This window comes from Triturus cristatus, chromosome 4_1 (genome assembly GCF_964204655.1).
Source record: "Triturus cristatus chromosome 4_1, aTriCri1.1, whole genome shotgun sequence".
Lineage (NCBI taxonomy): Eukaryota > Metazoa > Chordata > Amphibia > Caudata > Salamandridae > Triturus > Triturus cristatus.
The window spans coordinates 130,665,151-130,809,329 of record NC_140585.1 but is presented as its reverse complement, the minus strand read 5'-3'; the positions used below and the strand labels follow the sequence as shown (position 1 = coordinate 130,809,329).

Sequence of the window (144,179 nt, the reverse complement as noted above, 5' to 3'; positions counted from 1 at the left end):
AAGCTATCCTGGCTGATGACGGCTGATAGCCAGAAACCGGTCCTAGGATGCTTGATTCCGGTCCAGGGAAGACATGGCTTGGCAGTTCGGGCTGGACTGTTCCCATGAGGCACAGGGTCAAGACTGATTTGCATATGGCCATGTCTAAACTGGGGTGGTGTAGTGGGCAAAAGAACGATGGATTTAACCCAGATCTCTTGACTGGGGGAGAATGTCTGCATTGTCAGCATTCCGTCCATCATTTGTTTGTTGTAACGCTTTTCGCCCTAAGTGGAATGGGTATTCCCAGACGTGGGACCCGTGCTCACTACGCCACTGGAGTCAAGCTATCCTGGCTGATGACGGCTGATAGCCAGAAACCGGTCCTAGGATGCTTGATTCCGGCCCAGGGAAGACATGGCTTGGCAGTTCGGGCTGGACTGTTCCCATGAGGCACAGGGTCAAGACTGATGTGCATATGGCCATGTCTAAACTGGGGTGGTGTAGTGGGCAAAAGAACGATGGATTTAACCCAGATCTCTTGACTGGGGGAGAATGTCTGCATTGTCAGCATTCCGTCCATCATTTGTTTGTTGTAACGCTTTTCACCCTAAGTGGGATGGGTATTCCCAGACGTGGGACCCGTGCTCACTACGCCACTGGAGTCAAGCTATCCTGGCTGATGACGGCTGATAGCCAGAAACCGGTCCTAGGATGCTTGATTCCGGTCCAGGGAAGACATGGCTTGGCAGTTCAGGCTGGACTGTTCCCAGAAGGCACAGGGTCAAGACTGATTTGCATATGGCCATGTCTAAACTGGGGTGGTGTAGTGGGCAAAAGAACGATGGATTTAACCCAGATCTCTTGACTGGGGGAGAATGTCTGCATTGTCAGCATTCTGTCCATCATTTGTTTGTTGTAACGCTTTTCGCCCTAAGTGGGATGGGTATTCCCAGACGTGGGACCCGTGCTCACTACGCCACTGGAGTCAAGCTATCCTGGCTGATGACGGCTGATAGCCAGAAACCGGTCCTAGGATGCTTGATTCCGGTCCAGGGAAGACATGGCTTGGCAGTTCGGGCTGGACTGTTCCCATGAGGCACAGGGTCAAGACTGATTTGCATATGGCCATGTCTAAACTGGGGTGGTGTAGTGGGCAAAAGAACGATGGATTTAACCCAGATCTCTTGACTGGGGGAGAATGTCTGCATTGTCAGCATTCCATCCATCATTTGTTTGTTGTAACGCTTTTCGCCCTAAGTGGGATGGGTATTCCCAGACCAGGGACCCGTGCTCACTACGCCACTGGAGTCAAGCTATCCTGGCTGATGACGGCTGATAGCCAGAAACCGGTCCTAGGATGCTTGATTCCGGTCCAGGGAAGACATGGCTTGGCAGTTCGGGCTGGACTTTTCCCATGAGGCACAGGGTCAAGACTGATTTGCATATGGCCATGTCTAAACTGGGGTGGTGTAGTGGGCAAAAGAACGATGGATTTAACCCAGATCTCTTGACTGGGGGAGAATGTCTGCATTGTCAGCATTCCGTCCATCATTTGTTTGTTGTAACGCTTTTCGCCCTAAGTGGGATGGGTATTCCCAGACGTGGGACCCGTGCTCACTACGCCACTGGAGTCAAGCTATCTTGGCTGATGACAGCTGATAGCCAGAAACCGGTCCTAGGATGCTTGATTCCGGTCCAGGGAAGACATGGCTTGGCAGTTCGGGCTGGACTGTTCCCATGAGGCACAGGGTCAAGACTGATTTGCATATGGCCATGTCTAAACTGGGGTGGTGTAGTGGGCAAAAGAACGATGGATTTAACCCAGATCTCTTGACTGGGGGAGAATGTCTGCATTGTCAGCATTCCGTCCATCATTTGTTTGTTGTAACGCTTTTCGCCCTAAGTGGGATGGGTATTCCCAGACGTGGGACCCGTGCTCACTACACCACTGGAGTCAAGCTATCCTGGCTGATGACGGCTGGTAGCCAGAAACCGGTCCTAGGATGCTTGATTCCGGTCCAGGGAAGACATGGCTTGGCAGTTCGGGCTGGACTGTTCCCATGAGGCACAGGGTCAAGACTGATTTGCATATGGCCATGTCTAAACTGGGGTGGTGTAGTGGGCAAAAGAACGATGGATTTAACCCAGATCTCTTGACTGGGGGAGAATGTCTGCATTGTCAGCATTCCGTCCATCATTTGTTTGTTGTAACGCTTTTCGCCCTAGGCGGGATGGGTATTCCCAGACGTGGGACCCGTGCTCACTACGCCACTGGAGTCAAGCTATCCTGGCTGATGACGGCTGATAGCCAGAAACCGGTCCTAGGATGCTTGATTCCGGTCCAGGGAAGACATGGCTTGGCAGTTCGGGCTGGACTGTTCCCATGAGGCACAGGGTCAAGACTGATTTGCATATGGCCATGTCTAAACTGGGGTGGTGTAGTGGGCAAAAGAACGATGGATTTAACCCAGATCTCTTGACTGGGGGAGAATGTCTGCATTGTCAGCATTCCGTCCATCATTTGTTTGTTGTAACGCTTTTCGCCCTAAGTGGGATGGGTATTCCCAGACGTGGGACCCGTGCTCACTACGCCACTAGAGTCAAGCTATCCTGGCTGATGACGGCTGATAGCCAGAAACCGGTCCTAGGATGCTTGATTCCGGTCCAGGGAAGACATGGCTTGGCAGTTCGGGCTGGACTGTTCCCATGAGGCACAGGGTCAAGACTGATTTGCATATGGCCATGTCTAAACTGGGGTGGTGTAGTGGGCAAAAGAACGATGGATTTAACCCAGACCTCTTGACTGGGGGAGAATGTCTGCATTGTCAGCATTCCGTCCATCATTTGTTTGTTGTAACGCTTTTCGCCCTAAGTGGGATGGGTATTCCCAGACGTGGGACCCGTGCTCACTACGCCACTGGAGTCCAGCTATCCTGGCTGATGACGGCTGATAGCCAGAAACCGGTCCTAGGATGCTTGATTCCGGCCCAGGGAAGACATGGCTTGGCAGTTCGGGCTGGACTGTTCCCATGAGGCACAGGGTCAAGACTGATTTGCATATGGCCATGTCTAAACTGGGGTGGTGTAGTGGGCAAAAGAACGATGGATTTAACCCAGATCTCTTGACTGGGGGAGAATGTCTGCATTGTCAGCATTCCGTCCATCATTTGTTTGTTGTAACGCGTTTCACCCTAAGTGGGATGGGTATTCCCAGACGTGGGACCCGTGCTCACTACGCCACTGGAGTCAAGCTATCCTGGCTGATGACGGCTGATAGCCAGAAACCGGTCCTAGGATGCTTGATTCCGGTCCAGGGAAGACATGGCTTGGCAGTTCGGGCTGGACTGTTCCCATGAGGCACAGGGTCAAGACTGATTTGCATATGGCCATGTCTAAACTGGGGTGGTGTAGTGGGCAAAAGAACGATGGATTTAACCCAGATCTCTTGACTGGGGGAGAATGTCTGCATTGTCAGCATTCCGTCCATCATTTGTTTGTTGTAACGGCATGGAAACCATGTCGGAAACCATGCATCGTAATCTCAAGGGCGGAAAGGCCCGCCCTTGAGATTACTAGCCAGCTTCCAACTGGCGGACGGGCTCTCCGAGCCTGTCGGAAGACAGCCAGAAAGACTGGCCTGTTTCCTTTCTGGCCGCCTCCACCATAATGAGGCAGTCGGAAAGGAAAACAATGCAGTCCTGCGGTCTGAGCCTTTACGGGTCATATCGTAATCGCCCCATAGTGTCCCATAGTGTCACTTTGGACAGCAATAAATGAATTGCCCAAATCAGATTATTTAAAATACTATATAGGCCTTCAAATATGTGTTTCTCACGAGAATTAAAATCCATGACATCTGCTATGAGAACCCCATAAAAGCGAATGGCCTAAGACTAATAAGATCAATAAATGAGCAATTAAAACAGCCTTCAGAGTTAAGCAGCACAAGCATGATGGTGGCAGCACACCGTGTAGTGATCTGTAGCAGTGAAATGGTCGTTTGTACCCTGTGTCACAGGAGTGAGGCCTTCAGGCTCACTAGCCATTTTTAAAGGTTCTGCTGCTGTGTGCTCAACTCACCCTTGACCTACATCAGGTAGATGTGGAGTGCTACGTTCCTCAGGAGTACCAATACTGCGCCAGAATTAAGTCAAGTTGGCGAGCGTGTGTGATAAAAATCAACCTCCCAACAAGATGTGTCAATGCGGGAAGGCGGATTTCTCAATGTGGGTGGTCTCCACTGCTTGCATTGAGAAACCTTCCGTTCGCATTGAGAAAGTTGCAGCTCAAGTATAAAAACTGCTCGAGCGGCAAAAAAGAAGAAGCGTCCTCTTGCGCTGCGCATGGTGCTGTACGCGCTGATTTTCCAGTGCTGGACAAAGATCCGGCACTGAAAATCAACGCATACAAGCATGACCAAGCGCACTCCACCATTTGCGGAAAGTTGCGTAGCATGGTGCCGTTTTTTGGTCATTTTGCGGAGTTCTGCGTCACAGAACTCCACCCAGACTTAGTCAGAAGGGGCTGCTGTTACCAACATTACCAGAAGTTAGGGTCGTTACCCGGACATAAGATTGCAGCTGTGACTGCCGGCAGGTCAAGCCCGCACACCCAGACCCGCACCTTACTGATTCTCCCGAGGACCGTGAAGGACGTCGCTGGAGATGTCACACCTTCAGTTGTCTCTAGTCAGTCAGGTTTTAATCCCCCCACCCATGAGGGAAAGAGTGACTTGCTTTGTCTTCATTGAGAGAGGGAGCAGCTTTGAATGCTTTGACAAGACAGCAAATCTGCTTGAGGGAGAGAGCCTGCTCTACCCAGGTGCTGCTTCATGTACTGCAGGCAGCCAAACTTCACTGAACAGGCTCAGGACTTGACTAATTCTGAAAGAGTCAAAGAGGAACTCTTGAGTGTGGTCTTTTATTGATCATTCCCTGGATGCAGACACCAGTGAATGGAGAATAACCCCAACCATGTAATAAGGAAGAGGTTGGTACAGGGATTTGCCTGAAAACTACTACAGCCCGACCTCAAGGCTTTGTGTTGTTGCTCATGAAAGTCGATAATCCTTTGAATGTGCAGAGTTAGAACTAAAATTCTTATTTTTCTTGTAAAAGTAAGTATTTTACCGGACATTGATTTATTGTTTTTACTGTGTACACTTTGAGTTATGAGTTGTGATTACCCCCCTGAGGAAGCCTTTCACTGCTCGTCCACAGCTACCACTGAGAGTCAAGTGCACAAGAGGTACTTGGTCCAGTTGCTCACGATCCATAGTAGGGCGGGTCCATGACATTAGGAGTAAAAGGCCTCAACCACCACAGTTGGGCCCAGCTGGCCCTGTGGCTCTCTGAAAGGGGTTCTGACAGCCTCACTGTTCTAAGTGAGTGCTTTACCGTCTACATCGCAGGTAGGTTACCCAGCAGTGGCCAGCACAGTTCTCCATCTGTCCAGTTCTGGTCCAAGTGCACTGGCCGGCAGTGAAGGAGAGAATTATGTTTATGTTTAAATTACTCTGCCTGGTCCACAAAGTGATCTGTTAACTCACTAGTTCTCCTACTTCTTGTTGTCACTAGTTGACACAGAATGTGGCTTGTTTAGTCAGAAACGAATATTAAAGACAAGAGCTGTCTGAAACCAGTCCTAGAGCAGGGTCTGAGGACTCCAAATTCTGTGTGCAAACTGAGCATTAGTAAGGGATAGAAAACTCCAGTTGATGTGCTAGAATTTCTCTTTAACCAGTGCCAGGGTTCCCACACCAGTTCAGAATGAGACAGACTTTGTAGCTCCAAGTTCAGGGCTTTTCATTACTAACTCCCTGTGCAAGGTTCTGTAACCAGAACCTGCACATTTTGCAACCTGTTGGCAGGAGCTGCCTAAACCACCTTGTAGTAGACCACTTATTGCTGAGGAAATGCCTGAAACACCTTGTTATAGATTACTGACTGCTAAGGAGCTGTCAGAACCACCTTATTTGTAGTAGACAGCTGACTGCTGAGGAGGGGCCTTGTGGTTGGTATGTGATTTCCAGGAGAGAAGGCACATCGAGCAGGAAAAAGGAGAAAGGCAATCCTGGGTTTTACAAGTATTTAAGTATTTATTTTTAAGTATAAATATAAGGAGCCCACAGCAGCAGGTCTGGCAGCAAGAGGATCCACAGTCAACTGACTCAACTGTGAGTCTGAACAGTATCAATAAAGCTCAGTGAGATTTGAAAGACAACATGCATCCGCACGCAGAACAAAGCTGTCTGCATGCTGATGCCAGAATGAAGATAAACAGAATGTCAAAGTCATGGACATTCTGGCAAGAGCGGAATGCTCTGCGCATGAGTGACTCAGGGAAAGAAACACGCGCGTGCACAAGCTGCCTGCGAGAATGCTTACAATGCCTCAATAATGATTAAGAATCACAGTACAACAAATGACTCAATAATGATTAAGAATCGCAGTACAACAGGCCTGAACCACCTTGCGGTAGCTCACTGACTGCTGAGGAGCTGCCCAAACCAACTTGTAGTAAACCACTGACAGCTGTGGAGCAGCCTGAACCACCTTGTAGTAAAACAGAGATTGCTGAGGAGCAGCCTGAACCATGTTATAGTAGATAACTGACTGCTGAGGAGATGCCTAAACCACCTTGTAGTAGACCACTGATTGCTGAGGAGATGTCTGAACCAGCCTGTATTTGACCACTGACTGCTGAGGAGATTCCTGACCTTCCTTGTAATAGAGCACTGACTGCTGAGGATATGCCTGAACCACTTTGTCGTAGATGACTGACTGCAGTGGAGATGCCTGAACTACCTTGTAGTAGATGACTGACTGCTGAGGAAATGCCTGAGCCACCTTGTAGTAGACCACTGACTGCTGAGGAGATACCTGAACCAGCTTGTAGTAGACCACTGACTGCTGAGGAGATGCCTGAACCACCTTGTAGTAGATCACTGACTGATGAGGAGATGCCTGAACCAGCTTGTATTTGACCACTGACAGCTGAGGAGATTCCTGAACTTCATTGTAGTAGAGCACTGACTGCTGAGGATATGCCTGAACCACCTTGTAGTAGATCACTGACTGCTGAGGAGATGCCTGAACCACTTTGTCGTAGATGACTGACTGCCGTGGAGATGCCTGAGCTACCTTGTAGTAGATGACTGACTGCTGAGGAGATGCTTGAGCCACCTTGTAGTAGACCACTGACTGCTGAGGCGATGCCTGAACCACTTTGTCGTAGATGAATGACTGCAGTGGAGATGCCTGAGCTACCTTGTAGTAGATGACTGACTGCTGAGGAGATGCTTGAGCCACCTTGTAGTAGACCACTGACTGATGAGGAGATGCCTGAACCAGCTTGTATTTGACCACTGACTGCTGAGGAGATTCCTGACCTTCCTTGTAATAGAGCACTGTCTGCTGAGGATATGCCTGAACCACTTTGTCGTAGATGACTGACTGCAGTGGAGATGCCTGAACTACATTGTAGTAGATGACTGACTGCTGAGGAAATGCCTGAGCCACCTTGTAGTAGACTACTGACTGCTGAGGAGATACCTGAACCAGCTTGTAGTAGACCACTGACTGCTGAGGAGATGCCTGAACCACCTTGTAGTAGATCACTGACTGATGAGGAGATGCCTGAACCAGCTTGTATTTGACCACTGACTGCTGAGGAGATTCCTGAACTTCATTGTAGTAGAGCACTGACTGCTGAGGATATACCTGAACCACCTTGTAGTAGATCACTGACTGCTGAGGAGATGCCTGAACCACTTTGTCGTAGATGACTGACTGCAGTGGAGATGCCTGAGCTACCTTGTAGTAGATGACTGACTGCTGAGGAGATGCTTGAGCCACCTTGTAGTAGACCACTGACTGCTGAGGAGATGCCTGAACCACTTTGTCGTAGATGACTGACTGCAGTGGAGATGCCTGAGCTACCTTGTAGTAGATGACTGACTGCTGAGGAGATGCTTGAGCCACCTTGTAGTAGACCACTGACTGCTGAGGAGATGCCTGAACCAGCTTGTAGTAGACCACTGACTGCTGAGGAGATACCTAAACCACCTTGTAGTAGATCACTGACTGATGAGGAGATTCAATCAGAACATCATTCAGAACATTTGGAGATGCCTGAACCACCTTGTAGTAGATCACTGATTGCTGAGGAGATGCCTGAACTACCATGTAGTCGATGACTGACTGCTAAGGAGATGCCTGAACTACCTTGTAGTAGACAGCTGACTGCTGAGGACAGGTACTGGAGGAACCCATGCACAATGTAAAATCTGCCTAAAAGAGGACAGCTGTGAAAATCTGTGCAAGAGGAACTGAAGTTGGCTCGTTGTAGCTCAGGAAAGTACCTACCGTGGCAGGTCACGTGATGAAGTAACACACAAAGAATGACTCCCTTTGCATCCAGGGGATATCATAGCCTACGTAATGTACTAGGTTTTCCAGCATGATTATATATATTGATGTATTTGAGTCAACTTCAGGTACTGTATTCAATCTTATCCAATCATGCAACATTGCAATATTTATAAATCAACTCATCATAATTTCAATTTCAAGGAGATGAAGGAACCTCAGAGTGTCCTCAGACACTGTTGTTTTAATACATTTATATTAATACTGATATTTGCAGCAAATGTTCATGTTACAACAAAAAGAAAAACAAACACAAGTCCGGTAATTTCTCATTGATGTGGGAGCGGTTGTTAGATTGCCCGTGAAAATCCAGTTTCACTGGATGTCAGACTTGGTCGAAGAAAGTGTCATGGCTGAAGGGACCTAAATACTGCATCTGGGAGTCAATGACCAATCCTGTGTTGCTTGCACTTGAGCCATGATAAACAGACCTGTGCTGTTGTGTGGACTATCTGCCGGTCAGTACTCTCACAAAGGCAGGTGCCCATCCTTTCCCTCGTACTAATCAGCGGCTACCGGCAGATTACCCTGGTTCCTAATGCCAAGCAGAAGACCGCATTCACCACCCATGTCAGGTTATGCCTTTCAGGCTAAAAATGCTCCCACCATTTTCCAGCAGCTGGTTAGTTGTGCTGTCCAGCCTGGAGGTGTTCTGCGTGGCCTATCTTGATGACATTGCTGTCTTCATTAGTTTATGGAATGACCATCCGAAGCACCTGATGCAGGTGCTCCAGAGGATGCAATGGGCTAAACTCACCATCGAGGCTAGAGATTGCTAAGCTGTGATCTGTGTCAGACATCAGGTGAAGGACAGAAAGATTTGCCCCTTTGGAGATAAAATAAAGGCAGTAATGGGGTGAGATAGCCTTCACTCAGACCCAGATTTTCTTGCAGAAGCTTTGTGGGCACCCATGGGCCTACTGTTGCCGCTCTAACAGCCCAGACCTCCAGGAAGCAGCTCAATTAATTGATCAAGACTGTGGAGTGTAAAAGGTAGTTTGATGACTTAAAGAATTCCCTGTGCAGTGTCTTGACGGTCCCTAGGTACAGTTAACCCCTTGGTTTGGAGAGTAGGTTCCAGCTACATGTCACTCATTGAGAAGGCCATCAACGCCCAACTCTTCGAGTTCATCGAAGCAAACCACATTCTTGACCTTTCCGTACCCGGCTTCCGAAGCAACCAGAGAACCGAGGCTGCCTTCCTCGCTGCTACAGACGACGTCACGCCCTCCTCGACGAATGCAGCTCAGGTAAGTAATTTTCTATATGTATTGTTTATAAGTAATTGTAAAATGAGGGCGGGAGGGAGGCGGGTGGCGCGTAGTGGGGCTACGCGAAGTGTGTGGGTGGGCGTAGATTTGCCCCCACTCCGTAATGCTTCACGTAGCCTCACTACGCCCACTACGCCCAGGGCTGCCCTTCACCTAGGCAATGCACTCTGCGTGTCTTGGTGTGGGTAAATCCGAAGAGTCGACATGCCTCCCATACACTGCTTAAGGTATAGGTAAATCACCCTACTGCAGGTCTTTAGCCCTAAGGCAGGGTGAACTATATCATATGTGTGGGCATATCAGCATGAGCAGATATGCCCCTACAGTGTCCAGTCCATTCTGTGATTTTGTAAGTGAACAGGGAATCCATAGAGAGTACATGGGCTGGATACAAGTCAACATGTGTTTCCTAGCTCGATGATGGCTTCACTGATTTCTAAGATATTTGGCACCAAACATCTTGTCTTAATTACATCTTCACTGATGCCAGTGATGGATTTATTAATAAATTCACACAGGAAACCCTTTTAGAGGGACCCCTGAAACTTAACACAACACTAATGGGGTCTCCAGATGGTTTTCACCAGCCTACCACCACCAGACATGTTTCTGAACTCATGAGGTGAGAGCCAGTGTTCTACGAGGACAGACACAATACCCCCTCTGGGCGGGGGTGTTTCACACCTCCTCTAAGGCAATGCCACCTTTGAAATCCAACAGAGGAACCCACGGATAATGGGGGAGGCCAAGCCCCCTTTCCTGCTCCAGTTTTGGCAGGAGGAAAAGTGGGAAAATTAGCTAGAGAAGGAGGAGGGTCCCAGGACCATCCCTAGGGTGAACCCCTCTCCTGAAATTCCACCATCTTGAGATGGTGAGAAAACCTCCACTCAGGGTTAAGGTAGTGCCTCTTCCCACAGGAACTGTCTGACAATGTAATATGAAAAATAGAGCTATTTCAGCACAACCACAAATAGTACATAGAAGGTCCAACTGAATAACCAATAATAAAAAACCTGCGTTATTCAGAGTGAAACAGACATATATATATATATCCAAAGATCATGTATGATGATCCACAGTTCAGAAAATATGAGATGAAAGGTCCACGTGATTTAGGTGAATAGTGTTCTTTTATGGTGAGCGTTATCAAGCGCGGGAAATTGGAGAACGTCTCCTTTCTAATCTCCATGATGTCACCGCACTATTCGGGCATCATATACTGACCTATTATAATATTGACCAAGTTTCTACACCTATAAACATTTCTCTGACTCTAGCGTCTTACGTGACCTAGACTAACTACTGTAGCCACACTGTTGTGCTACATATCTTTCAATTGGATTTCATCGCCCGCATCTTACATCTATAGCCTTGAGAAAGTCTAAAGTACCAATTAGTACTGACGAAACACGTGTTGGCTGTGTTCGCTTTTGGACTTCGATTCATCTATCAAATCGAATTATCGATTACATTGTCAGATTGTTTTACATATCTGCCTGATAGGCACCCTTGGGTAGTGGGCGCCTGTAGCTAGTCAAGCACCCTAGTCTACTACGATTTCTCATTTTACTGTTTCACGCCATTGACTTCTATTTACTTGTCTATACTTTGATGTGCAGGTCTTTTCCCATTTGGAAACACTACTACCCTTCTCTATTATTTCCCACATGAACTGGTCACAATAAGTTATAGACACCCTAAAAGTAAGTGCCCATTGGCTAGTCCTATATCCGCTTGTAACACCACCAAATTCGGTATTTAGGTGGCTCCCCGAGAACTGAACCTCAGATTCATTGGACCAAAGCAGACCAGGACAAAAGAAGACCTGCTATTCGAGAACAGAAGCTCTGCTGCAGAAAGAAAAAGTGCCAACCCCTGCAAGCTGCTCCAAAGATTCGACAAACGTTGCCTGCTGTGTCGTGCTGAACCTGAAAGGACTCCATGAGTCCCAGAGCACCTCCAGCCTTTGAGAAAATCACCAAGAAGCCCCTTAGGCATGAAGGTATCACTCCCCTGCACACTGCAGGCAGCAATCCAGTGAAGTCTGCTTTGTTGACTTGGTGCTTCCGGCGACCTGGATTCAGCACCAAAGCAAGGAGAGGTACAACAGCTCAGGAGGATCAGATCTGTCTCTGCACCAAGTCTGGAGGCACCAGAACCTATCAGAGTTGCCAGAGTTGCGGCATAACAATAACCAGGGTAGCGGACATTCAACAGTAAAAACCAAGAGGAACCATCAACTCCTCACTCCTAAAGCACCAGAAGCAAGCATCTGTTGAGGGATGTCATGACACCCAAGACTGAGTGGCCCAGCTGTCCCAAGATCACCTCTCCAAGTTGCCTGCTCCTGCCCGCAAGGACCCTAAAGACGCAGAGGCCAAGCTGACATCTTTGCTCTGCACTCATCCCCACCGCCCCCAGCACCTACTAACCAGCTTTGCTCCTGTAGTCCCCAGGCCCTTGCGACCTTCTCCCGTCTAAGGAGACCCACTTTACTTACCTGTAAGTCCACCTGTGCAGTACATTTTCAAGTAGCCCCCCTTCGTCTTTACGCACCAGTTTCCAAGACCCTCAGCACTCTGCTCCCGCCCGATCCGGGATGCACCCGAACTTCTTCTGCGGGAACTTTGGACCTGGTTCGAACATTGACCTGTACAAGAAGGTAAATTTCATGAAAGCATGTCTTGATTTTATATGCATTTCTCCTCTTTTGCCCCCTGGAGTGTTGGTGTGTAATTACGTGCAAAAGTGATATATTTTTCCGAACTTTGAAAAATCATAACTCAGAAAGTACCATAGAACTGTGCTCTTGGTCTTAAAAAATACATAAAAATTTACTTTATTTTTACAAATTGGTCTCGGATTTATTCTTAAGTGTATGTCTCATTTATTTCCTCTGTGAGCACAACAAATGCTTACATCATTTTAGTACACTATACAGAGAGCCAGCTTCCTACACCAGGCCACATCCATGCATAAAGAGATCCAGAGATAGACACTTGTGGTCTACAAGGGAGAATGTGTGCACTCACGGCACCCTGAAAGGTGGTAACAGGGGCACATCCAGACATAAAGAGGTCCAGAGGTAGACTCTTGAGGTCTACAAGGGAGCAAGTGCGCACTCATTGCACCCTGGAAGGTGGTGACAGTGCCACTTCCACACAAAGAGAGATCCAAGGGTAGACTCCTGTGGGTCATAAGGGAGCATGTGTGCACTCTTTGCACCCTGGAAGGTGATGACAGGGCCTTATCCAGACATAAAGAGATCCAGAGGTAGACTCATGTGGGTCATAAGGGAGCATGTGTGCACTCACTGCACCCTGGAAGGTGGTGACCGGACCACATCTAGACATAAAGAGATCCGGAGGTAGACTCTTGTGGGTCATAAAGGAGCATGTGTGCACTCACTGCACCCTGGAAGGTGATGACAGGGCCACATCCATACGTAGAGAGATCCAAGGGTAGGCTCCTGTGGGTCATAAGGGAGCACATGTGCACTCACTGCACCCTGGAAGGTGGTGGCCGGACCACATCCAGACATAAAGAGGTCCAGAGGTAGACTCTTGTGGGTCATAAGGGAGCATGTGTTAGTTTTATTCATGTTTGGGAACTGGGCGGTGCTCAACCAGCCACTGCTGTGCAACTGACTGGGCACGTACCTTACCTGCTCAAAGAACAACAACATACAGTTAGTGGAAAGTTGTGATGTTTATTTCATGATTTACACATAGCCAACACATGTTTTACACCAGGTAGTTTTTGCTCTAGACTTCAAAACATGAACAGAGCACATAATTCAGTTTTCAGGATTCATCGCATCCAACCCATTACTTCTGATCTCCTCCTTCCCGTTGAAACCCCCCCCTTTGAGAGATTTTAATATCAAGTTGCAGAAGACAACTTCAGAGCCTCAGCACAGTTATAAGTTAATTTGTGGTAAATGTTTTATTCCGCAGATAGTCACTTGAAGTTAAGAACTGTAATTATATACTTTCCTTACTATATAGGGGTCGGTGTAGTGGATATAATATTGATATTACCACCCTAGAATGGGGCAGGTGTAGATCTAGGGGGGAGGGTGGGTCTGTGAGGGTCTGAAGATGAAGATAACTGCACAGGCAGGGGGTCCTTCCTTTTGGGATTCAAAGACACAGAGATTTATGTCAAAACAGGTTTATTAAGCAGGCTACAGCCACCCCTGGTCTGTCTGCTTCACAGCAACTGCCTACAAGGTACAGCTTCTCAGAAATCCAAAATCCAGATTCTGGAAGTGAAAGCCACAGTTGCTAAGTGGTGGAATGACAGCACCAGAGCAGAACAGGAATACAACACATCTCCTTTCCTTACAATCTTTTCAATATTTATACTTAAGTTAAAGCAACTACTACACATTTAAGATATATATAATACAGTCTAAAATGCCACAGAACATACATAATCTTTTAAACCATTGGGCCTTCACCCTCCTAGGTGTGCTAGGTTCCCTCATCTGCAAATAGTTGTCCATATGCTTCTTACTCAACCCACCTGAACCTGAAGCACCAGACCCATTAGGCCTTGATTACACTTTTTGTCTCCAGCCTCCAACCATTCAAGCTACTCCACTTCGTTGCAGACAGCAACCTTCCTAACGTTCCACCACTTGCCATCAGACAACCTCAAGGCATTACCTTTTATCTCCACCACTTCTCTCAGCTCAGATAATTTGGAATCACCCTTCTTCACCATCGTTCCTAAGCACATATTTCTCTACCTTCTCATGTAACCGTGCACTATCCACCTTGCGCTGACCAGACCTTGCCATCCATGCAGGCACTGCCTCAGTGCATGGTACCCTTCCGTTCAACAAAGAAAAAGGTGATTCTCCTGTCACTGAGTTCGGAGTGGTCCTGTAGCTCCATAAACTGTCCCTGACTTGGTTCCTCCAACCTGTAACATTTGAAATGGCTAATTGAATGCTTTCTCCCAACACGCGGGTAAAGCGCTCTATCATGCCATTTCCCTTGGGATGATACACAGGTGTTCTACAATGTTTAATTCCCCACTTTCTCAAGTAGTTTCCAATATCTTCAGAAACAAATTAGGGCCCATTGTTACTCACAATTTCCGCAGGACATTCTTCCCTCCGGAAAATGTCCTCAAAGTAAGCAATTATATTGTTTGACTTCACCTCCTTCATAAATGCTATCTCCGGCCACTTTGAATAGTAATCCGTCATGACAATAGCATACCTGTCTCCCATGCCTAAACATTCAAAAGGGCCGCAGATATCAATAGCCACTTTCTCCCATGGACGCTCTGGTAAGACTATGGGGAATATGGGTGATTCCTGCAACCTATTTGATTTGTCACTGCAGGTACAGGGCACATATTCCCTGACAAACCTCTTAATTTGCCTATCCATTCCTGGCCACCAAAAATCCAGACGTGCCTTCCTTTTCAGTGCTGACATTCCTCCATGCCCTTCATCCAATAACCTCATCAACTTGTCCCTTAAACATATTGGTACCACTAGTATTTCTCAAATGTCGGGATTCCCTGTGCAATCGTATCTGAGGATAGGCATGGGGTAAATATAGGGTAGTAAAATACCTCTCACACTCGCCATCTCATTAATTTATGGCAGAGGATGCAGGTCAACCCAAATACAATCATTCAAATCTCTTAAAGCCACACACATGTGGATCTCACCATTTGGTTTCCTTGCAATTAGAATGAGACTTAACCACTCTGAAGCTTCAATAGCTTCAATTACTCCTTCGTTGCATCATTTTAAAAATGTTTCCTTCAGTACTCTGGGCAGAACTCTATCCTTGAGTATAATGCGGTGTTCAAATTTCTTGAGGCACCCTAACTTCTCTTTGAATAGGCCAGGATATCTGGTCGCCCATTCATCCACTTCATGTGACTCCGTTAACAACACCTGTTTGGGATGGATAGGGTTCAGTACAATTCCTAATGCACGTTGTTCTTTCCAGCCCAGCAAACACCTTCCTCTGTAAACCACATACATTTTTCCCTTGGCGCACCTGCCTTGAAATTTTAACTCAGCCATGAAACATCCCACAATAGGTAATTTACTCCCACAATATCCCACTGGTTCTACATCCGTGGGACTTAATTTGCCCATCTTTAGATCTTCCCACATTTGCTTGTCAATCAAAGTAAATGGTGAACATGAATATGCCCACACATTCACATTTTTCCCACTTACTTCAATGGTACACTTAGGTGGACGATACACATTTTCTTTTTCATAAGATTGTGCACACATTATCTTGTTTGACTATGTTCTGACTTCTATATCATCTTCTCCACTTTCACTCAATTCCCTTTCAAAAGAAACATTTCCATGTCTATCAACCAAAATCACCGGTTTCTTAAATCTTTCTACATTGGACATCCTGCAAACTCTTGGAAAATGGCCCAGTTTCTTGCATTTGTAACATCTGCGCTTGGAAGCTGGACAATTACTTGTCTGCAGTATGTCTGGTACTTCCACATGTTAAACACATCTTTTTCTTATCTACTCCTTCAATCCTTCCTGCGTGTCAGCTGGTTCGCCTAAGCTTTGCTAGGTTGCACAGCACAGTGTAGTCACCACGTCTTAACATCACAACAGGATGCACGTTTGATGACACTGAAGCCTTGGATGGATGCACCTCCGTCACAGCAAAGCCTCCACCATATCGTACTTCTTTACTGTCGGCAGTCACACGCGGGTGCGTCTCTTGAAGTTTGAAAGATCACAACACGGGAAGCTCGCTTGAAAACCACAGGCCAGGACCGTTATAATGTCCTGTGGACGCTGTCTACCCAGTATCATTCCGAGGCCCGACACCTTCCCCAGAATGGCTTCCCATCTTAGCTCAGTGGGAAACGCCGTCCGTAGACCTGTACAAGACGGCTCTGAATGACTTGCTTCCTCCAAATGCCATCCGAAAGTTAGTCGGAAAGTCCGAACACTTTACAAACATCGTAACCGGTCATTCGGAAATCTTTCCGAATCGGTCAGAAAGACGGGTTCCGAATCAGATTCGGAAGACCCGTATCCGATTCAGAGCCTTTCCGAACGTCATCGTAATCGAGCCCTTAGTGTTTACCATTAAACAAGTGTTTTTAAAATGTATATTTTTAGTAATACGTAGTCACACTGTAGCCTTTACTATGTTCATTAAAATGCATGGCCGAGAACTGAGCTTGTAACAATTTTAGTTTATCAAAAACAATAAACGCTTTTCACCAAGTAGCTTCATATGACTCCAAAGACAAGCACAGTTTATGTTAATTGTGCGTTGCAGCAAGGAGTGCCGTATTTCTCAAGCAAACATGCCAACCACTTATTCAAGTTTTGATATTCCAGAGGGGATAGTAGGTTAGTGATTTACTATTTTAGGTGTTTTGCAGCAGTTTCAAGCGATCTCTTTAGAACATCTCATTGCTCACAAAGGTTAATTTCTGATATTTACCTCTTTCAATGTACTCCCTTCCTTGTTTTTTTTCTCCAGATAAAGGCACTCATTTGGTCATTGAATGTCACTCATGAGTACACCGAAACCATTGAAATGTCACACATAGGAATTCTGAAACCTTGGCAGATGTGAGGACGTGGGTTGTTTAAATGTCACAGACATTGAGGTGCCGATCACGATCCTGCAAAAACCGGGTACGAACCGTCGGACGGAGTATATTCTCCGTCCGACGCGTACCCGGTCGTCAAAATATACAAACATGGAAATACGATTCGCACGGAAACACCATTTCCATACGAATCGTACAAAACCCCGACCGACGAAAAGAAACATACAAATGTGATCCGGGAAAGCACCGACGTGACGTCGGGACGCACGCAGCCTGCCATTCACGAACCAGGAATCACGATTCGCACCGACGTCATCCCGCACGGTGAATATTTTCCGGCTGCCAAAAACTGCCGGGAAATCAGGACGACGCGAACAAGGAGTACCTGTACGCGACGGACAGACATGGACCCGAACCTAGGTGTCATCCCGGCCCTCATAGCAGTCGACCTCCTCTACAGGTTCGGACGCAGACGCCGCAGAAGGTCAGACCAACAAAGGGAGGGGGGAAAGGGGAGGGGCAGGACCAGGGGCAGGCCACAAAACCCCCACCAAACTCACACAGCACACATGCCCTGGACATACCTGACCCCCAGGCCCTGGTCACTACGAGGGGGTGGGGGCGTGTCCAGCAAAGCCAGCGTCCGCCACAACGGAAGTGCCTGACGACGCAAACCGGCAACACAACAATACAGGTACGTCCCGTACCCACGCCTTAAGAGCGTGGGTACGAGTCGTACCCCGCCCACACCTACGTCATCCCAACAATGGCGGGACGGCTGTACCCACGTGGCAAAGGCCTGGGTACGGCCCGCACAAGCATCACATAGCATGGGGACGCATATGTACGGACCGTACCCCCACCCCCGTATGCATGGAGCGTACCCCCAACTGCAACAGTGTAAGTACGACCCGTACCCTCACCCGCATATGCATGGAGCGTACCCCCCACCCCAACAGTGTAAGTACGACCCGTACCCTCACCCGCGTACGTATGGAGCGTACCCCCACCCCAACAGTGTAAGGACGACCCGTACCCTCACACGCGTACGTATGGAGCGTACCCCCACCCCAACAGTGTAAGTGCGACCCGTACCCTCACCCGTGGACGTATGGAGCGTACCCCCCACCCCAACAGTGTAAGTACGACCCGTACCCTCACCCGCGTACGTATGGAGCATACCCCCATCCCAACAGTGTAAGTACGACCCGTACCCTCACCCGCGTACGTAAACGTCCCACCCCAACACTGTAAGTACGACCCGTACCCTCACCCGCGTATGCATGGAGCGTACCCCCCACCCCAACAGTGTATGTACGACCCGTACCTCACCCTAACAGTGTAAGTACGACCCGTACCCTCACCAGCGTATGCATGGAGCGTACCCCCACCCCACCCGTGTATGTACGGACCGTACCCCCACCCGTCTATGTACACCAGTGTATGTACGACCCGTACCCTCACCCCAACAGTGTATGTACGACCCGTACCCTCACCCACGTACGTATGGAGCGTACCCCCACCCCAACAGTGTAAGTACGACCCGTACCCTCACCCGCATACGTATGGCGCGTACCCCCACCCCAACAGTGTAAGTACGACCCGTACCCTCACCCGCGTACGTATGGAGCGTACCTCCACCCCAACAGTGTAAGGACGACCCGTACCCTCACACGCGTACGTATGGAGCGTACCCCCACCCCAACAGTGTAAGTACGACCCGTACCTTCACCCGCGGACGTATGGAGCGTACCCCCCACCCCAACAGTGTAAGTACGACCCGTACCCTCACCCGCATACGTATGGAGCGTACCCCCCACCCCAACAGTGTAAGTACGACCCGTACCCTCACCCGCGTACATATACGTCCCACCCCAACAGTGTAAGTACGACCCGTACCCTCACCCGCGTATGCATGGAGCGTACCCCCCACCCCAACAGTGTATGTATGACCCGTACCCTCACCCCAACAGTGTAAGTACGACCCGTACCCTCACCCGCGTATGCATGGAGCGTACCCCCACCCCAACCGTGTATGTACGGACCGTACCCCCACCCGTCTATGTACACCAGTGTATGTACGACCCGTACCCTCACCCCAACCGTGTATGTATGACCCGTACCCTCACCCGCATACGTATGGAGCGTACCCCCCATCCCAACAGTGTAAGTACGACCCGTACCCTCACCTGCGTACGTATGGAGTGTACCCCCCACCCCAACAGTGTATGTACGACCCGTACCCTCACCGGCGTACGTATGGAGCGTACCCCCACCCCAACAGTGTATGTACGACCCGTACCCTCACCCGCGTACGTATGGAGCGTACCCCCACCCCAACTGTGTATGTACGACCTGTACCCTCACCCGCGTACGTATGGAGCGTACCTCCCACCCCAACAGTGTGTGTACGACACGTACCCCCACCTCGTATGCATGTAGCTAACCCACACCCGTGTATGTTCTAAGCGTACATATCGTGAAATAGGAGGGGTGGGTGCAGAGTCCTCCCAGCAGTGCCCAGAGACCGGAGGGGTGTGTGCAGAGTCCTCCCAGCAGTGCCCAGAGACAGGAGGGGTGTGTGCAGAGTCCTCCCAGCAGTGCCCAGACACAGGAGGGGTGGGTGCCTATCACTCACAGCAGTGCCCAGAGACAGGAGGGGTGGGTGCAGAGTCCTCCCAGCAGTGCCCAAAGACAGGAGGGGTGGGTGCAGAGTCCTCCCAGCAGTGCCCAGACACAGGAGGGGTGGGTGCCTATCACTCACAGCAGTGCCCAGAGACAGGAGGGGTGTGTGCAGAGTCCTCCCAGCAGTGCCCAGAGACAGGAGGGGTGGGTGCAGAGTCCTCCCAGCAGTGCCCAGACACAGGAGGGGTGGGTGCCTATCACTCCCAGCAGTGCCCAGACATAGGAGGGGTGGGTGCAGAGTCCTCCCAGCAGTGCCCAGACACAGGAGGGGTGGGTGCAGAGTCCTCCCAGCAGTGCCCAGACACAGGAGGGGTGGGTGCCTAACACTCCCAGCAGTGCCCAGACGCAGGAGGGGTGTGTGCAGAGTCCTCCCAGCAGTGCCCAGACACAGGAGGGGTGTGTGCCTATCACTCCCAGCAGTGCCCAGACGCAGGAGGGGTGGGTGCAGAGTCCTCCCAGCAGTGCCCAGACATAGGAGGGGTGGGTGCCTATCACTCCCAGCAGTACCCAGACACAGGAGGGGTGGGTGCAGAGGCCCCCAGCATTGCCCATGGAAAAAATATAAGGGTGGAGTACCCACAGATCAAATTGCCACAATTGTCAGTCAGGTGCACAAAGACCCTGCAGTACATGTACCACATGTGTGCGAGGCAGGGAGTACACACATGCATAGCGCCTAAAAGAGAACATGTCCACATGAAGTCTTGTCAACAGTCTACATACACAAGTACAGTGACCACCAAGGATGCCACGAATGATGCAGGTGGAGACATCGCTCAGCATGCATGTGCAAAGTTGAAGGAGTCCGTCACACCCCCAGCTGATGTAGACACAGCTCAGCACCACATAGTGGAAACACCCTGCAGGGAAGATGTCAGGGTACACAGAGGAAGGAACACACCTTGGGACAATTTCACCATGCAGTAACTGCTTACATGAACAAAGACACTTAGCTAACACCTTGTGATGGCACACAGATACCAGGGTCCCCCCTATGACCAGCACACCACTACATTTCCCACACACCCAATACATGTTCACCACCCAAAATCATGTAGCAGCCCCACCAACAGCAATACCAGAAAAGCAGTAGTGATCTAAGGAAAAAAAAAATGGCTTTATTCAGCATTATCAAAAAATGTTTGTGTGGATAAAGTTCAATATTTACAAAGCCCATAGGGCAGTCCATGAGTCACAGCTGGATGGGGGACACAGTGGGACGCGTGTCCCCTAGCTTGCCTGCACAGTCAGACTCCTTCGTCTTCCACAGCGGGGAGGGCATCATGTGGGGGGGAAGGACCAGGCACCGCAGGGACATGAGGGCGAAGGGTAGGCGTCGTGGGTGCAGGGATGGAGGACTCACCCACAGGGGGTGGGGCAGTGCCCAATGCGGAGGCCAGGATGTCGCTGCACACCTTAGCAAGGTCCTCCAGCGTCTCCCCTGCACCCGAAGGAACCACAGGCCCCAAGGAGGTGGGGGGGCAGAGGGATGGGTCGCAGCGCCACTGGGGGAGGGTGTGGACAGGGGGGGGACTCAACCACCCTGACCGGGGACTCCCTTGACCGCTTGCGGGGTGGTGTCACAGTGGGGCTCAGGGACAGAGCGGCCATGAAGGAGTCCTTGCCGGACATGTGGCCAGGAGAGCTGAGGGGAGGGGATTTGGAGGGAGTGGATTGGGTGGAATGCGGACTCCCACTCTGGCTGCATGACTTACGTTTGCCCCCCGACCCAGTGGGTGTGCCTACTTCACCCTGTGTGGGCGTGCCAGGAGGTGTGCGTATGACCTTCCCTGCTGGTGTGGTGCCTGTGTCTGTTGTGGTTGGTGCATGCTGACGTCTGGGTGTACGCGGGACAGGCATGGGAGTGGGAAGTGTGGATGGGGCAGGGGTAGGGGGTGGGACTTAGCGCTGCAGGAGACCCACTGCTGCAGTCAGTGTTGAGTCTATGGACCTCAGCAACTGGCGTTGGTCAGCCTGCAATGAAAAAATGCCCTCCAAGTATGCCTCCATGTTGTGCAGCACTTGGCTGTGGCCATGGAGGACATTAAGGATCGCAGCCTGACCAACCTGCAACTGCCGCTGGATGTCCACAGACTCAGCATTGGCGGCAGCAGTGGAGACAGGGGCAGGGGGTGCGGTGCCTGGCAGGAAGGAGACATGTGGTGACCGGGCACGCTGGGAAGGGACACGAGCAAGTGGGAGGCGGCTGATGGCAATGGAGGGGGCGGGGTGCGATGTTGTGCCGCTGTCAGCTGCTGGTGCAGCCTCCGCCCACTCGGAGAGATCATCCTCGGACCCGTCAGCTTCATATTCTGTCGTGCCAGTGGACAGGTCCTCGGCCTCACTCTCCTCCGCCTCAGTACCACTCAATGTGCCAGCCACGATGTCAACGCCGGCACTGGTGCTCGGTCCCTCCGCTCCGTCTGTGCTCATGTCTCCCTCCGTGTCCCCCGACGATGCTGTGGGCAAGGTGAAGAGACAGCAATTAATCACACACCTGTATACATATGTCACATGAGTACAATCTACATAGGTTACAGTGCATAGCCTGCAAAGAAAGATCAGTAACACCTACAAAACAAGGTACAGATGTAGGGCATGCAACACACAGTTGGTTGACCCACCATGCCAATGAAAATCCATGGAGAGCATGACACAATAGCAAATGACATGAAATGGAGTTTGACATAGGAGCCAGGCCCTGGGGACAATCCAGCACTGCATCTGCACCACACAGCGTTGCCGAAAATAGGGATGAGCAAGGACCATATCCATGAACTTGAGGCACATGCAGCATAGGTAATACTGAAAACATGCCCACCATGACTGGCTCACTGCACCTTGAGTGTATGTCCAGACAAACAGCACACACTGGCCAGACCTAGCAAGGAGATTTCAGGTTTTGACATGTAGGGTTTGCCCTCACCAACCACCCCCTACATGAGACAATTTGTTGAGACACAGGAAGCACTTACATCTCTTAGTCTGGGTGAAATACACATGGGCTGGAAAAATGCAAGATTTGACACAAAATACCCAAGGTGCGCCTGTCCAAATAATCATGTACAAATGGCCATCATCAGATGATTGTAACAAGACACACAGGCACTGGCCACCGTGAGTATGAACAAGGAAAATCAGGTCAGGCTGTACAGTGGACACTTGTACTACATTTTACGTCAATATACATGGCGCCAGGGGACAATGGCACAGAGCACAACCTATGCTGTAGACACTGAGAGTGTCCATGTTTTGTGATGACACACATGACACCTAGGAAAATATGCCCCAGGGGACAGTAGTGGCCACACAACTCCATGGTCCTGAATGGGAATGACTGCAACACACGCCACCATCCCTGCACCATGCGTATCGCACACTCATGCACATCATGTCACAGGCCACAATATAGGACATGCGCGCTGTAAGGCATGACACTTGAGAGACTAACTCCCATGTCTGGACTCAGCATCAGTGCCAACTGACATGGAACCCACATGTACTGAACTGGACAGGGCACAGGCAAGGTCCCCAAACCTGTTACACACCACCCCCACACATGATGCTACAGGCATAGTTCACGTGGAGAAAGCGCCAGCCTACATTACCTTGTGAAGGAGTGACTACACACAGACCAGGGAACTCATTGCAAGGAGGGGAAGGGAGGCAGGAGAGCACAGCTATACTGTGGGTAACTGGATCTGCACAGCACCTTTAAACCCTGGCAGTGTATCCATGCAACTGTGCACTTACAAATGCTGGTGACACACAACAAACACACATGTACCTACCCCCTTCCTGCTGCTGCTTCTCCTGCCATTGAAAGTACACAGGTTGAATGAGGGCAACCACACAATCAATGATCCAGGCTCACACTGTGCATCACAAGCTACACCAGGATAATGTGCAGCACCTCAAAGCAGTCACATGCCACAGGCCACTGACGCTACCGCAGCAGAGTACACAGACACACACAGGCACAGGACATTCACCTGCCATTGCCAAATGCAGCGACAAACCTCACTCTGCACATGTGCCACTAGACGGGGGGGGCTCACAGGTGTGGGGCTGGCTCTGCACGTCAGACACACAGCACTGCTCCCTGCTCACATCACATGGGCAGGGTATCTCCATCCCTCATGCAGCCCGGGTACTACACTCCACATATGCACCCACCCACATGACAGGGGACTTACACACACACCGATGTCCAGGGTACGAACACATCATGTGGACACTCTCAGCAAAGGTACACAGAACTAACACACATCTGTGGGTACAGTCACCTGTCACACTGGGCTGACCACATAATCACATGAGGACTGTAGAGGCTACATTCCCAGGAGGACAAGACAGGCAGAATGTGGCATGCACCATGCAGTGATTGTCACAGTAAACACAATGCAAGTGAGGACGGCAGACATGCACCACAGCATGCTCTGGCTGGGAGACATCAGGCATTCCCCCCCCTGGGACCCCCCCTACAGTACATAGCATGTGTGTCACACCTGGACACAATGCCAGAAGTCACAGTCACAAAAAAGGGACACAGTCTGTGCTAGTAGACTCTGCACTCACCTGATACCCTGGTCGCCCATACAGCAGGGGGTACTGTGGGAGGATCACATCCAGCAAAGCCAGGTTCTCCTCCAGGGTGAAAGGCTGTGACCTATCCACAGACCTTGACATGGTTCCAGGGAATCAGTAGCAGCAGCTGGGTCGTCGAATACAAAGATGTGCAGGCAAGTGCTCCCTCATGGGACCTGGCTGCCTTATATCTGCCTTGCTGTCCTGTTTCATGCACAGGAGTACAGAGTGATTGGTCACTCACATTTGCATCCTATGTTTCGTCCAATCCCTTCAAACCTAGCACAGTCAGTGGGTTCTTATTGTGTTTTTTTCTTCAGCATGATGTCACCTCCAGAACCACATTGCAACAAAGTAGATTCATTCAAACTGACTACTGCTGTGCACCTGCTTAAAAAAATTCTAACTTTAAACTGGGTCTCCATGACAACCAGCATGCATGTAGGCCTTAATACTTGTCCCTCATGTGTCCCCTATGTAATTTGGAGCTCCACACACAGGTACGGTGCGTCCCGGGGCCCCAGGGCACCCCAAATGCATATCAACGGCCCGTACAGGCGTGTGTACGGTCCGTCTCACTATGGGTGTGCTCGCGTATGCGTACTCATAGTGATAGTGAGCGTACGCACGCGTGTACGGTCCGTACCACTATGGGTACGCATACGCGAGCACACCCATAGTGAGACGGACCGTACACACGCCTGTACGCTCACTATCACTATGGGTGTTCTCGCGTATGCGTACCCATAGTGGTACGGACCGTACACGCGTGCGTACGCTCACTATCACTATGAGTACGCATACGCGAGCACACCCATAGTGAGACGGACCGTACACACGCCTGTACACTCACTATCACTATGGGTGTTCTCGCGTATGCGTACTCATAGTGGTACGGACCGTACACACGCCTGTACGCTCACTATCACTATGAGTACGCATACGCGAGCACACCCATAGTGAGACGGACCGTACACACGCGTGTACGCTCACTATCACTATGGGTACACATACGGCAGCACTCATAGTGATAGGGAACGTACACAGGCCCTCTTAGCGAAAGTACGGTGCCTTTCACACATCACAGTGGTGACAGGCAGCACACAGGAAGGAATAGGGCTGACATACTTGTCCATGGATGGACATCAAGGCATTGTCTGGCCAGTACTACATGTGTGGGGCATAGGTGTGAAAGGCTGTGATGTGGCACATTACTCCTGAGTGGAGAAGGCACCAGATGTATGATGAGATGTGTACAGATGTTATGTGTGACGGTGCAATGTGTGCCAGGCATGCCCTTAACTCCTTTGACATGTGTGCATGTCGTACTGCACACTTGGGATGAGCGTCACTGGCATGGCACGGTCAACAACACACGCAAGTGTCCCCTGATGCCCGGTACAGGGGTTACCACACCAGACATGTCACTACCCACGGTGCATGATTTGTCTATGTCATGTATGTGTGGTGTGTTCCCATTAGGTTGATGTTGGAGCTCCCTCAAAAGCATCAGCTGTTGCAGCAACCAACATGTGTCTGTGTGCAGATGGACATGGCACACAGTTACGCACACCAGGCCACATGTGGTGTCGGATGTGAGGTGCGTATGTATGCATGGGACACGGAGTAGCGTAACAAGGACAGGTCTGCATCCTCTCTATGAATGTGTGGTGAGTCATCACATGTACACCTTCATGGCAAGGTGTGTGGGCTGTCCTAGTGTAATGTCATGTGACCTGTGGCTCTAGTGTTCCGCTACCAGTCTCTGCAATCGACATCCTACTTCTGCTGATGTGTGGATGTATGTCACTCCTGTGTTGCGTCTGGCTGTTCACTTACACTGGGACACAGCTAATCCCATGCCATGGCATGTGGAGGTTCACAATCTCCGTGTGTAGCTGGGTCTTGGTAGGAGTGTCACCTGCCAGCCATACGTGTCCAGGGCATGTGGCACATACCTGACTCCGTATGTCGCATATGTGTATTGACAGATTAACATGTGCGCAGCACCAACAAATTGTTGTTGTAGTACACTCACTCTTCCTTGTCACTTCCAAATTACTGCAGAGCGCCGCCTCTTCCCCGAGCAATTCTGGACTTGGCTGACATGCGGGAGAGTGACTGTATCCGGTGCTACCGCTTCCCCCAACCGTTGATTCTGGAGTTGACGGCGAGGCTGGCACCACACCTGCAACCGCTGCACAGGTATCCTACTGCACTGACACCCAAGCTGAAGGTAATGGCAGCCCTACATTTTCTTGCCACGGGTACCTTTCAAAATACCATAGCTCATGTTGGTGGCATGTCCCAGAGCATGTTCTGCCGTGTGCTGCATGATTTCTTAGAGGCCATGTTGCTTCACCTGGATGAGTTCATCCATTTCCCAACCCCTGAAATGTTGACTGGGGTCAAGCGTGGATTCTATGCCCTGGGAGGGATGCCCCATGTCATTGGGTCCATAGATGGGACACATGTGGCTTTGGTACCACCACAGGCACAAGAGGTAGCGTACAGGAATCGCAAGCACTACCACTCCATCAATGCCCTTGTGGTGTGTCTGTCCAACATGGTGATTTCACATGTCTGTGCTCGTTTTCCAGGATCAGCACACGATGCCTACATCATGAGGCGCAACGAACGAGCATGTGTTGTTGGTGGGTACACTCTGTCTGTCCTGTATTTTGCGTAGACTTCCAGCACGACCGCTTCTCCTGTCCTACTTATGTCCATGTGGTTTCCATGTAGGGGACGCTGGCTATCCCAACATGCCATGGCTGATCACACCTCTCCACAACCCCATCACGCCGGCCCAGCTCCGCTACAACACCGCCCATGGCCGGACAAGGCGAGTGATAGAGAGGACATTTGGCCTCCTGAAGAGCCGATTCCGATGCCTTCACAAGACCGGCGGCGCCCTCCCATATGCCCCGGCGAAGGTCTGCAAAATCTTCATGGTCTGCTGCATGCTGCACAACATGGCAGTTGAGAAAGCTGTGCCACTCATCCTGGATCAAGATGATCAGGACCATCCACCCGTGGAGGACGAAGGTCTTGGCAATGGGGCTAGTGATGTGGAGGATGTGGTTCCGCAAGAGGACATCCGGACTCGGCTCATACGCGACTTCTTTGCTTAGTGGTGAGTACCAGTGTCTGTGTGTGCACGCATTGGTCCCCGTGTGGCATGTGTTGCGATGTGTGTGTCCATCTGCATGTATGCCACGTGAGTCAGAGGTGTGTGTGGATGTGTCACTGGAGTGATGGTGCCAGTGATGGTTGTATTTCCCCAGTCATAATTGTGACCTACCATGTTGTCATCCTTACATGTGTCGAGTACATGCACATGCAAGTGGCTGTGCTTTTTGTGGCTGACTTCTTGTGTGTCTCTCATCCCCAGGTACTTGCGCATGCCGACTGCTGGTTGCATTGTTGTGGCACTGCTATTCCTCATGGACACGCACGGACAAGTTTGGAAGTCTCCTTAGGGTAAGGGATGCATCAGGGGTGTATTGGGTGTGGCAGTTGTTTACGATGTATGCACACTGCCCCTGTCGATGTTTGGTTCCTCTGCAGACATGTCGCATCACCATGGTACACATGACATGCAGCTAGGTACACCTGAATAGATGGTCAGACTTGTTGACAGTCATCAGTGATGGGATTGTGGAATGTGATGATGGCATCAATGTGTGTTACACTGCCCTCGGACACATACGGTTTGCATTGGCTTGACATGGTGTGGGACTTCCACATCAGCGGATCAATGGTGTATGGCAGTCTCTCCGTGAGCAGCAGGGGGTGTTTAGCTGTTAGCCGACACTTGTGTGCCAGTTCCATGGCTATCACGCATTTGTGCTGCAGAAGGGGGGTGCCAGTGTTGGACCCACATGTTACTCCACATGACCCGTTCATGTGTACTCCGAGTTGCCTCTGCAATCCCGAATACATGACTAATAAAGGTGTCCCTATGCCTCCAAGGTGCCTCTTCTCAGTCAATGCTGGTGTGTTGCCACGGTGCATCCGGCATGTCTGGCATGGTTTTCCGTGATAGTGGCTATGTGTCTATGTGTAGAGTAGCAAGATGCAAGCTGTTTGTGTGGGACTAGACTGTGTATTGTGCATGATGTCCATGACTGTGTGGGTATTGTGACATGTGCCATCCCCATGCATCCAACGTTGGCCAGGCCACCATTCTCTGCATCCATCTGACTCAAGCTTGCAGGACATGGTTCTGCCACCTGTCCACACATACCTGGGTGCCCCCCAGGACACTCCACATGATCCCTGACCTCTGCGCATGGCTGTCGCTGTACTCAATATGTCTGTCGGCACGGTTGTGCGGCCACCCCCTCAGCTGGTTGGGCCCATCACGGGTGTGTATGGTGCTCCATGTCTGTCTTGCCTAATACAATGTGACCCATGTGTGTCCGGTGCCAGACTCAGGCCCCAGGGTGTGGATGGTTGAAGTCAAATGAGAACTCAGGCATGGTTAGACTTTACAAGACACATGTAAGGTAATAATGCAATCAGTAGGCATCTTCTCTTTATGGTGTGACTTTTTATTTTGGTTGGGGTAGGGGGGGGGGGTTTGACATGAGGGGCTTTCCGGGTGTGTGGAATCCAAAGTTCACTAGGGGAGTTGGTGTCCTTGCCATTTGAAATCCTCAGAGTCCATGCCACAGTCTTTGTCAACATTGGTCAGACAGTGACCAGCAAGTCCATGTGGCAGAGAATGTCTTTTGCTGCTGTGCTGCTGTTGCTCCAGTGGGCCAGGTGCCAGGCCAGGTGTCCTGGGAGATGGTGCTGTTGCGCCGACCCTCACGGTCTTTTCCGTGGACGACCCGCCCTCCTGCGGGGACCCTCAGAAGCAGGCCGTGACGATGTTTGGGATGCTTCATCGGATGTCTCTTCCTCCTCCTCCTGATCCCTCCCTGTGGGTGGTGATGTTCTACGCCTGATGGCACAGGGAGGGTTGCCCATGTTGTCGGCCATCCGACGGAGTGTACTGTGAATTCCCGTGAACACCGTCACGAGCTCAGCCTGTCTGTCCTCCATCCGCCGTTGGTGTCGCAGTAGACAGGCATGTTGCTTCGCATGTTGCTGGGCCTGCTGGGTCTTGATCTCATCGAGGGTCCCCTTCATATTGTTGAGGGTGGACACAACCTGGGCCATGCCCGTGGTGTCCTGCCGGTATGTGTCCAGGATGTTTCGGACATGGGAATATACCGGTTCCCCAGCCAACCGGTCAGGCTCGCGCCTCCGCCGTCCTCCACTCCCACCACCCCTGCCCACTTGCACCTGGCCTGCCCTTGTGGGCACATCGGGTCTCCGGGACCCCTGAGGGGTGGCATTGGCGTTGTCGCCTGCCTCCTCCTGGGTGCCCGGGACACCGTGTCCCTCCTGGCCAGCCTGGCTGCATTGTGGTGGTGGGCAGGGATCCTGGGTGTCTCCTGGGATGTGGCAGGAGTGGGGGTGGTGGTTGGCCCAGTTGTACCTGACGCAGGTGCTGCAGGTCGTTGGACACCAGAGGGGCCAGGTCGGTCGGGTTCGTCCACAGAGTGGTGAGAGTCGTCGCTGCCGGTGGCTCTGTCATCCCGCCGAGCCGGGTCCTGTGAGTCTTCCCCCCCAGTGTTGGGGGGTGATCCACGACGTTGACCTGTGTGTGAGAGAGACAATGTTAATTTTGTTCCATGCCACATCCATGTTTCATTGGTTTCAAAGTTGGCACATTTCCTCTGGGAATTTGGATATGTCTTGCATTCCACTCACAGTGCACTTGTGCATGGGTATGTCCCTTGGGCACAGCTTTTGCGACTTTACCTATGTGTGGCACAGTCTTACTTGCTGCGTCAATTGTGACTGCAGTCAGCAGTGGAGTGAGCAGGTGTGGCGAGCCATGCATTGGCGCCTTCCGTGTAGCACTGTACGTGGGCACATGGAGTGGTTCCACACACTTAGATAATGCAGGTAGCTGTTGTTGTGCTCGTGCACAGGTTGTGACATGGCCCTGTGTTTTGCCATGGAGAAGAGGGGGGGTTCTGGCACTGGCCACCCTTGTCTACATGCACGCAGTCCACCTGCTGACGAGCAGACATTCCCACACACCACAAGGCTGATTTGCTCTCCCTGTGTGTCCCTTTCTCGCTCCCTCTCTGTCCCCCTCTCCCTCCCTCTGTGTGTCAGCCTCCTCCCTCTGTCCGTCTCCCTGTGTCTCCCTCCCTCTCTGTCCCCCTCTCCCTCCCTCTGTGTGTCACCCTCTGTCACCTCAGCCCAGCTTCCTGGGCACACACTGTTAGCAGATCTTTGAATGGCCCTTGGATTGTTGATGTGAGTTTGTTTCTGATCACCAGGCACCCATTGGGTGTAGTGTCTGTGTCTGCGCTGCTGCTGTGGTGGTGTGTGCTGCCACTCTTTCACAGTGTTGGCTGTTCATTAGCTGCCGTCATGTGCAAGAACGTGCCGTCACCCCCATGTGTTGATGCAAGGCGTCCGCCATTTGCTGGCAAGTCATTCCTGTGTGGGGACACACTGTTTGTCTGGCTGTGACCTAGGCCATATGGGCAGGGGGCATTGTTGTCTGCTTCTGATTTGCACTATGTGATTTTTGTGGCCCACCCTCCCGCCATCCGGCTTACCGTGTCATGTGTTGGTGTTTTCTGTGGCCTGTGACTTGACATTGTCCAGCTGGGTGCATGGGGCATGGTGTCCGCAACAGCATTCACAGCATCGACGATCGTCTGCCACATGGCTGTTTTTTCTGAAATGCTGGTCTGTCTGACCAATGTTCCAAAGAGGTGTGGCTCAACTCTGAGGATTTCATCGACAAGGACCTCCAACTCTCGGCTAGTGAACTTTGGATTCTTGTTAGTGGGCATGGTGAGGGGTGAGGGTGTGGATGGTGGGGGGGGGTGTGTGGATGGTTGTGGGTGTGTGGGAGTGGCTGTGCAGGTATGTGTGTGAATGTGATGAGGGGGTGATTGTGAAGGTGTGTGTGTGAAGGTGTGCAAGTGTAAGGTGTAGTAAAGGTTCAAGTATGGTGCTGTAGTTTGTCTGTGGGGTCTGGCAGCAGTGAGTCTGTTGCAAAGGCTCATGGTTTGTGTGTGTGGGCCCTTTTTATTGGTCCATTGGTGGGTGTGGCTGTGTTTGAACTTTGGGTGGGTGTGTTATAAGGAGTGGTTGTGTTTTGGGCCTCTGTTTTGGATTTTGGCAGTTGCAGGTCAGTGAATGTGTTGTATTTGTGCTTGTTGGACATGTTTTGTGGCTTTGTGCCATTCGAATGGTGTATTCTTGTGTTGTTTTGCTTTGTCCTGGTTGTGTACGTGCGTTTTTAGCGTGTGTACGGTGTGTACATGGGCCATTTTGTTGTACAGTGCTGTCCTTGTGTCTGGCTTGGTACGACTCGTACATGCGCGATGTTGTGTGAAGGTGGTGATGTTGGGGCCTGGGGTGCGCTCCGTACTTACACTGTTGGGGTGGGGGTACGCTCCATGCATACGCGGGTGGGGGTACGCGTCGTACATACACGGTTGGGGTGGGGGTATGGTCCGTACGTACGCGGGTGGGGGTACGGGTCGTACTTACACTGTTGGGGTGGGGGGTACGCTCCATACGTACGCGGGTGAGGGTACGGGTTGTACATACACGGGTGGGGGTACGACTCTAACATACACGGGTGTACATACACGGGTGGGGGTGTACATACACGGGGGGTTCGTCTCTAACGTACACGGGTGTACATACACGGGGGTACGACACGTACACGAGTGTACATACACGGGTGGGGCTGTACATACACGGGGGTACGACACGTACACGGGTGTACATACACGGGTGGGGGTGTACATACACGGGGGTACGACACGTACACGGGTGTACATACACGGGTGGGGGTGTACATACACGGGGGGTACGACTCTAACGTACACTGGTGTACATACACGGGTGGGGGTGTACATACACGGGGGGTTCGACTCGTACGTACACGGGTGTACATACACGGGGGGTACGACACGTACACGTGTGTACATACACGGGTGGGGGTGTACATACACGGGAGGTACGACACGTACACGGGTGTACATACACGGGTGGGGGTACGACTCGTACGTACACGGGTGTACATACACGGGTGGGGGTGTACATACACGGGGGGTTCGACTCGTATGTACACGGGTGTACATACACGGGTGGGGGTGTACATACACGGGGGGGTTCGACTCTAACATACACGGGTGTACATACATGGGTGGGGGTGTACATACACAGGGGGTTCGAATCTAACGTACACGGGTGTACATACACGGGGGGTACGACACGTACACGGGTGTACATACACAGGTGGGGGTGTACATACACGGGGGGTATGACTCGAACGTACGGGGGCTGGGGTCGGCGCGTATGCGGGCACATGTCTCCATGGTTGCTATGGGAGTTCGGTGCGGACGGTGTTTTTGACATACGGTTGTGACATCGGACGCACGGGATGGATCGTGATTCCGCGGTCGGACTTCACTTTTCACATTTGTACGGTAAATCGTCCGGGGACGTGTCGGACACATTTTCCGACCCGAGGACGTGTGGGGAATTATTCCCAATGCGATTCGTATGGTCTTTTTCCCATGCGAATCGTAATTGGCAGTTTGTACGGCACTTGTACGATTCGTACGGTAAAAAGACCGGATACGAGTCGTACGGGGAATTTTTTTACCGGATCGTGATCGGCACCTGAATGTGAATGTTCTTTACTCAGTTTTTGTTTCACACTTGGGCTCAAAAAGAACCATGCGTTTTGCAGACTCCACACAATGTACCCCAAAGTGCGCATTACACAACATTTTGGGGGATCTGCATCCTTCATTGCGGCTGCAGAAAAATAACAGCTTCACTTTTCATGAGGATCTTCCAAACACTGATGCAGAGGACTGAAGTGTATATTGTATTTACAGACAGGTGACAACCATAAGTGCTTGAATTAAACTGAGTAGCTTTTTTCTAATGCTCCTGTTTCTGTAGGATTGTCTTTATATTTAATATGGCTGTGTATCCTCAAACAATACTCCAAGGTATTGGTACAAATTAAGGGGCATTTTATTAAGGACGTCGTTAAAATTATGGCCTCTTTAGCGGCGGGAAACTGCTGCTAAAAGCAGCGATAATGGGCTTGATAATATGCAGCAGAGAATTCCAATAGAAGCCCATGTTCTGGTTTGAACATGGGCTTCTATTGGAATTCTCTGCGGCAATAGTTTTAACGCCGTCCTTGATAATATGCCCCTAAGTTTTGCATTTCTAGTTTAAGAGCATAATTGCCTCTTACGTTTTTGCCCATTGAGTGTTTTTGGGGACCTTGCTTGCTGTACTGTAACACCCTGGTGGGTTCTCGGTCCCAGGGTGCAACTCCTGCCCTAGTCAGTGACAGTGGGGCACGACTGCGATCTCTCCTACCACACTGGTGGGACTCCAAGTCCCAGGGTGCAGCGAGCTTCAAACCTGCTGCTACTGACGAGGGGAGGCGTGTCCAACGCGCTAATAGCACTGCCTCTTTCACCGTGGCGCGGGCCGCCCTCGGGCCAAGGACGGGCTCGTCCTGGCCTGTCATTGACCGGACGAGGCCAGGCTGGGCCCACTTTCTTGGCTCCAATTCAGCCCAAAGGTACTGTCCACTTATTCATCAAACTGAATGCTGGTCAGCTAATGTTCAAGTTGTATCAACGTGAGGGGTTTACTACCTACTCATGTGACCTGGTGGGCAGGTAATATCGTGGCACACGTAGCTAGGTTCCGAGTTAAGTTACTCTATCTATATTGAGCCATCTATTCCGGTTATCGATTTGGGTCCACAGGCAATAGGGAAGCGCAAAGCGTTAGACCAGGCCATGGGAACATCGAATCCCAAAAAGAAATTGGGGGATAACGGGAAGAGCACCTTGGAGGAAATTAACAACCATATAGAGGAAGTAGAATCATTGATACGACTGGAGAAAACACAAACAAAGGTGCCCTTGAAGAACAAGTCCCTAGGCCTAGTACAAATCAGAGGGCAAAGGGTCAAATGCAAAATCATCAGGGGTGGGCCCATCGGGGAGTAAACCATCAGTGAGAAGAGGGACTCTTCCATAAAAAGAGTTTTGTCTACACTCTCCCCGTTAGGGGACAGGTTAAGGAGTGACCCAAGTAATACAAATCATTGCAATCCTATAGCACCTCCTATGCCCCATTGTAGCAGCAGAAATGGCAGACTGCCAGAACCCGCCATGAGCCCAGATTCAAGACGTCAAAGGTCAGAAGTAGCAGAAACGCCAACCCCTATGCCTAATCCATCTATTATCACGACCATGGTCACAAAAGAAGGTTACATTGATGACCTAAAATCACAGATGAGTAATTTGACGGAGGAGGTTATAGCTCTCAAAACAATAGTCGGCACACTGTTGGATTCCCTTAAAATAGTAGCAGTTGACACTTCAAGTATGTAGGACCAATTGCTTAGGCTCCAGAAGATCATGCCAAAAGAACAGTCCATCGGTAGCATGGCTAGTAGGGCCACATACAGTAATTCAGTAGATTCCCAACCATTAAGAGTGGACCGTCTTCCACTTCAGAAGGGCATTGCCTACATTCCAGCACCCTCTAATAGCAATCAAGATAGACCCAGAAGAACAAGGTGCCAGCGCTTAAAATCTGTGGATGACTATCCTTACCACTCTAGAACTACTCATCCGGTGAGGACAATGATACAGGAAGCACACTCCCCCTATGAACAGCCAAAGGGGCCCAACCCCAAACAACATATTTTTTTAACTCATGTCCCAAAACGAACACCTAGCCTAACTAAAGAAAATTAACACTCCCTTATAAACAAATGCGCACAGTGGTTTAGACGTGAGGAAGTGTAGATCACTTATTAGGGAAGACATAATTTCCACTTAAAGATTCTCCGAAACTGACTCCAATTAGGAATATTTCCGCCTAACATTAGTCAGTGCTGAATTGGTGGATAATCTAGTGGCCTTTGACATCTGGACCTCACATATGAATCCCACAAAAATCAGGATGAAGTATAACTCCCCGCATTCATCAAACAATCCTAGAATCCGTAAATCTGTCCCAAACCATATTGAGAGGTCTCCTTTACGTGAGGTAGATTTATGGTTCTGGAGCTCTCTTCTGCAGTCTCAATCAAATCAAGTGTTGGAGTCTGGTGGTGAGGTCCCCTAAAATCCCAGGAGACCCCACTTGCATTTGATGCACTATGATCTTGTGAACAGGCCGCTGCACAGATAGTTAATGAAAGAACAAACGGCAGACCAAGGCCATGCACATCCAGTCCATAAGTACTACCAATTCCAGTGGTGGTGCAATCTCTTCCCAACACCCGCCGTCCAAGGGTGTCATATGAAAGCCAAAATTCATAACAGAAGTTGGAAGGTGCACTCTTTCTAGAGTCAAAGAAGCAGCGTGAAGAGTTATTCCGTAATTAAGTCCTTTTTTTCAATACATTTCTTAAAACTGGCACACAGCCAACGCGTTTCGTTCCCGAAACTTTGCCGGGGGAACTTCGTCAGGGCTGTAACATTATAAACAAGACATAACATCAATATGACATAACTCAAAATTGACAAAAATAAAAATATACACGTGTATATACAACATAAATAATGTTAGATGACCCAAAACTGTACAATGACAAAATATTTTTGAATGACAACAAAAATAAATCATATAAACCAAATATGACGCAATCCAAAGAATTCACATGACAATCCTCTAAATGAATGATGTGTGTTACTCAAATGGGGAACATGCTGCATGTTTCCCAAGCTGAACATATAAAGGACATATAAAAACATTTAAAAACATTTAGAAGATATACACCAACATATATATAACACACCATTGAAGAATAAATACCAGTAGCCAGAAAGGTTTTTAAAAATAAGCACATGTGGTAACGTGTGCAAAGCAACGGACAGTCTGCTTCGTGCTCATGCTAACTTAGGGAAGACGACAATGTCCCCTCGGTCCATGTGACAGATTCCAAAATTTAACAGTGCTGCACTTCTGGTGGCCAGGCACCACCTCTTTACCTGCATGCAGTCTGTGGACTCCTGCATGGTAACAAATTACCTCCGACTGAATGGGGACAAAACCGAGGTTTCGAACTTTGGTAACCAACAATCTATTTGGACTCATTATTGGTGGCAGAAACACTGGGGCAATGTCTCACTTCCCTCACACCCAATATGGGAATATTTTAAAGGAATTGATGCATGAGCTAGACTTAGGCTATGCGAATTAATTATGTAATAAGTGGGCGCCGTTTGAGAGTACATTCCACGGGAGAGGCTGCTCCACTGTGATAGATTACATCTTACTCTCTTCAAATTTGGCGTGAAAAATGTTTCAATTCGTTACCCACGATGTCACATTGAGTGATCATTTTCCTTTGAGTTTATCGCTGAACTTGTTGACTAGTAAAGATAATCAAGTTTTTAAGAATACATACCCCCTGAACAATTGGAATTGAACAAGAGAAATGGATACTCTCTAAAATGGCAGCTGGGAGATCCAGTAGAAATAACTCACAAAGTAGTGGTGAAAAGTAAACTATCAATAGATGCACTACTAGCGGAAAATGTAACAAATGATATAATCTTGGCATCCTTTCAAGAGGTTACCAGAGTCATAAACGAGGTGCTACGGAAAACCAGTAGAAGCTCCGTGAAAAAGGATGGTTTGACTCAAAGTGCACCAAAGCCTATTCCAAACTGAAAAGAGAGACCCATACAATCCCCCAGGACCAAATTAAACTGAAGGAGGCAAGGAAGGATTATTCAAATATAATAAAACAACGTAAAAGGGAAATTAGGGAGGGGCACTGTCAAACCTTACAGGAAGCGGCCAAGTCTAGGGACGGGGCGGTTTTCTGGAAAGCAGTCCAGGCACCCTTCTTGGAGTCAGATGATACCCCAAAAATAGAAATAGCCATAACGGAAGACAAATGGGTAGAGCATTTTGTCAAAATTTTTAGTAATCACGTTTCCGGAGTTTTATTTGATCATAACTTAACATGGGTTCAAGCGGTTCAAACGAGAAGACTTGTTTTTATTAAGACAACTGCTGCTTTATATAACTTCGTAAAGAAATTAGGTACAAGGCCCCCGCAAATATTGTTACAAATTTATAGAGCGAAATGCATATCATCAGCTACGTATGGCTCTGGATTATGGGGGCATTGTAATGTCCAACCACTCTAGTTAATTGAAAATAAATTTTTGAGATATATACTGGCACTTCCCAGAAGTACATCATCGTACGTTTGCCACGCAGAATTAGGCGTCCCATTTCTAACAGATATAATTAAAACAGAGCCAGTGATGCTGTGACACAGGCTGTGGACAAACGAGGAAACTCATGTAAATCAAGATGTTTCTAAGGATGTTATGGGAATGACTGATGTAATGAATTTAAAATGGTTAAAATATGTCCGTGACTTTTTAAATGATTTAGGACATCCTAATTTCTATAAGGACCCATGTACTATGAGAATGATATCTAGGAAGGAGCTAAAAAGAAAATGTATGGCACTCCTAGAATCACGATGGCTATCGAAAGAACTATTTAAACCTACGGTAGTACATCACCAAATGACAATGACCACATATAACATGCAACCTTATCTTATTCTGGTTTCTAGCCAATATGAAAGACTACTGCTAGCCAGATTTAGATTAGATATCTTTCATCGCATGATAAGCTTCCCAAAAGCGAAGGAATGGTCACAAGAGATGCAATTATGCCCCTGTGATGATACTTCAATACAATCATGTTTAAATCAAAAAAGGAGGGAGAAAGAAGGGGTTATGACCCACTCAGCTTCTTTATCTCAAACGTTCAAATATCAAATAGAGAGTGGATCACAGGTCCTGAAAGAACCAGGGTTAGCAACAACAGTACTGTCTTTTTTGGACACATTTTTATAGTGCACCAGAACCTAAATAGTCTGTTCTGTGCACGATAAGCGTTTTAAACTCAACTCGAACCCAGTTCTATTAAAATTACAAACTGGTTTTACGAGCTTTTTAATTTTTAATTTTCACTCACTGTATATCACTTCACTACACACCCAACACGGTTCTCTGATCACTACTGAAAAAACCAGAGGAATTACCTCCGGGTGGAGGAAGCATTCATTAACCCGATGATGATGCTGTCACGCTGTCAAGCAAGTAGCGGATAATCGAACATACTGCTAATTTCCACCTGCAAAAAAAACGTGATTGAGGGTTTCTTAACAGTACCCAGTACTGTTGTTGCTAACCCTGGTTCTTTCAGGACCTGTGATCCACTCTCTATTTGATATTTGAACTTCAATACAATCTACAATTCACACCGTATTTTTTTGTAGATTTTATACTTTGATAAGAAAAAAATGGTTGTTACCAATTTTAAAGAAATTAGATTTTAAAAAATGTCGACCAGCGTTTTTAGTACTACAATTTTTAAATAATGAATTTGTTACTTGGTGTCTGGCAAATTTTTTGAAAAACGTGGTAAAATGTAGGAAATCTATTACATTATGAATGAGGTGGATTCCCTAAAAGTAGGAATACTCCTTACCATGTAAATGTGATGCTCTTTTTGTATTTGTATAAATTGTGCACATTTTTTTTTAGCTTACTATGTATTTATTTATGATGATGCTTTTATGATTATTGTTAATAGTAATCGAATAACGATTTTATTCATTCACTGGGGTAATGTCCCAGCCCTGCTGAAGCCACAAAGAATCTTGGCATCATGGTTGATAATAATCTGTCCTTTTATCTTCAGATCAGTAGGACAGTATCATCATGCTTTTGGGTGATCAAGACCCTGAGGAAGGTGTTTCCGTTTTTCTCTCTCACTCTGCGTAAACAAGTGGCTGTGGCACTGATTATGTCCAGAATGGATCATTACAACGCTCTCTGCCTGGACAGCAATAAAACAGCCATTGACCAGTTGCAGCTTGTCAAGAATGCTGCAGCAAGGCTCGTTCTGGATCTGAACTATCATTCAGTCTCCGCTGCTATTCAGAAACTGCATTGGCTCCCTGCCGCCAAACTAATTGCCTTTATGGTCTTATTCATTGTTCATAAAACACTTCACAATTCAGGCCCCGAGGGAGGTAAGCATCTTTTTCAACAGTATGTTCCTTCTAGACAATTGCGTTCTGCTGGTAAAAATCTGTTGGGTATCCCCAGATTTTGGAGGGCAAGATGAGAAGGGAGAGCTTTTTTCTGTGGCAGCAGCTAAGCATTCGGAATACTCTCCCTCAATCCATCTCCTGCCTGGAAGCCCATTTTCCTTTCCGTAAGTTCTTGAAGTCCTGGCTTTTTACCTTTTAATGTCCATTTACCATAGGGATAATGCATTCACCCCCTGGTTGGTGCTCTGCATTAGCGCCTTAATGCCTTCGGGAATTTGTTTGTGCGGCGGGAAACTGCTGCTAAAAGCAGCGATAATGGGCTTGATAATATGCAGCAGAGAATTCCAATAGAAGCCCATGTTCTGGTTTGAACATGGGCTTCTATTGGAATTCTCTACGGCAATAATTTTAACGCCGTCCTTGATAATATGCCCCTAAGTTTTGCATTTCTAGTTTAAGAGCATAATTGCCTCTTACGTTTTTGGCCGTTGAGTGTTGTTGGGGACCTTGCTTGCTGTACTGTAACACCCTGGTGGGATCTCGGTCCCAGGGTGCAACTCCTGCCCTAGTCAGTGACAGTGGGGCACGACTGCGATCTCTCCTACCACACTGGTGGGACTCCAAGTCCCAGGGTGCAGCGAGTTTCAAACCTGCTGCTACTGACGAGGGGAGGCGTGTCCAACGCGCTAATAGCACTGCCTCTTTCACCGTGGCGCGGGCCGCCCTCGGGCCAAGGACGGGCTCGTCCTTGCCCGTCATTGACCGGACCAGGCCAGGCTGGGCCCACTTTCTTGGCTCCAATTCAGCCCAAAGGTACTGTCCACTTATTCATCAAACTGAATGCTGGTCAGCTAATGTTCAAGTTGTATCAACGTGAGGGGTTTACTACCTACTCATGTGACCTGGTGGGCAGGTCATATCGTGGCACACGTAGCTAGGTTCCGAGTTAAGTCACTCTATCTATATTGAGCCATCTATTCCGGTTATCGATTTGGGTCCACAGGCAATAGGGAAGCGCAAAGCGTTAGACCAGGCCATGGGAACATCGAATCCCAAAAAGAAATTGGGGGATAAGGGGAAGAGCACCTTGGAGGAAATTAACAACCATATAGAGGAAGTAGAATCATTGATACGACTGGAGAAAACACAAACAAAGGTGCCCTTGAAGAACAAGTCCCTAGGCCTAGTACAAATCAGAGGGCAAAGGGTCAAATGCAAAATCATCAGGGGTGGGCCCATCGGGGAGTAAACCATCAGTGAGAAGAGGGACTCTTCCATAAAAAGAGTTTTGTCTACACTCTCCCCGTTAGGGGACAGGTTAAGGAGTTACCCAAGTAATACAAATCATTGCAATCCTATAGCACCTCCTATGCCCCATTGTAGCAGCAGAAATGGCAGACTGCCAGAACCCGCCATGAGCCCAGATTCGAGACGTCAAAGGTCAGAAGTAGCAGAAACGCCAACCCCTATGCCCAATCCATCTATTATCACGACCATGGTCACAAAAGAAGGTTACATTGATGACCTAAAATCACAGATGAGTAATTTGACGGAGGAGGTTATAGCTCTCAAAACAATAGTCGGCACACTGTTGGATTCCCTTAAAATAGTAGCAGTTGACACTTCAAGTATGTAGGACCAATTGCTTAGGCTCCAGAAGATCATGCCAAAAGAACAGTCCATCGGTAGCATGGCTAGTAGGGCCACATACAGTAATTCAGTAGATTCCCAACCATTAAGAGTGGACCGTCTTCCACTTCGGAAGGGCATTGCCTACATTCCAGCACCCTCTAATAGCAATCAAGATAGACCCAGAAGAACAAGGTGCCAGCGCTTAAAATCTGTGGATGACTATCCTTACCACTCTAGAACTACTCATCCGGTGAGGACAATGATACAGGAAGCACACCCCCCCTATGAACAGCCAAAGGGGCCCAACCCCAAACAACATATTTTTTTAACTCATGTCCCAAAACGAACACCTAGCCTAACTAAAGAAAATGAACACTCCCTTATAAACAAATGCGCACAGTGGTTTAGACGTGAGGAAGTGTAGATCACTTATTAGGGAAGACATAATTTCCACTTAAAGATTCTCCGAAACTGACTCCAATTAGGAATATTTCCGCCTAACATTAGTCAGTGCTGAATTGGTGGATAATCTAGTGGCCTTTGACATCTGGACCTCACATATGAATCCCACAAAAATCAGGATGAAGTATAAGTCCCCGCATTCATCAAACAATCCTAGAATCCGTAAATCTGTCCCAAACCATATTGAGAGGTCTCCTTTACGCGAGGTAGATTTATGGTTCTGGAGCTCTCTTCTGCAGTCTCAATCAAATCAAGTGTTGGAGTCTGGTGGTGAGGTCCCCTAAAATCCCAGGAGACCCCACTTGCATTTGATGCACTATGATCTTGTGAACAGGCCGCTGCACAGATAGTTAATGAAAGAACAAACGGCAGACCAAGGCCATGCACATCCAGTCCATAAGTACTACCAATTCCAGTGGTGGTGCAATCTCTTCCCAACACCCGCCGTCCAAGGGTGTCATATGAAAGCCAAAATTCATAACAGAAGTTGGAAGGTGCACTCTTTCTAGAGTCAAAGAAGCAGCGTGAAGTGTTATTCCGTAATTAAGTCCTTTTTTTCAATACATTTCTTAAAACTGGCACACAGCCAACGCGTTTCGTTCCCGAAACTTTGCCGGGGGAACTTCGTCAGGGCTGTAACATTATAAACAAGACATAACATCAATATGACATAACTCAAAATTGACAAAAATAAAAATATACACGTGTATATACAACATAAATAATGTTAGATGACCCAAAACTGTACAATGACAAAATATTTTTGAATGACAACAAAAATAAATCATATAAACCAAATATGACGCAATCCAAAGAATTCACATGACAATCCTCTAAATGAATGATGTGTGTTACTCAAATGGGGAACATGCTGCATGTTTCCCAAGCTGAACATATAAAGGACATATAAAAACATTTAAACATTTAGAAGATATACACCAACATATATATAACACACCATTGAAGAATAAATACCAGTAGCCAGAAAGGTTTTTAAAAATAAGCACATGTGGTAACGTGTGCAAAGCAACGGACAGTCTGCTTCGTGCTCATGCTAACTTAGGGAAGACGACAATGTCCCCTCGGTCCATGTGACAGATTCCAAAATTTAACAGTGCTGCACTTCTGGTGGCCAGGCACCACCTCTTTACCTGCATGCAGTCTGTGGACTCCTGCATGGTAACAAATTACCTCCGACTGAATGGGGACAAAACCGAGGTTTTGAACTTTGGTAACCAACAATCTATTTGGACTCATTATTGGTGGCAGAAACACTGGGGCAATGTCTCGCTTCCCTCACACCCAATATGGGAATATTTTAAAGGAATTGATGCATGAGCTAGACTTAGGCTATGCGAATTAATTATGTAATAAGTGGGCGCCGTTTGAGAGTACATTCCACGGGAGAGGCTGCTCCACTGTGATAGATTACATCTTACTCTCTTCAAATTTGGCGTGAAAAATGTTTCAATTCGTTACCCACGATGTCACATTGAGTGATCATTTTCCTTTGAGTTTATCGCTGAACTTGTTGACTAGTAAAGATAATCAAGTTTTTAAGAATACATACCCCCCTGAACAATTGGAATTGAACAAGAGAAATTGATACTCTCTAAAATAGCAGCTGGTAGATCCAGTAGAAATAACTCACAAAGTAGTGGTGAAAAGTAAACTATCAATAGATGCACTACTAGCGGAAAATGTAACAAACGATATAATCTTGGCATCCTTTCAAGAGGTTACCAGAGTCATAAACGAGGTGCTACGGAAAACCAGTAGAAGCTCCGTGAAAAAGGATGGTTTGACTCAAAGTGCACCAAAGCCTATTCCAAACTGAAAAGAGAGACCCATACAATCCCCCAGGACCAAATTAAACTGAAGGAGGCAAGGAAGGATTATTCAAATATAATAAAACAACGTAAAAGGGAAATTAGGGAGGGGCACTGTCAAACCTTACAGGAAGCGGCCAAGTCTAAGGACGGGGCGGTTTTCTGGAAAGCAGTCCAGGCACCCTTCCTGGAGTCAGATGATACCCCAAAAATAGAAATAGCCATAACGGAAGACAAATGGGTAGAGCATTTTGTCAAAATTTTTAGTAATCACGTTTCCGGAGTTTTATTTGATCATAACTTAACATGGGTTCAAGCGGTTCAAACGAGAAGACTTGTTTTTATTAAGACAACTGCTGCTTTATATAACTTCGCAAAGAAATTAGGTACAAGGCCCCCGCAAATATTGTTACAAATTTATAGAGCGAAATGCATATCATCAGCTACGTATGGCTCTGGATTATGGGGGCATTGTAATGTCCAACCACTCTAGTTAATTGAAAATACATTTTTGAGATATATACTGGCACTTCCCAGAAGTACATCATCGTACGTTTGCCACGCAGAATTAGGCGTCCCATTTCTAACAGATATAATTAAAACAGAGCCAGTGATGCTGTGGCACAGGCTGTGGACAAACGAGGAAACTCATGTAAATCAAGATGTTTTTAAGGATGTTATGGGAATGACTGATGTAATGAATTTAAAATGGTTAAAATATGTCCGTGACTTTTTAAATGATTTAGGACATCCTAATTTCTATAAGGACCCATGTACTATGAGAATGATATCTAGGAAGGAGCTAAAAAGAAAATGTATGGCACTCCTAGAATCACGATGGCTATCGAAAGAACTATCTAAACCTACGGTAGTACATCACCAAATGACAATGACCACATATAACATGCAACCTTATCTTATTCTGGTTTCTAGCCGATATGAAAGACTACTGCTAGCCAGATTTAGATTAGATATCTTTCATCGCATGATAAGCTTCCCAAAAGCATGGAATGGTCACAAGAGATGCAATTATGCCCCTGTGATGATACTTCAATACAATCATGTTTAAATCAAAAAAGGAGGGAGAAAGAAGGGGTTATGACCCACTCAGCTTCTTTATCTCAAACGTTCAAATATGAAATAGAGAGTGGATCACAGGTCCTGAAAGAACCAGGGTTAGCAACAACAGTACTGTCTTTTTTGGACACATTTTTATAGTGCACCAGAACCTAAATAGTCTGTTCTGTGCACGATAAGCGTTTTAAACTCAACTCGAACCCAGTTCTATTAAAATTACAAACTGGTTTTACGAGCTTTTTAATTTTTAATTTTCACTCACTGTATATCACTTCACTACACACCCAACACGGTTCTCTGATCACTACTGAAAAAACCAGAGGAATTACCTCCGGGTGGAGGAAGCATTCATTAACCCGATGATGATGCTGTCACGCTGTCAAGCAAGTAGCGGATAATCGAACATACCGCTAATTTCCACCTGCAAAAAAAACGTGATTGAGGGTTTCTTAACAGTACCCAGTACTGTTGTTGCTAACCCTGGTTCTTTCAGGACCTGTGATCCACTCTCTATTTGATATTTGAACTTCAATACAATCTACAATTCACACCGTATTTTTTTGTAGATTTTATACTTTGATAAGAAAAAAATGGTTGTTACCAATTTTAAAGAAATTAGATTTTAAAAAATGTCGACCAGCGTTTTTAGTACTACAATTTTTAAATAATGAATTTGTTACTTGGTGTCTGGCAAATTTTTTGAAAAACGTGGTAAAATGTAGGAAATCTATTACATTATGAATGAGGTGGATTTCCTAAAAGTAGGAATACTCCTTACCATGTAAATGTGATGCTCTTTTTGTATTTGTATAAATTGTGCACATTTTTTTTTTAGCTTACTATGTATTTATTTATGATGATGCTTTTATGATTATTGTTAATAGTAATCGAATAACGATTTTATTCATTCACTGGGGTAATGTCCCAGCCCTGCTGAAGCCACAAAGAATCTTGGCATCATGGTTGATAATAATCTGTCCTTTTATCTTCAGATCAGTAGGACAGTATCATCATGCTTTTGGGTGATCAAGACCCTGAGGAAGGTGTTTCCGTTTTTCTCTCTCACTCTGCGTAAACAAGTGGCTGTGGCACTGATTATGTCCAGAATGGATCATTACAACGCTCTCTGCCTCGACAGCAATAAAACAGCCATTGACCAGTTGCAGCTTGTCAAGAATGCTGCAGCAAGACTCGTTCTGGATCTGAACTATCATTCAGTCTCCGCTGCTATTCAGAAACTGCATTGGCTCCCTGCCGCCAAACTAATTGCCTTTATGGTCTTATTCATTGTTCATAAAACACTTCACAATTCAGGCCCCGAGGGAGGTAAGCATCTTTTTTCAACAGTATGTTCCTTCTAGACAATTGCGTTCTGCTGGTAAAAATCTGTTGGGTATCCCCAGATTTTGGAGGGCAAGATGAGAAGGGAGAGCTTTTTTCTGTGGCAGCAGCTAAGCATTCGGAATACTCTCCCTCAATCCATCTCCTGCCTGGAAGCCCATTTTCCTTTCCGTAAGTTCTTGAAGTCCTGGCTTTTTGCCTTTTAATGTCCATTTACCATAGGGATAATGCATTCACCCCCTGGTTGGTGCACTGCATTAGCGCCTTAATGCCTTCGGGAATTTGTTTGTGCTTTATAAGTTGCCAAATCAAATAATTTATTACCCACCAGATCCAGCCGTGCGGTGGGGCGATCACTAACTAACTGAATGATCATCTAAAGCACCTGGACAACCAAAAAGTGTTGCTGGTTCTGTAAGTGAATATCCGTAGGGTTAACACATTCTCCTGTGAAAACAAACCACAGAGCAACTTACAGAAACTTATTGCAGTTCAGAGCTCAACCTAGTCCTGCCAGATATTGCTTTTCTGCGGGATCTGTACCTTCTGCCCCCTCATCCAGTGAACAAAAGGCTTTCATGTCTCCTGAGTGACCTGACCTCAGGACAACCCCCACGCCGCACGGCTCGCCAGCGGTGCCCCCTCGCTGCTGCTCGTTGTCCCTGCTCCGTTTTTGGCCCGTTTTTCGTGCTCACTGCTTCTTATTCTGTACTTGCTCCCTTTTAGCCCGATTTTTCGTGCCCACTGTATCTTTGTTCCTGTACTTGTGTTTTTAACTCCTGCATTGTATTCACTTGTGCTTTTGTTTTGTTTAGCGTGCCTCGCTAATCCCTCTGGTGCCCCCACCCGCTCCCCGCTTCCCGCCGCTGCTCCATCGCGGCCCGCCCCCTTTTTCCTTCTGTACCCGATTGGCCGCCCCGCTCCCGCCTCCCAGCTCCTCCGCCCTCCCACTTCGTCTCATATGGAGCCCGCGCGTACGCGCAGCGGTCACGCGCAGCGGGCCCGCTGATTGAGCGCCGAAGGCGCGCCAAGAGCAAGCCCGTCTACGCCCGTCCGTGCCTGGACCGCGCCAGGCGCCAGGACCCCTGGCACCCGAAGATGCCAGCCCACATGACGGACTTACGACGCCGCCACCCTCAACGCACTCAACGCCGGATGGAACCCCGCCTGCTACTGAGCCACCCCGAAATGCGCCCACGGACCCTTCACCTGCCAAACCTGCAAGTTCACCTGCCTCCGGACCGGCACCGCACCCGCCAAGCCGAACACCAGCAACAACCACCTCAAGTGCATCCTGCTCAACACCCGCTCCGTCCACAGACACACCGTCGAACTCTGGAACCTCCGCGACACAACATCGCCAGACGTCGCCTTCCTCACAGAAACCTGGATGAATGCCTCCTCAGCGCCCAACATCGCCACAGCCATCCCGGACGGATACAAGATCACCCGGAGGGACCGCGTCAACCAGACCGGAGGAGGCATCGCCATCGTACACAAGAACACCATCCGCATCACGACCAACTCCGACGACACCTTCACCGCCGCCGAACACCTCCACTTCCAGATACACACCGACCCCAAGATGACCCTCAGAGGCACCCTCATCTACAGACCCCGGGACCACGCACACAATTCAGCGAAGACATCGCAGACTTCATCAGCCCGCACGCCCTCCCCTCCGCTGAGTACATCCTCCTAGGGGACCTCAACTTCCACCTGGAGAACAACAAGGACTGCAACACCACCACCCTGCTGGACAACCTCGCCAACCTCGGACTCAAGCAACTGGTGAACACCCCCACCCACTACGCCGGCCACACGCTTGACCCCGTCTTCTCATCCAGCAAGCATATCTCCTTCAGCCACTCCACCGGACTTCATTGGACTGACCACAGCTGCGTCCACTTCAGCTTCAGAAGAACCACGACCCACCACCACCACCCGCAACAGGTTCCTCGCCGGAGCTGGAGCAAGATCACCACTGAGCAGCTCACCACCTCCCTCAGCCAGAACCCTCCCGCCAGCACAACGGACCCCAACGAAGCAGCCAGCAACCTCACACAGTGGCTGACCACCTGCGCCGACGACATCGCACCACTGAAGAACCCTCCCAGCAGACCCGGCAGCAAGAAAGCCCCCTGGTTCACCGATGAACTCAAGGACTCCAAGAAGAACTGCCGCACCCTCGAGAAAGCCTGGCGCCACGACCAGACCAGAGACAACATGACCGCCCTCAAGCACGCCACCCGCAAGCACAACTAGCTGATCCGCACCACCAAGAAGACAGCATTCAAAGAAAAACTGGACAACAACGCCCACAACAGCAAGCATCGTCAAAGAGCTCTCCAACCCCAGCACCGGAAACAACGACATCACTCCTTCACAAGACCTCTGCGACTCACTCGCCTCGTTCTTCCACCGCAAGATCGCCGACATACACAACAGCTTCGGCGCACCAACCACGCACCCAACCGCCGAACCAACGCTCCCCACCACCACCCTCTGCGCCTGGACCCGGTCAGCACCGAAGACACCACCCGCATGATGAACACCATCCACTCCGGATCTCCAACCGACCCCTGCCCCCACCACGTCTTCAACAAGGCCGACTCCATCATCGCACCCCAACTCCGGGACATCATCAACACCTCCTTCCACACCGCCACCTTCCCGGAGAGCTGGAAGCACGCCGAGCTCAGCGCCCTCCTGAAGAAACCAACAGCGGACCCCACCGACCTCAAGAACTTCCGCCCCATCTCGCTCCTCCCTTTTCCTGCCAAAGTCATCGAGAAGACCGTCAACAGACAGCTCGCCGCCTTCCTCGAGACGAACAGATCCCTCGACCCCTCGCAGTCCGGTTTTCGAGCAAACCACAGCACCGAGACCGCACTGATCGCAGCCACCGATGACATCAGATCTCTGCTCGACAACGGAGAAACAGCGGCCCTCATCCTCCTGGACCTCTCTGCAGCATTTGACACTGTCTGCCACCGCACCCTAGTACAGCGCCTCAGCAACATCGGGATCCAAGAGAAGGCACTGAAGTGGATCATCTCGTTCCTCGCCGGAAGAACTCAGAGAGTCCGCCTCCCCCCGTTCAGATCCGACGCCACCGAAGTCATCTGCGGCGTACCACAAGGATCATCACTCAGCCCAACCCTCTTCAACATCTACATGAGCCCCCTCGCAGCCATCACACGCCAACACAACCTCAACATCATCTCCTACGCCGACGACACCCAGCTGATCCTCTCCCTCACCAACAACCCCGCCACCGCCAGAACCAGCCTCCAGGAAGGGATGAAAGACGTCGCTGAATGGATGAAGAACAGCCGCCTGAAACTGAACTCAGACAAGACGGAAGTCCTCATCCTGGGATCATCGCCCTCCGCCTGGGATGACTCCTGGTGGCCCCCTGCCCTGGGCACCACTCCCAAGCCAACGGACCACGCACGCAACCTGGGCTTCATCCTGGACTCCTCCCTCTCGATGACCAGACAAGTCAACGCCGTCTCATCATCATGCTTCAACACCCTGCGCATGCTCCGTAAGATCTTCCGATGGATCCCCACTGAAACCAGGAGGACGGTCACCCAGGCACTCGTCACCAGCCGACTGGACTACGGGAACACCCTCTACACCGGCACCACAGCCAAACTTCAGAAAAGACTCCAACGCATCCAGAACGCCTCCGCACGACTCGTCCAGGACATCCCCCGACACAGCCACATCTCTGGCCACCTGAGAGACCTGCACTGGCTCCCCGTCAGCAAGAGGATCATGTTCATGCTCCTCACCCACACACACAAGGCTCTCCACGACCTGGGCCCCATGTACCTCAACAATCGCCTGACCTTCTACACGCCCACCCGCCAGCTACGTTCGACCAGCCTCGCCCTCGCCGCCGTACCACGCATCCGCAGAGCCACCGCCGGAGGAAGATCCTTCTCCTACCTGGCAGCCAAGACTTGGAACTCCCTACCCATCCACCTTCGGCTGACCCAGGGCCATCTCTCCTTCAGGAAGCAACTCAAGACCTGGCTCTTCGAGCAGTAACGCACCCCTCTCCCCCAGCGCCTTGAGACCCTTCCGGGTGAGTAGCGCGCTATACAAATGCTATGATTGATTGATTGACTGAGTGTGACCAATGGGGTGTCCTCAAGAGAGCATGAGCTGGGCTAGGAATGCACCTGAAGTGTACACCGCCCCATGATGTAGGGTGCGTTAAGTACATTCACCAGGCTGGTGGTGGCTCATGAGACGAACAGGGTCACAGACTGTTTTTTTACTGTACCCTTCAGAGAGGATCCATCAATCCTATGTGAGTGAAATCCAGTCCGTTCCCCCTGAAAAGGGCCACTTAGGTCCCCCTGTATGTGTATGGTGAGGTAATGGCTGTGTGTGGTATGGCTGTTATTGCACATGGCGTAGTTGTAGTTATGGATTTTATGATTATGATGGTATGTTTATAATTGCATGTGGTGCGGTTTCTGTGTGGGTTGTGATTATCTTTGGTGTGGCTATCATTGCGTCTGGTATGGTTGTGAGTGTGTTTGGTGTAATTGCGTGTGTGGCATGACTGATTGCATGTGGTGTGGTGTGGTATGGTGCGGATGGTTTTTGCTATAGGTGAGATTGCCGTCAGTGTGGTTGTGATTACGTGTGGGTTGTTTGTGTGTTGTGGTTGTGCTGTGTGTGTTATGGTTGTGCTGTGGCTGTGATTCTGCCTGATTGACTAAGGTCCAAGTACTGTAAGCAGGTGGTCATCCTCTAGTATACAAAGACAGCATCACAATATGGAGACTTACCCATTTCCTCTAGGAGAGGGTCTTTTGGGCCCCTCGTGGAACAACCATATGCTTGGTCCGACCCTTGCCCAGTGTTGGTCAAAAACCCCGGACACTGAACTTGTAAGTCGAGTGCTTACCTGAAAATGACTTACCTGTCTTTCCTTCCATGGGATTGCATTGGTTTTTCTGTATTGCAACTTGATTTTGAGAACTACACAAAGTATCTAATTTTCTATTGAAAAGTATTTGATGCACCTGTAAAGTATTTTTGAATGCTTACACAAACATTTGCCTACTGTATACTGAAAGTATTGCATCACTGAAAAGTCTACTTACCTGTAACTGAGTTCAACTTGGTTCCTAAAATAAACGTAACTAAAGTAATATTTTTTACAAACATTGGTCTATATTTAGCCATTGAGTGTGTGTTCCTGCCCTGGATGAGTATGTACAGCAAATGCATTCACACTATGCTCTGATAAGCCTAAATGCTCACCCAGCTACCACTACATTGAGAGTAAGGTATTATCTACTTCATCCTCTGCTATATCTTTGGGGACTCACTGGACTCTGTGCACACCGTACCTCTTTTTGGTATTGTATATACAGCAGTTATTTATTTTGATTCTGTTTGAGACATATATTGGGTCTGAAGGGGTTTAGACTAAGCCGCCCTGTCTTGTGTTTGTTTATATCATAAAACTTTACCAAAGTCTGTGAGGATGATTAAAGTTGCTTGTGACCTCCTGTCCCTGTCTCGACAGCAGGACATCGTCTGCATATATTGGTATTTAATTGTTTACCCCAAGGACCTCTGCTTCTCGCCACACAGGAGATAATCTAACTGTAACAACAAGAGGCTCTAAGGCAACAATGACCGGAGAAAGGCGGCCATCCCTTTCTCAGACCTCTTCTCAATGCCATCAGACCTGAGGCGAACCCTATCTCTCCCAACCCTGATGTGGGGATTGGATGTAACTTGCTCACCAATCTGGTGAACTCTAGGGAGAGGAGGGGGGTATCGTTTTGAGCACAAGCTGTACGATGAGCCACTAGCAGAACACCTTCTCTAAACTGAGTGCTATAATAGCACCCATTTTATGGTCATCACTCCACCCCTTCAACGTTATGAGCTGAACCGGCCGGAGTCTTCTATCCTATCCCAGTCTACCTCTAATGTAACTACTGTAATCTATTCTTATTTTAACAAGTTACTTATGTTCACTTATTCGCTCCATTTCTCCCGACCCTGGATAGTACCATTTCCCTCCTGCATTACATTCTCCCTTCTACCACCCTTTCGCACATTCCCTTCTGTCAACAGTCACCTTGGGACGTTGTTACAGACGGCAGACTGGAATTGGTGACTTCTAACTTCATTATAACACTGGTGACAATCCGTGTAGGGTGACGGAAGGAGCAGCATCACCCACCCGATGTATACCCAGTCAAGCAGAGTGCTATGACAACATACAACGCCATAATAAAACTGTTGAAGCACTGGAAGTGAGCTGATTTCTAACATCTTGTGTACTCAGAGACACTGTTCCAGAGTGAAAGAACACTTCAGTGTTGTCTTCGGTTTTGCTGATCTATGGTCTTTTCTTATTAGCAACGCAATGTGAGCAAGGAGCTGAGGAGTAGGGGTGGGTGAAGAATTCTGCTCCGCCAGCAGATTTTGTGGAGTTTTGCCCACTTTGAGTTCCGCAAAACTCCGCAAAGCGACTCAGAGCGGAGTTTTTTCTCTCACGAGCGCTTGCGAGACAAAAATTGTGCTGAACCTCCTCTCTGCAAGATTTCTCAATGCGGGCGGTCATGGCATGTTGCGACCACTCGTGTTGAGAAATCTTCCACTTGCGTTGAGGGAACTGAAGTTCGAGTAGAATGTCTACTCAAGTGGCAGAAAGCAGCAGCACCCTCCAGCGTGACGCAGAGTGCAGTTCACGCTAATTTTACAAGACGGGTCAAACTCCAGGCGCTTAAATTCAGTGCGAGCAACGGCGACTTAACATATTCTGCTGCTGGTGCAACTTCGAGGAGTTTTCTGTCTCTTTCGGGGAGTTCTACGGAGTAAAACTCCGCTCAGGCCTTCTGAGGAGTTGCTTGAAGCCTGTCCGCTGCGCTGCTCCAGTAATTATCCTTACACAGCAGCCTGGCCCTTAAGTATCACCACCACTCTTATAATCATCCCAGGACAGAAGCGGAGTCTATTGAGATTGTTCCCCTGCCTGCTGTGGCAATTATTCGCGTGGATTAGCAGCTTATTTCTGAAAATACAATGCAGCCCTTGTAATTATCCCAGGTAAAACACAAAAGCCATTAACAGTGTGACTATTCCTTTCAGCTGGCTCAGCTCTAGTCACATCCCAGCAGGACGCATCCAAGAAGCTGTTTGGCTCTCTTTCTCAGTGGGACTCCTCCTCTCAGCTGAAGTTTTATAACACACAGGACTTTAGCAGCACCCTTCCTTATCCCAGCAGGAGGCATGCATTGCCCCCACAGCTCACTCTGGTAAAGGCTGGTATCAGAGCAGCTGGAAGCATGACTCCTCACGGCTTTCCCTTTGCCGCTTCTCTTCGGTGTGCCGGCATCTGCAGTCTTCCTCGTTTCACCAGCGTCTAATAATAAGGAGGGGAGCGGTTTCACCTCTTTTTTTCCCCTCACGTGACTCTTGTAATGAGGCAGAGCAGCTAACTCCCGCATTTCTGTGTGACGGCCAGTATTGCGCCGGCTGATGAAATCCACTGAGCAAAATGTATGAAAAGGAGAAGGGTTTCCTCTACCGGGTCAGAGGCGGCAGAGGCAGCTGCAGTAGCGGATGCAGACATGATTGACATACTTCCCACTGCATTGAAATCACATATCTGCTCCACACAATTAGCTATTGTAGGTCAGACTGTGGCTCAACAGTCCAAACCCAGAGACCTAACCAAGGACAGTGCAGATAGATCAAGCAGTGATAGAAACCCCATAGGACAGTGCACATTTAGCGATAAATGATCACATACTGGCCCAATTACTTTGCAGCCTTCCACCATGATCATACAAGTTAGGCAAAGAGGCCTTTGTCCACAATCCATGGAATCTAGCAGAGAACACTGCACACTTCCTGATCTAGCCAATGTTCTGGAGTACTGCCATCTGATAGAGCTGTTAACTCAGAGAAGCCCCTGATTCGTTCCTCAAAACGCCAAATTTTCCTGACCAATGTTCCTAAAATTCCCTCTAGTTTAATCAAGGAAGATTAGTAATCCCTTATTAATAAATGTACTCAGTGGTTAAGACGTGCGCAAGTGTAGATCCATAATCAGGGAAGATATATTCTCTGCCAAAAGGTATATATCCATGGGCTTAAAACCTGACTATGTGTGTCTTACACTGGCAACCACTGACTTGGTAGAGAATCTAGTGGCCTTTGATTTAAGGACATCAAATTTGATTCCAACCAATATCAGGATGAAATTCAATCCTCCGGATTCATCTACAAATCAAATATCTAGTAATCCAGCTCTAATGTGTAATGAAGATTCTTCCTTACAAAATATAGATTGATGCTTAAGGAACTTTCCCCCTCTATCACGATCAATGGAAGTAATATATCCCTGGGGGGTAGACAGAAGCTGCACAGGACCATTCACCAACTGTAGTATTGGTGGGCCCGATGTTGCTGATGGGCCTTTAAGGCCAAATGTTCCAGCACAGGGAGATCCCTAGACAAAAAATAGGGGTCGGAGGGAGATTATCCACGACTATCTCTTCACTCGACAGCTTCCTAGACAAAAAAAGAGGCTCAAATAATCTGGTTATAGCAGGTGACTTTAACACCACATTTGAGCCTCTTGACCATGAGGATAGCAACCTCAGTGTCGAAGAAGATGCCCAATGGGGCATTCCTTCATTGGAGATGCCACCAGTTAGGAAATGGACAGAGGCCGCTCTCCAACTCAAAGTAGTTTGGAGAGGGGAGTTAGGGCGGTGAACAGAAGAACATCCTCAGATCGACTGGGTTCCCACACTTGCTGTAATGGCCTGAGAAGTAGTCGTATTGACTGTATTCTCATTAATCTTGAGAACTGGTCGTCCCTTGTTGATATGGAGGCATGTATGAGAAATGAAAGTGATCATAACCCACTCCTGTTAAAGATGCTGGTATCTGGCCACATAACAGCTCAGCCTCAAATTACTGAAAGGGTGACCGCTGATGCTATTATATGCAATAACATGAGGAGGCTTAAATGGTCAAGGATTGTAGAAAACGAAAGCTCCCTTGTGAAAATAAAGGAAGTAGTGGAGAGCACATTAGTTCATCTTCAAAAGTTTACTACCCAGGGCAAATTAAATACTAGCATTATCCAAGCCCATGAGGATATGTTCAACACGATTAAAAACTTTTTTGTTAAATCCCATAAAACAAGTAGCAGGCCTCTCCCAAAGCACGACCATTGGTACAATAAGGCATATAGGGAAGTATAAAAGCAATTGTCCTTAGCAATCAAATTTAAAGACATGGGCAACATCAAAAAAGCACGTAAGATGTATAGAATCACACAAACTGCAGCAAAAAAGGACTGGGATGAGTCAAGGTGACTAGAACTGCTGCAGGCCAGCAAAGAGAAAAATATGCAAAAAGTTTGGCAGCTGGTAAAGTGGGGTAGAGGAGGATTAGGTCACACATCCCAAAACCACGTAGCGCCAGACCAGTGGATCTCCTTTTTTGTTATGTTATGTTATGTTAGCTGGATTTATAAAGCCCACAGCTGCCTCAGCAAAAAGGCGTCCCGGTGCTAACAGTAGAGGAGCAGAAACAAAAAAGGGGTTTAAGCAGAAAAAAAGAAGAAAAACGAAAAAAAAGAGAAAACAGGATTACACCACAGGATAAAGGAAGGTCTTGATGGCTTTGCGAAAGGTCAGCAGGCTATCCATACTGTGTATGTAAAGAGGCAGCGAGTTCCATAGTTTAGCTGCCAGGCAGCGAAAAGACCGCCCCCGATCCGGAGACGCTTCACGCGTGGAATCACCACTAAGTGTTGCCCCAGGGAGCGAAGATGGCGACCAGGCACATAAGGTGTCAACAAATTGGCCAGAAGTCCAGGAGACGCGAATTTGAGAATTTTAAAAGATAGACAAAGAGCCTTGAATTTGATTCGCCTAGCTATAGGCAGCCAGTGTAATTGATAGAGAGCAGCAGCTGACGCGCAACTACATGGAAGCCCCAGCAGAACTCTGGCAGCAGCATTTTGAACTCGCTGTAGGCGAACCACCTCAGCCTGGTTAGCTCCAAGGAGGAGCGAGCTGGTGTAGTCAAGTCTTGACAAGATTGTCGCCTGGACAATAAGCTGACGGGTGGGTGGGTCAAAAAAAACCAAAATGGGTCTAAGACCCCGAAGACCGAAACAGGTCCCAGCTACCTTCTTGGTGTGGTCTAGAAAACTGAGGGAGGAGTCCATCCAAACTCCCAAGTTTCTAACCACTATCTTGGGGATAGGCATACTGCCGAGAGTGGATGGCCACCATTGCTCATTCCACAGGCTCCTGTTCTTCCCCACCAACAACACCTCGGTTTTATTAACATTGAGCTGGAGGCAGTTAGAATTCATCCACTCCGCGACTGCCGCAAGGCCGCATCTAAACTTAGAAGCGTCCTGCATAGAATCATCGGATAGGGCCACCACCAGCTGTGTGTCGTCGGCGTAGGAGACCATAGAAAGACCTTTGTGCCTAGCCACCACCGCAAGGGGTTGCACGTACAGATTGAAAAGTACTGGACTCAGAGCAGAACCCTGAGGAACCTGAGGTGCCTTGATGTTTAGGATTGAGATCTGTAGGTGAAAAGGGTGTTGATGTACATTTTGTAAAATAACTTTTCTTTCCCTATAGGTTATAAGGTGTTCCCCTCACATGTCGAGCACTTGAACCGCTCATCCCTCCTGCTGCGTGCAGACTGGTGAATGGATAGTGTGAGGGTTGGTGTTATGGGCCCCACCAATGACTGTATGTGTGAATGAGTTAGTGTGGCGTTGGGTCTGTGATGCAGGGAGGATACCGGTACGGGTTTTGCTTTCCCCGTTACCAGGGTTTTTTTTGCGCTCCATCACAAGCTTAGTGCTGCCCTGTAATATAATTCCAAGTCTGGGGCGTTCAGTCCCCCCATGGAGTATGGAAGAGTAAGCATTTCCCATTTAACCCGAGGTTGCCTACCAGCCCAGGCTAGCTTAATCAAGAGCGACCTGATCTTGGCAAATATGTGTGCCCGGAGAAGCAGGGGTGTATTTTGAAAGAGAAATAAAAAACCGTGTTAGGATGACCATTTTCATTAGTGAGACTCGTCCAAGCAGCGAGAGTGACAATCTTATCCACTTAGTCTAATGAGTCTCAGGTTCCCTCACATATAAAAGCATGTTATCAGCGTATGCTGAAGCAATTAGTTGATAGCCGGGGAAGCACATGCTCCTATGCCTGTGATACTCTCTCAGTGCGCACAGCATAGGTTCCACAACTAGTGCATGCAATAAAGGGTACAGGGGGCCTCCCTAGCGAGTACCTCTGGAGATGGAAATTGGGGTTGTAACTCTATTCCCTAACCTAATCCGAGCAACCAGCACTTCATATAATACCTTAACTAGCTAGGGAAAGATCTCACCAACGCGTCATAGCATCGCTTCCATTAATGGCCATTCCACAGAATAAAACGCTTTCTCAGCGTCCAAAAGCACAGCTACAGCTTTGATTTCCGGGTTTATGCGTTGGATAGTGCCAAAGATGGTTCTGAGATTAAGGGTTAAATTGCGACCCGGAATGAAGCCAGCCTGCTCTGCGCCTACCAGCATCGGGATCAGGGTGCTATGCGGTTAACAAGTATTTTAGCAGAGTTGTGTCCACATTCAGAAGGGACAAGGGCCTGTATTATGAGCAGTCAGTTTGGGAATTTCCCTGGCTAGAGGATAGTGATGATTATCGCCTCTCTCATTGACCATCGCCTCAAATAGAGTGACTAGATGAGGTATGATCAGGTCTTGATAAGCTTTGTAAAAGGCTACGGTTAAGCCATCAGCGCCAGGTGCAGATCCCGATCGCAAAGACACCAGCACAACCCGTAGCTCTCTAGGGTCTAGTGGGGCCATGAGGTGTTCTCTATGCGAGTCAGCGAGCCATGCCACCTGTATATGTGCCAAGTAATCTTCTATGGCTTTATCATCTTGCGCTATCCTAGACCTATATAAGTCTGCATAGTACCTGCTAAACCTCTCAGCTATCCCATTTGCATCATGGACCAGCTCGCCATCCTCGTTCATTATTTGAGCAACAGTGTTGGTGTCTCTTTTGGGGCACTGCAGTCTCGCTAGGATGGCCCCTGGGCGTTCGCCCTCTCAATATATATTCCCGGTACCATATTTGCCTAGGTGCTGGACTTCACTGTCTGCAGCGTTGTGATACTCCCGAAGAGTTTGTTTAATATCATCTAGTCACCCCCTATCTCCAGTCCACAGGTACTCCCTCTCCATACTAACTATGTCTGTCTCTAATCTTCCAAGTCTATCTCAGATGGAGCGCAACACCCCTGCATGCTTTGAAATGGCCACCCCCCCCTTATGTACACCTTGGAGGCTTCCCATACCGTCAGAAATGATGCGACTGATCCTATATTGTCCTCAAAGTAACACTCTATGGATGTAACAATTTCCGTGTGGAAAACCCGGTCTAGCCTGTCCTAGCATTCAGAGCACAATCATCGGCAAAGAGAAAGTCTCCAGCACAGTTTCCTTCATATTGGTGATGGCAATTCTGTACTTCAGGCCTACTCATTCAATACAGTGCTGGAAGGCATCGGTCAAAGGGACAGAAAATATTATGCTGAATAGCGCGGGTGCTAGAACGCACCCTTGCTTGACGCCGTTAGTGACTGGGAGGGCCTAAGATGTTTCAGTCGCAGAACACGAGCCACCATACCGTCATGAAGTTGCTGTACCATTATCATGAATCTGTCAGGACTGCCACATTTTTACATGATCCTCCACAGTCCCTGATGACTAGCACACTTGTGTGAGGTCCACAAAAGTGTAGAGCTCACAATTTTGCTCTTGACACTACTCCTGTAGTTGATACGCAGAAAAGATCGTGTCAATGGTCCCACATCCCTTGTCAAAGTCGCACTATGTTTCCGGCAGTAAGCCCTGCTCTAGGTGAGTGATCAGATGGTCCAGCAGATTACCCTTCCTCTCATACAGGTGCATGATGGACGCATCTCACAGTTCCTGTGGAATGGATCCTTGCTTCTAGAATGACTGAAACAGCTCAGTGAATTTTCATAGCAGCCAGGGCACAAGTCCTAAAAAAAGAAGTGGGGGGACGCTGTCACCGGAAGTGACGTCACGACAGGAATCTCATGGGTATTCATATGCCTTTAGATGAAAGGTGGTCTGCACCCTACCTCGCGGAGGCTGCGTTTAATCCCCCCGCAGTGAATGCAGGTAGACAGACGTTCTGAATGAGCTCTGATCTCGCTCCAGAGAGGCCAAAGAGTGAAGTCCAGCTTTTGGGCTGGGGGGACGGCGTCCACCCGGTAAAAACCTGGTAAAATAAGTGGGGGGACGCCGTCCACCCGCGTGGTACCCCGACTCGAGCCCTGATAGCAGCACAGGACTAAAGACATAGTTAACTTCTGCTGGTATGCATCTGATCATGGGGCTTTGACACTGGATGGCTGATTGATGGATTTCTTCACATTGTCCTCTGCTGCTGGAGCATCCACGGAGTCCTTTACAGCAATCTGAGCCATCCTATCGATCGCCTCATCATTGATGAGTGAGGTGCGGTTGAGAACTGCTCATCCCATCTCTTGAGGACCTGTCTCTTCTTTGAAAAGAGGGTAGTGCCATCTGAACTCAGGAGGAGAATACTGCTAGAAGACTTCCACTTGTCCTGTCTGTGTAAGCTTCTGAAATTCAGATGACAGAACAAAGTACCAGATACGGACGTCCTTTCCAGAGGCAGTTTGCCGCCAGTTCATACACTGCTGATGAAAGCCCAGACGGGCTGGGAATATTGTCAGAATGTCAGACGAGTGCATCCCCAAATAACTCTTCTACAGAGAACTCACTTCTGGAAAGCGTTCCCATGGAGGGCAAACAAAGTGGTTCAAGAACACGCTGAAGGCCTCTCTAAATACCCTCGAGATAAATACCACCACCTGGGAAACTCTCGCACTGAACCATCCAGCATGGCGGAGCCTCATTCACAAAGGCTGCCAAACATGCGAGGCGTATTGCTGACGCTCAAAGAAAGCGCGAGCTGCGCAATTCAAGAGCTGCCTGCACATCACCGACGGCGTCATCACATTTCTGCCCGACGTGTGCTAGGCCGTTCCATACCCAAAGTAAGCTACTCAGTCATCTTTGGATGCACAGAGCTCAGTCAACCAATCAATGAGATGTCAAAACCTTTTTCGACAATACTGGACAAACATCATCATATCTCATCATCCACGTAGTTTCAGCAGGGGGAACCGTAGGACTGTACAGTCAGTCTTGTGTGTCACCTTGAAGTAGTTCTTTAGGCAGCCCTCTCCAGTCCTCCCTCTGTGTGCAACAGTGGTGGGATCTGTCAACTCGCTGAATTGTTTTAACACGCGAAAAGGTTGTGTGGATAGGCCGCAGCAATAGGCAAGGGAGCTGCTGCTATGGCTTGTGTGTTGTGGCTTGGCTTGCGTGTTGTTGGCACCGTCCGCCACATTGCACACGGTACATGTTGAATTTGCAGCAAAAGTTACTGGGAGGGGGTTGCGTTTGCTGAGTGTACAAAGTGTGGGTGGTGGGGTGGGCTCTAAAAGTAGACCTTCATGTCTGAGAGACGGTAGTTTTATCCAGCCACTTCCAACCCAACCCCTGTGAGTTCCATATATTATTTAGATGTTGCCAGGCAGTTTACATCCCTGTGTGCCATGCCTGCCCAGCACTGCATGAGGCCTAGGTAAGTCACCCTTAAGGCAGGGTGCCCTATACCTCATGTGAGGACCTATCTGCATAAGCAGACAGGTCCCTATAATATCTAAGGCCATTCTTAAATATTATAAGTGCCCAGTAAAGCCATCTTGACTATATGGTCTGCACACTGGTCATAACGAGTTTCCTAGCACCATAATGGATATCCTGAATCCTGGGATGTTTTGTATCAAACATCTCAAAATAATAAACCTGCACTGATTCCAGTGTAAGATGTATTATTCTCCGCACTCAGGGGTCCCTTCTAGAGGGGACCCCTGAACCAAACCAGCAACTGGTGGGTTTCTGACTGGTAACCACGAGACAAGTTTCTGGACCCCTGGGGTGGAAGACTTCACCCCCTGACCCCAGAAACAAAGCCTTTCCTGGGTGGAGGTGTTCACACCTCCCAGGTCATGGTTTCAGACCGTGAAACCTTACTTGACGCACTCTCAATTTACCATCTTAGGGGATTTCAAATTACATTTTGATGATTATCCTGCAAAGACTCCGCTTCTTTTCTTGAACTCATGTCCAGTTTTGGGTTTGGTCAGCTAGTAAAATCTCAATCCCATTCTGCGGGCCATCCTTTGGATGGGATTTTTACCAATCATGTGAATTGGATATTCAGGATGTCCAACCGCTTAGCTCGACAGATCACTGGGTGATTCTTTTTAACGTCCTTTCTTCCCGCTCTACATCTGGGGCAGGCTCGGCCCCTCTAAACATATGTCCTGCAGAAATCTAAGCAAGCTTACCTCGCAAGCCTGGAATAAGCTCTTGAATTTGCTATGGCCTGACAGGCTAGCTCGTTTGCATATATCGCTGAAGGCTTCCAAGTCTGGGTTACCACAGCGCTGGATATTGTAGCGCCCCTGAAAGTTATGACTGCAACCAGATGAAAGCCCTCTGCTCCATGTGTTTCAGTAGAACTTTATACGGAAAAGATTAGAGCTGCCAATAATTTGTCTATGCAGTTGTTTAAAATAGTGAAGGAGCTGTCTGATCCTCCCTCTATGTGTTCATTTAATCCATCCCAAGAATTCTGTGACAAGGTAGCTTCTTACTTTCGGCTTAAAATCCGTAACATTTTTCAGACTTCTCTGCTCCTTTAGAAATCTTAAATCTGGTTCTCCTAGTGACCCTTGTATGCCCAAAACTTTACAGTTCACTCTGGATCCTATTGCTAATTTCCAGCAGAAGGCCTGGAAGGAGGCAGTTGTCACTCCGCTTCTTCACACGCGGACACTGACGACATGAAAAATCTCTGCCTCACCTCTCTGCTGGCGGAGCCTACTAAACTTTAAGAAAAGCTCATTAAACAAAAATGGTCACATTTATTGATAGCCATGGTGTACTTGGCCCTTCTCAGAATGGGTTTCAGGCTGGTCACAGAGACTACTCTGATTGTGGCTGTTAAGTATTCAACGCCAGGTCGATCAGGGCGGGGCGGCTACCTTAATAATGTTTGCTCAGTCTACAGCATTTGGTACCGTCTTGACCGTAAGGATGATGCAACGGCTGCAGCAGGCCAGGGTTGGCGGGACTATCTTTCAGCTTCTCCACTCTGTTTTGACCAACAGGCTACAGATTATCAGCTGTGGTGGCTCTAAGGCAGAGGTGATCAGCTTTCCTTGTGGGGTGCCTCAGGGCTCGATCCCCACATTATTCAATGAGTATGTGTCCCTGCCCGCTGCACATCTTCCACAGAGCTGCTGCAACCATAGCACCCGAGCTACGATGCACCATCAACGCCACCTTCGAATCCAGCTCATTCCCGACTGGAAACGCGCAGAAGTCAAGCCACTCCTCAAAAAGTCCCCCGCAGACCCGAAGGACCTCAAAAACTACAGACCCATCTCTCTCCTTCCCTTCGTGGCCAACTCCATCCTCAACTCTTCCCAATCCAGATTCTGTAGCAACCACAGCAACCACAGCACCGAGACAGCCCTTCTCGCCACCACAGACAACATCCGTACTCTCCTCGACCAGGGCCACACGGCGGCACTAAGCTTACTAGACCTCTCTGCAACCTTTGGCACCGTCTCCCACCGCACTCTCACGCCAGACTCCAAGACGCTGGCATACAGGGAACTGCCCCCGACCGGATCTGCTCTTTCCTCAGAGATCAACTGCAGAGTACCCCAAGGAACATCACTCAGCCCCACGCTCTTCAACATCTACATGACCTCACCTGCCGCCATAGTCAGACAGCATGGTATCTTCACCGATGACACCCAACTCATCCTCTACCTCACGAAGGAACCTGGCACCACCAGACTCAACTTCCACAAAGGAATGAAAGACGTTGCATCCTGGATGAGCAGGAGCTGTCTGAAGCTCAATTTGGAGAAGACAGAAGTTCTTGTCCTCGGACCCACCCCCTCAGCATGGGACAACACCTGGTAGCCCACTGCCTTCAGCACCCCCCCCACACCCAAGGACCACGCCCGGAACCTCGGTATCATACTCGACTTCTCCCTCACCATGACCCGACAGATCAATGCCGTCTCCTCCACGTGCTTCAACACCCTCCACATCCTTCGCAAGGCCTTCAAGTGGATCCCCCCGAATCCTGAAAGACCATCCCACACGCACTCATAACAAGCAGACTAGACTACAGAAACGATTCCCAATGCCGGAATCAACAAATACCTGCTCCGAAAACTCCAGACCATCCAGAACACCACTGCCAGACTCGGCATACCCCGACATGACTACATCACCCAGCACCAATGTGACCTCCACCGGCTCTCTGTCGGGAAGAGGGTAACCTTCAAGCTACTCACTCACACCTACAAATCCATCCACAACACCAGACTCTAATACCTCAACGAAAGAGTCTTCTTCCATGTACCCAAGACAAACCTCTGCTCCGCCGACCTTGCCCTCACCGAAAATCAATGCATCCGCAGAGCCCAAGCGGGTGGAAGAGCCTAATCCTACTTCGTAACAAAGACCTTGAACGAGCTCTCACTCAACATCAGATGTTCCCCCACTCTGCACACCTTCCGGAAGAGCCTCAAGACCTGGCTCTTTGGCTTCATCAGAGCTGCACGCGACCGGCCCCCACCCCCCAGCGCCTTGAGACCCTCACTGGTGAGTAGCGCACTTCACAAATCCCTGATTGATTGAGTGAACATTGCACACCTAAAGCTGAGTCAGACACTAACAGTGTGGGAACTGATGAGTCAGGTTTTTGTAACTCAAGTAGCAAAGCACGTAATTCTGCATGATGTACAGTGCTATCACCCAAGAGTGTAGTGTGGGTGTGTTTTTAAATTAACTCAGCATTGTTCATTACACCTTGTACTGTTGTGCAGGCTGTGGAGTACTTATGGATCCTACCCACGTTTGACAGAGCCAACAGTATAAAAGATACTCTAGTAAGACTCAACAGATACATTGTTTAGAATCGGAAGAGTATTCTGTTCATATCGGAGAAAAGCTTGTGCATGAAGCGAAGGATCATACTGAAACCTTACATCCACTGTACCCATCTTGGGTATATAGCACAAGCATTGGAAATACTTGCTTCAGTGACCAACTCTAGTGCTGGTATGGGAGAAACAATAATGATTTGTTTTCCCTGAACCAAAGGACACTCCTTTAGAAAAGCTGTCTGTACAGCCATCAGGATTTTTTGCAATGCAAGTAAAGTATACTTCAGCTAGAAAATATAAGTGGGACTTGTAGGCGATGGGGACGGTCTGTCCTTCATTGTAGGACATGTAGGTGTAACCACAGTGACTGGGTATGACTATGATAACTATGTTGTTTTTAGTATCCTTAATCTGTTAATATTTTGTCTCAATATATTGTCTCAAGCATGTCTTTTTCAGTATGCACACTCAACCACTATTTAGAGGATAACTTGGAAGAAATCAGTTTATACACAGGCTTCACTCATTCTGCGTAATGAGGCAAATGAGTTCACCCAAAGATTAGGAACCCCTCTAGGGACTTCGGGAGGCTGCAAGGTTGTCCACTTCTGGAGGAAGTGTTGATCTAAACCCTTGACCTCGCTGGATAATTCATATCCAAGAGAAGTCACCATCAGGTGGGCAATCTTTGATTTGTTAAAATTCATTTTGTAATGATGTGATGTTAACATTGTCACAACTCTGTCTACCCTAGTAAGGTGTAGATTAATCAGTTAAGTAGATAGAATTATTTTTATGATAACTCAGGATAAAGTTGTAAGATCTCCATGATTCACGCTAAGAACAAGCCAGGGGTATTCTTATAGCCCATAGAGAATCATCGGAATGAGAACTGCACTCCGTTGAAACTGAAAGCGGTTAGATACTTACTTTCAGGCGCTATGTTTTGACTGAAGAACCTATCGGAGATATCATGGGTCGTTTTGTATTTTTCCGCGCTAGGTTTATCGTTAACCTGTGTTATGTGCATTTTGCGCTACATAAGTTCACGTATGCGAGTTCAAATTTTTATAGTCTAAGACTATTCTATAAGAACCGTCTAGTGTGTTCATGGGTGAAAGATCAGGCTTTATTATGCCTTGACACTGAAATTGTTCTAATATTGTTTTAATACCACATTTTGTTTCTGGTATTAGGGTATTGTGCTTGAGGTTGTGGTTCACTTCATAGGGAATTAACATGTGAACTACGATATTTGTCCCAACCACTTGATTTCTATAAAAGGCTGTCTTGAAGCCAAGTCCCCAGGCACTATGAGAGAGAAGGCTACCCTTTAAACTTCCCCTCCCCCGGGATGCTTCCATAATGAAGGTTGGAGGCCAGTCTTTTTCTGCTAGGATAATATAATCATCCGATAATTGGGTCCGGAAGACTACTTTGACTATGAGTGGTATGTGTATAAAGTCATCAGTTGAATTCGCATCCAGATACCTCTGAAGCATCTCATGTACTATTGTGACTTCTGCAGTGCTGTCTAGAAGTGCTCTCGCCCAAGTCCTGTTTTTCAATAGGACTCATAGTTGAATCAGCGTGTTTTTTTAGAAAGTCCTGCAACTCTCCCCTCTTTGCGCTGCCGTCAGTCTTGTCTCCTCCTTTGAATTTTCTACTTTCTTCGGCATTTTGATCAGCTCTCCTTTTCTGTCCTGAAAGAATTGTGAAGAACGGCTATCAGAATACTGATCCTGATCAGGTTTTTTAATCTTCTCACAGTCTCTTAACTTATAACCACCGCTGCTGGATCCAGTACATCTTTTATCTTTATCCTTTTGTTTTTTCTTCCCTTCCATTGCAGGTTTCCCCTTAATTGAACCCTCTATATAATTTTTATGTTTTATGTGTGGCTTAACGTGTCAAGTACCTAAGGTAGCTCTACCTACAGAGGTGTAAACTTCCATGATTATTTTTGGTAGTTCCCATACACGATCTTGAAGCAGAACTGCTTCCAGTCTTTCATGTATTGCCAAAACTAAAGCCTCTCTGTTTATATTGCTGAGAACGATAGAGGAAACTGTACAGAAGTTTTCCATTTACTTCGTTCTTCAATCCTGGTTGGTGCAGCTTCAATCTTGTTTTGTACATGTCTAAGTACATCAGGGAGAACTGCCAATGAAGGTATACCATGCATAATAGTATAGATGCATGCAGAGATGCATCCCCAGGAGTTACACTCCTCTACGGGAGGCACCATCCCAAGAGGTAGGTACATAGTGAGTATTATGTGTTTGTCTTGGGGGATAGATACACTGCTTCTAACTGGTCGGTCTTGCGAGCAATCGAGAAATCCATTTTATCATGCTTTGTGGGTGCATTGCCCATTATATTATTAATAGTCTGGGGACTAACAGAATGAATTTGTGCAGGAGCAGTAGGTCCTGCTACTACAGCAGGCAGGGAGTTCAGAGTATGTTGCACAAACTGTATGAGTCTCCTGTATAAAGGTGCCTGTGTAATTCAAAACCACTAATACCTCTGCTTGTGATAGGGTCTCAGGGAGAGGGACTGAGTGTAACCAGCCAATACTGGCCTTGTAGCCCCCTCATTGCTAAAAGACCCCAGACAAACATGTCTGTGCATGTGGCAAATGACCATCAAAACAATTTTGATGTTCTTGGTATGTCAAAGGGATTTACAATTCCTAGTAAACCCTATATTACATACATCACTTACATTTATGAGTCAAGCTTGACAAACCTACGGAAATAGCTGCTCCCTTATGCCCAATAGGAGGTAACCATGATTACTACGGACATCTCCGTAATGATGTAACAATGGTTCAGATGTGTGTCATAAGTTACAACTATTGAAGGTGTAGCCGTAAGAGCCATTTGCCATGTTGGGCGCCAATTTTGCATAAGTTACAACCTTGGCATAACTCTAAGAGGGATGCCGTCTGTTGGAAACGGGTAGCGTGGTGCAGAGCGGGTGGGCCAAACTCCGGTGGAAATGTGCAAAGCATCCACGCAGTACACACAGGCGACACACAAGGCACACTCAAAAAAGAGACGCTACACAAGATTGTGTAAGAATAACTTTTGTATTGTGGAAACACCAGTTGATTTTAGTAATCTCTATACTGCGCCAAACGGCGCCAGGTCAATATTTACAGGGGAGAGTATATACATGGCAGGGCCAATCGGGCCCCTGCCAGAAATATTGCGACATACAAAGAAAATGACGATAAGTCCATCAGCCTCAATTCCTGCAATAAAAAAGACACATCAGGGCGTAACACTAGGCATTAGGCCGGAACACCTGCAATGAACCATCATGGCATCACCATATGCATGAACGATATGAATAACCCCAGAGGCAGGAAAGCTGTAAGGGGAAAACGTTAGGCCTCCACCTGTGGGCACAAACATAGTAGGCATCCAGTAGTAGGCATAAAGGCATTATTCTCGAACATGAACCTGTGGGCTTAAACATTAGGCAGAACTCATGAGGCAGAACACCAACAGCATAGGTCCATGAGGCCTAAGAACATTATGCGTAACCTGCGCCACCTTGCAATAAGGGTAAAAGCATTATACAGTGACCTGGGAGCATGGAGGCATTCTCATGGGGCAGAGGCACAACTTGGCATAATCATATTAGGTGCTCTCATCAGGCCCCCGCATATGCACGTGGTATCAAAATAGGCATGAGACATATAACCATAAGGCATAAACACATAACCAGGGGTGCACACATAGTCCCACCTGAGATATTTACCCCAAACTTGCAGAGTTACCTTTGGCGCTACTGCGCCTGGGAGCCCCCTACTCTGGGACTCTAATCATCAAAGTTGCCCCCTTTGTGGCAATAATGAAGGGGCACTGGCTCACCTTGGCGCCCCCTCCTCTGGGGCGCGGACATACAGAATGCCCCCAACTGCGTCGGCACTGTACAATTAGGAGCCCCACACAGACGACTGGTGAAGTTGAAGCCCCTCTCTGGGACTCGGAAGCAAAGTCTGCCCACCGTCGCAGAACTCACTGTCTGGCGGGGCAACTAAGTAAAGTACAGTCAGCACAGTCACCGCGGGCGGGCACCGGTAGTGTGCCCCGACACGCCCCAACCACAGTAGGCCTGGGCCCCCTTGGCACCCACGTTGCTGCTAGATCCCCACACTCACCAGGACTCTCCTTGTTCTGCTCCGGGCTCCGTCTCCTTCCTTGCTGTGATCGCGGAGCTCTCCTCAGTGCATGAGAGCCCCGTCAGTGGCAGCAACGCCTCGCCGGACTTCCCCTGGGGCAGGGACTCTGCTCCCCGGATCCATGTGGGCAGAAAGGGGACCCGCGAGGCTTCAATCGGGCCCCTGCCTCTCAGGCTGCACACGCGGGGCTCTCCTCAGCGCATGAGAGCCCCGCCACCTGCAGAGCGCCGCCGGTCTTCACCCGGGCCCCCTCCTAGGACCCGGGGCTTCAATAACGATCCCGCTCCTTCTCGGGGAATCAGCTCTTCCCCTTTCCGCTGCAGGCTGGGTGACAGGCGCGGGGCTTCCCTCTCCCACACGGGAGCCCCGCGCGGCACTTCCTCGCCGGGGGAGGCGGGGCAGGCTCCTGCTCTCCCAGGACTTCTCCGACCGGCTTCCTCCGGTCTCGGCCCTGTCTTCTGGGCTGCTTCCTGGTTTCAAGGGGGCACGGCCGATGACGTGGCCTGTGCCCCGGTTGCTGGGCAACGTGCGCTCGTGCCGCACAGGCCCAGCGCTTCCTCTACAGCAGCGCCCGGGCGGCGGCGGTGATCCCGGCCGGCGATGAGGTGTAGGCTCCCTCCAAACTTGCAATCCCAAGCGGGGTGGGCACCCGCTTTCTTCAGTGAAGTGCGGCACTACGCGGGGTGGGCTCCCGTCGTATCTTTTAAACATGCAGAGGTGGCACTCCGCGGGGTGGGCCCCCGCTACTTCCATATGCATAAAGCGGGGTAGGCACCCACTAAAGACGGCAATCACGTGGGGTGGGCTCCCGCTGTATCTCAAAACAGGACAATGGCGCAAAAACACGGGGTGGGCACCCGCTATTAAAATAAACCTCAGGGCAGCAATCATGCGGGGTAGGCTCCCGCGAAACTTTTAAGGACAAAACAGTTCTTTCTGGCCACACAGTGCTACTGGGTCATTAAGTTCAGCGCTCACCAGGCGCTAGGCAGCCCCACCAGCTTCAGGGGCTCCTCTCCTCCTGGGCACTCAGCACATAGCGCCGCCCACACCAAGCGCTAGATAGCAGGCAGGATACAGTCACTCCAAGCGCGGCGCCCACCCAAATATGGCGCTCACCTTACGCAGGGCACGCAGTCAGGGTCTCACGAGGCGCTAGGGTGCAGGCAGGGAGCACAGTCCAGTCCAGTACAGTGCTCTTCTTCCTCAGGCGCTAGTCTGCAGAGCAGCAGGCACTCAGGAGTTGGTCTCCCTGGTTCCCCTCACACTGGGCAAGGTCAAACAGGCAGGCAGGATTACTCCGCTATCTTGGGGACAGCAGAGCCTCAGCTCAGTCAGCCACAGTAGTGTAGTCTTATCCTATCTCCAACCGCCTATACTCCGGCAGCGGTTCCCCATGTCCAGTGGTACTCTAGCTATGGATCTCCCCGTCCTGTGGACAGCAGAGGGGCGCAGATAAGCTCAGGGCCCAGCACACAGACCCATGTGGCGGTACCCCCTGGCAGCAGGTCCCCTCTCTCATTGAGCACATGGCAGCTCAGCTCCGCTTTTTATATGCCCCTCACCCCACCTACCAGACAGTGCCAGAAGCTTCTAGAGCGTCTGGGGAAACTGGTTCTAACTGGCCTAGGGGGAGGTGTCCAGCACCCTGGGTGCCAGGCTTCCCTCCAAAAGCTGGGGTTGCTGGGAAATAACAACTAGACTGGTAACCCAGCTCAGTCAGGCGGCACAACCACGCAGCCATGGCATCCATTTTAAAAGTAGCATGTTAAAATAGGGAAAGTAAGTCTGCGCACGCCATTGCGCAGCATGCATTATGGCATCTCACACCACACAGGGCCTATACATTTCTCTACCATGGGGGAGATAAAGGTACGTACACCATTGCCCAGCATTTAACATCTGTGTGTAACATGCATTCACATAACTTGTTGTTTCCCATAAAAGCGAAAAAATTCAGGGAAAAGGGCCAAGTCCAACACCGTCCCTTTCATGGGTGACCAGAATGAACTTGGTTCAATGCACCTGTGGTGAATATGAAGACAAGGTATTATCCCCAGCAAGACACTATTCAATGTGTAATCAATATAGAAGTATTAATTTTAGGTTACTAACAATCCTATGGAGGGGTCAGGGGCACTGTGGAAACAGTCACAAACCTCATGTCATTTTTCAAAGTATCACACGCATTGTACTAAGAACAATTAACACTTTTACCAAAAAGGTATTTATTACTACAGGAATAATCTGTACCTTAGTACACCTAAAGCAACTACACAGAAAATTGTAAAAACAGCAATGAGACATGTTATAAGTAATGACAATAAAATGAACATTTCAAGAACCTAGCATACTTTTGCCTAACTTTATGCGATATATTCTGAAAGCATGAAAGGCAGAGTAACTTGCAATCTAAAGTTTGTTAGAGAGAAGTCACCTATTGTATACCTTGTTAACAAAGGCTGTCTTTATCAGCAGAGAAGTGAAGACAGTATTTCCCATGAAGGGCAAACACCCACTGTGGTAGCAGTCAGTCAGTCTTCCTCTGGGACTGGGTTCTATCAGCTTCAGGCGAGATGTGTCATCTGCAAAGTATTAAGTGCGCTGGCAGTAGGGGAGATCGTCTATGTCAGAATCTCGGGCGATAATCTGGGCATAGGACCTCTCTCAAATGGGTGACTGACAGTCCTTATATCCTAAATCTTATTTGTGATTGGAATGTCGAACCTAGATTATGATCATCAAAGTGTACGTTTCTCACACTCGAGCATGTTGCAATGAAAAAGACCCCTCTTCTCCAGCTCCTCTATAGCTCCAACACCCTGGTGTCATTGCCTCCGGCAAGTAAAGTGGTGCTCCAGCTTTGGCGGACTACAGTCCGACAGATGGGATGGTGCGGGACACTAACCCAAACGACCCCCCTGTGGTATGGTACATATTTCCGTCCTGTGGCGGCCCTACAGGGTTTCCATGGGTAAGACCAGGTGGGGATCTCGACCCTAGGAGGAGTAATGCGGGGTACCACATTGAAATCATTCCAGCAACTTCAAGTAGACTTGCAATTACATAAGACCCAGTTCTATAAATACCTCCAATTGTGGCATGCTTTGACCGCCCTGATCCAGGCCCTAGAATCCCTACTGGAACGCCATCCTCTTGAGGGACGCCTCTTAATGGGGGACCTGGGCCTACATAAAATCAGACAAACCTATCAAACATTGACAACTCACACCCGGACCACCCTAGACAAGACTATACGTGCGTGGCAGGAGGACATTCCCGACTTGACGGATGATGACTGGGCAGAGGCTATTGCCAGTCCTCGGGGTATAACAGTTTCTACACGGTATCGTCTTACACAATTCAAATATTTACACCGCACATATTACACCCGAACCAGACTCCGGGCAATGGGCGCTATCCAATCCCCTACATGCTTGAGATTTGAAAGGGAAGATGGGACGTTTTTCCATACAGTCTGGGGTTGTTCCGCGTTTCACCCCTCTTGCCTCAGTAATGTATTATCATGGGAACTCTCACACGATCCATGACTTTTTTTGCATAGTACAGATGGATAGGGGGCAATAAATATAAGCAGCATTTACTCTTTTTAGCCCTCACTATCGCCAAACACGATATTGCACAGTTATGGAAAAGGACTTCCCCCCGACTTTGGGCAAGTGGAAGGCAGAGCTGGATAGATGTATGGGTGCGGAAATTACAGTATTTTTGGCAAGTAGCTGCCCCACAAAACACTGAAAAGTCTGGGCCCACTAGGCAACGTATCGCTGGATTGAGCTCCCCCCTCTACCATCAATGGACCCCTAACTGAAGTCACCATGTAGGTGCATTGCTCTGGACCTATTTATTTCCACATTATACTTGTCTGTCAATCTGCGACCATATCCTAGGTTTGTTTACTTGAGTCTGGATCTGTCTGCATATTGTTTTTGTTGGGCTTCCCTGCATGTTCGCAGGTATTGTAAATATTTTGAAACAATGGTATTCCTGTCAACCTATGCTTTCTTACAGGTACTTGTAGGGCTCCTGCACAAATTTCACCGGAATAACCAAATAAAATCTGTTTAAAAAAAAAAGTGTACGTTTTTGACGTTGTCTTATGGACATACAGGAAAGAGCGACGCCAATTGAGGCTACACTTTTAACTGAATATCTATATTGGTTGCTGTTTTTCCTTGCCATCTGTCATGCAGAGGAATGTCTCACTAACCTTCTTAGCCGGGTACAGCAGGAGCGATGATGCTATGCAAGCCCTTCCCCTTAAGGGCACTACCAATGAGCGCTACGTAACACCTCAGAGACAGGGCCCTACTCGGGGAAAGGGAAAAAAGGGAGAAAAGAAACAAAAACACTGCAGCCAGCAAATCAAGATAAGGGATGTCGTCAGATATTTTGGAAACCTCTCGTTCCTGCACTCCACCCCAACCTGTCCTGCAAAGGAAAGACACAACACCATGAGCTAGCTGTTTTCACTACCCAGCCCTGTGTGAACCCCTATGTGTAAGTACTTACTGGACAGATAGCTGCATATAGTCTATGAGAGCACCAGCCGAGAGCTCACTGAAACGAATCAAGCAATTAAGTACACTTAGTTAATGCACTAAAGTACTTATCTGTCCACGGCCTCTGACCCTTTATTGGAACTTCGGGAATTCTGTAGGTCCATCCCAAAAGGATTATACCAGGTTATCGCTCTCCTTGAAAGTCAGGAAGCGAGGAGGATCTGCACAGTGTAGAGCGCTGTCTTGCATTGGTTGTATCCCAAAAGGAAAAGCGCTGCCTTGCGCTTCTGTATAATTCCAGGGCAATCCGCTTTAAAGCCTTGGAGAGTGTCAGGGGTTTGCACTCAGAAATGAAGCGCTTACCTTGCGCTAGGACTAGTCTTGGCGGAAGCGAAGCCGTGCCTCAGTATTCACTCCCAGCGCGTCTGAAAGAGGCTTTCTCGCCGTGTTGCTGCCAATTAATGTAGCGTCTTCCACGGGAGCAGGGGGACGCTACTCGTACCGGCTCCGGAGACGCGCATGCGTGGTTCAGGAAGGAAGCCGGGAGGAGGAAGCCAACAGGAAGGTTTTGCGGTGCTGGCCAGGCGCGCCGCAGGTCCGTACGATCTGGAGCGCTGTCCGTGAAGGATGCAGGATGACGAATCTCGGGTCTAGCTGCGACGCCACAAGCTGTTGAGAGCACGTCATTAGTGACAAGCCCTGAGCCTAGCGTGGGCGTGACTTAAATAGTCCGCTACTGGTCGCTCTAGGGCTTGTGGGAAACGTAGTGCATCGAGTCGTTAGCAACCCGGTTTGGGTATTCCTACTCTAGGAATCTGCCTTTTCCGAATCATGACACCATAGTGGAGAATCAACATCTGACCCTGTAGAGATGAGGTGGTCTAGTAGTTGCGTGGGCGGAGCAGAGTGGGTGGAGTAAGGGGAGGACTGACCGGACAGGAAGGGGCGGAGAAGGGGAACAGGTCGGCAGTTGAGGGTAGAGCCATGCTGGTGTGAGGACAAGAAATAAAGTGTCCCAAAGAGAACCCTCTGTGTCTGTCGTTATTGTTACTGTGAGGACACGACAGCTGGCGACGAGGGTGGGATAGAGCTGGATGCTCTCCCGGAACACCAGCACGCTGACAAAGCTGGCGAAGGGCTGGTCACAAAGAAACCAGCGAAAGCGCCGCCACTCGCGACACACCCCCGGAGCGTGTGAGAGCCCCGCAGCTGAAGGAGCGAGTGCCCTGCGGTGGGAAAGGGCCGGCACCGTGACAGGCAGGAAGAGAAGCGACGGCGCTGACACGCGCGTCTCCCAGGCCAGGTCGGAGCAGCGAGCGCGAGGACTCCACCCACCCGCCTACCTGCTGTGAAGCTGTGAGTAAAAGCGGACGATGAGAGGGGCCGTCTGAGCAGCGCGCCGTCCTGGAATGAATGAATCGAGAGCCCGGCACCACGTGTGATGTCTACACACGTTCTCCAGCCGGCGGCCATCTTTAAGTCAGGCGGACTCTCAGACGCCCCATGCAAATAGGCCCGGGCGGCCATTTTGAAGTCAGGCAACACTGAAATTTCAACAAGCACAAGCAAATACAAAAAAAAAAAAAAAAAAGGGGAAACTACTTGAATCAAGCGCACAAGATTCCCCGTAGGATTCCCTGGGCCTGCACTGCGCCGAAGCTGCACGCATCACACGTGCAACACGATGTCGAACCATGGATCCCCAGCCCATTCTCCAACGCGCCAGGATGCGAAGCCGATCATCATGGGGCTATCGCACCTGCGCCCCCCAGAACCCTTAGCGCTCGTGGTTGGGAGCAGCATGGGCCCTCGCTGGGAAGGGTGGATTGAAGACTTTGAGGACTACATTAAGGGCTCGAAGGTGACGGGGGACGAGGATCAACTGATCGCACTTCGAAACCTCGTGGGCAAGGACGTCAGCAAGATGATAAAGGAACTCCCCGCCGCAGACGCGGGAACGTATGCGAGTGTGCGTGCAGCCCTGGATCGAAAGTTCGTGCACAAGAAGAACGTAGATTACGAACGATACGTATTCCAAAGAGCGCGACAAGAAAAGGATGAGGTCATGGGCTCATACATCACAAGGTTGCGGCGACTGGCGCGCCACTGTGAGTTCGACAAGTTCTCGACGGACGACGCCATACGCCTGCGGGTGATCGACGGCTGCCAGTCGGAGACGCTACGCAGAAAATTACTAAAAAAAAAAGTCACACCTTGGATGAAATAGAAGAGATCACGAGGCTCCATGATCAGACTGAAGAGCAGGCCAAAACAATGGAGGCAGGACGCGTGGATCGCAAGGAGGTGGTCTGCCAAGTACGCACCGACCGCCCTCGCCGGGGGTCGAGAGAGCGGGAACGACAAGCTCGGCCGCCATCGAGACACCACCGTCGCCCTGGCCATCGACGGCCTGACTCGGGGAAGAGAAGCAGGCGTCAGGATTATGGGAAGAAGGCGCCATTGAGAAGATGCTACCGATGCGGGTACGACTTCCCACACATCGGGGCGTGCCCGGCCCTGGGACAGAAATGCCACAAGTGTGGCCGCAACAATCATTTTGAGACCATGTGCGGGGACTACCGCCGGGAGAAAGAAAAAGCCTCCACGAGGTCACCAAGAGGCGAGACGCGCCGCCATCACGCGCGAGCGGTACGTGACCGCCGGAAGTCCTCCTCCAAGTCCTCCCAGTCCAGCAGGGAGTCACGGTCTTCAAGGTGGTCTAGAAGATCACCATCAAGAGACTCTGAATCACCATCCAGTGAACATGAGTATTCCGTAGAATATGCCAACATGATTGCCGATCCAGACCAGCTTAAAAAATACCCTCGGCTGGACATCAGCGTTGGCACGCATCCCACAAAGTTTGTGATAGACAGCGGGGCATCCCTCAACTACATCCCAGTGACAGAATATAAGAAGATGAACCCTCGGCCTCGGCTCAATCCCGCACACGTGCGTGTCTACACCTGGATGTCCAGGAAGCCGCTCCCATGCCTTGGGAAGTTTTCAACGACACTGAGGCATCAAACAACATCTATTCCGGCCGTGATTCACGTCATCGAGGGACCGGAAGCGGACTGTCTCCTCAGTCTACCAACTGCTGAACGGTTGAAGCTGGTGGAGATCCTGTACCGCGTCAACAGTGACAATGACACCATACACAAGTTCCCAAAGCTGTTTTCCGGACTCGGCAAAATGAACAGAGGCCAGATCCGCCTCCACATAAATGACCAGGTCCGCCCGGTTGCCCAACACCCGCGGAAGGTACCGTTCCACCTCCAGCAAGCGGTGGAGGATGAGCTGCAAGACCTGCTGGACGCCGACATCATCGAACGGACAGAGGGCGCCACACCGTGGGTGTCTCCAGTCGTGATAGTACCGAAGAAAGGAACACCAGGGAAAGTCCGACTCTGTGTGGACATGAGAATGCCCAACACCGCCATTGAGAGGGAGCGTCATCCAGGACCCCATTTAAGTGACATGATCGCCGCCCTCAATGGGGCGAGGGTGTTTTCTAAATTGGACCTAAACAAAGGCTACCATCAGTTGGAACTACACGAGAGCTCCCGCTACATCACGACATTTGCAACGCACCTAGGGTTGTTCAGATACAAGAGACTAAACTTCGGCATTTCATCAGCCGCAGAAATATTTCAAGAAGCCATCCGACAAACAATACATCACATCCCAAATACGCTGAACTACAGCGATGACATTCTAGTCTACGGGGCAACACTCCAAGTCCACGACACGGCCCTAGACAGGGTTTGCCATGCCCTCCTGGAAGCCAACCTCACGCTCAACAGGGAGAAGTGCGAATTTCACCAGTCGCAACTGAAATTCTTTGGCCATATCTTTTCAGGAGCCGGAATGCAACCAGACCCTGACAAAGTGAGTACTCTGAACAGCACCAAGAGTCCACTTGACGTCAGTGATGTGCGGTCCTTCCTAGGCATGGCGAGCTACTGTTCAAGATATATTAAGGACTATGCCACAATCAGTCACCCTCTTCGCACTCTCACCAAACAGGGACAGGTGTTTGAGTGGACATCCGAATGCGAGCAAGCATTCCAGGACATAAAGAGAGCCGTGGGCACGGTGGAAAGCCTGGCGTATTTCAGCCCGGATCGCAAGACCGAAATAACAGTGGACGCAAGCCCCGTCGGGCTGGGTGCCATCCTGGCTCAATATGACAAGGACACGGACCAACGTCACATTGTGGCGCACGCCAGCCGGAGCCTTTCCGACACGGAGAAGGCCTACTCCCAACCGGAAAAGGAGAGCCTTGCGGTGGTGTGGGCGTGTGAACACTTCCACGTGTTCATCTACGGGAAGCATTTCACCATGGTAACGGACCATCAGGCGCTCGTCACCATCTATGGCAACCCCCGGTCCAAAATGCCACCCCGCATCGAAAGGTGGGGACTCCGTCTGCAGGAATACACGTTCACAATCGTGCACAAGCCAGGGAAGGCTGCTAACCCGGCCGACTACATGTCGCGCCACCCGGAAGACTCGCAGCGTCACACACCGTCCATGGCAGACGAATATATCCATTTTGTGGTGGACCAAGCGCGGCCACCAGCGGTCCCCCTAGAGGCTATCCTGGACGCCACCCAGCAAGATACCATGCTGCAACAGGTGATCCGAAGAGTTCAAACGAACAGGTGGCGGCACGAAGAGTCGGAGGACGAGAGGGGTGACACCACAAAGCGCCAAGAGTGGCAAGCATTCCGGAATGTGTGTGAAGAACTATCTGTTACACCGGATGGCCTACTGTTGCGAGACAACCGAATCGTAATCCCCCAGCAACTGAGACAGGGAGTCGTCAACCTGGCACACGAAAGCCATCGAGGAGTAGTCACAACGAAAAGAGCACTTCGTGAACGTGTCTGGTTCCCTTTCCTGGACAAAATGGTAGAGAATACTCTGAAAGACTGTCTGCAGTGTCAAGTGGTAAGGCAAGGAGACCCGCCAGCTCCACTTCAGATGACGCCCCTACCACCAGGAGTATGGCAAGAACTAGCAATGGATTTCTACGGCCCCATGCCGTCGGGCAAGTACGTATTGGTCATAATAGATGAATACTCGCGATTTCCCATCGCCCGGTTCGTACCATCCACCAACGCAGCTGTCACGCTCACCATCCTGGATGAAGTCTTTGCAGCTTGGGGTATACCCACGGAGGTGAAAACTGACAATGGGCCTCCTTTCAATGGCCGGGAATTCAGTGACTTCCTGACGCTCATGAACGTGCGGCACCGACGGATAACACCACTATGGCCGCAGGCCAACGGCACAGCAGAAAGATTCATGGCCACTCTCAAAAAGACATTCCAACAGGCCGCTCTGGATAAGAGAGACCCGCAAGCAGCCCTCAATGATGTACTCCGAGCATATCGGACGACACCGCATGCCACCACAGGCAAATGCCCGGCCACACTCATGCTGGGACGCCCAGTCAGGACCCGGATACCCACCTGGGAGGGAGCGCTGCGACCCATTTTCCCCAGCCGTGTTCATCGGGAAGTGGAAGCCACCGACAAAGCTCGCAAAGAAAGCATGAAGGCGTACGCGGATGGCAGAAGACGGGCTCGTTCTCTCTCGTTCCACGAAGGGGACTGCGTGGTCGTTAAGCAGGAGCAATCCAAGAAGACGGACAGCAGGTTCAGAGCGGAACCTCTGACGGTCACTCAACAGAAAGGCACCATGCTGACAGCGGAGTCGGACAACAGGCGCGTAACCCGAAATGTGTCCCACTTTCAGAAGTGCAGCCCAGCTCTACAAGAGACACTCGAGCTGCGAATGACACCTTCAAGAACTCGACAACTTGAAACACAGAGCGATGGTGACCGCCACCCGGGACAGATACCCGGCGCCGAAACCACTGCAGTACCTGAAGGCCGCACACTCCGACCACGACAAACGATCCGCCAGCCCAAGCGGCTGATTGAAGAGATGTAACTCTTGGTGACTCATTTCTTTGCTAACAAAGGGGGAGATGTAGAGATGAGGTGGTCTAGTAGTTGCGTGGGCGGAGCAGAGTGGGTGGAGTAAGGGGAGGACTGACCGGACAGGAAGGGGCGGAGAAGGGGAACAGGTCGGCAGTTGAGGGTAGAGCCATGCTGGTGTGAGGACAAGAAATAAAGTGTCCCAAAGAGAACCCTCTGTGTCTGTCGTTATTGTTACTGTGAGGACACGACAGACCCAGATGAGTGTCATCTTACATGTTGAATCAAGGGCACTGATAAAACAACGACGTTATCACAATTCTTAGAAAGATAAGGTATGACAATGGTGCTAAAACACACACACACACGGCAAGGATTCTGCAAAAACAGGAGACAGACCTCTTCCTTTTGAAGTAATTGAAAATGGCAAAAGGCCACTCTAGATTGTGTAAATTTAAGTATTTTTAGATTGGAAAACAAAAACCCTATAGCAGAAGATAAACAGAATTGGCAAAACAGCATACAATGTAAAAGGGATTGAGTAGCAACCTCGTCACAAGGACAAATTTGAGATGTTAGGGCATGTTAAAAATCCAACAGAAAACAGAGTAATCAATAATCATCCTAGCCCGAACAGGGGTGACTTTTCCCGTCTGCCCAATGCCAAACTCTGATAAAATGCCATGCCTCCATCTGATCTTAAAGTGAAATATTCCTCCACAGTTTCACAATTTCAGCCTTTTTCTGACAACCACTCAGCAGTAACTGGGCCTTCACAATTTTCTTATCCTGGACAAGAATTGAGGATGGGTTTTCAAAAAGGAGGGAAAAGCCTATACTTTTTAAAGTTCTCGAGGCATATGCCAGTCAGGGAATACTGGAGGCCTTGGGTAGTCGATGACGGCACAATTAAAAGTGCCTCCAGGTTGGTCCATACTGAGAGCCACAGTGCTAAGGGGGCCCATGTAATGAGATCTTCCAAATACCTGAAGCCCAGTTCCTCATGTGTAATGTAAGATGAGGAACTGATAACACCTTCCTGACGAAGCTATTTTCCTCTTTCTGTAAGTTACCACAATTAGTGAACCCATACAACCCAGCACCATAAGATTTGATTGAAGTACACTGGCTTTTGTAAATTTCAAGGTAAGGGGTAAGATTTGAGCACCCTGAAGGGGCCTGAAGAGCTGGAAAACTTAAGCCAAGTGTTCGAGTTATGAGAGGACTATTACCCAGAGGAAGCAAAACAGATACTTAAATAAGAGAATTTGTTACCAGCTGTTAGGTAGCTAGATCTATGCACCATAGCAGGGACTCTGTCATTTGGGGCCGCAAACCATGATGTGGAACTTACTAAAATTAGTCATATGATCTACACTGGTCGTAAATTCCACAAACGCGTTTACCAGGGATCGCAATGCAGAAGAAAATGTTACATACCTGTGGCCCTGGCTCTGCGTCGTAGGAATGTTCAATGAATCCATAACTGACCTCCCCAACTGGACTTATAAAGGAGGGGTGTGGTGCGTCTCTATATACATAAGTACATCTCTACTTTATGTTTACCTTAAGAAGAACTGGGTCTGGAAGGTAACTGCCAGTACTGAGAAATGTGGGAAGGAGTGTCTCTCAAACCCTTAAAAGGACAGGCTCCTTTTTCAGCTTTCCTATCAATGATTAAATTAATCCTAAAAGGCTCAATTTTACATTCTAAAAAACATGCTTTTTTCACGGCACATGTATGCTGCAAAGCAGTTCTATGAATATGAATTAAAAAAGAGTTTCTTCAGGTGCATTTTTTTATATGGAAGAACCATATAAATAGGTGTTCGGGGATCTGCACATGCTGCGGGGAATTATTATAGTGTTTAGAACTATCAATGAAAATCCTAACATGCAGAACCAGAACTACAGGTAGGTAACCTTTTCTTCTTTGTTGCACAATTGACACTACTGTCAATTTTACAGTTACCATGAGCAAGTTTGCTTGGATGTTTTTCTTTATATGTCTATTTAACAGAAGGTTTAGTTTATTTTATTCTACATTGTGCTAAACTCACAATGTGTTTCCTGGTTTTCATGTTTATCTCGGAATGTGTAGAGAAATTCACAATTGCTGGGAAAAGACACAGTTGGAAATGACCATCTTTTGTGAGGCATCTCGAGATTCGTGCTGAACCCATAGGTGGCTTTAGGACTCTACAGACTTTACTCCTGCGCAGCAGTGATAAAATGCTTGTGCTCTCCCTTTCAAACTTCGTATAATTTGTATACACCTAATTAGCACGTTTAAATTACTTAAGTTCCTATTCAATGGTACAACATATCCCAGGGCCTGTAAATTAAATATTACTAGTCAGCAGGAGCACTCATTGTGCCACTCACTAAAGTAGCTCTGTAAACCTGTCTCAGGTCTTACACTGCAGCCTGTATTGTAGTTTTACACTGACATTTCACCTGGCAAATAAACCTTTTGCCAGACTTAAATCTTCCTTATCAATACTTATAAGTCACCCCTAAGGTAGACCCTAAAGTTTCATAGAGCAGGAAGTATGGTATTTAAAAAGTAGGGCGTGTACTTATGTTTCCATGACGTGGCAGTGAAAACCCCCCCAAAGGCGTTTTCCTAGATTAACAGTGGGTTACCTTATCATATTTAATAAATGCTAACTTCATATTGCGAAGCGCTAGAGAAATACTTCTTCCACTCATTTGAATTGTAATTTAAAATCCTCTTTAATATCAAAGTTAGATTTTAACATACTATTTTGAAACTGCTACTTTTACTCAGTTTTAATAGCAGATGGAATTTGATCAAATCAAATCAAATCAAACCAATCAGCATTTATATAGCACAGCACTGTCACCCCTAGGGGTATCTGAGCACTGAGGGAGCCGTGTCTCCATCGAAAAGCTAGGTCTTGAGTTTCTTCCTGAAGTACGCCAGGGAAGGAGCTGTTTGGAGGTAGAGGAGCAGGCCGTTCCAGGTCTTGACAGCAATTCAATAGGAGCAATCCCAGCTGCGGCTGTGATGGATGTGGGGTGTGTGCAAGGGCGAAGGGGGAGGAGGAGCACAGGTGTCTTACGGGCAGGTGGAAGTTCAGTTGATGGAGGATGGTCCTTGATCGTGGAGGGATTTGCATGCATGTGTGAGGATCTTGAACTGGCTTCTCTTCTGGATGGGAAGCTAGTGGAGGTTTCTGAGGTGAGGGGTGATACAGGTTTGTTTGGGGAGGTCCAGGATGAGTCTGGCTGTGGTGTTCTTTTGAGGCTCTGGGTGGAAATTCTGGCATAAAGGGCATTGCCATAGTCGAGGAGACTGGTGACGAGGGCCTGCATGACAGTCTTTCTGGTGTTAATTGGGATACATTTGAAGATTCTCCGAAGCTTGCGAAGGGTGTGGAATCAGGAGGAGGAAACTGCTTTAACTTGTGGTTTCATGGTCAGTTGGCCCTCGAAGAGGATGCCAAGGTTGCGTGCATGGTCTGTCGTTGTGGGTGTCGGTCCTATTTCTGCGGGCCACCAACTGTGGTCCTATGTGGGGCTGTTCTTCCCGAAGATCAGTACTTCTGTTTTGTTGGAATTGAGTTTGAGGCAGCTGTCTCATGCATTTGGCTATGTCACACATGGCATTGCAGAAGTTGGTTTTGGTGTAGGAGGGATCCTCGGTGAGCTAGAGGATTAGTTGAGTGTCGTCAGCGTAGGATATTATGTTGAGTCCGTGGGCTCCGAGGACGTCTGTGAGGAGGTTCATACAGATGTTGAACAGGGTGGGGCTGATATATGATCCTTGGGGTACGTCGCAACTGATGAGAGAAAAAGAGTCAACAGCGGACCCCTTAAAAGCACCTCACATATAGTTCAAACAGTACAACAAAATGCACTTCTCTTCCAATCCCATCCGTTGTGTGGTATCACTGCTGAGCAGAAGAAATCTTGACAAGACAAAAGGTGGAATGGTGAAGCCGTTAACAAATTGATAAGCAAGTCTTTTGGTCCATTAAAATTCCATGTTTTATCCATATTCAAAGGTCTAAAAACATCCAGACAACGCGTTTTGTTCAAGTTTTCTTGAACTTCTTCAGGGCTGTAAACAATATATACAAAGACTCAAAATCGGTATGGCACACATACAAATATAAACATAATAATGCACAAAAACACATGTATAAAAACATTCAGATATAAACAATACTTAAAACACAATCAATCAATAACAATGTTTCTCAAAACACCATGATCTATCACTAACAAAAACGTCTTAATCATTTTGGTACAAAAAAGAAAAGAAATGCATAGGTTTTAACATCCTATAAATATCATACGTATTGGAGGGTCTACAGCGAAAAGCACCACAGATGCAAAAATTTATTTCGTCAGTTAATAAGCTGATAGTTAATTGGAGACTTCATTTTCCCTCCTATCAAAATTATATGCTACTGGGTATATTACTAGTAACTGATTTAGACTAATCCCACAGACAAACATAGATTGATTTCATAATTATTTTAAAGAACATATATCAGGAGGTAACTTTTGAAGAAGGAACGGGGCACTTGTATGAAAAGTACATCAGCAATACATGAAATCACAACAGCAACCTAAGTTGGAGCACGGATATCAAGCATATCATGTTTCTCACATTAATGCTTAGTTGTTATGCGTGGATCAAAAATAATACACCTGTTGTGTGTATCTCCTCTTAACACTCATTGTGTCACTTAATGTCATCAAGTAGGGCAAAATCTCAAAATTATAAAAATTGTTTTATAAACATAAGCAACTGTTGTACCATTGCCTAAATAATGGCTTTCGAGTTACCACAATGTTTTTATAACAAACATATCTTATTTTTATATTTTGATTAGATTTGATTTCCTTGTAAGATTTATATAGCGCATGATTGCCCGGGGGCGTCTAGGCACTCAGCGGGTAGTCAACCTGCATCTGGATAATGAAAGTGGAATTTAGCTAGCAAATAACCAGGTTTTTAGTAATTTCCTGAAAGTGAGTAATGTCGGGCTGTTCTTGATCTCTATTGGGAGTAAATTCCACTGTTTCACTGTACCCAAAATTAAGCTTTTTCCTCCCCAACGTGCTTTCTTATATTTGGGTGTCTGAAGAAGTTTGCTGTGAGATGAAGGAAGGTTTCTAGCAGGCTGGTGCCAAGAAAAGTGTTGTCTCAGAAACATTGGTCCAGTTTCCTGCAGAGCCTTGTAAACTAGACAAAGGGATTTGAATTCTGTCCTTTTTGTCATGGTAAGCCAGTGAAGTGTCTTTAAGCCATGGGCAATAGGCTGGAATTTGGCAATGTCCAGCAGCAATCTGGCAGCTGCATTTTGTGCCCGTTAGAGTTTGATCATGTATTGCTTCTGAAGGCCAATATACAAAGCATTACAATAATCAAGTCTGGCCAGGGCTAATGCTGTTACAAGGGTTTTTACTGCTTCGCAGGGAATAAAAGTACGCACTTTTCTAATTGCTTTTAGTATCAGAAGACCGAGGAGGAGACCTTGCTGACCTGATGTTGAAATGTGAGTCTATCGTCGAGGATGAAGCCCAGGTGCCTCACCTTACAGACTGGGACCGGGAGCGATCCCATATTTGAAGGCCACCAGTTCTGCGTCCAGAAGGAGGTGTCAGATCCTAACAGGAGCACTTCTGTTTTACTCACATTGAGCTTTAGGCAGTTTGCGGTCATCCACTGGTTGATTTGGGACATACATTGACTAAAACATTCTGCGGTTTCCTCTGCGTTGTTTGTGATGGACACCACTATTTGAGTGTCGTCCGCGTAGGAGACTGAAGAAAAGCCAAACTGCCTGATAATGTCCGCTAGGGGGTCGACATATAGATTGAACAATGTAGGGCTCAATGCTGAGCCCTGCGGCACTCCACAAGGAAGCGAAAGCTGCTCAGAGTAGGAGTTGCCAATCTGAACATATTGACACCTGTTGTTCAGATAAGATTTGATCAAGTAAAGAGAAGTATTCTTGACACCTGCTTCTTGGAGACTTCCGATTAGAATGTCATGATTCACGGTGTCAAACGCTGCAGATAAATCTAAAAGGATCAAGGCGGCCTTAGCACCAGTATCCAGTATTGCCAGGAGCATCTCTACTGCTTTTAACAGGGCAGTCTCAGTGCTATGTCCCTGACGGAAACCATGTTGTGAGGAATCCAGCAGGTCTGCTGAGGAAACAAATGCAGACAGTTGTGAGTTAAGAATCTTTTCCAATACCTTGGCTAGAAAAGGAATCCTGGCGATGGGTCTATAATTACTAGTATTGCTGGGATCTAGATTGGATTTTTTCAATAAAGGCAAAATATGTTGTAGAATACCAGTTTAGCTTTGTATTTGATCCATCATCTTATTCTTATGTTTTTCACTTCACATAGTAATGGTCCATCATGATAATTATTAATTCAATATGGGGATAAATGTTTCCCTAGTCCAATTCCTGGAAGAAGAGTTTCAGGTAATGTAACCCAAAGTTTAAACAAAATGTATTATTTGGATAGAATCTACCATGGATACCTGTCCCATTGCATCCATGGTCTAATAGTAACCAGTCCTCTGTTGGTGTGATAAATCACTGCACCCAAATGGTTTTCACGTGTGCATTCATTGATGTCCTTGTAGGTGTGATAACTGCCTAAAGCTCTTCACAGATTCACAGCACCTGAATTTTTTTTCCAGTGTGTGTTTGCTGATGCTGTTTTTGGGGTAATATATCACTAAAGCTCTTCATACATTTACTGCACCTGAATGGCTTTTCCCCCGTGTGTGTTTGCTGATGTCTTTGTAGGTGTGATATGCGACGAAAGCTCTTCACACATTCACTGCACTTGAATGGCCTTTCCCCACTGGCTGTTCGCTGATGTTTTTGTTGCTTTGCTAAATTACTAGAGCTACTTCCACATTCACTGCACTTGAATGGCTTTTACCCTGTGTGGTTTCGCTGATGGATTTGTAGCTGTGATGGCCAACTAAAGCTCTTCTCACATTCACTGCGCCTGAATGGTTTTTCCCGTGTGTGTTCGCAGATGTCTTTTAGGGATGGCAACCGTCCCCCGTCTGTACCTGAGCCGGAGGAATCCAATTTGAGACACGTGACGCTCTTTTCTCCGTGTTGATGCAAGCGGGCAGCTACAATTAATTTGGTCCCTAAGTCAGGACGAGATGACATGAATTCTCATTCATTGAATAAAAGCCCAAAAGACCCTGCTCCACTCGAAGAAGCTACGGATTCTGATACTTATTTACCACTTTATTGATATCGAGAGTCCTCCGTAGAGAAATACATTCACCCTGATGAAGACCTCCTAGCCAATTTTACATTATAAGGATTGTCGTTCAAATATAGAAAGTATTCTTGAAAGGCCTCAGACGAGCCCGTCCAGAGGCATATTATATCATCTATGGACCTCCCCCAGAAGACAACATGATCCGTCCAGGGGGAGGCACCTCTGCCTCCCCCTGCCTTTATAAAAATAAGGTATGTTTGTTATTTAAACATTGTGGTAAATAGAAAGCGATTATTTAGACAATGGTACAACAGTTGCTTATGGTTATAAAACAATTTTTACAATTTTGAGATGTTGCTCTACTTGATGGCATTAAGTCACACAATAAGTATTAAGAAGGGATACACACAACGCGTGTATTAGTTTTGCTCCACGCATAACAACTAAACATTAATGCTTGATACCTGTGCTCCAACTTAGGTTGCCTCCTAATATATGTTCTTTAAAATAATTATGAAATCAATCTGTGTTTGTCTTGTGTGAGTAGTCTAAATCAGTTACTAGTAATATACCCAGTAACATATAATTTTGAGAAGAGGGAAAATGAAGTCCCCAATCAGCTACCAGCTTATTAACTGATGAAATTGACTATGTGGTGTTGGAATATGTGGTGGTTTTCCCTGTAGGCCCCCCCCAATACGTATGGTATTTATAGGGTGTTAAAACCTATGCATTTCTTTTCTTTTTTGTACCAAAATGATTAAGTATTTGTTAGTGATAGATCATAGTGTTTTGAGAAACATTGTTATTATTTGTTTTATTGTGTTTTAAGTACTGTTTGTTTGTCTTTATGTTTTTATATGTGTGTTTTGTGCATTATATGTATATATTTGTATGTGTCTAATACTGCTTTTGAGTCTTTGTATATATTGTTTACAGCCCTGATGAAGTTCAAGAAAACTTGAACGAAACGCATTGGCTGGATGTTTTTAGACCTTTGGATATTGGATTTGAATAGAACATGGAATTTTAATGGACCAAAAGACTTCTTAATCAATTTGCTTACGGGTGCAGCATTCCGCCTTTGTGTACGTCGCAACTAATGTTTTTGGGTGCGGAACTGAAGGGAGGTGGTCGGATGCTCTGTGTGCATCCTGAAAGGAAAGATGTGATCCACTTGAGGGCATTTTGCGAAATGTCGACGTTGTACAGTCTGTTGATGAGGGTATGGTGGGGGTGTAAAATGCAGCAGAGAGGTCTAGGCTGTTCAGACTCATGGGGAAGGATCAAGTATCAACAGTAGAAAAGAAACAATACCTTCGCTAGTCCTAGTTTAAACTATTCTGGCCTCTGTTGGACTGATTCCTGACACCAAGTGTTGTCCTCCAGGTCCTGGACTCTTGCCTGGAGTCGGGGGGGGGGGGGGGCGATTCACAAAGGGCATTCGCACTTGTGGCATAGGCCCAGCACTTGTGGCGGGGGGGGCACGTACTCATGTTGGGAGTGCCCCGCAGTCGTGGCAGGACCTTCATAATGGGTAACTGTAGTATGAAGGTCCTGCCATGAGTGTGGGGCCTCTGCCAAGAGTGCAGAGGCCCTTTGTGAATCGAGCCTAGAGAGTACTCCTCAATGCTCAACTGAAGATTTCACCAAATACAGCCAGCTCATGGTCAGCAGATTTACCAGTTGCCGAAACTTGCATTGCATCTCCCGATCTTCGGTTCCACCAGACTAGATGCAGAGCCTCACGTGCAAGAACACCCCTCCACCCCCATTGGTGATTCACCAGTCCCGGCACAGTCTCGCATCACAGTAACGCACAGCTCAGGCGTGGTGGCTTCTCTGGGTCCAACTCAGCATTCACAGGATGACGCACAGCCGTGCGGAGCCACACCATCTTCACACTAAAGTCACAAGCTAAAACTTCCAGCGGGATGAACCTGGTCCTTGATCCGGCCCGCGCTTCATCGCCGTCAGCTTGAAGTGGTGACTTTGGCCCAGGCTAGTGCAATCAGATCCCCACATTTAACCTCAGGTTTATTTAGTGACTTTTGTGGTTCACCCTGACAAGGACTAACTAATAATCTAATTTCGTACAGGAACTTCTTTAATCCTACAAATATCTCTGCTTTTCTTCCTTCTGGTCTTTTATCATCTGCTTTTTATCGTCTGGTATTTAAATGCTCCATATATTTGTAATTTAATTATTTTCTGTTATTCCTCCTTCACACAATAAAACTGCAACTTTTTCCTTATGCGTATGTCCACAGATGGGTCAGTATTATTATTGATGCGGTTAAATTCTTGCCAAATTTGCTGCATCTCTATAAATTATTTCTATGTTTGTTCAGTGATGTTTTTGTAGTTTGATAATTGACTAAAGCTCTTCACTCAGTCACTGCACTTGGATAATTTTTCTTTGTGTGTGTACACCGACGAGTCCTTAATGTGGAAGAGTCAATAAAATTACTCCCACATTCACTGCAATGATATGTTTTTTTTTGTCTCTGTGTGTTCACGGACATCTTTGTAGGCCTGATAATTAACTCCAACTCTTCACACATTCGCTACATTTGAATGTTTTTTTTCCTGTGTGTGTTCTTTGATGTTTCATTAGTGTTGAGGAACAAGTAAATAAAATGTTTCACCTGTGTGCGTTCGCTGATATCCTTGTAGTTGTGCTAACCAACTAAAGGTCTTAGCACATTCACTGTGCTTGATGGTTTTTCCTTTGTGTGTGTTAGCTGATAGATTTTTAGGTTTCCTGAGTGACTAAAGCTACTTTGCATTCACTTCAATTGACTGGCTTTTCCCCTGTGTGTGTTTGAAGGGTTGCTAAACAACTAAAGCTTTTTTCACATTCATTGTACTTGAATGGCTTTTCCCCCGTATGGGTTCTTCGGTGATGGATTTGTAGGTGTGATAACTGGCTAAAGCTCTACACACATTCACTGCAACTGAATGGTTTTTCCCGTGCAGTTTCCGCTGTTTGTGTAGGTGTGATAACCAACTCCAGTTCTTCACACATTCACTGCACCTGAATGTTTTTTTCCCCATGTGTTTGCTGATGACTTTCTAATTCTTATGACCAACAACAGCTCTTCACATATTGCACTGCACTTGGTTTTTCCCATCTGTGTCCACTGATGCCTCTATAGGTGTGATAAATCACAAAAGCTCTTCACACACTCACTGTACCCAAATGGTTTTTCTCGTGTTGATGTCTTTGTAGGTGTTCTAACAGCCTAAAGGTCTTCACACATTCACTGTACCTGAATTGTTTCCCCCCCCCCCCGTGTGTCTGCTGATTACTTTTTATTTTTGATAACCAACAAAACGTCTTCACACATTCACTGCATTTGTATTTTCACCTGTGTATTCGTTGATGTCTTTTTTAGGGAAGATGAATCACTAAAGCTCTTCCAACATTCACTGCACCTGAATGGTTTTTCCCCTGTGTGTGTTTGATGATGTCTTTTTAGGGATGATAAAACACTAAAGCTCTTCACACACTCAGTGCACTTAAATGTTTTTTCCCCTGTGTGCGTTTGCTGTTGTTTTTGTAGATGTGAGAACTGACTAAAGGGCTACACACATTCACTGCAATTGACTGGCTTTGCCCCTGTGTGCGTTCGCTGATGTGTTTGCAGGTTTGATAAAGGGCTAAAGCTACTTCCACATTCACTGAACCCAAATAGTCTTTCTCCTTTGTGTGTCCGCTGACGTCTTTGTTGGTGTGATAAATCACTGCACCCAAATAGTTTTTCACGTGTGCATTCATTGATGTCCTTGTAGGTGTGATAACTGCCTAAAGCTTTTCACACAGTCACTGCACCTGTATTTTTTTTCCAGTGTGTATTTGCTGATGCCTTTTTAGGGGTAATAAATCACTAAAGCTCTTCATACATTCACTGCAGTTGAAAGGCTTTTCCCCTGTGTGTGTTTGCTGATGTCTCTGTAGGTGTGATATGCGATGAAAGCTTTTCACACATTCACTGCACTTGAATGGCCTTTCCCCACTGTGTGTTCGCTGATGTTTTCGTAGGTTTGCTAAATTACAAAAGCTACTTCCACATTCAATGCACATGAATGGCTTTTCCCCTGTGTGGGTTCGCTGATGGATTTGTAGATGTGATGTCCGACTAAAGCTTTTACCACATTCACTGCACCTGAATGGTTTTTCCCCTGTGTGTGTTCGCAGATGTCTTTTTAGGGAAGATAAAGCACTAAAGCTATTCACACACTCACTGCACTCAAATGGTTTTTCCCCTGTGTGCGTTCGCTGATGTTCTTCTAGGTGTGAGAACCGACTAAAGCTTTTCACACATTCACTACACTTGACTGGCTTTGCTCCAGTGTGCCTTCGCTGACGTGTTTGTAGGTTTGATAAATGAATAAAGCTACTTCCACATTTACTGAACCCATATGGTTTTTCCCCTGAGTGCGTTCTCTGATGTCTTTTAAGGGTTGATAAATCACTAAAGCTCATTACACACTCACTGCACCCAAAAGTTTTTTCCCCTGTGTGCATTCGCTGATGTTCTTGTAGCTCTGATAACCAACTAAAGCTCTTTACGCATCCACTGCACCTGAATATTTGTTCCCCTGTATGTGTTTGCTGATGTCTTTGTAGTGTTGATAACTGAATGAAGCTCTTCACACATTCAGTGCATTTGAATTTATTTTTACCAGTGTGTGTTTGCTGATGGTGCTTTAGTTCTGATGACAAACTAAAGCTCTCACTGCGTGTGTATGAGGTTTCTCTCTTGGTTAGTGTCTCTCGGTCAGGTATATATTTTTCTACATCCCATGACTGTATTTTCTGAAGGGTCAACATGGCTGATAAAGCACTTGTGTTATTCTCACACTCCCTGCATGTGTGTGGTATTTTGTACCATCGATTTCTGATTTAACAATAAACTACTGTTCACTAAATACTAATCACCCTCATAATAAGTGTAAGGCTTTTTTGAGGTGATTGTGTCTTTAGCTAGTGTAACGTTTTTGCACGCTTGTGAGTGAAGATCCTTCCTCCTCCTGGTTGATGCAAACAGGGACAGTACTCTGTATTTTAGATAGCAAAACTCCTTTTCCTTTACCCTTCAGTTGACTGGCTCCACTCCGTTGTGCCTTTCTCTGGTTGCTGTGGTTTGGCCAGAAAGGTTTTACAATACGTCTAGAGCACTGAATGGTGGTCTGTTATTATTTTAGGAAGCAATGCACTGCTGAACCCACCCACATCATTATACGGATCTCATGATCAGTGCTGGTATGGGACTCCTGTTTATACAGGAGGTGGTTTGTTTTTGTTGTTGCCTTAATTTTCTATGGGTCATTTCTTAGTCTTGTGGTGTGGAAGTGCACAGCTTACACGCGTACATCCACTGAAATGCTCTTGACTGCTTCTTCCGGGATCTGTAAGTTTATGTTCAGGTTCCTGTGTCGCTGACTGCACTGATGTTGTGCATTCAAGGCTTGCTTCCTGTTGGATGTAGAGAGATTGAAAATCGCTAAATCAAAATGTTTGGAATGTGAATAGACAATATTACATTGCTTGTAAAAGACATCTCTTCTTTGCAATCTTTGAAACTTAGCAAGGGATATTTCACTATACACAACGTTTTAACTAAAAGTCTGTTGTGAACATAACTTCCTTACTTCAGAAAAGGTGGTGCTTTACCTGTGTTCACAGAGTAACTTTGCCACAGAGCACTCACATGCTACAGGTACAGCTTTAGCAAGATGCACATGGACAAGATTTCATTCAAGTATAAACATATTGTCGAAACAGAGATGGATCAGGACGTGCTGCTGTTACTTCAGTTTCCGGAAGTGAATAAAAAAGGTAACTCGTCAGGAAGTATATAACAAAGGTAACTTCATACACTCCTCTTCACAATCCTTTCCTGTTCACATTGGATCAGCTGAAGTGCCAATTCTTTACCTGGTTGTTCGTTAAGTTATCTTTGGCACTTTCCCAGCCACCTGGGGTTGGTTCAAGCGTTTCTTGTTTCTTCAAACCTGGAAGATTGGAGCTTTATCGTGAGTTGATGTGGATTTTCTATCGCCATAATAACTGCCCAGCTCCCTGAACCTAGTGCAGATTACACAGCCTAGTTCTGGCCCTAACACTTCACAAACAAGAGATTTCTTAGTTCTCCCTAAAACAGATGAAGTTAGGATCCTGTTGAACTTTAAGCTGCCTCTCCTTCCTGGCTTTTTTTGTAAAAACAGAAGGGGGGGTTCATTGTAAAATCAACCTTTACATTATGTGCGTAGACAAGGCACACAAACAACAGCAATGTCAGTCATTTTGCTCTTAATAGAGTGAATTCATCACAATCAATAATTGACCTGACATAGCCCCACAGCCAACAGATGTTTTCCTATTAAACAACTGTTGTTTTTTTCTTTCTTTCAGAGATATTTGACTTAGTATGTCCGTTTGGTGCAGAGGAGGCTACTTTGTGGCCAGATTGGCCTTTGGCACAGCGGGAGAAGATTTCTGTTGTCCGCAGGCAAACTAAGCATTTCTACTATTTGCCATTTCGTATATCCAGGGTTGCCTCATTTTCTTTCCATCAACCCCCAACACCCCTATATCAGCATACTCGTTCTATAGGTCTCACTAGTAGGCAAAACATGGGAAGCGGCTCGAAACTTGTACAGAACAGAAATCAGGTAACGGCCTGATAGTCAAACGGCCATGGCTGGCAGTATGGGGATCACAAGCTTCAGTTTTAGAAGCTCAACTGGGAGGTACAAATGGAGGAGGTGCACAAGTAGGCAAATATGATGTATAAACAGAGAGGCGCAAAGGTAGATACTTATGAAGTACAAACAGAGGAGGTGCAGAGGTAGGTGTGTATGCGGTACAAGTAGGGCAGTTTACAGAGGTAGGTGTTATGAGGTACAAATAGAAGAAGTACACATGTAGGTGCGTATGAGGTACAAACAGAAAAAGTGCACATGTAGGGGCTTATGAGGCACAGAGGAAGTGCACATGTAGGTGCTTATGAGATACAAACAGAGGAGGTGCAGAGGTAGTTGCATATGAGGTACAAACAGAAGAGGTGCACAGGTAAGTGCTTATGAGGTACAGAAGAGGTGCAGAGGTAAGTGCGTATTAAGTATTAACAGAGGAGGCACACAAGTAGATACTTATGAGGTACAAACAGAGGAGGTACAGAGAAAGGTAAGTATGAGGTAAAAACTGAAGACGTGCACATGTAGGTGCGTATGAGGTACAAACTGAGGAGGTGCAGAGGTATGTGCTTGTGAGGTACCAACAGAAGAAGAGCACAGTTAGTATGCCATGACAGCATACCCAGTTTAGTCCTCTGTAGTGATGAATTCCATCGGGTTCTTGGCAGTATTGTTGATACTAAATTTAACTTGGCTGTTAAAACCAAGGAAAGTAATGCATAATACTCACCTCTTGTCACGATTCCAGGTTCTCCTCAGGATCTTGGCGATGCTCAAAGGGGCCACCTCCTGACATCCCCAAACTCTGACTAAATAAACTCCAGAGTGTTGAGCGTTGTGCGTGCCTATAAGGATGTTAGCCCCTCCCCTCGCCTGGGGTTCCTGGGACTTGTAGTTCCGCCGGGTTTCCTGGCGCAACTACGTAGGCGCCCTGGCCTTCAAACCCTGACACCTCTGTCTTTAAAAGAATTGAGAGTATTAACTCTGAATGCTTGAGAAAATCTAAATTCTGATCATTCATACAATATCTGTCATGGAAAGCGCATCCTGGGATGGGAACATAATCAGACTGCAGAAATGAAAGCGAGAAGAGAAAAAGGCAGAAGGGAGGAAAAAATTCAAAGACACCATTAGAAAACGAGATCAAATATAAAAGTTAGTCAAGAGGTGCTTTTTAAGCTCTGATTTGAAAGCTTGCAGAATAAATTGGGTAGGATATGAACCGTTAGTGGGTCACTAATCCTCAGGATATTACCAGCAAAAGACCTTTTGATGGTACATTTGCCAAATAAGGTAACTTGACATAGAGATTTACTTCCATGGGTTCTAATCTTGTTGGATAGCTCAAGGCTTCATGAAGACATGGCGGTGTGTTTATTTAGAGAGACAGTGAGGGGGAAAATGTGCTGATCACTCGCAGTGAACAAGGCATACATGACCTACGATCTGCGCAGATACAACACTCAGGGTGGTAACAACTTATAGTGTTGGGAAGTTATCCCTAGATTGGCTCAAAACCTCAACATTGTCTCAAGTGAAACAACACTTGTCCCTTCTCTCTGACGACATGTGAATACAGGACTTTCTGTGGGTAAAGGTTCAGGGATCAGAGACCTGAAACTACCAACATGCACAGCTACTGGGGTGTGTGATGATAAACAATCACACTATATTTTCTGTTTTATTTTAGATTTTTTATTATGAATCTAGTCACAATAAATGATGCATAATCATAACATTTCTCATTCGTTTATGCTATTATTTTCTTCTTGAAAAATATTTTTTATCAGGAAATGTTTGTCATTGCATAATGTTATGTTATGTTATGTTACGACTATTTATTGTGCGCACAGATACTCCAGCCAAGGAGCGTCCTGGCGCAGAGACAAGGTAGCACGTAACACAACCACAGGCTAAAAACAGATACTAAAAGACAGCTAAAACAAGAAGGTTTTTATAGCCCTCCGAAAGGTCAGAAGGTCCTCCAGCACGCGGATTTCAACAGGCAAGGAGTTCCATGCTGACGCAGCCATTACCCTAAACGAGCGGCCTCCCATGCGGCTAAGCCTAAATCTGGGAACCACCGCGAGGGCCAGACCCTGAGAGCGAAGGCTACGGGCAGGGACATAGAAAGACAGACAACTCGACAGGATTTCCGGGCCTGTACCACGCAAGATTTTAAAAGCAAGGCACAATACCTTGAAGAGGATGCGCTTCCTAACCGGAAGCCAGTGTAGGGAGCGAAGGACACCTGTAACTGAGCAGAATCTGGGCAAGCCAACGATCGCCCTCGCCGCAGCATTCTGAACCCGTTGTAAGCGGGTTAGTTCAGCCTGGTTAGCCCCGGCCAGGAGAGAGCTGGCGTAATCCAGGCGGGAGATGATGGTAGCCTGGATCACCAGCTGCCTGGTCGGGGCGTCAAAGAACTTGAGAACAGGTCTCAAGCCCCTCAGGAGACCAAAACAACAGGCCGCGGTTCTTTTAGTATGGCCTACAAAGGAGAGGCCCGCATCCAGCCATACCCCCAGATTTTTCACTTCCGATACCGGGATCGGAGTAGGTCCCAACTCTGAGGGCCACCAGTGGTCACCCCACAGCTCCACTCCCTTCCCGACGACCATCACCTCTGTTTTAGTGGCGTTTAGCTGAAGGCAGTTGCCTGTCAGCCAACTAGCCACCGCCTTCAGTCCGGACTGAAACCTGGGGGCCTCAATCTCCGCATCCCCACTGAGAGTAACCGCCAGCTGAGTGTCGTCAGCATATGAGACCAAAGTAAGGCCCCACTGCCTAGCGACATCCGCCAGCGGTCTCACGTAAAGATTAAACAACGTGGGACTCAGCGAGGACCCTTGCGGAACCCCCATGGCCAGTGGTTGGTAGTTGGACTTGAAGGGAGGGATGGCAACACAGAAGGAGCGGTCATCTAAAAAGGAGCGGAACCATTGCAACACCTGACCGCCAATGCCAGTCTCCTCGAGCCGACGTAGGAGGATGCTGTGGTCTACCGTATCAAAGGCGGCGCTAAGATCTAACAAAATAAGCGCCGCCGTTTGACCAGCATCCAACCTTGCCCGGAGATGTTCCACCATCACAAGTAACGCAGTTTCCGTACTGTGCCCAGCACGGAATCCGTTTTGTGTGGGGTCGAGGGCATTGGTCCGAGTCAGATGTTCAGACAGGGCCAGGTTGACGTGGGCCTCCGTGATCTTGGCTGGCCAGGGTAACAACGAGATGGGGCGATAGCTCTCAGGCTTGGAAGGGTCCAGGGTGGGCTTTTTAATGATCGGGGACACCACAGCTTGTTTCCACTTAGATGGAACAGTTCCCGTTTCCAAGGAGAGGTTGACAAGGGAGCATACGGCTGTACGCCCCATAAAAGCTTGATCTCGGAAGAGAGCAGGCCTTACTGGATCGGATGGGGACCCAGATTTGACTTGCAACGCAAGTTTGCCAAAACCATCCAAGGTAAGGGGGGGGAAAACAAGCAGTGTAGTCTGATGATGGACCCCATTTATACTTTCCTCAGTGAACCCTATGCTAGGGAATGTCCTATATATAGCTTGGACCTTCCCCAAGAAGTAAGATGCAAGGGATTCACAATGGGAAAGGGAGCTCACGGTCGTAGAGGTAGTCCGCTTCACTGTAAGATCTTTTACGGCCTTAAAAATAGCTTTTGACGGATTCGGACTGTTCCGGAATTCGATGGCATAAAAAGCCGCACGGGCTCGGCAGATAGCTCGATGGTAGAGCTTAACGGACTTGGCGTATGCAGCTTTTAGATCAGCCCCATAGGTTTTCCTCCAAGCCCTCTCTGCTCGTCTACAGGCACCCTTTAGGGCCCGGAGAGTGCCATCGTACCAGGGACTCGACTCTCTGGAATTGATTTTAGTTGAGACGATGGGTATCAGAGAGTCCAAGGCCCTAGTTATCCATGAACAGAAGAGGTCATACCCCCTTTCCACATCCGTCAAAGGGCCCAGCGGCTCCTCTAATAGAAGACGATGAAAGTCCTCTAGCCGAAGCTTTTTCCAAGCCCTCTTCTGAACCCTTCTAGCCGAGGAGATGGAGGGAGTGGCCGAGACCGGGCAGAGGATGGACACCAAAAAGTGGTCTGTCCATTCCACCGGAGAGACAGAGGTAATTTGAATCCCCAACAGATTGGTAAACAGGGGATCCAAAATATGCCCCCCCAGATGGGTAGGCTGGGAAACCATCTGGGGAAGTTGAAAGGCCTCCAGGTCAGAAGAGATGGAACGCACTGTCAGGCCAGAGAGGGTGTCGAAATGTAGGTTTAGGTCACCCATGATAGAGAAGTTGGCACAGTCGGCGACCAAAGGGCCAACAGTGTCAGGGAAAGCATTTCTAAACGCCACATCACTGCCGGGTGGGCGATAGACGACCATCCCGGACAGGGTAAACTCAGGGCTGACAGAGACCTTGAACATGGCACTTTCACACCCGGAGATGTTTAGGGCACCCCAGACGCAAGGGTAGATAGATTTTACCACTAACGCGATACCTCCACCCCTAGACAGCCTATTCAGAGTGTACATAGAATAACCGGGTGGGCAGGCTAGATTAGTAATAGCGGTATCAGCGTCCTGTAGCCATGTTTCCGTCATGGCAAATACGTCTGGAGCTTCCTCCTTAATGAGGTCATAGATGTGCTGATAGTGTTTCAGCGCAGACCTGACGTTTAAATTCAAAATCTTCAGAGTAGTGCGAGTGTCTGTAATACGGCGGGTCTCCGAGGAAATAGACCTTGGGAGAGGATGCGGAGAATCGAGAGCCCACCCATTACAAGGGCAATGATATGGGCCACGCAATGGGTGAACCGGTGAAAGGGTGCAACAGCGGCTTACCTGACCGATGGCAAGCAGGCAATCCCGCGAGTACGTCAGCATGGTGGACCCAGGAATGAATATTGTTTCAACAAATTACTAAGTATCACATCATATTCATTGTTCAAACTTTAAACATATGAATTCTTTTGATGACTGTGGTTGCTCGCCCTATGCATTTCGGGACCGCTCGTCCCTTCGTCGGTGGCCCCTGAAATGTTGAGAACACAAATTAATTATTCCAAACAGACTGATGCTTCAATAACAACGTTCAATGTGCCAACAAGGATCGCAAATAGTGCCTGTGACTAAACCATTATCATGGTACAACCTAGTACACGACTGTGACCTGATCACCCGACAGCGTGAATCCCAAGATAAGGTGACCTTCATAAATATGAAAAAGAAATCCACGACTACTTACGTCATCATAACCAACTTATGAAGAAGAATCTACTTCTGAAGCCAATCGAAATCCTTTGTATGCCAATCTGTATTCTAAACACAAGAGAAATCAAATGAATACTAGAACGACTGCCTTAAGGTCAATGTCAAGCCCAAATCACCTAGGATTACCTCAATGGTGAAAGACTTCGTCCCCTCAATTCTTCCTTTGTTCGATTCTCTGAGTAACAGAACGAGTGAATATTTAACTCAAACAATTTACTATTTCTTATGACAAACATAAGAAACTCTTCTGAAAACTGCCCATGCCTGAAACTTCCACGGTCTCTCCTCCAAGAACTCACCGCGTAGTACACTCTTTACCTCATTGCCTCAGCTTTTTAAACCTTGTTCCTTAAGCCTCAACAGCTGACTAAAGCTCCTCCTGTAAACATCAACAAAGGACACTCCCTGTGTCAAAATCGGAGACGACCATTTCAGCCTCCTCAATCTACCGGCAGACAATATTCCCACTCTCAGATAGTAGCTCCTAATCTCCAACATCAACGACGGACGTTCCGTGTAATCAATAGTAACTCCTAGTCTCAACATCAACGACGGACATTCTGTATAATCGATGGCGGCCATCTTAGCATAGTGTGCCTCCTAAACAGAGCTCATCACACTACACAGCATTTCAGTCAATGAAATGTACATTCCGTATAATCGACGACGGCCATCTTAACATAGTGTACCTCCTAATTAGAGCTCATCATACTGCACAGCGTTTCAGTCCATGATATCATGTACATGCTTTTTATTGTGAGTTATCACATTTACTCTTGACAATGGCCATTTTAACAACAGCACTAATCGTGCTGAAATATGTCACAAAATACATTGTAATTTTTACTCTTGATGCAAACATTCACGATGTTATATTTTCTTACAGAGACCGTCTAACACAATGTCTCTACAATGATTACATATCTTAATAACGGCTACAATCGTCAGGTATTCTGAACGGGGCTTTATTTATTTAGAGACCACTTTTGCAAGAGCATGGGAAAATACTATTATATTACAGGAACACACTCATAAATTTGATCATTTAGACCCCATGGGGGCAAAGTGTGGAATTGTTTTATCCAAAACGTTTCTCTCTGCAATGAAACTGTTTGGCTCTTCCCCTACCTTCATGCAAACTGCTGCTAACACTAAGAACCGTAACTGAGGGATGTTATGACGCTGTTCTTTCCAGTGTGCTGCCAAATGAGAGTTTTTATTTTCAGTGCGTATAGTACTTTTGTGCTCTGTGATTATTATTTTTACCTTCCTCTCTGTTTTTCCTATGTACAATAGATCACACAGGCATTAAATACAATATATTACGTTGGAAGTGTTGCAGTCCGAAGAATGACTGAGCGTGACTAACTCTTCTGTTAAGGGATGAGTGATCTTGTTGCTAACTAGGAAGTTGTTACAGTGTGTGCAGCTCTGGCATTTACACATTCCAATATTCTTAGTGGGTTGCAGTTCTCTTTTGTTCTTCAATAATTCCCTGAGGTTTTGTGATCTGTTGTAAGCAACAATTTGACGGTTCTTAAAGATGTTGCTAAAATCAGTCTCATTTTGCAATAATTCCCATTTTTGTAGTATTATTCCCTTAATAGTCCTTGATTTAGTTGAAAACTTAGAAACAAACACAGTTTGATCTTTTTTTGTTGTTTTCGATCTTTTTGTTAACAATTAATTTCTGGTTCTTTGGTGAAGCCTCTCTTTCGCCTTCTCTAAGCATGACGATGGATTCCCTCGTGCATATTTCAATTTGATGCATTCCATTGCTCTTGCTCCAACCTCCGGGTGAGATGAAATTCTCTTCGCCCTCAACATTTGTGAGTATGGTAAGTTCTCTCTTAACTGTGGTGGATAGAAACTGGTGAAGTGCATGGCGTTGTTCCGATCTGTTGCTTTAATGTGCATGCTGGTAGCCAATTCGCTTTGATTTTTGTCAATTCGAACATCCAAGAACACTATACTGGTGGTACTGATAGTGTGGGTTAATTTTATCCTTTCATTTTTGTATTGAGTTCCACTATGTTCTGCTTTAATACTTTCCTCTGAACTTTTCCAGAACAAAAATAAATCATCAATGAACCGGCAATAAAAGATTAAATGCTCATTCCATTCCTTTCTTATAAAGATGTTGTCTTGTTCAAATTTAGTCATGAAAATATTGGCATAAACTGGGGCCCCCTCAAAACCCATAGAGGTGCCGCTAATCTATAAATAAAAATCATCTTGCCATTTGAAGTAATTGTGCCTTAAGAAAAATTGCACAATCTCCATCAGAAATACTTTATTGAATCGTATGTTTTTTTGTTGAAGTAGAGCCAATTCGACTGCAGCAATTCCTTCATCCAAAGGAATTGAAGTATATAATGACGTGACGTCAATTGTATATAAAATCCAACTGTCTTCATATGGAGTTGTCAGATTCCTCAATTGTGTCAAGAAATCCGTTATATCCTGTATGTAAGACTTCCACTCTTGGACAACAGTTGGAGAAAATAGTCCAAATATTTGCCTAATGGTTCAAAGAGTGACCCACAGCCCGCTACAGTGGGCATACACGGTGGGTCTTCCTGATTCTTATGAATTTTGGGCAACATATACATTGTTGGTCGTCTGGGGAATGTTACTAACAGAAATTGTTTCGTTTTATCATTGATCCATTCCATTTCCCTCGCCATATTTAAGATTTGTTCCAAAGCGTGTTTGACTTCCAAAGTCGGGTCAACGTTCAATTTCAAATATGTACGCTCATCACTGATGTTTCATTCACCTTCTTCTCATAGTATGTGGTATCTATCACCACCAGTGCACCACCTTTGTCTGCCTTTTGAAATGTCAAATTCCGGTTGTTCGCCCAAGATGTGTGTCTCTCTGATATTGATAAATTGGATGTTTTTCCTGCTTTGAAGTTTAAACATTCCAAGTCTTTTTTTTCTCAGAATCTCGAATGTGTCCAACATTTTGTGCAAAACTGGTGGTAAGAAGGTGCTTGTGCACCCAAACTCCAAATATTCACTTTCCTCAATGTCCATTGATTCTTGTATGATGTTCTTGAAAAAATTTTGCAACCTTAAAGATCTCATGAACTTAAACAATGATATTTCTGTTTCAAATAAATTGGTTTTATAAGTTGGCCCAAAGGAAGTGCTCTTGTTCAATACTTTTCGTTGTTTACTGGTTAGATCGTGTGATGAAATGTTTACTACAAGGTTTTCTGATTCCTCAGATTCTTCCTCTTTTCTTTTTCCCGGTCCTCTCCTTGTTTTTGATTTTTTGTGATTGTGGAATCCGGCGGATGTTTGCTGTCTTGACCTTTGGATAAAAAAGAAGCGGAGTATGATGTAGCTTCTGCTGGTTAATTGGTATATGTAGTGTCTATCCTTAGTTCCACGGTTGATTCACAGGACTTTCTACCACGTCCTCAGAAACCACGTCAAAAGTGTTTGTTGTATGCAATATACAATGAAATGTGGAAGGTTTCCCAGGAAGGAGGCTGCTAAGGGACTGCACAAGATTGACAGGGCTAATTTAGAAAGGGCTCTGGCAGTAGTTGATAGTGGTATGGCCACCTTGTCCACTAGGATTTACTCTCAAGGTAACATTGTGCCGTTTGCAATAGACATAATACAGAGTGACATGTCTTCTTTACTACATGGACAGTCACAGCTTACAGCGATTAGGTTACTGAGCTGTACTCTTCAAATACTTTATGCTGGTGGTGTACTATGGCGACACCTCAATGCCACTATCTTGTTTTGCCATACAATCTCACAAAACAGCGAACCATCATGGGAAGGAAAGATGCGACATACACTATGTTACACATTGAGAAGTTGGAGAAATGTACATTCACTGTTGCAGAAACACCTTCTGCGGATTGAATAATCCACGGGTTTATTTCTCTGCCAATTTTGACATTTCACTTCCAATACGGTTTATAACACCACCAAGTAGGCAGATGCCCTAGGAGAGGAATATGTGCACGAGTCATGGATCTTAGCTTTCAGGTACCAGTGCATGAATGGTGAGACTGAAGTTTTTCTTTGTGGGACTGACCGCGAGAGCACTTTATGGCATTCCTTAGTGTGTAGGGAAGCTTCACTTCATGGTGCATGCAATGCGTCCATGGCGAATTTGTCGTGCTATCTGAAGGGATCTCCAGCTGCTATGATCCGTCTGCCTTCAGATTACTCCCAAATAGGAGTTATTTGATGTTGAAAAATCAGAGCTGCTGGGGCATGAAACCAGGAGTCGCCTATCTGGTGACAGCTTCTGCGGTCGGGACATGTGGTACACAAGTACTGTTTCCACCTGCCTGCACAGTTGGGGAGGCAAAGCTTTGCCTTCGATAAAGCTTTCGAATGTGCACTTTGATGCATTAGGCTGACTGAAAGCCTTATTGTTCCAGAACGTTGTGGCCTTAACATCTACAAATCAGATATTTGCTCTTCAACTGGCAAGGTCTTCCTTTGAGATGCATTTGCTACTCCGCACTAATTTCCCACTACATTTCAGCGAACTTATGCATTGCATTTTCCACATGCCTAGTACTGTGGTAGTAGCGCACTTTTTCAAGACAATTGGCTCTAACTGGTTAGCACTTTCCAGACAGTCTTTGGAGTTAATCCATCATTCATACACTCCATGCTTGGAGGTCTCCCGCTGATCATGCTGCCGATTGTCGGGACTGTGCTTTTATTTTTTCTGCTTTGCAATTGATGTCCCATCACAAGGCCAAATGGAACTGGCGCTTCAACATAGGCTCCCGTGTCATGAACGCATGATACAGTGTTTTGACACACCCTCGCTTCAAGAACTAAATGATCACTGGTTCTTGTCCTTTCAGTCTGTGTGGCTATAATGCATGCAGTCTGTATTCTCCTGTCTTCTGTGCACTTTCTAGGAGAAAAGACTAACTCCACATTTAATATAACACCCACATAGCTATCCATGATATAGGACTGAGGTGACACTTCCATGACTATCAAAATAGCTGTTTACTACTGGAGCCACATTACTTATATGTTTTTTAAATCAACTTCCTAGGGTTTGGGGGGGGGAGGGGATTTGTTACAGTTTTTTGTTATGTTAAGTAACCTATAGCTCACACCTGCCAATCTCCACTGGCTGCTGGTTGTATGTGGGCATATGTGTCAAGCTATTGACAACAAAGTAAAAAACAGAGCTGTTTCATAAATCAGGCAGAGAATTTGACCGATTTAAAATCTGTCGATTTACGTTAGATGTTCTGCTACCATCTGTCTCTTAATGACTCTCTAAATTAGGATCTAGTGAAAATAATGCCCTACATTGACTATTGATCATGACTCTTCCTGGAGTTCTCTTCTACTATTTTTTTTTATTGCCTTGAAGTCCACCACCAATTTGACTGGATAAGGCAGTTAAGCTGTTGCAGTTAGACCAACATACTGGGGCACATCAATAACTTGAATCACATCACCTGGCTCAGACCTCTGTGGTCATATATTTATCTACACAGAGAGAGCTGGGAAGAAGGTTGGAAGAGTAAGCAGTGAGAAGCAGTCTTCCTAGGAGGGAGGTCAGCTGGGGTTATTTTGAGCAGTATATGCATCAAGGTGTGGTTCCCAGAGAAAACAGTGCTACCACCTGTATTGCTGCACCCTGCGAAGTGTTGAGTATTTCCATGCACCACCAGCGGTGTAATGTGTTCATGTGACAGTCTGGCCCCTCTCCTCAGGCCTACATGTTAAAGGCCTCCGAAATATCTGAAGTCGCAGCAAAGAACTAAGCAAATTCCCTTGTTCCCTGCCCCCGAAAGCCCTTCCAGTGTGAGTTTATTTCAAATGGAAATCACGTGACTTCTAGCAAGTGTCTGTGAGATTTCGCCAGAAAGATGTGACCCATGCCATTTTGACTGGGTGGATATAAATAACACGGCCCAGTCACGAGGCCGATACTCATCTTCAGTACACTGTAACTAGTGGAGCCTCCCGCTTGCAGCACTGGGACTTACCTGCTAGAAATCAGCTCAGGAGGCGGCTGCCTCTGAGAACTTGCATCGGTCTGGACTCGCTTTTCTCCGTGACCTTGTCTCCAGCCAACTGGACAACCTGGAAACGAGAAAACAGAGACAAGGTTAACAGCGCTGCAACAGGTTAGTCCACTTACCAGGAACTTTAGGACTAAGCCTTGCAGTGCAAACTGGACTTTTAGTTATGCTAATCCTAACCAATCCTTCGGCGAAAGAAATCCCTAATTTCTAATTCAAGGGCTTAGAAAGAGTGCACATTGAACCTAGTTGTGATGCACATAGCCTCATATTCTTAATCCTTCATGAATACCTAGAAGAATTTTACGGTGAATTGGCAATGTACTGTACTAACATGTATGAATGTTTTGACAATGCTGCATAACTTAATAAATTACTGAGTTTGCTTTAATGAATGTGTTTGCTTTGAACTGCAGATTAATGTGCACCCTGAGGATAAGTGTGCAATACACTTAAACCTCAACACCCGAAGAGAAGATGCCTGTTTTTCTCTTTTCATCCCAATCCCCCTTCCCTTGTAGGGCAGTTGCCAGTCCCTAGTGGTCAATACATGTTGACACCTGTCCACGAAGGGAGTGGGCGGGTATTCATCGTTCCTGCGGTGGACAAGAATAAGCAGGTGGCGAGTGTTCAGCCTGACAAACAGCAATTTGTAGGGCTACAATTACCTCTTTAATGATTTACCTTATTAGGGCCAGAGATTGTCCTCATCAGAATGCCTTCAATCATTTTGAAATCTTAACATGGATACAACCAACTAACCATAAAACAATAAAATAGTCTACACATTATTTATAGGTCATTCTAGCTATATATCACCCAATCTAAAACTTTTAACTCCTGACCTTTATCAAGAGATCAAAAGCTTTGGTCTTTCGACCACTGCACATAAAGAATAAGATCTTTAAAAACTAGCTCCTGATAGAGCCCATCCCACCCAAAGTGGAGTGCGACCTGATAATGAAACATGCCTTCTTGGTGGGTGAGGGTCAGAGCATCTGATAAGGATAAGCCCTAGACCTACTGAGATAAATCAATATTGGGATAACTGTAGCCCTACAAATAAATGGGCTGCAACAACCGAGGCACTCCAGACTGTGTGGGGGATTAGCTGATCCAGTAGGCGTTGCTGCATTTTCCCACCAGGAGATGGCCGGGCTGCAACCATTGGTCCCCGTAGCCCTTAAAAGGGCTGAGACACTCCAGCAGTACAGGACGCAACAACCAAGGTACTCCAGGCTGTGTGGGGGACGACCAGATCCAGACGGCTTTCCTGAGTTTTCTGCCAGGAGGCGGCCGGGCAGCAACCACTAGGTCCCTGTAGCCCTTAAAACGGCTGAGACACTGCCGCAGCGTGGGGTGCCACAACAGAGGCACTCCAGGCTGTGTTGGGGTACTACCTGACCTAGCAGTCTTAGCCACATTTTTCCACCAAGGGCAGAGACACTAGCACAGGACACAGGCAGGCAAGCCCTGGCCAAGGGCACGTCCATCAGCGCCCATAGGAGGATGAGCCGGGCCATGCCTCTTGATGCAAAGGCCTACCTCCCAATCATTTGATCCAGTCATCAAAGAACAATTGGTAAGCAAAGGCCAGTGTCATAGCTGCTAATACCAATGAAAACAGGGGGGATGGCTCAATTACTACCTACTTGACCACTGATATGCCGGTGATTTACTCAGATCGAGTCTGTGGAGGAGAGGAGAGGCTGGGGGGTGCCAGGAAATCCTTGTCACTTTACTCCTGTGACGAGCAGACTGTTACCTCGTCAAAACCCAACCCAGGTGGAACTGCTACTCATAAAGTAGAGGGTCATGTTAATGGGCCTACGGATATCACCCCGACCCGCAGAGCTGCTGTGTGCTGGTGAGGGGGGTGGGGATCGAATATCATTACAGTGTTGTTGGGCCTCAGCTCCATATTGGAAAAGCTCACACTCTGACATTATAGCCTCCACGCCAAGCAAAAAGAAAAATCTGTTTTGCGGTCGGTACGTGTGATGAAAAATAGTTGGAAGAACCACACTGAACCAGAAGAGCCTGCAAGCAAGGGAGGAGGGGCCCGGAGCCTAGGGGGCAATTTGTAGTGCATGTGGGCGAGGCAAATACAGCAAGCACCCAGAAGATATTCATCATCTAGAAGGAGTACTTGATAAATTATTGGCTGGGGCACCCACAGTAACACTTGCATACTTCTACAACAATCATTTTTGATAGCGGTGATGTACAAATAATAGAGTCACTTGCATGTACCCTGGCTGTGGTTTTATAAGGTTGGAAAGAAGATTATGTAATATTATTGGGGGGCGATTTCAACTTTAGGCTTTGCCCAATTGCCGATGACAATTCCTGTGGTTTAGTGGATAATGATTTCTCTAATCTTTCAAACCCGGTCCATAAACCATGTGGGGACAAACTGAATAGGTTTTTGAAGACTTACAATCTCCTCCTTTGTACCGATTTAGTTGCAAGCAAAGCTTTACATCTGGTACATACACAGAAAGAGGTAAAGGGTCCACAATCTATTTTACCGCAATATCCAAGACACAGGTTAGGAAGGTCTGCAGTTTCCAGATCCTGAACAGTGTTATCAGTCAATCAATCAATCAATCAGCGGTTTGTGCAGCTACTCACTCGTGAGGGTCTCAAGGCGCTGATACGGGGGGGGGGCTGCTGATCTGTCTGGGTGAGAAGGTTCAGTCAAAGAGCCAGATCTTGATGTCCTTCCTGAACTGTGTCAATGACGCAACTTGCCTGAGGTGGAGGCAGCAATTACTATTTACAAAGCCAGACCCGGATCAATTTCCTCCCTTGTAGTATTCCTCCCATTATAGTGCATAAAGAATTAGGATTACACTACTTGGGAGATGCTGTGAATCTGGCCTCTACTGACACAATCAGTGATCAGCAATTCCTTGAACCTGGCTTTGGAACACAAAATTAAATGGCTTATGTATATAAAAAATGAACTCCGATCCATTGATAGGCCTGAGCTGTTCGCAAATCCGTTGTCTATGGACCGTCGGGTCAGACCTCTGGTAATAAGAGAACTGCTAAATCAGATTATTGGAAAGAGGCGGGAGGATGAACTAAGTAAAGGATTGGTGATGGTATACCTCCCTTTATGGAACATTGAGCCATGATTGTTAAAGGTTCCAGGACACCAGAGATATTACTTGTTAAGGTTCAGACTTGGTCTTGCCTGTTTCTTGGAAGTCCTTCTCCTCTAATGTGCTTACTGCGAAAGATCTGGCACCCTGCCCATGCAACTCAACGAGGCTTCAATCGCAACTACAGGTGATCTTCTTTTGTGACCTGTATAAGGAACTGATTACTGGGACGTTATTACCTCTTTTGAGAATTTTAAACATTAGAAAGTGTAATGAGGCATGGGCGTATTTACAACTGCTCCAAGTATGTGTAACAGTGTATAGATTTTTCTCCACAGTTGTCAAATGCAGGAGTATAGTTGGGAAATAATGATGATATCACGGATGAAAGTCTCCTTTTAATTCAAGTTAAGAAGGAAAGTTTTATGGATTTGTAATATATGTTTTTTTTTAATTTTCTTGCATTTAGGCATTTTACATTCTGTCTGTATGACAAGCCATCTGTTTATATTGTCACATTGATAGTGCCAAGAGGTTCTGGTGTATTTACAACTGCTCCAGACTGACTAAGTATGTCTAACTGTGTTTAGTAGCATTTGTTTGGACTAATGAGGACATAATTTCTTTTACTGAGATTTAAGGGGGAGGTTTTATCCCATTTTGTGCACCAAGACACTTTAGTGACTGCCCAATAAATTATCCATACATCTTTGCATGGCTGTATTATTTGTATATAGATAATGTATCTAATAAGCTTTTTAATGTATTTATGTGTGCTTTTATGGTTTGTCTCAAACTGAATAAAGTGTTTTTGAAGTGAGTGATTTTTTCTGGAACACCACACCGTGTTGGGTACACTTATGACTTAGGAGGAAGTGTGACAGACCAATTTAATCTTCTCTTTCCCTTGATTTTACGGGTTATTCCCAGGGATATACTAATTTGACTTACCAGATGTAAGAACTGCTGGGTCGGGCAGCCCAGAAGATTCACTGATCGAACCTCTGGCATATGACTGCGCTGGTGGTGTGTGGTGAAAAGGCTGTGGTGTTCTGCAGCTGTAAAAGAAACACAATCAGTTAATTCAGGGATAGATAAACACATGCTTGACGGACAGATCATACTTCATGTTTGGTCATTAAATTAAAACAAGGAAAGATCTCAGCACCAGAAGAGGAACATCTGGATTGCTGTCATTGGGCACACGCAGTAATGGACGGACATATGTGGTAGACCACTCGCCACAGGGAGGAAATCTTGTGAGGAGCCAGATATTTCTCAAGAGGATAAGCCTCTTGCAAAACTTTGTGGCAGTGACTTTTTAGGAATAGCTACAAAACTAAAGCACTTCTGGAATTGATCAAGAAACCAGTGTGTGCTTAAAACAGTTGAACTCTGGAAATGTACAGCCACATGAAAGGGTATTTGAGCCAGTGAGCCTGGGGACTTAAAAAGTTAGAAACCACAATAATGCTGTTGCACAGACAGCACAAGAAGTGTGAAGAGACGATAGGCCGTGGGCCTCGCAGGAAGGGGCAAGATATATATACAATACCGGCAGCACAATCTTGAAATGTTTTTATTTATACCCCCTCCCTGAAAAAATCTTGAAATGTTTTCAATTATGTCCCACCCCGCCCCCGAAAAAAAAACTGCAGACCCTTAGCAAGAGGCCAGTGAGAAATGCCAGACCTGTGACCTGCAGGAATCAGAGACATCATCTTTGTAAAAATAGAGCTGTCAGGTACAGGAGCTGGAAAAGGTCCTGACACGAGCAGACAGATGTAGACACTCTCCAGTACACTCCACCTGGGTACATCCAGGCAGTAGCTGTCAGGTACAGGAACTGGAACAAGTGCTGAACAGGACACCTGAAAACGCTCTGAAGGACACTCCACCTAGGTACTCTCAGGCAGAAGGTGTGAAACAGCTGAACACACCTAGCTGGTGAGACCTTTTCTTTGTGTCTACTACGCCACAACTGAATAACCAAGTTAAAGCATGAAACCCTGTGAAATTATACAGTATACACTATTTTTTTAAAGCGATGTTACATTCCAGAAAGAGAGGGCAAAGTTTCGCTCATACCATTGCCACTCCCAAAATTAAAAATGTTCTTTGCATAGAGGACTATCCTTTATTATAACCCTCTTATAACCCTCTTTTTAATAATGCACAAGGTGTGGGTGATATGGAGTTGGGGTACTAATTGTACAATTGTGTTGTGTTTGATGCCCATATATGGTTTTGATGAAAAATATATATGTGCTTTTTATATATTATGTTGCAGCACTGAAGGAGATCTTTATATGAACGAAATGCTTTGGCTGAGGCTGTAAAGATTGCTTTATGGATACAGAATAAAGGATGTTAGAGCAAAAATAAAGAAGCTATAAGAATAAAAACATTTTAATTTTGGACTTCTTTTGGGTGTACCGCCAACTTTGTGTGATTTTACATTGATCTGCTTTTGCAGTAATATCATATAGCGGCTGATACTAAGGATTGTGTGTACCCAACGTACGACTGGGGAACTTTGTGGGAGTTGTGATCCAGTTTGTGTGGCCGCTGATCGCTTTTCCTTTGAGTAATTGACTCTTGAGAGGCAGTGAAGTAGTAAAGTCAAGCAGTTAAAGCATTCTTTGGCACAGGTTAGAAATCAGACACAGCAAAACATAGTAAAACACACACAATAAGGCCCATGTCCAACCAGAACTACAACTTCGAAGACAAATAGGACTTTCATCAACTAGTACAAAAAAGGAGCAGCTAGAAATATACTGGAGGTGCTGCAACACCTTGGGCAGTGATACAAAAAACAAAAATGTACCACTTATTGAGTTTATGTACATAAGAGTTAGCGTTTTGAAATTAGATTGAATTCTTTGACTAATGTTAACCTGAGGCATAGTTCTCAGATGTTCTCAGAACTCTTCGGGACTCAGTAGATCTTTCTACAATGTTTGGGGGAAAAACTAGTCAAAGTAAAGTGGTGCATAGTAAAAAGTGACCTACTCATTGGGTGGAGTCCCTGCTACTGGTTTTTCAATTATGAATAATCCAAAATCCAAAAACCATTTAAGCAACTCAAGGGTTCCACCCAAGTAATCTACATGTGTTTTATGTTGCCAAAAGTCTCGGTGTCCCATCAGAAAGCTGTATATGGTCGTATACCGATGTTTACTGCTGTTAATGCCTCCGCTGATACCGGACAGCTATCCACAAGAGGATCCCTGCCAGGTTTAAATGTTTTTAACACAGTGTCGTTCTTGATCAGTCATGCATAGTTTTACACACTAGTAAATGGAGCGTAAACACTTGAGTGGGAGGAGCAAGATGTAGTTGGCCTTGACAATTTCTGGATGACCACAACTTAGTGAGAATGTGAGCATTTCGCAAACTTCATGACCCTTTCCTACACTGGAAATCGTTGGCGATTTACTTCAGCAAAATGCTGGATTAACCCTTCCAGGGTGGAAAGAGAAATGGATCACCAACCAAACTTGGTAGCATGTCGGAGGGGTTTCTCCAGGAGAACCTGGTGAGATGACAAATAATCACTGGCAAATGGCATGCCACACATTTGTGGAAGGGTATGGAGTTGCTGAGGTATGTGAGGGCCAATGTTGTGGAAGGCTTTATGTGTGTGCATGAGGAGTTTGAAGAGCGATCGTTAGATGACTGCGAGCCAGGGGAGTTATTTTAGGTGTCGGGTGATGTGGATGAAGGGAGGTGAGTTGACAGCGAGTCTGGCCACTGAGTTTTTTATGGTCCCGTTGACTTGTGCTTTGTCTGTCTGTTTCAAACCCACTAGTCTGTCATTGGTCAGAGAAATGACACTTTGCAGAAGAGAACTACTTCTGTCTTGTCTGTTTTGAGCATGAGGCAGTTACTTTTCATCCATATGGCGACTTCCGTCATGCATGTGGAAAAACTGATCTGGTTGTTCGGAATGTTTTAAAGAGGGAAAGTATGAGCTGCGTATCAGCAGCATAAGATATGGTGAGGACTTCATGCAAACAAATGATGTTGGTGAGTGGGGCAATGTAGGCGTTGAACAGGTTGTGGTTGAGCAAAGATCCTTGAGGAACTCTGCAGATGAGGATGCTGTCTTCTGAGATGAAGGGAGCCAGGCTGAAGGACTGGATGTAGCCTGTAAGAAAGGAGTAGAGCCAGCATATCGCAGGTCCTTGGATGCTGATTTTGTGCAGTTGTTAGATGAGGATGGATTGGGAGACTGTGTCGATGGCTGCGGATATTTCCAGTACAAGGAGGGCAGCGGTGTTTCCTCTGTTGTATATGGTCTATGGTGGCGAAGAGGGCAGTCTTGCTTGTGTCTGAATCAAGACTGAGAAGGTGGTTGAGAGGGTCAAGTCATTGAGGTTGGTGGCTAGACGTTTGTTTATTGTCTTTTCCATAACTTTCCCTGGGTATTTTAGCAGCGACATGGGTCAATAATCAGTGAGTGTCTTTGGGTCAGCTGAGAGTTTTTTGAGGAATTGTAGCGTGTTTGCAAGCATCAGGGAAAGTGGCTGAGTTGATAGAGGCATTCAGGATTGGGGAGTTCACTGTGCAGATCGGGTCCAGTCGTTTGGTGAAGACATAGTTAGGGCAGGGGACTGACGGTGCTCTGGAGTGTATGGACTGCATTTCTATTGTGGTTGCTTGAGTTGTGATGGTGGGTCAGACGGCCTGGGTAGTGCCTGGGAAATTGTTGGTTGGGTGTTGGTTGTGAGTGGGCAAGATGACTGCAAGGGTGGAAGGGTCTCAAAGATGGGGAAATAGCAACACACACCAGGAAAATGGCATGTCACAAAAATGTGTCATGACATATTCACTACACAACCTCAACCGGTCTCACAGTTTGAAGGTACTCATTGGGTGACAATGGCAGTACTGAGTCAGTGCACTCTGCAGAGTCTACTGCAATGTTTTTTTTCTGCCTGTGTCTTGAAAGCTATCAAAATGAGAGGAACCAGGTGTTGTGGACTAGGTCCAGCACACATACTCCCTTATTAAGATAGTTAAATATAGTGGTGTGCAGTTCCTGGGAATAGGAGTTTATTCTACTGACCTGATTACCCTTTCCTCCCTCAGGAACTGAACACCACTATATTTAATTATGTGCCTTGAAAGCTCCAGATCTTTCCAAGCTAGGGAGATGGGGCAATAGTTCTGTTATCAGGACAAGTGGTTGTAGCCAACAGGGCACAACACCAATAAGAAAAGAGTGAAGAGGAAAGATGTGTGTCTCTTTGGGCGGGAAGGGGCTGATATTGGCCCACTAATGGCACCAGCTGATTATGAATTGATCCCTTGTTTCAAATTTGACCCTGAAAACCTGCAAAGAGGGTGCAAGTAATCATCCGCTTAACTCAAAATAAGAAATATTATCTTTTGGATTCTCAAAAACTATGTCCCACTCACTCTAAAGCTGGGTTCTCAGAAACGCATCTGTTTAATAAATGTCAATTAAAGCTCTCGAGGAAGATGTATTTTTGTTTTTGGTAAGATCCAGTATTCCATCCTTGTCACAGCATGGAGGCATTTCTTCTGGCCTTCCCAGACAAGTTTAAAATGACTAATAATGATGGGATTAGTGCTGTTAGAGCTGAGAGCTCCTTTTGACACTAGTGACCGCTTGACATTGCTCGACCGTCCGTTGGCGACAGGTACTGCGGCCTGGACATCCAATGCTTCTGCTCCATTCTGTGTGGGTGCAAGCAGGTTGTTGCTCCTCTGCTCTTCTGTTCAGCAATGTAGGCGACAGTGTATGGAGCAATGCATGGGATGTTCTGTCTCATTCTTTCTCTTTACTTTACATTTGGCACTACTGAGGGGTTATTCCTCTCCTTTAGTTTGGCTGTATTATCCTAAGCCGATGACACGCAGCTGTTTCTAAGGCTAGAACGGGATGCATCAGTCTTCTGGGAATCTGCCTGACACACAATTAAGTCTTGATGACTATTGAAAGTTTAAAGATGAATAGAAATAAAACTGTTCTTTTCACTGGCGGAGCACAGTGAGCCAGAACTTTGGCCTACGCTGTATGTCGCTGTAACAAGTTTATAACCTGGGCATCGCATTTGTCTGTGACTTCTGATTTCATCCTAACATTCAAAAGTTTGGTCTTCTTACATTTCATAATTATGGACCCCTGAAATGATTCTGACATTACTCCCCACTCCTAAAAGAGGAGAAGAGGTGAGAGAATGTATTCTCTACCAAGTAGGTTATCTATCTTGACTTACTGGAGGCTGTGATGTCAAAGACTGCAGCAGATTCAGAATATATCAGTAATGTGGACTCTAGTGCTGCAGAAATGTCATCATGTAGTTTCACTGACATCCAGGCAAAAAAAAAACTTTAAAATCTTCTGTCTTATTCATCAGACCCTTTACAAAGTACAGACATAGTACAACCACCTTGTCAGACACGTTGGTGCCCCACACTTTTACATGGTTTCTGCGATCCAGCCAGCAGACCCCTAAATCATATCCCTAGTTTTATCATATCATATACCTAGATATAGGGGGAGGGCCTTCAGTGAGCTGCTTCAGGAACAATCTGACAATGTCCTTATTCTGCTGACGCGCTGTCCCGTTGACTTGTGCTTTGTCTATCTGTTTCAAACCCACTAGTCTTTCATTGGTCAACTAGTGCCAGGACACTTGTGATCACAGTATGATCGACAGATAAAGCGTTTCATAGTGCAGTAAGATGAAAAGCAGTGAGCAGTGATTTCTAATAGTGCAGGAAGATGCAGTGCAGTGTGCACAGTTTTCTCATAGTGCAGTATGATGCAGTGCAGCATGTACAGATTTCTTCAAAGTGCAGAACAATACAGTGCCGTTTCTCATAGTGTAGCAAGATGCAGTTCAGTGGTACAGGTTCCCCATAGTGGAGTAAGATGCAGAGCAGTGTGCACAGTTTTCTCATAGTGCAGTATGATGCAGTGCATCATGTACAGATTTCTCAGAGTCCAGTAAGATGTGGTGCAGTATGCACAGATTTATCAGTCTAGTAAACAGCACAGCATGCACACATTCTTTACAGTGCAATACAAGGTAGTGCAGTGTGCACATATTTTTTTATAGTGTAATACAATGTGGTGCAGTTTGCAAAGAATCCTCACTGTGTAGTAACATATTTCACATAGTGCAGTAAGGTGCACTGTGCAGTTTCTCATAGTAGAACATGATGCAGTGCTGGGTGCACACATTCATCAAAGTGCTGTAAGATGCAGTGTGGACTGATTCCTCGCAGTGCTGTAAGATGCAGTGCAGCACACAGATTTCTCTTAGTAAAATGCAGTGTAGTGTGCAAATATTCCTCACAGAGCAATGAGATGCAGTGCTCACAGATTCCTCATAGTGCAGTAAAATGGAGTGCTGTGGCACACATTTCTCACAGTGAAGAATGATGCAGTGCAGTATGCACAGATTCCTCACGGTGCAGTAAGATGAGGGGGCACAGATTCCTCAGTGCAGTGCACAGATTCCCTCTTCATCACAAATGATGACAACAAACACCCCCAGGGCCGAAAGGAAAGCCCCGCTCTCTCAGGGCCCCGGATAGAACAGCCCAGCTCATCCAGGTTCATGGCAGAGATTTCCTCCACGACTATTCAGTCTATTTCTACAAACACAGCAGAAGGTGCACACAATTTCCTACCTGACAGAAACCTGTGCATACATTTCCAGACTCTCTCCTCCGGCTGGAGTGGGCCGTGTGCAGATTTGGGGTGGGGGGGGTGTGGGGTCTGAAGATTTAGACAACTGCACACACAGACTGGTGGTCATTCCTCCTCTGCAGCAGGCTGGACACAAAGGGACAAGCAGGAAGTGATTGCAGCATCTGTTGCTGTCTCTACCACCGTTGACCCGGAAGAGGATACCCTGCTCCTTTTCATAAAATGTGCTCAGTGAATTTCCTCAGCATGCAAGGAGAGCCCTCTGGTGGCAGCTGACAGAACCACCACCTTCAGGCATGAATGTTCTTCCCTCAGTTTGTGTCTCACACTTCGGGTCAAAAAGAACGGTGTGTTTTTCAGACTCCATACAAAGAACCCCATTGGGCACTGTTAGAAGGTGGTTCTGACCATCTGAGACGCCCGGATTTTTTGCTTTTTGAACACCTAATTTTTTAGCCTTTACTGTGGGACAGCCTCATAAGCTGGGTCTTACCCACAGTGAACTCATGATGAAAGAGACTGCATGTGGATTTTATCGGGGTTCCCCTGGTGAGAGAAGGCCGCTGCACTGCAGCCAGAGTAAGGGGCACCGGACTGGTTACATGCAGACACGTGTACATGCATGTGCACACGTATCGAGGCTGCGCAGGGGAGATTCCTGTCGTGCGCAGCCCAGGAGCAGCTACAGATAGAATGGTGTGGCAGGACTTATGCAGAGTTGGCTGGTGACATGGAATATGCTTTATACTATGGGAAGACACATGTAAGGGAAAGTCAGTGTGCTTTACTGTTTTCACTGAAGGAACACTCCATTATTCTCCTATGAAGATAGTACCACATGGGGTAGTTTCACTTCCCTAGGGGCTACAAATTCCAGACAATCACCAAAGTACACTGTAAGTTGTGTAAAAAGAAGTATCCTGCTGAGTTCAAAGTCATATCGATACTGCTTATGGGTCATCCAGAAATTTCATATTCCTCTGACTCAGCTTATAACCAGAGCATGGCTGGGTGTGACCCTGCCAGGCTGGCTTAATGACCTTCCTCCCCAAGCTGTAGCATCAGTCTCCCCCCTTTGTTGCAAGAGGTGCAGGGGGAGCTGCAGGCTCCCCCAGTATGAAGATGAAAAGTCCCACCCTCAGTCTCTGGGGGACTTACAAGAAAGAACCCCTCAAGGGTAAAATCAACGCTGGAACTTTTGTTCTGCACCTGGGTGCTGAAGCTTGAGACTTTACTGGAGAGTATAAGGTTAAACCTGGATGGTCCCTGAAGGTACACCCCCTAGAAGTGGAAAGGTGAAATTGCACAGTGGTGCATTTCCATGATATTGTTTATTTTTGGGACTGGAAGTCACATGTGAATAATGTGAAAGCATAAGCAAAGTGGGGTTAAGTTGCTGGTCATTCCTGCTAGAGTGTCTGGCTGTACATGCTTAATCCTGAGATCATAACTGTGATGCCTTTTAGGGGCTTTTATTGCAATGCATTATACCTGTTATCAGATATGGTAAGTACTGCCGTTCCAAGTGATGCCCAAACATGAATTCTTGCTACTTCGTTAGGTGAAGAACATCCCAGACTGTTAGCCCCTAAGATGTAGAGGTGTATACTGTATGGTCAGTATGAGATGCACAGTCAGGGTTATGTGTCACCATGGCAGGTGTGCCCATTTTAAATGCTTGTTGAGATAATGGGGTGGGTTGCTACTGGGATGGTGCCAGTGGGCAAGGCCCTCACTCCAGGTTAGGGTCAACCTACTGCATTAGGGGGCAAGATGATGTGCATACATGGGAGTGGTGGTACTAGACCCCACTCCCCTGCGGGAGGAGTAGAAATGCTATGCAATGTCACAAAGCAATTCTAACAGCTTATGTATATTTGTAAATTGTTGCATAGTATTGAGTAGTGTGTATGTTTAATAAATGTACTCTTCCTTTTATAAAGCGAAGTACAGACTGGACAATCAGTTATTGAGTTTTTATTCTGCGTACTAGTAAATGGCGATTAATAGCCCACACCACCTCCCTTGAGTAAGCCTTGGACTGCTCTGCAACGCTACCCTCTGAGAGTCAAGCACTACCATGGGGTGTTTGGCTCTCAGTGAAGGACAAATGTAGTCATGTTGTTTGTACAGGCCTCACAGATACTGCCTTGTTTCCCAACAGGTGCTTTATGCAACATTTTGTATTTTGGGGGATTTGCATTGCATTCCTTTGTAGTTGCTGTAGAAAAATATTAACATCTTCACTTCATCATACATGTTAATCAATTCAATAATATTTATTGAAACTATACAGATCATAAAAGAGAAATACACATAAATACCAATATTATTATTAAAAAACACTATTACTGTGATAATTCATTTTAAAAAACATGGTTTATACATCGGAGATGATAAAAACACTCAAAAACCAGTGCATTAAAAATATACATATGTATAAAAAAAATAATTAACACTGAGCTGCTTTAATTGCCAAGTGCTAATTAACATTAATTATACACTCTAATCTATAATTACTTTTCTTAACTGGATAGCACGTTTGAGAAAAGCACAGACTTGAAAACAGACCTCGGATGTACTTAAGAATTGTAAATAAAGATGAGCTACTCTGCATTGGTACACTCCTATTTTTCTCAGCCGCGGTTTTAAAAAGTGCTTACGTGGAAGATTATATAGACTAAAAAAAGAACATGAAGTGCAACAGAGTTTTCTCAGACTGATTATCGCAAGGGCAGTACACAATAATATTCCCATCTATATCCAACACTCTTTGAGGGACCAATATATAGTACCTGCCCTGAAGCGAAAGAGAAGTGAGCTCTCCCATTGAGTAAAATCTAGAGTTAAAAACAAGGTAGGTTCTCCGGGCGCCAAAGATCGGTAATAAGTAGAAAATATGCTTTTTAATTAATTCATTTTTCAGTCTTGAATTCTCACAATACTCCATAAATGTTGCTTTCACAATGTTCTTGTCTGTTTTAACAATACTTGAGTGCTCCATGAAATGGGGAGACAGATCCAACATAACAAAAGTATCACAAATATATCGTAACCATGGGATTAAAAAGGCCCTGTCCTGATTAAGACATTCGCAAATGATGTCCCTACAAAGAGTAGCTGCTGGATTTGACCAAATACTAACTCACAGTAAAAGAGGAGACAGCTGGACCCTGTCTTGTATGAATAAACCCAGTATTTGTAGAGCGCAATCTAATCAACCGTAGGGGTCTCAAGGCGCTGGGGCCATCGGGGAGATTAAGTGAGCTTTAACGCAGAGTCATACGATGCTGAGCTGATCTGCCTCTGGTGATGGGGATCCAACCGTGAGCACCGTGCTCCGGAGTCAGCCGCCCTGGCAGCTATGCCATACCTCTCCCATTCCTTGCCTCAGTTCTGAGTGGATAATAAAACTCGAGTTTGATGATGGTAGGAGTAGCAATCTAAGTAGAAAATTATTCTCATCAGTCTGTATTGAGCAGCTTTTTGGAATACCCCATATTCCTGCTTCATGTGGGGCAGCACTAACACACTGAGCATTGAACACCTTTAGGGGCTGGGTTTACTGTCCCTCAATACAAGATCAGGTTAGATTACAAACTGCTCCAGCAGTTCTACAAAGTTTGAGAGTTGGATTATTAATATGCGGGTGCCAAGATCCTAAAGAGCTAAAATTCAAACCTAAATAACAAAAATTATCAACACTCGTCAATGCTTGGCGCTTAACCCCTTCTGTGCCCATGACGAGATAGTCTCGTCATGGAGCGCGGTTGCGCTGTGCCCATGACGAGACTATCTCGTCATGGACCCCGCCCGCTAATGAAAGGGCCGGCACAGGAGGGGGAAAGGGCGGGGCACTCAAGGGGTTAATTATTTATGATCCTTTTAAATCTTTTTTCCCTGGGCCACAGGATATAATATGTGATTTTGTATAATTAGCAGTTAAATCAAGGTCCTGCATAAAGACAGCAAAACGATCCACTAGTCCCCTCTGAGTGTTTGGTGTGAGAGCTATAAGAACGGCATCATCCGCATAGAACAAGACAGGCACAGGAGTGGCAGCCATTCTCGGAGTGTCTGTTTTTCCACTGAAACTAGTTGTTCGGATAACTTATTAATGTAAAGAATAAGCAGCAGGGGTGCCAATATACACCCTTGCCGTACTCCACTCTTCAGTTGGACTGAAGGTGAAAGTTTGCCAGAAACATTTATCAGTACTCTAGCTGACAAATATGCATGCAGGTTCACTTCAAGAAAGTTCACTATAGAGCGTTCCACTCCTAAATCCAACCGCATTAGCCACAGTTTGGTCCTATTCAGAGAATCAAATGCAGTGGCTAGATCCATGAAGGGCAAAAAGATGGGAGACTGCCTAGCATATATATACTTACTAATAATCAAGTTTAGATTTAAATACTGCTCATTGGTTCCTTAATTGGGCCTAATTCCAAATTGAAATGGTGAGAGGAAACCATTTTCGCCGGCCCACTTAACTAGGCCGTAGTATATCACTCTACCTATGACTTTAATGATGCTGACTATTAGAGATATAGGACATACGATCACCTTTTTAAAAAATGGGCACTATTGTCAATAATCCCATAGATTGGGGAATATCAGAAGCTAGACACTTACTAAAAACTTTGACGATCATAGGGCTCCATAGATCAGGTAAACATTTCAACAGGTCAATAGGGACACAATCTGGTCCAGGGGCCTTCCACCTGTGCTATGCTGTATGGCCAAATCCACTTTATGCTTAGATTTATGAGCTGGCTGGAAATTCTGTAATCTTGAATGTAATAGGGCAGACAAGGTTGGTTCTTTCTTGATATAATAAATAGAAGTAAAATGGGATAACCAACCTGTCCCAGAAATACTATTGAGCATCAGAGGGTTGGGGGAAGAAGTCCTAGTTCTTGTCCGTTTCACGAGAGCCCAAAAATGCTTGCTATCCTTCCCAGGTACCTAAAGAAACGCAATTGATGGACAGAATGCAGAACAAATAAAAACATTCACCCCCAGTGAAGAGATCTGGGTTAAATCCATCATTATTTTGCTCACCATGCCACCCAAGTTTGGACCTGGCCATATGCAAATCAGTCTTGACCCTGTGCATCATGGACACAGTCAAGCCAGAGCTGCCAAGCCAGGTCCTCACTGTGCCGGAAACAAGCATCCTAAGACAGGATTTAGGGTTTCACCCTCATCAGCCAGGATAGCATGAATCCAGTGGCACAGTGAGCCCCGGACCCACGTCTGGGCATACCTGGTGCACCTAGGGCGAGAAAGCAAATGAAACACAATTGAGGGACATTCCCTTGTGTTTTCTTTGTTCGACCTAAGTTGGCAGCGTATGCCCAGACGTGGGTCCCTTGCTCACTTTGCCACTGGATTCAAGCTAGCCTGGCTGATGAAGGGTGTTACCCAGAAACCGGTCCCAGAATGCTTCAGGGAAGACCTGGCTTGGCAGTTCGGGCTGGACTTTTCCCATGAGGCACAGGGTCAAGACTGAGGTCATTTGGCCAACAGCAGACAGACTGACGTTGTTGTGCTGCCCGCGTAGTGGATCGTCACACGCTTTGAGGACTGCTATTATTGAAGGATTCGTCTTCATTGAAAAATACTCGATTCTATAGATGGGCTTCATACCATATGTAGGTACAGACCAGCATATTGAACATTCGTGATTCACAGGTCAGCGCGACAGCACGGATTGTGATTAACACCAACTCCAGAGTTCCTCATCACTGTCTTTATACACATCTCTGTGTATCATCAACACAGTAACAGTGCTCAGCTACCCAGAGTGCCAACCTTCACTCTCACTTGGGTACCCAGCTGGGTGTCCTTGTGAGTATATAGTTTTCCTTTTTCTCCGTCACCCACTGTTGGCACGTACACCTCGCGCGGCTGCACATTCTACCCGTCAGATGTCCCTAAATCCATAGGTCCTGAGGAGACCCCCTAGATCACGCATAGGGTCGAAACGTCGTCGACAACAAAAGAAAGCGAACCATTAACAGTGCGTATTATTGAATATAGCTGCTGTATATTGTGTATTGAGTTGCTAAATGGTCGACTTTTTTGAATACCTTGTAAAATACTGTCACAATTATGTCACCAATATTTTAGGTTCCTGTTTCTCACTGGGGACACTACGCACATTTTTCTTTTTCATTGTATATAGAACTTTGTTTGTAAAATATAAAATATGATTGTATCAAACTAAAACCATAGGAGCATGTGGTTTATTTGCCCTCTGACATCATTTTAACCCTTCCATTGCGATTATGCACCTTATCATCTTTATGGGATTCTATTATTCCAAAGGAACCACTGTTTCTGACAATAATTTACCCACCCAGGTTCCTTAGTGAGTTGAGTTCCCTTGTTCTTTTCTGGACTGTTCCCATGAGGCACAGGGAAAAAGACTGATTTGCACATAGCTGGGTCTGAACTGAGGTGGTGAGGTGAGCTAAAGAATTATGATGGATTCAACCCAGATCTGTGACTCGGGGTGAGTGTCTGAAAAGGTTCAGCGCTCCATCCATCATCTCCTTGTGCTTTCTTTGTTTGCCCTAAGTTGGCAGGGTATGCCCAGATATGGGTTCCTTGCTCACTTTTCCACTGGATTCAAGCTAGCCTGGCTGATGAAGGGTCTTACCCAGAAACCGGTCCCAGGATGCTTGTTTCCGGTTCAGGGAAGACCTGGCTTGGCAGTTTAGACTGGACTGTTCCCATGAGGCACAGGGTCGAGACTATTTGCATATAGCTGGGTCTGAACTGAGGTGGCGCAATGAGCTAAAGAATGATGATAGATTCTGTAGAGATGAGGTGGTCTAGTGGTTGGTGTGGGCGGAGCAGAGTGGGTGGAGGAACGGAGGTATGGCCGGAGACAGGAAAGGGCGGGGAAAGGGGATGGACAGGTAGTCGAGTGCAGGGCAAGCTGGTGTAAGGACGAGAGAATAAAGTGTCCTGATAGAACCCTCTGTGTCTGTCCTTATTGGTGCCCTTAGGACATGACAGCTGGCGACGAGGATGGGATGGAGCTAGCTGCTCTCCCCGGAACACCAGCACACTAGCGAGTCCGGTGAAGGGCTGGTCAAGAAAACCAGTGGAAGCGCCACCACTCGCGACACACCCGAAGCGTGTGGAAGCCCGCAACAAGAAAAGAACAGGAGCGCGAGGCGCGCCCTGCCTGAGGAGAAGCCGGCACCAGGAACGGCAGAAAGGGAAGCGACGACGCTGACACGCGCGTCCCCCGAGGCAGATTGGAGCAGTGAGCGCGAAGAGAAACCCGTCGTCGAGAGACCCCGCCCGCCTACCTGCTGCCGAACAGTGAGTGAAGAGGATGATGAGAGGGGCCGCCTGAGCAGCGCGTAGTCCTGAAATGAATGGAGTGAGAGCCCGGCACCACGTGGGATGCCTACGCGCGTTATTCAACCGGCGGCCATCTTGAAGTCAGGCGAACTTTCAGACGCCCCATGCAAATAGACCCGGGCGGCCATTTTGAAGTCAGGCAAAGCTGAAATTTAAACAAGCACAGGCCAATACAAAAAAAAAGTGAAAAAACAGTGTGAGAAGAAGAGGAAGAAACAAGGAACATACCTGAGACTAGTTTACAAGATTCCACGTAGGAGTCCCTGGGCCTGCATTGCGCCGACGCTGCGCACATCGCACGTGCACCACGATGTCGAACCACGGATCCCCTGCTCGTTCTCCGGCGCGCCAGGATGCGAAGCCGATCATCATGGGGCTGTCGCACCTGCGCCCCCCAGAACCCTTGGCGCTTGTGGTTGGGAGCAGCATGGGCCCTCGCTGGGAAGAGTGGATTGAGGACTTTGAGGACTACATTAAGGGCTCGAAGGTGATAGGGGACGAAGATCAAATGATCGCACTTCGGAACCTCGTGGGCAAGGACATCAGCAAGATGATTAAGGAACTTCCTGCCGCAGACGCGGGAACGTATGCAAACGTGCGTGCAGCACTGGATCGGAAGTTTGTGCACAAGAAGAACGTAGATTACGAACGTTACGTATTCCAAAGAGCGCGACAGGAAAAGGATGAGGTCATGGGCTCGTACATCACAAGGCTGCGGCGACTGGCGCGTCACTGTGAATTCGACAAGTTCTCGACGGACGACGCCATACGCCTGCGGGTGATCGACGGTTGCCAGTCAGAGACGCTACGCAGGAAGCTACTCAAAAAGAGCCACACATTGGATGAAATAGAAGAGATCACAAGGCTCCATGATCAGACGGAAGAACAAGCCAAGACCATGGAGGCAGGGCGCGTGGATCGCAAAGAGGTAGTGTGTCAAGTGCGCACCGACCGCCCTCGCCGGGGGTCGAAAGAACGGGAACGGCAAACTCGGCCGCCATCGAGACACCCCCGTCGCTCTGGCCATCGACGGCCCGACTCGGGGAAGAGAAGCCGGCGTCAAGACTATGGGAAGAAGGCGCCGCTGAGAAGATGCTACCGGTGTGGCTACGACTTCCCACACATCGGGGCATGCCCGGCCCTGGGACAGAAGTGCCACAAGTGTGGTCGCGACAACCATTTTGAGACAATGTGCGGGGACTACCGGCGGGAGAAAGAAAAAGCCTCCGCGAGGTCACCAAGAGGCGAGACGCGCCGCCATCACGCGCGCGCGGTACGAGACCGCCGGAAGTCCTCCTCCAAGTCCTCCCAGTCCAGCAGGGAGTCGCGGTCCTCACGATGGTCTAGACGGTCACCATCCAGAGACTCCGAATCACTTTCAAGTGACCATGAGTACTCCGTTGAATATGCCAACATGATCGCCGATCCAGACCAACTAAAAAAATACCCTCGGCTTGACATCAGCGTTGGTACGCATCCTACGAAATTCGTAATGGACAGTGGAGCATCCCTCAACTACATCCCAGTCACGGAATACAAAAAGATGAACCCTCGGCCTCGGCTCAATCCCGCACATGTGCGTGTCTACACCTGGATGTCCAGGAAGCCACTCCCTTGCCTTGGAAAGTTTCCCACGACACTAAGGCATCAGACAACATCTATTCCGGCTGTGATTCACGTCATCGAGGGACCGGAAGCTGACTGTCTCCTCAGTCTCCCGACTGCTGAACGGCTGAAGTTGGTGGAAATCCTGTACCGCGTCACCAGTGACAATGACACCATTCACAAGTTCCCGAGGCTGTTCTCCGGACTCGGAAAAATGAATAGGGGCCAGATCCGCCTCCACATAAACGACCAGGTCCGCCCGGTTGCCCAACACCCGCGGAAGGTACCGTTCCACCTCCAGCAAGCAGTGGAGGAAGAGCTGCAGGATCTGCTGGACGCCGACATCATCGAACGGACAGAGGGCGCCACACCGTGGGTTTCTCCAGTCGTGATAGTACCGAAGAAGGGAACACCAGGGAAAGTGCGACTCTGTGTGGACATGAGAATGCCCAATACCGCCATTGAGAGAGAGCGTCATCCGGGGCCGCACTTAAGTGACATGATCGCCGCCCTCAATGGGGCGAGGGTGTTTTCCAAGCTGGATTTAAACAAAGGCTACCATCAGCTGGAACTACACGAGAGTTCCCGATATATCACGACGTTTGCAACACATCTGGGGTTGTTCAGATACAAGAGACTGAACTTTGGCATCTCATCAGCCGCAGAAATCTTCCAAGAAGCCATCCGGCAAACGATACACCACATCCCAAATACGCTGAACTACAGCGACGACATTCTCGTCTATGGAGCAACACTCCAAATCCACGACACAGCCTTAGACAGGGTCTGTCATGCCCTACTGGAAGCCAACCTCACACTCAACAGGGAGAAATGCGAATTCCATCAGTCGCAACTGAAATTCTTTGGCCACATCTTTTCAGGAGCCGGAATGCAACCAGACCCTGACAAAGTGAGTACTCTGAACAGCACCAAGAGTCCACTTGACGTCAGTGATGTGCGGTCGTTCCTCGGCATGGCGAGTTACTGCTCGAGATATATTAAGGACTATGCCACCATCAGTCACCCACTTCGCACTCTCACCAAACAGGGGCAGACGTTTGAGTGGACCCCTGAATGTGAGCAAGCATTCCAGGACATAAAGAAAGCTGTGGGCACAGTGGAAAGCCTAGCTTATTTCAGCCCGGATCGCAAGACAGAAATCACAGTGGACGCGAGCCCCGTTGGGCTGGGAGCCATCCTGGCTCAATATGACAAGGACACGGACAACCGCCACATTGTGGCACACGCCAGCCGGAGCCTCTCCGACACGGAGAAGGCCTACTCCCAACCGGAAAAGGAGAGCCTTGCGATCGTGTGGGCGTGTGAGCACTTCCACGTGTTCATCTACGGGAAGCACTTCACCATGGTAACAGACCACCAGGCGCTCGTCACAATTTATGGCAACCCCCGGTCCAAAATGCCACCACGCATCGAGAGGTGGGGACTCCGTCTGCAGGAATACACATTCACAATCGTGCACAAGCCAGGAAAGGCTGCCAACCCAGCCGACTACATGTCGCGCCACCCGGAAGACTCGCAGAGACTCACACCGTCCATGGCAGACGAATATATCCATTTTGTGGTGGACCACGCACGACCGCCAGCAGTCCCCCTAGAGGCCATCCTGGACGCCACCCAGCAAGACACCATGCTACAACAGGTGATTCGAAGGGTCCGAACAAATAGGTGGCGGCATGAAGAACCGGAAGACGGGAGGGGTGACAGCACAAAGCGTCAGGAGTGGCAAGCGTTCCGGAATGTGTGCGAAGAACTATCTGTCACGCCCGATGGCTTACTGCTACGGGACAACCGAATTGTAATACCCCAGCAACTGAGACAGGGAGTCGTCAACCTGGCGCACGAAAGCCATCGAGGAGTAGTCACGACGAAAAGAGCACTTCGTGAACGTGTCTGGTTCCCCTTCCTTGACAAGATGGTAGAGAACACTCTGAAAGACTGTCTGCAGTGTCAAGTGGTAAGGCAAGGAGACCCGCCAGCACCACTTCAGATGACGCCCCTGCCACCAGGAGTATGGCAAGAACTGGCCATGGATTTCTACGGCCCCATGCCGTCGGGCAAGTACGTGTTAGTCATCATAGATGAGTATTCCCGGTTCCCCATCGCCCGTTTTGTCCCATCCACCAACGCGGCTGCCACGCTTACCATCCTGGATGAAGTCTTTGCAGCATGGGGCATACCCGCGGAGGTGAAAACAGACAATGGGCCCCCTTTCAATGGCCGGGAGTTCGGTGATTTCCTGACGCTCATGAATGTGCGACACCGACGGATAACACCACTATGGCCGCAGGCCAACGGCACCGCGGAAAGATTCATGGCCACTCTCAAAAAGACATTCCAACAGGCTGCTCTAGACAAGAGAGACCCGCAAGCAGCCCTCAATGATGTGCTCCGAGCCTACCGGACGACACCGCATGCTACCACCGGCAAATGCCCGGCCACACTCATGCTGGGACGCCCAGTCCGGACACGAATACCCACCTGGGAGGGGGCACTACGACCCATTTCCCCCAGCCGCATCCATCGGGAAGTGGAAGCCACCGACAAAGCTCGCAAAGAAAGCATGAAGGCATACGCGGATGGCAGGAGACGTGCTCGGTCCCTCTCATTCCACGAGGGAGACTGCGTGGTCGTCAAGCAGGAGCAATGCAAGAAGACAGATAGTAGGTTCAGAGCGGAACCTCTAACGGTCACCCGACAAAGAGGTACCATGCTGACAGCGGAGTCAGACAACAGGCGTGTAACAAGAAATGTGTCCCACTTTCAGAAGTGCAGCCCGGGCCTACAAGAGACACTTGAGTCGCGAGTGACATTGTCAGGAGCTCGACAGTCCGAAACACAGAGCGACGGTGACAGCCACCTAGGACAGACATCCGGCGCCGGCACTGCCGCAGTGCCTGAAGGCCGCACACTCAGACCACGACAAGCAATCCGCCAGCCCAAGCGGCTGATTGAAGAAATGTAATTCTTGGTGACTCATTTTGCTAACAAAGGGGGAGATGTAGAGATGAGGTGGTCTAGTGGTTGGTGTGGGCGGAGCAGAGTGGGTGGAGGAACGGAGGTATGGCCGGAGACAGGAAAGGGCGGGGAAAGGGGATGGACAGGTAGTCGAGTGCAGGGCAAGCTGGTGTAAGGACGAGAGAATAAAGTGTCCTGATAGAACCCTCTGTGTCTGTCCTTATTGGTGCCCTTAGGACATGACAGATTCAACCCAGATATGTGACTGGGGTGAGTGTCTGAAAAGATTCAGCGCTCCGTCCATCATCTCCTTGTGTTAGCATCCTTCCCAGATACAGCACATTTCAATAACTCCCATCCCTTTTAAAAAGTTCCTTCTTCCAATTTAAGAGTTCAACTTTATATTCTTGTTGCGCCTGTTGTATTTCAGAACCTACCCTGGTATGGGCACTTAATGCTTTTCTGAGCCTGCGATTGGCCATGGAGCAGGACCCATCAAACCACCGAGAGTTCTCATTGCATAAAGCAATAGGTTTTAACAGAGAATTCCTAATCGTTTATGCCAGGCTGTTATAGTACTGCATCTTCATCCCATGGCCACCATAAGACAAGCAAATAAAAAATATGCCTAAATGGGATTAAATTAGTGCAGCTAATGTTTCGATTGGGTTGATGAGCTGCCAGACCAATATTAATTAAGCCTTCTGTATAGTGCTGGGTGATAGAAGCTAAATTAACGTTACACTGACATCTATTAATCGGCAATGTAGCAAAGGCACACAGTGCATTGTGATCCCCCAGTCCGTGGGTACAATTTTTCCTTTAAGAAACCAAGATACATAGTCAGAACTAACAAACATATAATCAATAACTGAAGCTCTCCTGGGCCCTCTATATGTGAGTAAAACCATATCAACCCCTCCTAATATTTCAAGTAGATTAACCAGTGCATTAGCAGTAAAATAATTTAAAAGTTTGGTCCCCATGGAGTCCAGAATAGTAACGGTCCCTTTAACGGGTTCGCCTGGGTTCCATAGACACCCGTGCAGCTTAGCATTAAAGTCACTGCACACAAAATAATAGGATTGTGTATGCTTATTAGCATCAGAAGCTTGCAATTTAGCAATAATGCTAAATAATTGAATAAAATGGATACATACAGCATTACTAAAATGGCTATTATAAAAATGTATTAAATAAAAAACAATGCATGCCCGAGGGAATGCAATGTCTTATTGCCAAAAAGGAAGGCGTAGCAGTTTTGATCAGTGTCACCTCTACCAGGAGGCTCAAACTGATCCATATAACTAAACCACTCTTGGCTCACCCCCTTAATGACAAGGTTGGCGGGCAGAAATAACAAGCATACCCTTCAAGGTGTGGGGCATTTGTAAGCCAAGTTTCCTGGAGTGCTATATTATATTTTGAAACAAATGCCTGCCAGTCTTTATTGTCAATTTTGCTTGTTAAGCCTGCTACATTCCAACTCTGTATGGAGCTAATACTATAATGTTTGAATTTAGGGGAAGGGATTCTAGCCTGATACTGCGAAGTGCCCTCATCGATGAGAGGGCCATGCTCCCTTAAACTCGCTGGTCAATCCAAGTTGCAAAAAATGTCAAATCTGTTAGTTATAGGTATTGCACAAATGCTAGCAGAATTTGCATAGGGACCCTTAAAAGAAGTCCCAGTTTGGGATCCAACTCTTTTTGGTGTACTGGAGCATACCTGGGGCGGTTGGTTGACTCCAAGTGAGAGAGGGGGACCAGTATTCCAACTGCTGTTTCTCTGAGACAGCAAGGAAGGACTAGGATCTTGTATTTGAGAGCAAGGGGGTTTATAAATATATCCTAAAGGAACCAAAACAAAATATTTCGGACAGAATGCTACAATCACGAATAAATAGCATTTTGGGAGCCAGCCTTGGGTACCTAAAATTCACCACATTACCGTCACCATGTGTCAAGAATTCCTGTCATACGAGGGGAGGAAAACGGTAACCAGCGAAAACGGACTACATCTCCCAGGATGCTTAGCGGTTGAGAGGTTATGTAAACAGGAGAGCTGTTACATAACTCAAGGGAAACACGCCCTTATGTAAACAGGAGAGCTGTTACATAACTCAAGGGAAACACGCCCTTATGTAAACAGGAGAGCTGTTACATAACTCAAGGGAAACACGCCCTTATGTAAACAGGAGAGCTGTTACATAACTCAAGGAAAACACGCCCTATAAAGGGAGGAACCGGGAGGTACAAGGCTGTCGGATATTGTGTTTACACCGACGTACCTGCTTCGTGAAGAGCAGTGTTCCGGAGTGGTGCTCCAGTAAGGCAAGAACGGAGGTAGGTCGAGTCGTTACTCCCTGGGCCGTGTCTTGCCCCATCGTCACCTGTGAAGAACCCGGAAGCTCTACCGGTCAACCATTGAGCTTCGCTTTTTGACTCGGCTGAGTCCAAGCGCAGTGGCGCTTTTGCTGGTTGGAGTCGTAACTCCCAGCCCGACCAGAGACACAGGGACTGCCAGCTGTAACGCACACCAGGAGGTGTTTGCCGCGTTACAGACTCGGAAGTCCACAGGATCGATCGAGCGGCTGCTCTCGGTTCAGTCTTCTTGCTTGTGATTGGGGTATCGGTGACGCATCACCAGGAGGTGACTCCGCGTCCCGGTGCAGTCTGAGGAAGAGGTTGAGCGGCTGCTCCCTTCAGGTAGAGACCCCGGCTGGGTGTTTCCCTGACTCCTCGATTCTCCCCAACACTCTTCGTGCCCCTCACAGCCTACCGATTGGCATTGTCGGCCATTTCATTTCTGCCCTCTGTTGGCATACGCCGGGATCGGCGTATATGCAGAGGACGGTTAGGACCATCCGTGCTGTGGGCTGGTAACGTACTTAGCCTGGAGGATTCCAGTGACTATAACTTTTGTTTGTTCTTTGTATTTTATTTGCCTTCATTAAAAGAACTAACCCTTCACAAGTGGTTGCGTCCTCATTGTCGTGTCTGTTAAATGATCCTGAGACGTTCAGGGCGTTACAAAATATCCGACCTTAATAACACTAACTGTCTCCCGGTCGATAACAGACATGGCAACACTTGATGATGTGCTGGCTGCTTTAGCGGCCATGCAAGTTGAAGTGGCTGCCTCTAGGCAAGAAACAGCCGATGTAAAAGCCAGACTGGATGCTATCCAATTGGACCCGCTCACGCCCAGCACCTCCCTCACGAACCAGACCCCTGCGGTAGTAGTGGAAATGCCGGTAGCCATCCCCTTGGCAACACCAGAGAGGTACAGTGGGGATCCTAACACAGTGCAGGTATTCCTCACACAAGTGGCGCTACATTTATCGTGCAAACCAAAGGCGTTCCCCACGAGTCAGGCTCGTGTGGCTTTCCTTATATCCTATTTGGCTGGAAACGCGGCACAATGGGCCGTACCTCTGGTGAGCAGGGACGACCCCCTCTTATGTGATTGGGGTGCTTTTCGCGAGGAATTCCTGAAGGTATTCGACAGAAGGGCTGACTCGTACACGGCGGACCGTGAAATGCTTGAGTTGAGACAGGGATCCAACGACCTGGTACAGTATCTCAACGCGTTCCGAAGGCTGGTTGCGGAAACCAAGTGGCCTGTTGCTAAACAGACGGCGCTCTTCCATCAAGGGCTGTGCGATGAGCTCAAGGACGCCGTGGCTCATATTGACCCTCAACCCAAGACATGTGAGGGCCTTATCAACCTGGTATTACGGCTGGAACATAGGCTAAGTGAAAGAAAGGGGGATCATGGGAGAAAAGGAAAATCCCTTCCATCCTATGTGACGGTGGGAAGTCCTGAAACTTCCACCGCATCCAAGGGAGAACCCATGGACATCAGCGCAATACGAGCGAGCCTCACAGCCACGGAGAAAGAGTCACGCCGTAAACAAGGATTGTGCCTATATTGTGGCAAAAAAGGCCACTACGTACGTGAATGCCCTGCCAAACCGAAGACGTCACGTTATCGGGCCAACCGGTCGGTAACAGCCGTGGTGGACATACCGGCGGAAAACTAGAGGACTCCAAGACCAGAGAAGGGGCATCTCGGAGTCACTCATCCATCCCTTCACTTTCCAACTCGGTCACTAAGGGACAACGACACCTGTTTATCACGGTGCACGTGGGAGTGCATGACCAGTGGATACCCGTTGTGGCCATGGTGGATTCAGGGGCCACTGGCATGTTTATGGACCACAACGAGGCATGCAGGCTAGGGCTAGTGCTTCTTCCCAAAGCAGTACCCGAAGACGTCTATGCGGTAGACGGAAGGCGATTGGTGACGGGGCCCATCGGACAGCACACGGGGGTCCTTCCGATGAGATATGGGAGGAACCATTTGGAACAAATCGATTTTAACATCATCCGAGCGCCCCAATATGGCGTCATATTGGGATTGCCGTGGCTACAGAAACACAACCCCTTTGTGGATTGGCCAACACATCGCATCGAAATGACGTCACCGTATTGCATCCTGCATTGTGGAATAAGAACGGAATCCCTTGACGCAGATGAGAGCGGGAGTCAGACGGTGGCTACAGCGGCAGAAAAAGATGTGGCTCTCCCCCAGGCTTATCACAGTTTTGAGGATGTATTTGATGAGGTGAAGGCGGAAGTGCTACCACCACATAGACAGTTTGACTGCCAGATCGACCTGGTGCCAGGGGCCAGCGTTCCCAGCGGCAGGCTGTATGCCCTGACGGAGCCTGAAAACGTGCATCTCCGGGGGTACCTGGATAAACTCCTCAAGCTAGGATTCATCCGCCCGTCCAAGTCTCCGGCCGCCTCGCCACTCTTCTTCATCCCGAAGGCTAATGGGGAGCTGAGAGCCTGTGTGGACTTTAGGGCATTGAATGCGATAACCATAAAAAATCGGTACCCCTTGCCTCTCATCAGTGTACTTCTGGAACAGGTCAAGAAAGCTCGTATCTACACCAAGTTGGATTTGAAAGGGGCATACCATCTGGTGCGCATGAGGGACGGAGACGAGTGGAAGACCGCCTTTAAGACCAGGTTCGGCCTTTTTGAGTACCTCGTCATGCAGTTCGGTCTGTGCAACGCCCCGGCAGCCTTTCAGTACTTTTTGAATGAGGTATTCAGAGAGGAGTTGGATATCTACGTGGTCGTATATATCGACGACATCCTCATCTATTCGTCCAGTGTGGAGGAGCACGTACACCACGTCAAAGCTGTGCTCCAAAAGCTGAGGGAAAACATGCTGTTTTGTAAACTCAGCAAGTGTGACTTCCACGTCACATCCGTGGAATTCCTCGGAGTGATGCTGAGTCCAGAGGGACAGGAGATGGCAGAACGAAAGATCAAGGCGGTGAAAGAATGGCCGGTGCCCCAAAGCGTGAAGGACGTCCAAAGTTTCATTGGCTTCGCCAACTTTTACAGGCGGTTTATAGATGGATTTTCAGGAGTGGTGGCCCCAATCACACAGCTACTGAGGAAGTCCAAGGAGTTTGTCTGGTCCCCTGAAGCGAACAAAGCCTTTGAGGCCCTGAAAAGCGCCTTTGGTAAGGCGCCGGTGTTGGCTCACCCCGATCCGGATCTCCCCTACGTGGTGGAAGCGGACGCGTCGGATGTGGCGCTGGGGGCTATCTTGTCCCAACGCAACCACGACACAGGGGTGCTTCATCCCGTTGCGTACATGTCCCGCAAACTCAACGACGCCGAACGCAACTACCATATTGCGGAGAAGGAGCTTCTCGCAATCAAGGACGCCTTCACCGAATGGAGGCATTGGTTGATGGGGGCAAGACATGTGGTATCGGTGTACACGGACCATCGGAACCTACAGTTCATGACGGCCACTAGACACCTTTCTCCCAGGCAGCTGCGGTGGATGATCTTCTTTGCGGGGTTCAACTTCCGCATCACATATCGGCCGGGGACGGAAAACCGGAAGGCGGACGCCCTGTCCCGTCAATCTGCAGTTAAGGAACCATTGCCTGCAACCGAGCGTTCCATCATTTCCCCGAGGATGGTATTGGGGGTTATCCAACCGGATACTTTCCTGAGGGGAATAAAGAGAGGGATCAGGTCATTCGCATGGCGGAGGTGGCTCCTCAGTCACAGAGAATGGCAGCTGAAGGACGGGATACCCCTGAAGGGCAGGTGCCTATTGATACCCACGCCTAGGCTAAGGAAACAAGCATTCATCTGGTGCCATGACTCTCCATGCGCAGGTCATTTGGGCTTTGAAAAAACGGTGGCTAGCATGGGGCGGCATTTCTGGTGGCCAACCATGAGAGTGGATGTCAGGAGGTGGGGACAGGAGTGTCCTACGTGTGCTACCATGAAGGCCGACCATGGCCGAACCCAAGGGCTCTTACATCCACTTCCGACCCCGGATAGACCATGGGATAGCATATCACTGGACTTCGTGGTGGGCCTACCGGTAGACCAGGGGATGACGGCAATACTGGTGGTGGTGGATTACTTGACGAAAATGGGGCACTTCATCCCCTGCAAGAGAGTCCCTACGGCCGGGGAATTGGCGTCACTACTCCTAAAGAATGTGGTACGACTGCATGGATTACCTGGGGTGATCGTGTCGGACCGGGGGTCGCAGTTTACTGCGCAATTCTGGAAGACTTGGTGCACTGCGCTGCATGTTAAGACCGCCCTGTCCACCAGCTACCACCCTCAAACGGACGGCCAAACCGAGCGCCTGAACCAAACGCTCAAACAGTATCTGCGATGTTTTGTGGACCAGGGCAGGGAAGAATGGGTCGACTTGCTATGGGTTGCAGAGATAGCCTATAACAACGCCACTCACAGCTCCACACAGTCATCTCCGTTCTATAGCAACTATGGCCAACATCCCAGGTTCTTGCCATTTCTACATCCGTTCAGGATTCCCGCCACAGCGGACAGGGTGGCACACATAAAAGATACGTTGATGCGCTCAAGGGCTGTCCTAATAGAGGCCAAGAGAAGATACAAGGCTGCGGCAGATAGGAAGAGAAGGCCCGGGCCACTGTACCGCACTGGAGACTACGTCTGGATATCCACGAGAAACATGAGGTTTCGAAAGAACAGTGTGTTCCATCCCAAGTACATGGGCCCCTATCGAATTACCAAGTGTATGGGTCCCGTGAACGTGAAGGTGTGCTTGCCCCAGTCATTGCGGATACACCCTGTCTTTCATGTATCATTGCTCAAACCAGCACCCTCCAAGCCGTCTGGGACACCTAGGCCGGTATGCGTGGAGTCGGAGGTGGAGTATGAAGTGTCGGGCATACGGGCGTCCAAATGGCGCAGGGGGAAGCTGTGGTACCTGGTTGCGTGGAAAGGCTATGGCCCGGAGGAGCATTCATGGGAACCGGCTGAAGGGGTTCATGCTCCGCGCTTGGTCTCCTTGTTCCATCGGCGTTTTCCTGCCAGCGCTGGACCCGTGGGGAGCCGCTGAGAGGGAGGATGTACTGTCAAGAATTCCTGTCATACGAGGGGAGGAAAACGGTAACCAGCGAAAACGGACTACATCTCCCAGGATGCTTAGCGGTTGAGAGGTTATGTAAACAGGAGAGCTGTTACATAACTCAAGGGAAACACGCCCTTATGTAAACAGGAGAGCTGTTACATAACTCAAGGGAAACACGCCCTTATGTAAACAGGAGAGCTGTTACATAACTCAAGGAAAACACGCCCTATAAAGGGAGGAACCGGGAGGTACAAGGCTGTCGGATATTGTGTTTACACCGACGTACCTGCTTCGTGAAGAGCAGTGTTCCGGAGTGGTGCTCCAGTAAGGCAAGAACGGAGGTAGGTCGAGTCGTTACTCCCTGGGCCGTGTCTTGCCCCATCGTCACCTGTGAAGAACCCGGAAGCTCTACCGGTCAACCATTGAGCTTCGCTTTTTGACTCGGCTGAGTCCAAGCGCAGTGGCGCTTTTGCTGGTTGGAGTCGTAACTCCCAGCCCGACCAGAGACACAGGGACTGCCAGCTGTAACGCACACCAGGAGGTGTTTGCCGCGTTACAGACTCGGAAGTCCACAGGATCGATCGAGCGGCTGCTCTCGGTTCAGTCTTCTTGCTTGTGATTGGGGTATCGGTGACGCATCACCAGGAGGTGACTCCGCGTCCCGGTGCAGTCTGAGGAAGAGGTTGAGCGGCTGCTCCCTTCAGGTAGAGACCCCGGCTGGGTGTTTCCCTGACTCCTCGATTCTCCCCAACACTCTTCGTGCCCCTCACAGCCTACCGATTGGCATTGTCGGCCATTTCATTTCTGCCCTCTGTTGGCATACGCCGGGATCGGCGTATATGCAGAGGACGGTTAGGACCATCCGTGCTGTGGGCTGGTAACGTACTTAGCCTGGAGGATTCCAGTGACTATAACTTTTGTTTGTTCTTTGTATTTTATTTGCCTTCATTAAAAGAACTAACCCTTCACAAGTGGTTGCGTCCTCATTGTCGTGTCTGTTAAACGATCCTGAGACGTTCAGGGCGTTACACCATGACTAGCTGGGGGATTTGGTGCCACCCATGCACATCTCCTGACCATCAGAATATCTCCTGCACTTGAAGAGGACAGTTCCCCTAGTACGATCCAACCAATCCAATGTTTTATTAAATTGTTCTTCATAAGATTTGTGCTGGTCTTTTCTCAGTGGAGGAACACACGTCATTACACTCACATACAGACAGGCAGTAGTGGGGGGAAGAGATATAACTGGCTGAGTTATAAAGGACTGTAAAATATTAAAGGATTAACTGATGGCCCATAAGAGCTTGCATCCTTTCTACATAATACACAAACTCTGCTTATCTGAGCCCGACCCGCAGAAGTACCAACGGGAGTAGGTGGTACAGACACAGGTGCACCACCAGCCTCCATCGTAATATTATTTCCTGGCATCAATTTAACAGTACATAAAGGCTCACTATTAAAAGTGTTTGTGTACGGGTATAATGAACCAAGTTTACAAGTAAGATGAGTCAATTTAACTTCAATAGCCTCTACTCTGGAGATCATATCAGAAAGCTCAGTTTTAAATGCAACACGCAATTTTCCTAAAAAGGTGAATCCATTGTACTAGACACCCAATTCTTCTCAGATGAAGGCAACAGAAAAGCAGATGGAATATTAGTTACATCTGATTCTAGTATTTGTGCTCTTTGAGCTGAGTCAATGTGCTGTGTAGTGGGGTCTCCTTTTTGCTTTCACTCCTTGCCGCATCCAGGATACTTCACTGAAGCCTTAGCAACATTGTGGACATCCTGATTGCGTGCTGTATCAACTGTGGGTGGTATATCTATACTAGGGTCTGGGTTTAAGCCAAATTTGGCCGTGGCATTTAGGGATACATTTAAAATCCCAGGCATAACATCCAGATGATAACCCCAATCCCAGACTTCATCCACCTTCCCCTCTGCGCTCAGTCAGTGCTATTTCATTACTGATACCGCTAACTGCGCGTTCTAACATATGGTCTATTGCTGTTGTTTTTACAGGGAGAGTGGAATCCGAACCACCACACACTACTTTGTTTCTGTGTTATAACCTATTGTTGTTGTGGTGCATCTTCCTTATTAATAATCTGTCCCTTGCTGCTCAGCCATGAGTGATCTCATTTGGAATGTTGAGTGTGTGGGACTGGGAGCAGATGGCAGTTGGAAGAGATGGGCTGAGCAGCAGGGAGGCTGCTCCTGGTGGGGCTCTACAGGAGATCTGAGGCATATATATGGACTTAACAGAGGCTTTACTTGAACTTTACATGGACTTTGTAACGTATTAAATAAACCTACAACTTGTCCTAAGTGACCTGTCTACGAGACATCCTTCATTATTACACTGGCGACGATTTGGAGGAACCAACGCGTGTGCTACTTCAATGGATTATGGTTTTCAAGAGAAAAGGAACTTCAAGAGAAATTTCAAGAGCCCCACCAGTGACCACTCCATCGGTCGCCCTAATATGTAAGTGCCAGTGTCTGTTGAATCTCTAGTTCTCTTCGAATGAAACAGAACCTACATGTTGAGCGAGGATGGCTGTGAATGCCTTGGTAATGTTTCTCAGGTCCTGCTGTCCTTTCTGAGATTGGCAGTAGTGATGAGTGTTTGGGAATTGGCACCAGCGATGTATGTTGGGGAAAACCGGCAACCCTGTGATCTGTGACAATTGGAAAAAAACAGAGACTATTATTTCTTTTAAACCTGTGGAGATAAGCTGCTGAGGTGAATACTGACAATGTGAGCCGTGACACTCCAGAGTGATGGGAGCGACGTGTTCTGAGAGAAATCGGCACCATACAGGTCTGACTTTCCTGTTAAAAATGCTTGTGTAACGTTTGTATTTGATGAGGCACTGAGTTGACCCCGGCAGACATTTCGATTGATTTGGCATCTGCAACATGTGCTGGGGAATTTGTGATAGTGAACTGTGAGAAAAGAAGAAGTTGGATTTTGAACCTTTGGGCATTGAACACCCGCCGTATTGCGATTTAAAAAGTCTGGTGCGCGAGTTACAAACAGCGCGCGCACCCTTACCTGAATTTGATTGTCCTACGATATCTCCCTCTGACGCGGTGTGTGCCTGCTTCTGGACGCCTACATGCACGGACGCGCCGTGAGCCATCCAGCCCAGCGTCATTTGCGTGCCGCCATGTTTTGGAAACTGTCAATCTCTACTATTCATAATTTTGTGGTGTACACGTTTTGCCAACCACGTTTTTGTTGGGGGAGGTTGTCGAGTACAATAAAGTTTCGGAGCAGCAAGATTTAATTCCACTGTTTACACTGCACTGCGGACTCCTGCAACGTTGGAAGCTTACCGGTACTTTTGTTTTAATATTATTCACCCTGTGGCATCTGGGAATTAATTCACGTTACTTTCTGATAAGTGTTCCTCTCCAACGGATGTTACTTTACCTGGCCGCATTTTGTGAATTTGGAATTCAAACGTACACTCTGCACAACCCAGCAAGCTAAAATGGATTAATTTTGTGTGATTTAGTAATAAAGCTTTATTGAATTTTACTTCTTAACAGGTGGATTCTCGGGTACTAGTATCGAGTACCAGTGATGTAATATTTTGTGCCATGTTGACTGAAGTAGCGTAGAAGGCAGCGAATAAAGGAGACCAATAGAATAAGGGTGGAGAGGTATCCCAATTAGAAGGGGGTCCTGGAAGTAGAGACCCAAGAAAATGGGGCGGGGGCATAGTGAATAGCGAAGGCTGAGAAGTCATGTACCTAGTTTACTATGCAGTTTTATAACTGAAACTGATGTACTACCAGATGTTTAGTGATAATGACCGCAGGAATACCAGCGCAACAACTTTAGGGGCTCGGGAAAGGTGGGAGTACACAGCATGTTTCATCAGAGGGAACGACCTGTGATATAGTAGGAAATCGCTCTCTTGTTGCTGAGCGAGCTTGAGCACAGGCCATCTCGGGCTCTATGAAGGATGCACAGTAGCACGTCATGCGTTCTCTAGGCCAACCCTCATTACCCTTGGTATGTGATCTGGTTGCCAGTAATAATGGTAAGACTAAATCCAATCAATAGGCGTTGGTGGAGGATGGCTAGGTTAGGTGGGGATTTTAAAACACAAAATTATCTTCAGCCTGGCGCTTCCTAGGTTAGCTCCTCTACGTCAGTGGCCACCTTAGTGTGTTTCATGGTTGTGCAAGTTATCAGTTTCCTGCCTTGTTACCTCGCCGAACATTGTAATATTCCATGTTTTATCACTATCCCATGTCATATTACCTCACAAGGCATTGATTATTCACCTTTGCCATCTTAAGGTCAGGCAGCCATCTGAGACAAATTCCCTCACCGGGCAATGATTGTTCACATTCGCCATCTTAAGGTCAGGCAGCAGTCTGAAACAAGCAGCAGATGGATTACAGCTAAAACTTATCTCGAGTAGATCGAGCAATCGATTCCCTACTGGTTGTGTCTGTCTTATTCTTGAAACGAGGCTTGAGTATTGATATGGGCGGGCGTTTGATTGAGTTGCTTTTAGTTCTCGCGGTAACCGTTAAATAGCCGCCATGTTGAGTACAGGCATAAAGGTCAGGCCAGCCGGACAGATCTGTGTGTGAGATAACGCTTGCTAGCGCATATTTGGGGTACATTTTATCTTACTTGTTGTTGTGCACCGGCCATTTCATGGGCAGTGTGCTCATTTCGCACGGCAGCCCCGCTCTCTCTTGGCCTCACGCGATCACAGGCAGCGTGCTCCACAACCGCTAACACCGCTGAAGTATTCTTTTCACACGCTGCTGTCTGCCCAAACATTATTGTGCCCTGCCCACATAACAGGCAGCGTGCTTGGCTCACACCGCTGCTCCACTCTCCAGCCTCACGCGATCATGGGCAGCGTGCTCCACCTATGCTGCTGAACGCTCCGGTGGTTCTTCCTTCGATGGTAGTGTGACGAACGATTCCTTCCAATATGGGTTCAGGAAAGGCTGCAGCACAGAGGCTGCAATGCTGAACATCACAGATCTCTGGAAGATGGCCAGACCTGCCTCCTAGTCCTCCTGGACCTCTCTGCTGCCTTTGATATTGTCAACCATGACATCCTCCTAAACAACATGTGTGCAGGCATCAATGTAACTGTCCTTCAGTGGTTTGCTTCTTTCCTGAACCAACAATCACAGCTAATCAAACTAAACAACTCCACCTCAAAAGCAACACCAGTTTCACAAGGCGTTCCTCAAGGATCAGTCCCATCTCCTGCATTATTCAACCTCTATATGGAACCCCTGGCCATGAGTCTGAAACAAGCCAAAATTGCTGACTATCTCTACGCAGATGACACCCAACTCTACATTACAATCTCGTCAGTTAATGACATCCAGCATCTAAACAGCACTCTCCGAGCTGAACTATGGTAACGCAACGATCACAAACGCCCTAAAAACACACTTAGCTTCTTTGAAAGCTACATTCCATGCTGCAGCCAGACTACTGCTGGGGGAGAGTGGCTGTGACCACATCATCCTCACTCTCAAGAAACTCAACTGGCTACCAATCGAGGCAAGATAGATACTTAAAACTTCCTGCATAACTCACAAAGCTCTCCACACGGAACCAGTCTACCTCGCAAACAAACTATCTAAAGCCGGACAAAAGAGACCTCTGCGAAGCTCAAACAATCTACTCTTGATCCTGCCCAAATTCAGGAAATCAAAATCTCACCCATGCACCTTCTCCAGGAACGCTCCCAGAATCTGGAACTTGCTGCCTCAGGATTTACATGACAATCACTCATACCATCACTTCAGGAAGAAACTTAAATTTCTCCTTCTCAATAAATACCTAAAAACTCCCCCCAAGCTATCAGGCTGGCCCGATGCTCCTACCCCGCACTCCCCAAATGAATCTGAGCATCACTACCTACTACCTTGGGGAAAAACTGTGCCTCTACTCTCCCCACCTTCGCAACACCCTACCATATCTATCTCAGAACTGTATCATCAAGATGTCCTATGGTCTATTGTATACTTGTTGTGTATACGTTAAAATGTATTTGTATTTACTCCATGTATGTGGTAGTTACTCCACATGTAATTTGTGTTGTTACTCCATATGTAACTAGTGTAACTGTTGCAATTTGCAACACCCTACCATACTATTCTGTGAACTGTGAACTATATCATCCACATATCCTGCTGACTATCGTACACTTCTTGTATATACTGTTACTATGTATTTATAGTTACCCCATGCATTTGTATTTACTCCATATGTAACTTGTGTAAATACAGCTTTGCCAACTCTGTAAAGCAGTCTGATACCTTCGGGTCAAGTTTGAGCGATAAAAAAACTCGATAAATAAATACGGCCAGTGCAAGTGGACAGGGAAGTAGTTTTAAAACATGTGCTGGACACTATTAAAAATGAGTTCCCCAGCAACATTACGGGTTCACTGAAAAAAGGGATGTTTGGTATCAAACATCTCGTATTATTAAAACCACACTGATTCCAGTGTTGGATTTCTCAATACGTGCACCCAGAGGGCACCTTAGAGGTGCCCCCTGAAAACCTAGCAGCCCCTGATGTGGTGGAGAACTGGTTTCTGTCAGCCTGCCACTAGAGACAAATGTGTGACCCCAAAGGTGAGTGCCTTTGCTGCTCTCAGGAGGTCAGAAACAAAGCCCACTAGGAAAGGGGTGTTTACAACTCCCTCCCACAGGATGACCTGAGGATTAGCATTCCAAGGCAGAGGAGCTTCAAAGAAGCTACCGCCTTTGAAATGAGAGTGTGGCTCCCCTCACCGCATAGGAAACTGACACCCTTTGTCCAGAGCCCTTTGGCACCTGGAAAGGCGAGGAAATTAGCCAGTCATGTAGGCGTGTCACCCCCAGGCTAGTACCACCCCTAAGGTGGCCTAGTCTAAGGTGGGCAAAACTTTTCAGAATTGGCCATCTTTGTGATGGCAAACTTAAGAATTCTGGCTAACCAGCCCCCTATATGACCACTTCAAACGAAGTGGTCATATAGGGGGCGTAGTGACCCTAAGGGTCAGTAGCCCATTGGCAACTACCCTACACTCCACTAACATCCCTAAATTCAGTATTTAGGAGAGCCCCTGACACCAGAATATCAGATCCTGCTGACCTGAAAGAAGAAGACGGGCGTTAAGAGTCACAACTGCAAGAACCGAAGACCCAGCAACTGACTTGGCATCAACCCTGCAAGCCTGCCTGCTGACTTCGCCCATTGCATCAAAAGATGACTTGTCCTGCAGCTGAGTCCCCAAAGCCCAAGAAACCTGCCAGCACTTCACCCAGGAACCAAGACCACCTGTGAAGTAGCAGACTTACTACCCTGTATCCTATAGTCACCCCAAGACTCCTGAGAGGACTCTGTGACAGCAAAACCCTAAGGACACCACTGCATCGGTCGCTCCAAGCCCGAGAAGAAATGAGACAATGGTTCCATTATGGTCCACGAGCCCTCCAGACACCAAATCCACCGTGGTCTTGAGGAAACTGAACTCACAGACGTCGCCTACAGCCTCTGCATGCAGGCCCCCTCTACTGCAACTGCTCCCAGTAAGAAACACCTGATGCCAAAGGACATTTCTGCATCAGTTGACCCTGGGCTGTGGAAAAGAGGACCTAAGGTGCTCCAACAGCCCCGAGCATCGTGAGGCCTGAGCCACCCTCGTTGGTTCAGCCTGACTTGCCCCCCAGTCAAAGCCTGGAGCCTCTTTACGCCACGACCGATATCCAAGAGTAACACTGGGCACCGATGCCGTTTTGCACCTCTGCACCCAGCGGCCCAGGTGCCGCTGGTGGTGTTCTGGTGGTGCTGCTTTGGACCTTGACCACCACCCACCTTAACTTCTGGATAACATAGCGGCTTCTGAAAATTGCACTGTGTTGATTTTTTAAATACAAAAGTAAATATTTTGAAAAAAAAAGTACTTACCTGAACAAATTGATTCTGGTGCTTTAAGATATATAAAGATACCTGTTATTTTTTATAAATTGGTGTGGATCTTATTGAGTTGTGTATCATTTATTGACTAATGTGTGTATTTGTAGGTGTCTTGCACGACTCTCTGATAAGCCTAAGGCTGTTCACCCAAACTTCCCCCTAGAAGAGCACCTTGGGATGGTAGAGCAAAATCCTGTCCACTCATAAGGGAACACCTTGAGTCTTTTTATGATATAGCTCATTTTAATATATCATATAAAGAACCAGCTTCCTACACAAGGTAATGAGGGCAGCAGAACACATTTTAAAGCGATTTCTTTTTACGGTTAAAAATACCAGCTTTAGCGTGATTTTTACATTAAACCAGCGAGGCAACCCTATTGACTACCTTCCTCGCAACAAAGTTTCACTTAAACAAAACAAAAAACGAAATAGATTGTAGTCACAATAAATTCATTACACTCAGGAGAGGAGGCTTTGTAGTTGTTTTTCTGTATGATTACTTTGTTGTGGTGCCCCACTTCACACAAATAAAACGACAGATCTTCTGTCAGACTGTTTATGTGAAAAATAAAGAGGTTTTGAGCAAGTTCTTAGTGTTACTGTAGCCACAAGTTCTTAGTGTCTTCTTTCTCCTCTTTTAAATTCCCTTATGGTTTTTCCATTGCCTCCCTGGTAAGTATAGATTCACTAGAAGGCTTTCTTTTTCCTCTCTATTTATCGGCCTTCTTTTCTGATGTCTCTTTTCTACCAGCACCTCACTCCCCCTCAGGCAGGTCCCCAGTGGTGCATCAGTGATCAGAAAAATAAAGTGCCCAGTGATTTTGAAGAAAGTCACACATTTCTTCCAGCAAGTCCTGTGAAGTTTGTCCTCCGGGTTCTGCCGTGCACATACTGTCCCTGCGGCCTATCTGTGAACCCTCCCTGTTCAGCACCGTTACTGAAGAAGAGTCAATGCCAAAGAACGGAAAGGAGTCCTAGTGCCCGTTTTGTGAACAACAGAAAAAAAAGAACAATTTAATGGAGCAACCTTCCCCCACCGCCCCCTGTGCCCTTCTTCTGTCGCCGGGGGACTTGCCTGGGTAGGCCGCGGCCCTCGGGGACTGAGGAGGAATAACTCCACCAGACCACGCCTCGCTCCTTGTCCTCCTCTCGCCCCTCTTCTTCCTCCGTGCCCTCCTTCTCGAGCCCCTTGTGTTTGCCGCGGTCCGTCCCCAAGCCTGCAGCGCGACTCTCCCTCAGCATGCGTCCTCCCCTCTGTCCAAGCCGCCGCCGCTCCGGGTCCTGCCTCCTCTCCGCGGCCGCTTCTCGGCTCCTCCTCTCCTTCCCTATCTTTCTTTCTCCTCAGACGCTCCACGCCCGGCCTGCGAGAGGAATGCTGGTTTTAGTATCTCCTCCCCGGTGCGTTCTTGTCTGCATCCCCCCCTCCCTGCCGGCTGTGCTCTTTTCTTCTCCGTGTTTACGTCTCCTCGTGCTGTTCCCAGGCGCCTCCGACCTTGAGGGAGTCGTGGCAGGACTGCCGGTGTTCTCATCAGGCAACTCCCGCTTTCCAACCTCTGTTCCCGCGCGCGCGCCAGAGCCCTTCCGTCTCACTCATCACGAGTGACACTCACACATTCAGAGAGAGGTCGTGCTGAAGTCTCACTCACACCTGATTAAAAAAAAATAGCAGAAGGGGCGAGTTAGAAAACCCCTCATTGACTGTGTTCAGATTTCCCCTCAAGAGGGAGCAACTATTCTATTGAGAGTGTACAGAAACTACACAGGAGACACAATGTCCTAGATTTAGATAATACTTTTTCCATATTTTCCCTTGA

General features: G+C 47.6%; 1 protein-coding gene across 4 annotated transcripts; it reads right to left on the bottom strand.

Moving 5' to 3' along the window:
• Positions 1 to 81,599: 81,599 nt before the first annotated feature.
• On the bottom strand, positions 81,600 to 143,734 carry LOC146847641 (uncharacterized). 4 transcript variants are annotated; one of them, XM_085651778.1, is made up of 4 exons: positions 143,441 to 143,734; positions 108,228 to 108,334; positions 104,131 to 104,227; positions 81,600 to 82,969 (listed from the first exon to the last, which is right to left on the bottom strand). In XM_085651778.1, the coding sequence occupies exons 1-4, from the start codon at positions 143,605 to 143,607 to the stop codon at positions 82,744 to 82,746; spliced, it is 597 nt and encodes a 198-aa protein (XP_085507904.1). In that variant the 5' UTR covers positions 143,608 to 143,734; the 3' UTR covers positions 81,600 to 82,743. The 4 variants fall into 4 exon arrangements, with proteins under 4 accessions (XP_085507904.1, XP_085507906.1, XP_085507905.1 ...); XM_085651780.1 differs by lacking the exon at positions 143,441 to 143,734 and adding an exon at positions 114,951 to 115,072; XM_085651779.1 differs by lacking the exon at positions 81,600 to 82,969 and adding an exon at positions 91,444 to 91,612.
• Positions 143,735 to 144,179: the final 445 nt, after the last annotated feature.

Bases quoted from the DNA above. Each gene is read 5' to 3' on its own strand.
- LOC146847641 (XM_085651778.1), bottom strand. From the start codon at position 143,607: ATGCTGAGGGAGAGTCGCGCTGCAGGCTTGGGGACGGACCGCGGCAAA. The intron at 108,335-143,440 runs GCAAGTCCCCCG...TTTCTTTTACAG, and splicing joins GAGGGCCGCGGCCTACCCAG to CTGCAGAACACCACAGCCTT. The intron at 82,970-104,130 runs GTAAGTCCCAGT...TATTGTTTACAG, and splicing joins CCTGAGCTGATTTCTAGCAG to CCCTGAAGAAGTTCAAGAAA.